This window comes from Phasianus colchicus, chromosome 3, assembly GCF_987193195.1.
Source record: "Phasianus colchicus chromosome 3, bPhaCol1.hap1.1, whole genome shotgun sequence".
Classification (NCBI taxonomy): Eukaryota; Metazoa; Chordata; class Aves; order Galliformes; family Phasianidae; genus Phasianus; species Phasianus colchicus.
Genome location: NC_143438.1, coordinates 72,341,520 through 72,485,698, shown reverse-complemented (window position 1 = coordinate 72,485,698; position 144,179 = coordinate 72,341,520). Strand labels below are relative to the sequence as shown.

Here is a 144,179-nt window from a genome sequence, read left to right as displayed (position 1 = left end):
TAATTTACAGAGAAAAGAACAAACAAAACTCTAGGTGAAACATTCCTGAATTTGTATATTTTGCATTTTTAAAAAACATTGTTTTTCTATGAAGTGTCATGGAAAAAATTAAAATAGTTCATACACTCCATTTGTATGCTACATTATTAGCATAATGCTACAAACATGACTTACTCGTACTGCTCTATATTCTAGAGGCTCAGAGAAAAGGTTGCTTCTGTGTGTGTTATTATATTTTTCTATACAGGTAAAATTTGCTTCTTTATTTTCTGCTCAGTCAAAATTGAAAATGATAGCCACTGACTTTCATTTTTCAATGTCTTCCAGTCAAAAAAAAAAAAAAAAAAAAAAATCATATACCCATGAAGCAAGGAAGCTCTGTCATACTCAAGGACTAAGATTTGGAAGTCAACTCCAAATTCAGTTCCAAATCAGGACTTCCTGGCAAGAATCAGAATGCCAAAACTCATTCTCCTTAAAGTTAAAGTGGCCAACAGAGGGGCTGTGACCTGCAGGGACCCATTCTTTCAGTGGGGTCAGCAGTCCAGAACATGAAGATGTTAGAGGTATTATGGAAGACTCTTTGCCTAGAGATGAAACATGAGTCTTTGGAGACAATAAGGGTGAAGTCATAATTCAGGAGGAACAAGAGGGAAAGCGATCCCCTGCTGTTACAGATTTAACTCTAAACCCAGCCAAAGCAGCATAAGGACCTGACTGACACCCAGGCTGCATTACGGACTGAATTAGTCCTGCCCTACTGCTTTCCTCATTCCAAATACCATCCACAATGTTCTGCTGAGAAACTTCAGTGCAGCTTTCTTTGCCAGTCTTGCTTTCTGTGCAGATGTAAGTGCTCAACCACCTTTTGTGCTGGTGCCCACTGAAAACACAACAGCGAAATACATCTGTAATTCATCTGATATCACAGTGCTATAAACTACAGCTTTTCTATGTCAGTGTAATTCAGTTAACATTGATCAACTACAAGAAACTGATATGGATACATTCATAGGTAATAAAGAAGATAAAAATGTGGGTTTTTTTTCAATTATAGCAGCATAAGAAAAGAAGAGATGGCTGCTGTAAAATTGTAAATTTTGTAAAATTGTACATACATGGTGGTTTCTATAAGGTTTCATTTTCCTTTTCCATTAGATCTAAGAGAATCAGAGTGACTTTCCCCAATTAATGTAACTGACTGGATGATTTCACTTCTTCCTTCTTTGGACTGGATTAGCTGTTGCCATCTGCTTACTTTCCTAAGTACTTTTCAGGAAAAACTCTTCTCATTTCCATCATTCTGCAATGGTTCTGCAGTTTCTTGCCATCTTTGAATGCAGTCACTGAAAAGATAGAGCTAAAATTAGGGGGAAACGGCTCTGTATCATCATTACTTGTTATCCGCACTCTCCTTTTAAACCTGTCCTGCAGCAGGCTAACTATCTTGCAAACTTTTTCCTTTCCACTCCTATTTCTGAAGACCAGAAATATAGCACAGATCATATAATGCCACTAGGTTCTTTTTTATTGAAGTCTAGAACTATTTGATTAAACTTCATTCTCCAAAAGGTCTTGGTATTAGGCTTCAGGAAATGTAGAACTTAGTGTTTTGCTTGGTAGCTCAATATTTTTCAAGGATTGCTTAAATATTTGTCTGATTTCTCTGCTGTTTTGGTCTGGTGTTAACTTGCATCTAGTACTTTGTTCTGAAGTTAGAGTATATTAACTCTAGAGTATATTAACTCTACCTCTTCTATATTTTTACCAAGTGAAAGATCTTAGACACTGACCAAATAGTTGCAGAAACACTTTTTTCTGATCAAGTGTTGTACATTTCAAGGTTTCAAATAATCTCAATTGAATCTCAATTGAATCTCAAGGATTCAATTCATCCTCTTACATATTCCAGTACAAAAGTGCAATGCTTCAGTCTTTAAATAGAATCATAGAATCATAGAGTAGTTCAGGTTGGAAAAGACCTACAAGATAATCAAGTCCAACCACAACCTGACCATACTATCCTAACTCTAACAACCCTCCGCTAACTCATGTCCCTGAGCACCACATCCAAATAGATTTGAAACACATCCAGGGATGGTGACAAAACCACCTCCCTGGGGAGCCTATTCCAGTGCTTAACAACCCTTTCTGTAAAGAAATTTTTCCTGATATTCAACCTAAACCTCCCCTGACACAACTTGAGGCCATTTTTTCTTGTCCTGTCACCTGTCACCAATGAGAAGAGACCAGCCCTGCTCTCAGTGCAATTACTTTTCAGGTATTTGAAGACAGCAATAAAGCTCAGCCTCCTTTTCCCCAGTCTAAACAGCCCCAGTTCCTTCAGTCTCTCCTCGTAGGCCATATTCTCTAAGCCTTTCACAAGCCTTGTTGCCCTTCTTTGGACCTGCTCCAGCACCTCAATGTCCTTTCTGTACTGAGATGCTCAAAACTGAACACAGTACTCGAGGTGAGGCCTCACCAATGCTGAGCACAGGGGCAGGATTACTTCCCTAGTCCTGCTCACCACACCATTCCTCATACAAACCAGGATGCCACTGGCCTTCTTGGCCACCTGGGCACACTGCTGGCTCGTATTCAGCCAACTGTCTGGCTACACCAAGATCCCTTTCCGTCAGGAAGCTTTCCAAGCCACTCCTCACCAAGCCTGTAGGATTGCCTTGGGTTGTTGTGACCAAAATGCGGGATTTGACACTTGGCCTAATTGAAACTCATATAGTTGCCCATCAGTCCAGTCTATCCAGGTACCTCCGTAGTGCCCTTCTCCCTTCAGGCAGATCAACATTCCCTCCCAACTTGGTGTCGTCTGCAGACTTACTGAGGGTGCACTCAATCTCCTCATCAAGATCATCAATAAAGATGTTGAATAGGAGTGGTCCCAGTACTGAGCCCTGGGGGACACCACTTGTGACTGGCTGCCAACTGGATTTAACTCCACTGACCACAATTCTTTGGGCCTGGCCATCAAGCCAGTGTTTCACCCAGTGGAGCATGAGAGCTCATCCAAACCATGGGCAGCCAGCTTCTCCACAAGAATGTTGTGGAGGACAGTGTGAAGGGCTTTACTGAAGTCCAGGTAGACCACATTGACTTCATCCACTGAGCAGGTCACCTTGTCATAGAATGAAGTTAGGTTTGTCAAACAGGATCTACCATTCATGAACTCATGCTGTCTGGGCCTGATCCCCTGATTTATCTTTAATTGATCTATTATGGCTCCCGAGATTATCCATGCCATAACCTTCCTGGCACCAAGGTAATACTGATAGGTCTGTAGCTATCAGGATCATCTTTCTGGCATCACATTTGAGAGGGGAAATCATTTTGCTTGTATTGACTTTGTACACATCAACTTCTTTTTTCATAGTAACACACTGAAAGTTAATTCTCTGTCATAAGTCTAGCATGACTTCTAAATCTTCACGTTTTTTAGCAGCAGACAAACTAATGTTGTATTGTTTTACACTGAAATAGCATACAGTACTATGAAAGTTATATAAGAACTTAAATATTACAATGAAGATAACGTACCAGGATATGTAAGTCTGTTCCAATAAATGTTTAATCTTGTCACATCTCTATTACTGTAATTCTTGAGCACTTGCCAAGAGCATACTAAGCAATGGGATTACTGTCTGTTTTGAGTGTTTCATTCACTCCTTCACCTGCTTCCTGAGGTTGGAGAGCTGACTGTGCAGTATTGGATTTTCCTTTCGCTAGGTTTCTCATTCAGATGTATTTTTTATAAATGCTTCATCTGCTCTACATGTACTCGGGAGAACAAAGATGGGCAACATGCCTCCTACATATGGTGTGGAAAGCGCTGAAGCTTGAGATGCTCATTAATCCCATAGGAGTCCACTCCACAGCCTCCAACTGGCTGCCCAGAAACTCCTGGCTACACTACAAGGCTAGATCTTGTCTGTGGAGCTGTCTGAAGACTACTGCTAGCTGGATGTTCTCTGGATGCTAGCATCTGTTTGAGAATATTGAGCAACATCGGGCAACAGTTGGGGTGAAAATGTCAACTCACATTCATAGACACTTCAATAGGAGTGTGAAAAGTTAAGTACTCCAACTGCAGTGTGGGAAAAAGATTAATATTCTGCTGATTCCCATGCAAAATATCTTTAATGACCACTTGAGGTTCAGTTTTTTAGTTCTATATCATGTGTAAAACAGGATCTCTCTTTCTGAAAAGTAGACAAAATGTTCTGTGCTAAATCACAAGAAGAATCCCAACTGCTGAATCAAAAGTATTGCTCAGAAACACCTGTTTATTCAAAATACTGTATAACTGAATATAGAACCTGGGAAAATAATTACAGATGGGGAAAAAAAAAAAAAAGCTTGGATATTTTTTAAAATAAAACACAGATGAACTAAAGTTGCTTCTCATTGCTCTCTAGTTTCCAAGGAAAATCTAAGTATTTTCTACTACAAGATACATTGCTACCTCATAAATCCACAGGTAGAGCTTTTTTAGCTGATGCCTGTAAATGACACCCCCAGTATCATCTGTCATTCCTTCTCCAGCAGTCTCCCTTTCTGTTGAATATTCCAGCCTCTGGAAGTCTCGGTGGACTAATATAAAGTACCCAATTTTTAAAAGCCCCAAGACTCCTTTAAATAAAACACTTTCCCTAGCCGAAGAGTAACACCAGAAACTTTTATTTTACCCCAGGTCTCGCTCCATATGACACCTATAAACAATAAATCAAAGCACCAGCATCAGCTTTTTAACCTCCACCAGTACTCATTTCTGACTAATTAAAAAATTTCTTTTCAACTTCCTTGGATAAATATGAAATAGCTGCCCAAGAATATGATGGGCTGGCATAGGTTGCATTTGGTATCATTGTAAAATGAAGTTCATAAGGTTAATCAAGTTACCAGCATTTTAGAAGTTGGGAAACTTTCTGTCCCAGATGGCTTAACAGGTGACTCCTATAAATTACACAGTACATTACAACGGCATCCGCTAGCCTTGTTAGAAGAAGGAGTAAGTCAGCATTTCCATTATAAACCCCTATTTTCAGAGTTTATTAGATAACCATAAAAACATTCTCCAACCTGAATTTGGCACACTAGGTTTTCACCTTATGAACAAACTTTCTGTGTTACAGAAAGCATATCATATGCAAGTCACATTTCACATTAGATCAAAATTTTCAAAGCTAATTAAAAACAAAACCTCTGAAATTTTTAGAACTCTTCTTACCATCCCTGTGTTGCTACAAAGGATATTAAGTTTAACAAGGTTTTGTTCCACTATGGCCTATAATTTCTTGCTAACTGATCCTGAAGGCAGGTTATTGAATTTGCAACATGATAATTCCTTTCACAACAATGCACCAGAACATTATAAAGGGAATCTTACACCAACTTCTGACAGAATGGCATCTTGAGATTTTGTGGGGAAAAAAAAACAATAGGAATGAAAATATAGCCTTTGAAGAACATGTTTAGTTCACCCAAAGTCGGCCAAACTCCTGGAAAAAGATCTCATGTTAAAATGGTGGCATAATTTAAGCAACCATTTGATGCTCAGCAAATATGTGGAATTCAGTATTAGCAAAAAACAAGGAAGAATGACTTCACATACACCAAGAATATTATTTAGCATACACAACAGAAACAACAGAAAAGTATCAGTGAAATAGTTACATATAAACAATACCAAAACATTTAACATGGAAATAAAAGGGAAGTTCCAAGCATCACTACATTTCATATATTTCTAATTCTAATCTGCACATACTGGTTTACTGCTGCACATCAACCTTAACCCCAAGCAGCCCAAAAGTAGTTGCTCAGGCATAGAAATGGGATTTTAAATGACACACAGTTTCAATATTAATAAATATAATATTAATATAAAATATTAAAACAATTTTAATAAGTATCCCTTTCCAAAACTTGAAGCAGACAGTGTAAATTCTTCAGTGTAAATTCTGTGCAACCTGAAGGATGCCTGCCTGATGTTTCTTTGCTTAACACAAGCTCCATGTCTATAGGTCACCAGCTCAGAAACTAGATGATTTTAAAGGTCCCTTCCAACCCAAACCATCCTATGATTCTGTGATTCTATGATATCCTGTATCTTCCTCTCACCCAACTGCAAAGCCAGTTGAAGCCTCGCTGGCCTTTGGGGACCTTTTGGTTTATACTTTGGGTTCATCTCACTCTCACACAGGGAGATACTGAGATTCAGAACCTGACAAGCACTTCTCATTGCCATAATTGCTTACGGGAGAACAAGGCAGTACTGTGGCAGTTTTAGCTAATCATGCAGTAAGACCCTACTATTTCACTTCCTAAGATTTATTAAATATATTGTAAGATGAAACAAAACTGAATTACAAAGTAATAAACCTGAAGTATGGATAAGAAGTGTCATGTTTGTAGTTTTCCTGGTCAGAAGTCCATGCATAAAACATGAGAAACTCTAATATATTCATTGCTTCATCAGCTCATACCTTGCTCATGCATTTTTATTGGGATTTTTCTTCCAAATTGCATCACTGTTGACATCTAATCTATTGCATTTAATTGTCTTTGAAAGAACATTAAGTGAAACTGGTTTCTGTTTATATTTTGGCTTCTTATCTGAGAAATGCTACTTCAGTGATGCCTTCTTGTCTTCACTACTGCCTTCCTTTGCCTTAGTTTTACGTTGTCTAACACCTACCAGTGTGCAGCATCCCGTATGCAGACTGAATGCATATCTCTCCACAGTAACATGGGAAAAAGGGAATGCGGTACATAACTATCTACTGATAGTGGACATATCCTCAAAACAGTTTTATTTCAGACATATTTCAGCATAGCAAAATCGCTGTCTTCTTACAAGCAGTCTGGGAATGGCAAATCCAGGTCAAGTTTAACCAAGGAACTATTTCAAGTTCTTGATTGCCCAGAAAACTGCCCTCTGTCAAAAAGATCCATAGACAAAGGAAACTCCTTTCCATGTGATTTCCAAGCTTCTGTTTGTCTTTGCTTTCTTCACTTTAATACCGAAACAGGAGATGGTATGTAAACTTCAGAGTGAGAAGAGCCTTGACAGTCTCAGTGGACAGAATAATGTTTGTTTAATATCTTTCACATTTAGAGAGAGCTATATTCCTCTTGAGATTACTCCTTTGATTTGGCTTTATCTAGGAGATGTGAGAAGGGTAATTAAAAGGATATACTTGTCCATGGCAACTCCCTAAACCCTCGCTACTAGATCTATACTTGTCACCCTTGATCCACACTATTTTTCACTGCTATTTTTGTTGACACTATCTAGGTGATGATAAGTCCTCTAGCTGTACTGATTTCCTGTGGAAGACAATATAATGGGTTAAACAGACGACATGACTGATGCAGCTTGGATTTTATGCTCTGCAGTTTTTTTCATGCAGGTTTTTCTCATAGCTAATGTAGGGATATATGCTTTGGTTGTTGCATTAATTACACCTCACTCCTGCTACCAAATACTTTTGACTTCTAATAGTTTTCCCATCACAGTTTCCAGAGGACTTAGAACAGCCTTACAACTGGCCTTTCATGTTAAGTTGCTATAAACTTGGAAAAAATAAAGGTCCCACATACAATTATGCATTGTAAGCACAGTGTAAACAGGATTTAGTCTATTCAGAGGTCATCTCATTTTCCCTGTGATGGGTCAGTGTTCTCCAAGGGCTGCAGAGAATAGATGGCGAATTTATCAAAGATATGACATGGTTTTACACCCTAAGATATTTGACTTATCTCTGAAGGAAAGCTTAATAAAAACAGTGGGTGACTCACAAGTGATGGGCCATACCAGTCTGGAGACACTGGAAAACAACATGGATGCTTTTGCTCTTGAGACCCTGAATCCAGAAAGAGGTCTCTTTCATCCAGTTGGGCAGAAAAATCTTCTTAAAAAACATTTAAGTTTAAAAGAAATCAAGATTTTTATAACTTACAGCAGTAATCATCCTTAGGTTTTGAATACCATCTGAGCACATATGTATAAATACATACATGCATATGAGAGAATGGATGCAACTTGTATGACTGTGAGCAAAACACTTGACGAACAAAATTAGTAGAGAACATTCAACTCTTCTTACAAAAACAGACAAATCTGAATAAAGGCATTTAAAAGACAACTGAACCAAAGTAATTAAACTAACGTCTTGCAAATATTTCCCATATTATTCACTTGTTTACTGTGATTCCTAGCCTAGTTTTCAACAACTGTGCTTACCCTGCTTGTTCTGTCCATCAGTTTACCCTAATTGCATTTGGCAGACAGTAGACATCGTAGAGGACATCGACATCTATTTGCTGAAAATCAGAAATGTCTGATGGAAAACGCAAAGAGAACTCAGCTGTTGTTCAATCTGTTTGGCAGCAGCTGGTCAGTCTACAGACATGTGCTCTTTAGAGAATGAATATGTATGTGTGCCTGCATTAGACATTGTGCACGGTGTCCAACAGAAAAAACATGAAGGAGCTGAGAGTGCTGTGGAAGGGAATAAAACCAGAGGGAGAACTGACTATGCTGTGTCAGGGGCGGCTGACAGTGTGGGTAACATTCAGGAACAGAGGTTACTGCATTGAGTTAAGGATGTGAGAGATGGGACAGCAAACACAGAGAAAATCACTGTTCGGGGAACTTCTATTTCAGCAGAAAAACACCAAGTTCCTTCCCCCAGTGCTCACAACCCTCCTCCTCTCAGCATGGAAGGAGCAGCTTCCACACCTGCTTCCCCAGGAAAACATTCTGTTTGAGAGCTGCCAGAAGTCTCGGATGCTGCTTGCACCAGGAGAGAGAGCACTTGGCAGCCCTCACTCAGCTCAGATATCTCAGACTGAGATATGTCTGGGTTACACCAGCTCCTGGGACTCAATCCGAAAAGTCACTCCCACACTTGAGCTTCTTCCACAGCAGTGGAGAGCATTGCCTCCAAGCCACTGGCCTGGCCCCTCCAAAATATCCCTTCATTTAATTGGTCTTGGCGAAGGAATGATCACAAATAAACCCACTGATATTGAAACTTAATGCACAGCATCTTTAATGTGTTGAACCTTAATACGACTGAACTTATTCTCAGGGTACAATGTAAAGCTAGTCAGCGTGCATAAATCCAGAACTTGTAATGAAAACAATGTAGTAAAAAAGACATCTAACCACATACAGGATAGCTGAAATTAATTCATGCTGTCTGTCCAACTACCTGCCAGAGAGGTTGTAATTCAGCTGACAGAGTTCTCAACAGATGTTGTCTGACTGTCAAAAAAATAAAATGTCTGGGTTCATTTCCAATATAGAAATGGAATGGAAATAAATATGAAATATTTTGCCATCTGTTACACTGCTGAGTCACTAGAGAATATCATCCCCAAATGTGCATACTTGCAGATTAATTGGTCTATAGCTGTCTGGCAAAAATAAATAAATGCTCCACGGCAGTGATTTGACCACATTACAGGAGATAGATGGAGACTGCTCTAAGGAGGAACAGTAAACCCAAGCATCAGGAGAGAGCTACAAGAAACCCTCAAAGACATTGCAGCATCTTAATCCACATTAATTAATAAATAGATTTTTCTAATGAGTCTCGCAAGAGCCTGTGGATACTACATCTTCCACCAAGCCACTTATTGCAGTGCTTGGAGGGAGTTCCACTTGGTGCATGGTGGGATGGGCTTGGGAGCAGAGAAGGGAGAAGAAGAGATTTCTCCTCAAAGAGAAAGAGGAACTCCTTGGGGTGAGCCTCTGCATTTATGTGCTGATTGAACACAAGCCCATAGTGGGACTCACATGAGATCCCACGCAGTATGATATCTCTAGCAGCTTTAGGTTAACGTATCTGCAAAGGCACCCAGAGGGTCACTGAGCAAATGCATAATCTCATGGTCCACAAATGGATTTATTTACCAACATCATTAAATTAAGTAAAGCCAGTTCCATTCGTTTCTCTGTCTTTGAGGATGAACCTTATGCTTGAGCATAAAGCTGGATTCACAAACAAACATGGCAGCTTTCTGGTGCCATAGAGATGCCCTTTTTAGAGGCCGATCCAGACTCAGTAAAGTGTAATTCAGTCCCATCCATTCCTATCAACAGCACTGTAAGAGCTAACATAAGAATCATAGAATCACAGAATCATTAAGGTTAGAAAAGACCTTGAAGATCATTTAGTCCAACTGTCAATCCAGCACTGCTTTGCCCACTGAGATCCTTCTGCATACAGTATACTTACACACGGCACCATGGGAGTGCTATCAGGGCACAGGTACTTTCCCTCTGCTCACTTTCTATGCAGTCAAATCTAAAAGATCTGAAAGCCAACAATATGTTGTAAGTATCCCCTCAGTAGTGTCCAAAGCAATGCCAGGATCAACACCTCAGCCTAAGCCAAACCAATGATGACGTTGAAAAACAGAAAGAGGATATGCTATAAGGTTTAAGGATACTACCAGACAGTGGGTTGAAATCTACCTCAGCTTCTTTTCCTCCACTGAATAGGAGTTAAAAGAAAAGAAAACAGAGAAGCTGCAAAATAATCAAGTCTTCTATTCCCTCCACAAAACACTAGAAATTGGCTTCACTTTCTATATGGAGAGGAATGGGAACAGGTGACCTCAGCAGAAAAGGGTGATCTTGGCAGGAATTTGGCTTTATTTTTCACCAAAAATCACACTAGGTGATTTTAATATTATTTCTTTCACATCATCCTACCTAACTCTGGCAGTAAAAATCCCGATGTAGGATATGTTTCACAGAACATCTTGCTGAGCCTTGGGTTCTCCACCTCCACCCCAGTGCCATCTCCCAGGGATCTCACCCCCAGCAATGCTCCTTGCCATCTCCTGCAGATCTTCAGCAGCACTGAGCAAGATGGGCTGGTGAGACAATGCTGGCAGCACAAAATTCAGCAAACATGGTAGCCTGTTGGCTCACACACAGACACAGGAGTTCAGTGCATCAACTTTTCTTGCATGATGATGGACTCAATGATGACAACAATGGTAGCGTAAGATCCAAACTTCTTCAAATTTCCCTTGTTCCTGACTTGTGATGCTCTCAGTACAGAAAGGCTGATCAGAGACATTTGGTGATGATGAAACCACTTATGCAGGAACCATGCTAATGTCCCTATAGCTGGGCAAGCTCTGCTTTGTGCCCTCCTGTCCTGCGGCAGAGCTGAAGGCAGCTCTGCTTCTTCTCTGCTAGTTGATAATTTCCCTCACTGGGGAAGGCTTTGCCTCCCAGATATTGCAGCCAGAGTTCCAAGTTTCTGAAGCACTCAGATGACACTCAGGGTCAGCATCAGCTGCCATCTCAGAGCACGGCAAAGCTCCTTGAATTGTTTTAGGAGAGATAATGGATGCTTTAAGACACTGGCTTAGCATAAAAGATGCCACAGCACAAAGAGATCAAACCCTTTGAAATCACTTGAGACCAGTCATGAAGTACTTGGCCATACACTGCTCAACGTGAGGCACTCTTTTCAAGTCTGTAATTAGGTACTAGGTTGGTAATTAGGCCAAGGTCACAGCTGGGCTACTGAGATTGAAATCAATTCCTACAGCCAAAAATGTCTTATGTTCAATATTTTCTTATAGAAGAGCAGCAGAACAGACCTTCTAGAAACCCCCTCTCCTTTTTTGTGATGTTTTTGATATGATTTTTATTTTTTTTTAAATGCTGCCTAATTGCTAAGTATGGCACCTATCATCCATTAAAGAAGAAGCCAGAGAGACCAAAAGAGCCAGGACTACTAACTCACTCCTGGACAACATTGGGGTTAAGGTCAGATAAATGCAAGCGGGAGAAGAACGTATCTCCACTCAACCCCATCAAAAATTAATGCATTCTTATCCTTCTGACAGCAATTAATTGCTCACTGGTACGTATCAAAAATACAGGACAAGAACTCCTCTAGGACTTTGAACATCTTCAGTTTACTTTGAAATCAAAGAGGAATATCAAAGCCAAATGAGCCTCTCCTCTGAGCTCATACCTGTACTTTAGATAAAGTATATAAATACTCACTGCTTACAGAGCCAAAAATTTAAAAGCACTTCACCTCTCTGAAATCCAGCAATGTACAGAATGGTCAGGGACTTAAAATAATTTAAATTCACCTTATATATTTTTTGAACCTTTTTGGAATTACAACATTGTATTTGGATGAGGTGAACTTACTAAAAAGTTGTCCAGTTATAATTACCACTAGAGAATAATGTAAAAAGAAAAATGGAAAAAAGAGGATAAGAAAAAGAAAAAAAGAAAAAAGAAAAACCTTGAATTGCTTGGGAATTCGGAAGAGAAGGTTCATTCAGATTAAATCAAGTACACCATGTGAGTCTTATTTTCCTGACTTTCATGATTTATATGTTTGATTCCTCTTGGAATTGAAGCAAACCTTTATTTCCCCTGGTCATGACCATACTGTTCAATAGCAGGAATTCCACATTTGTCTGATCTAGCAAACTAGTTTTGCCTTTCGGCATAGGACTAATGTTGCACCTCTTTCATTCCCTCCATTCCTCTTATTTTGAAGACTTAATAGATCAGGATTTCAGTTTCATTAAGGTGAACATTATTGCTTTTTCTCCTTAGCATCTTTAAATAGAAAGTTTCCTCATACTGTAAAGAGAACTTCTTCAAGGGTTCAGTCACAGCTCTTGCCTCTCCTCCTTGAAGGTCCTAAGCTCTTCTCCATCTTGCTGTTCCAACATGGACATCACCTCTCCCAGTTCTGAACCCTCATTACTGATCCCTATTCCTGCACTTTTTGTTAAGGCAAGGTTGCACTTAGACAAATATTTTCCCCAAAATTTCATCCACTTTGGCATCAGAGAGCTATCTAAGAGAGTTATTTACATATTTTTTTCCCCTTAAGTTGCATAGATCAAGGCAAGATCCACGTTCCTGGGAAGCAGACACATGTCTTTTCACACCAACCCACTCCCCAGAACACACCAGGGAAGCTCCCTGACAGTTTACAAGATGTCCTGTGGAATCCTTCTCACACCCCTGAGTCCACAGCTGACATGTCCAAAAAAAGCCACCCCACTCAGAGTTTCTCAACAGCTAACTCACTGAATAGGCATTGCAAAGGTAAGCAAGAACAATGGAGATTTGCCTGTGGGTTTGGCTAGAATATTTTAGATTAGTAGTTATTGTATCTACCTGCTCCTTTCCATTTTTCATATTTTCCAGACATGCTGCACTTTTGCTGACTTCCATTCATGGAATTTCTTTTGCAGCACCCATACATGCATACAATTCATTTGTCTTGAGGGTAGTATTAAATATTTCTGTTTGTGATATGAGTGATGAGTGATATTCTCTTATTTTGAGAAAGGGAAACGTCTGAATTTCTTTTCTAACACCAGCTTCTATACGTACACCCTCTTCTTACACTGTCCCCAGAGCATCCACCGCAGCCACGAATGGATATTGAACCTGTGGTCAAATTCAGTATGGCTATTCTTATATTTCTGAATCTCTACTCCAGATATACTTCTGGGAATGGATGCAGCAACTTTTCAAAGCCAGGTGCCTGTGCATTGTTTCTGCCAGTTAGAAAGGGTCAGCTTGACTCACACTGGTACAGGCTTTAGGAACAATGAAGCCTTAAAGTGCAGTGACGTTTTATTCACCAAGAGGGAGATGCAGCGCCATAAGTGGTACCAAGAAATTTGCTGGAGTTAGAGATTTTCTGATCAAGTCTGACCTGGTATAGTGATGGAGGCAGATCTCTTTTAATCAGGCAGCTCGCACCAATGCTCCATACAGAGGTCTTCCCAGGATTTCAAATAGGACTTCTAAGAATGAGAGTCTTTCGTACTATTGCCACAAGAATAGCCTCCTACTCTGAGCTATGCAAGTGAAATCTCCCCATCACTGATCTCTTTTACAAACGTATCCAAGAGGAAGAAAGGAGAGGAAAAAAATGAGGGATGGGGAAAACGGAGTAAATCTGTGCTATTTGTTTTACTTTCCTGGTGAAATAGCCCCATAGCACTGACTGGCTATTACTCTGCTGTTCTGGCAAGTTGATAATGGCTTTGTATTTTCTCTTATTGTCAGCAAAAGTGACTGGAATTCATTGAGAACTGTATGAACAGCCTCGGTGCTTTCATACCAGATTTGGGAATATGTTTAAAAGTGATCAGTGATTTCAGTCCTCTCTTAATTCTATTACAGCCTATCATAATTACTTGAGATTAAATAAATAAAAAGTAAAATACTTGGCAAATTGAGAAAAACTGTGTTCATGTCTAATACTGTGACATGTAAGGTCACAGTAAAAAATACTTGTAATTAAAATCAACTATTCAACTACTTTGGCTACCCATTCAACTACTTTTACCTGACTATGAAGATCTAATTGTGTCAGCATTCACTTATCACAACATATCAGGGAATAGCAGGACCGCTAGGCCTAGTACATTTTTTTTAAAAGCACAAAGAATGCATGCTGAAAACCCAGAGGGTGGTTTGGGGAATTGCTAGCAGAGAGATTAAATGCCACATGAACACATAACACTGACTCATATATAGGGACGAAAGTAGAAAATATGGCCATTTCCTTTTTATCTTCTATTATTTCTCAGCATGAAATATGTTTTTAAAGAGACAGGAATGTACTGAAACATTTATTTTAGATTCACGTGGAATTTTAAGTCTTCACATGCTGCACTCTTGCTGACTTCCATTCTTTTTTTTTTTTTTTTATTGTATATAACTGGACATAGAACTAGATACTTCTACCACAAACACACAAAATGCTAATTGAAATGAGAATGGATCTCAGTTAGGACTATTGAACTATGAAATATTCTCCCAAAGGAAGTTATGCAGGGCAAACTTCATCTAAAACTGAAATCTAGACCAAATAAAATACTAGAAGATAAAGTAAAGGAAACAATCCCCTACCGCAAAAACAGCATCCGGTCAGCCTGAGAGAGCCCTATAATTGTTTATGTGACATTTTGCATCCTGTAAACTTTGGTGATCCACAGGAAAGCACCTGAAAAATGTTAGACTCGCTCACCTGGTCAAACCCACAGTATGGGCAGACTTACTGACAGGTGCTGGTCTTCAATGGACAATACAACTCACTTAATTGACTATTTTTCTGTCACTTGAACTTGGCAGAGAACAGTATGTGTATATCACAGTAGGAAAGTATTAGACAACAAAAGCCAACACTGTCAAACTCAGTGTGGTGGAACACTTACCCTGCCATCCATCCAACCAAGGACCCTCAGCCCCACTTAGCCAGCTCCCCTTCTTGCCATCACACTCCAAGGTGGTCCCACCACCTCCACTGCTGGTGCAGAGGATGGAGAGGACCATAGCCCACCACTCTAGGAGAAATTCTCCCTGGAGTTACCGAAGGAGAGCACTGAGGCAGAAATTGGGGTACAACAGGATTGGGGAATGCAAGATTGGCAACCAACAGAGACAAACCTCAGGGAAAATGCCTCTTGAACTAGACATAACCAGATGACACCAGAGGCTTAAGCAGTGGCTGGCTGACCTGAGCACTGCCTGGGAGGTGAGGACATGGCCATTACCACGATAAGTCTATGCGTTTTGATCTATACTATAAGGATGAGCATTATCAGCAGCAGTGATCAGGGCACAAGCATTCCCCTGGAGATTAATCACTGTTTGCAAAGAGCTGATGGACAGAGGGCCTTAGGGCATTAACCCCAAATGGCCATTAATCCCCCAAAATGCCATCCACCGAGGCCTTTACCACTATTAGAAGATAAAAACCTTGGAAAAGGAGGGGGACAGAAAGGCTGCATGAAAAAAAGAGTATTTTCTTCTTCCTTCCTGCAGTATGGTTCAGATCTTTATAATGATTCACATCAATCAACTGTTTTGAGTTACTGAACTTCTTTGGGACAGAAACAAACCTCCCTTTTCCTCCTTCCTTCTTGATTAAGAATAAAAATAAATACGGTGACTAAAAGAAAATGAGAGGGGAAAGAGGGACTGAGAGAAGGAAGACACAGAGCTGCTCTTTGAGCTGAGGTGTTTTCTTAGCCGAAAGGCCACATCAATTGTGGAAATTCAAAACAGAAAAAATGATCTTCGTACTAAGTGCAACTGACTCCCAAGATATCTGTATACACATGAAGTGAAATAATTAGACCTTGGATGAAAAATCTTGACAGTACAAAGAAAGACCATGATCTAATATCAGAACAAAGTTAACAGATGTCATTAAGTGAGACGATTAGCCGATGACGGAAGGTCGCACCCAGTTTACTTTTCACAGTTGACAGATCAAAGTTATTCGTTCAGTTTGAGCAAAGACTGAATACAGTTACCCTAGGAAAATCCTTTCACATAGCATTAAGTCTCTCTCTGTCTTGTGTTTCTTAGATGTAAATTGTCAGGAAAAATACTAGTGAAAGAATACAGAGCAAGGGTAACCAGCTCGTGTAGTCCTCAATGGAAATTCCCTTAGTGGTAGGTAAAAATAAATGTGTAATTGTATCCAGCAGCCCTTACACTCGTGTGAATCACATGCCTGAGATGTTATGAGCTAGACCCCACTGCAAGTGACACAGCTGTGAGCCAGGAGAAGCCACTACACCATGTCCTGCACTGGGACTGGGCAGAGCATCCTATGGGCTCTGGCTGAGTCCCCATCACCATCCTCCAATTCCTCCACCATTCACATCCCACCCCAGCCTCTATAATTGCTGTGAATGAAACAGGATTAGGGGACTGGGGGTGTTGCATGATGCGAGATCAGGGGAAAAACAGCCAGGGTTCACTCTCATCCTGAGCCCTCATGGTCCCCTCGAGTTCACAGAATCACAGAATCACAGAATCACTAAGGTTGGAAAAGACCTATAAGATCATCCAGTCCAACCATCCACCTATCACCAATGGTTCTCGCTAAACCATATCCCTCAACACAACATCCAAACATTCCTTGAACACCTCCAGGGTTGGTGACTCCACCACCTCCCTGGGCAGCCCATTCCAGTGCTGGAGTTGGTCTGGATCATCACCATATGAATCTGCCATGAATCACAACCATTGTGCTCCTCTTGTCCAGGTGGGCATCCAGCCCAACAAAGACATGCCACAAATAACAGGCAGGACCATTGTAGTACGTTTTTTATTATTGAATTTTTACACAGCCTCTGTCCAGGTTTCGGATAGCTGATGTTAGTGTTGGGTTTTGCTCCTGGTTTTTCTTGTTTGGTCTCCAGAATTGGAAGGAAAGGGAATATTTAAAACACAGATTTTAAACCTGACCTCCTTCATACCTTCTCTACAACACAAATGTTACTAATTTTGTGTTGGATTTCACTTAGGAAGACATTGAATTTATTCATTTGTAATCTTGAAATCTTCAGTGAAAAACATACAGAAGAAATTCTCAACTTCAGTAAATTCACTTTAGTTCAAGTGTGCATCCAGCCCTTGTCCATTTGCTTAGTTACACAATCAAATAATATCCCTTAGAGAGCTGCATTTCTGACCATTCAACCCAGAGGCTGAACTGAGTTGATTTTAAAAGCTATGAGCCTTTGCCTCAACTTTGCCAATTTTGTACCACGCTTCCAATAAGGCAAAACGAAGCTACAGCCTCCAAATAATCCACAGAACAAATTTTAAAAATATGCTTGTACCATAATAAAATAAAGGAAAAATAACACATTTATACTGTAATAAAAATATTCACAAATGCAGTGGAGTAGAGTTTCAACCGGCTGCAGTTCAAATATTCTACAAAAGTCTGTGTCAGCTAAAGTTACCGTTTGAATGCAGAGAGTCTAACATTAAGGAATGTTTTAAAATGCAGAAAGATTATGCTGGCCACTGCCCTCTGAAGCTGGGGAATTTGTTCCCTGCCAAACCTGCTGTGGGATGAGAATCAAGACATTCAGACCCTGCCGGGGAAGAATGATTGCTTCATTGTGTGAAGGTCTTTCTGTTACATGCAGCACAATAGCGAGGTTCTTCATCGGAGAAGCACACAGTGGATTATAAAAACTCTTAACTCTGTGGTCATCAGGAATTTTAGCAGTATCAAAGTTAGAGGACCAAAGAAAGTGGTGACTAACAGAGAAAAGAAAAGGAGGGCTTAACCTTTGTCCTGAGGGTGATAAAATAGCATCACATGGCTGAAAATCAGTCTAACTTCAGCCATGTGATGCAGTTGACACAGTCACTTTTGTGAAAATTTCAGGATGGCATCAGTAGTCAAAAGGTCATATTTGAAAGGACTTTCTAATTATACCATCACAATACCGGCTGGAAGACTATGTGAGGTTTTATTCTGTAGCTACAAGTTGGACTGTATGTTTATCTCTGCATTAAAGGCTATGATGATATTCACAAGTGCAACAGGCAGACCACAGGAACACACAATTGACACTTATTTATGGCTAAGGGTAACAGCAAATCTTACATCTCATCGCACAGAGCCCATCTCCACTTGTCTCAACTTTTTTTTACCATGCCAGTTACAGTGATATATACCAAGAATTACAAGTGGACTTAATAGGCAGGAGATAATTGCTAAAGGGACTTGGGCTGAATTGTCTGCTTTACTGTTGTTGAAAGACTGCAAAAATATGTTTGTTTTGAGAGAAGACACTTTTAGAATCTAGTGGTTCTCCTTCACTGGCAGACTCTCCTACACCTCCTCTTGAGGTAAATTCATCCTCTTGTAGGCAATATGGATTTTTCCCCATTCTTCCGACGATGCGTCTCCCACTACCTAACCCTCTGAACTGCTTTGGCTCAGATATTTCAGCCTGCTTGGCCTTCTGTTCATAGAATCACAGAATCATAGAATGGCCTGGGTTGAAAAGGACCTCAAAGATCATCTAGTTTCAATTCCCCTGCCATGGGCAGGATCACCAACCACTAGACCAGGCTGCCCAGAGCCACATCCAGCCTTTTGAGGTCACTGTGACCAGAACTCAATTCCTAAATATTCCTTCTGAAGTTTTCCTGCTCTTCCACCTCCATTGGCCACACCAAGAGGTTTTCATCCATTACTTTTTCACTACTTTACAGACACTGACTCTCTGGAAGTAGATGATAAAGCTGTCATTCACCTCTTTCAAATAATCAGTGAGTTTCATTTTAAACTGACCTCTCACATTTATCACAGTTATTCAGACAGATTTTGAAGTCTTCTCCATGGTTTTGTGATCATATTCCTCCAAACTGAGTGATGTAACGTCAGTTCAAGATCTCAGAGCATTAACTCCCATAAAAATCTATAAACCAATACAATGTAAATTTCTCACGCATCTCTTAGACGATCTCCCTGAGGGCCTTAAATGGGAACAGGCAGATACTCCAAGATGAACAATCATATGCACAGACCTTGCAAAAAAGCAGTTTGCCAGCCTATGAAGAGTACTGAACTTCAGCTGAACTTCATCTCTGCTCTGTTTCCTATATGATGTGAATGAAGCTGGAGGCTTGCCCAGATGATGCCTACCAAGATGTGCAGGTTCTAGAACCTGCATCTCTGCCCGAGGCTCTCAGTGCTTGCCACTAATACACCACACAGATACAACACATCATGGAACACATCACTGTGTTCAAAAGACAGAGGGAGTTACAAACCACAGCAGTGATTCAAAGCTAATAAACACATTGTTGAATCCAACATTTACTGAAAGATTTCCCATGTTGGGGAAAATCAATGATCATTTTAACACCTTTTTCTTTTCTTTTTTTTTAAGTAAAAATTACATTCTCTTGGGTATTGAAAACCACTGTTTACATCCAGGTTCTACATTTCTGAAACCTAAGACATATTATGGGAATTTTTAATATTAACTATATTTAGTGGGCTCTTTATTGTCCATACAGGCAATGCTATAAAAAATATTTCTTTCATAAGCTATATATATATGCGTGCATGAGAGATGTTGAAGAAATCCATATGGTCAGCAAAAAAGCTTTGGGTCTTATTTTTAAATGAATAGAAAGTCTCCCAAGATCTTATGCTAAATGGAAAATGAAGCAGGAATGGACAAAGCATTTGCGAGTAGAAGCAGCCAAAGCGGTTTGCAATCTGAGTATCAGCAGAATCGGTCAGACACGTTATAACAAAGTTATTGTTAGTTTTTGCCCACACACCAAGAAAATGTTTCAAAGGCCTGCATCTCTTCAGACTTCCAACTCAGGAAATAGTGGTTTTTTTTTTCATACAAAAGAGCAAGCAGATATATTTACATTTAAAACGAGGGGAACAAAAGCACAGGAACAAAAGCACCGTTTCTGCATGAACACGTGTTCCCCTCTGTGACAGTCTGCACACGGGCACCAGAGGATTGGGAAATGTAAGAGTGTAGAAAGTGGAGATGACAGCTGCCCAGCAACACTGCATGCAAAGAAGAGAAGGGGCTGCCTCCAGCCACCTCCTAGAAGACCAAACCCACAGCCAGTGTTGGGCGTTTTAGAGATGACAGAACTGGCCCCGTGCTCAACCTCAAAAAAGAATGCAAATGTTGAGTCGTCTTTTTTTTTTTTTTTTCCTGAACAGGAAATATAGGTGCTATCTCTTTAAAAGAAGAGAGTGGCAAGCCGTATCTTTATTAAACTTACTTTGTGTAAGCCCTCACGTTGTCTTATCGTAGTGGGGGATCTGTTACACAACCACTGCTCACAAAAAAGATCACAAGGTCGCCCAAATCTTGCGATCTGCCTGTGGTGAAATTTCAACCAGCACACAATGCACCTCTTTTTGGTGCGATCGCTCTGACCTGGTTTCTTGCAGAGATTTCGGCACAGTTCAGTTCTGATCAGACAGAAAAATACTCCTGATGCTGCACTGTCACGATGACCTCCCTACCCCTACCATGGGTTGCTCTCCCCATCTGAGCAGCCAGCTGCACAGCCCAGCTCTGATGAGTTGCACTGCTTAGAAAGAGAAGCTGGTGTCTTGCCAGTGGCTTTGATGACATTTTGTATTGCAATTTAGTTCTGATTGCTTAGAGCAGATTGAGGGCCACCAGAGACACAGGTCTTCCTACGGGCCTTAAGGTCCTTGACTCAGCAGCTCAGCCTAGCAACCCTCTCTCTTCTGCTAGGGACAAACACCAGTGCTACTGAGGCTGTGTTTGTTCTTTCCTTGGTACCATACCATTTCTTGCCTGCTTGCACACAGCGTGCACCCAAAGGGAAGCCTGCTGCCATGGCATCCAAACTGCTGAGCTCTGCAGTTGCCTTTGCCCTGGGAGAAAACCCTGTCCTGCAGCTAGCAGGAATGGAAGGCCCAAGTTAAATCTTTCATAACAAGATTTAATCCAATTTATAGCTGGACTTAATGTGAAACTGAAGATGTGTTATGGCTCAGAAGGAGTATCAGCAGCATCTCAGACAGAGAAGGCTCTGAGCACAGAGGTTCGTCTCCTGAGGGCGAAGTGTTTGATTCAGATGCACAACAAGAGCTGGGTTTGTTATCCAAACTTCTCAAACCTGCAATGCTGGGCTGGAAATCTCATGAAAACATGATTTATTGGAAGCTTTCTAATACTTCCTGCTTCTGCCTGAGCTGGAAGTACCACAAGAGCTGCATTTCTGTGGTATTTTGGTATTTCCAGTTGTGGTCCCAGCTGGAACTGAGAAGGGAAGAGGCACACACACTTGGAAATGATCATTTCTTGGTCATCTGCATTTTTTTTCGAATCATGGGAAAGGTTTCTGCTGGGTCCACTCTGAAGCAACGTGTTTTGGGGAGGTATTCTCCTCCTAAATGCTACAGAAAGTCATGACTTTTCAGTTATATAAAATTTGCACTTCAGGTTGGAATTTTATAAAAATGTCTCCCTGGCTTACTGTTTTATATTAACTCTACATAGTTTTATAACATAAAGAATTTCACAATGTCAGTCATGCATAATAATAATATAACAATCTAAAATAATAACGTAATAAATCCACTCACTAGTCATCGTGGGCCAAACTCTGGCAACCTTTCGTGAAAATGTGCTGCAAACACATGTACAAAAAGTCTCTTAGCTCAGTCCTGGGGATGGCTTCAAGCCAAGAAGTTATCTAACAGCAAATCAACAGACAAGTGTCACCAAAAATGTTGAATAGCTAAACAGCTCTGCCGTGAGCATAAGTTATTCCATTTTAGACGTGGAAAGGTTTAATTGGGTTCTATGCAATTAACAAACCTTAATTATGAGTAATTTGTTAGTCATGCTCACTTTTGGCTAAGCCCTTGCTTTTTTCCCTCTCTCAGCTTTCCCTCCCAAAACACCTGCAAGCAGATTTGCAGGGGGAGAGAGGCAGGGGGGTTCTGGCCTGAATTCTGATAAAATGTCTCGTTGGTACAGATTTAATCGTTTTTATGAAAACAGCTGCTCTCCTTAGAGAATGTGCCCATGAGCAAAGACGTTTTCACTTCTAACAAGGGCCTGAGGAGCTGCACTGGCAAAAATCACCTGCTGGAAAGAGTGAATCAGCTGTCCCCAACGCAGCACTGTGCTGCTCCTCGTCTCGTTAACCTACTCTCCCTGGCAGCTGCACTGGGCCAGTCTCAACCATCTCTGGTGAAGGAACAACCCCATTTGGGCGTAACAAGAGCCAGCAGCAGCAGCCAAGGGGTGTGGATGCCTTTGAATCACCTGATGGAGTCGGCCACCACGCTGTGCTAACACCCCGCTTCCGCTGGGAGTAACTTGTGCTCTCCTTCCAGCTCTCCTGTTACATGGTGCGTATCTTCAACCATCATTTAGCTCCTCAAATTTTAACCGTATCAACTTTCTGAATGCAGGCCAGTCTCACGTTACTGCTCAACTGAGGCCTGTGGAATCAACAAAGAGGGTGAATTTTACCCATCTGTTTCAATCTTTATATGAGGATAATTGGAATGAAGCAAAGCAATTTTGACTACGAAGAAAGAAGCCTGAGACTGAAACCTAGAGGTTACTAGAGAAAAGGTCTTAAGTGTGCTGATTACACCACTGGTGGGACAAAGAAACAGCAGTTCCTCCCATGGCAAGCTCAGATTATTCATTCTCCGCAGCCAACTGTCCTTGAGGCTACACACACTCATGTTCCACTTCACTGCAATTTTGCAAAGCTCTGTGCTTTCAGTAGAGGGGAATTTTACTCTGTCTACCCCACTCAGTGGAGCGTGGCTCAGAGACTCCCAAGCAAATGGGAAAAACGTTAATCCAGAGGTGGAAGCAGCACAGCATGACAAAAGGTCATGCTATTAGCATCCTCTTTAGCACTGGTGTGGAGGCAGGCTAACATGGCAGTACCATTTCCAGTGCCACACCAAGGAGCCTGCATGTAGTGATGCTGATGGGCACTGACCTGGGTATCCCCACCCCACTCTGCTCTGTTCAGCACGGCCATGTGGCCAGCATTCCATTACAGCCTGTGGCCTCTCACCCTGCTCACAAGGTACACAAGGTCTAATGGTGTAGAAACATAACCATGGGAACACCATAAGGATATCTAAAATGTAGGCGAGAAAAGAGAAGTCTCTGTTTGGGTTTCTCTGAGCCTGTCTGCAATAGAGAACTATATAAATTCTTTCACTGAGGCTCTGGAGCATGTCCAGAGAAGGGCAACGAAGCTGTGAAGGATCTGGAGTACAAGTCTTATGGTGAGCATCTGAGAGATCTGGGATTGTTCAGACTGGAGAAGAGGAGGCTCCAGGGAGATCTTATCACTCTGCAGCTGCCTGAGAGGAGGGAGTCAGCCTCTTCTCCCAGGTAACAGCAATAGGATGAGAGGGAATGGCCTTAAGCTGCACCAGGGGAGGTTCAGGTTGGATATTAGGAAAAATTTCATCTCAGAAAGAGTGGCAATGCATTGGAATTGGTTACTTAGGAAGGTAGTGGAGTCACCATCCTTGGAGGTGTTGAAGAAAAGGGTAGATGTGGCACTGAGGGACATGGCTTAGTGGGCATGGTGGAGACGAGTCAGTGGTTGGACTAGGTGAACTTAATGCTCTTTCCCAACGTTAATGATGCTATGATTCTATATAACTCTCCCAGCTCCATACTCCTTCTGGTAGTAGCATCCTTTTTTAAGTAGGTAGCGAGGACACCATGGAGAACAAGTTCTCATTACTCCAGTAATGAGAAACATCAGACTGTGTCATAGATCGGCACTACACTCTCTGCAAATGCTCCAATCTGAGGAGAACACTGTGCCCCCAAGGACCTGACAGAAAGGGGCAGGTTGCCTAAAAAGCCAAAACCTCAATAGCTTTTATACAAAAGTCAACTTAACCTTTAATGGCAAAACATCTGATGATTTTGTGCCGGTTACTTCTAATCTGTGGCAAAAATTTACAGCTACCACAGCCCCTCAGAAATATTTAAAGCTCTCATGAACATAACCAGAGAGTAATTAAGCTTTGGAAAAGAAATTTCTGTGGCAACAGAGGTTATGTGCTATATGTTCAATCGCTAGGGTGGAAGTTAAAACCTAACAAGAAGAGTTGCAGATTTAACATAAAATAACAGCCAGGGAATATAAATAAAATGTAATACAGCAAATGGGGAATAATTATTTTGTGGATTTATGACACCTGCTTCCCCATTCCATTCAGCAGCGGTAAGGGAAAAGAAAAAGGTACACGCAGAGGTGAAAAGTTCTTATTTTTTGTTATTATTATTTTTCAATTAATTTCAAGGCATGTAGTTTGGTACTGTGACAGGAAAAAAAAAAAAAAGTGAAGCCATAAATAATATTTCCACTCATGGGAGTTTCCCTAAGCTACAAATTTTTTGCTGTTGTCAGAAGTGGGAAAACTCAGAAAAGGCACAAGTTTGAGATTTGAACTTCAAGTGACATTTTCAGGATCTTGCTTTTATTAAAGCCTTTTAAAATGCTGGTAGTAGTCTTGCAAAAATATATATATAAATAAAAGAATAACACTGTTTTCACATTTATTCTCAGTCTCAAGTAGATTCAGGTGCATAAGCTTCCATACCAATTACTATGCATGTGCTAAAGGAGCGTGCAGCTTCTGCCTCCGTCTCTTCCACTGTCTCCCCAGCTATTCTCCAAGTGCAATGCCTCATATCATAACAAACATTATGACCACCCCAAGACACAGACAGAGTGTCAGCTCCCAGCAGCACAGCCCAGTGAGCGTGGGGCGAGCTCCAGGCACAGCCATAAACCCCTCAAAACCTTCCCTGCCTCCTAAGGAATGCGGCGAGGTCACGGCTTGAGTGGCCTCAGATACTGCAGTGACGGGCACCCTGGAAAGGCTTATCAATAAATAGAGCCCTGACTTTTGGTGCTTAATTAAACCCGAGGGGCAAAATCCTCCTGCCATGAACAAGCAGGGGCGAGGGATAAGCGCTTCATTTGTGAATGCGTGAAAAATACCATAAGGGTAAAATGGGTTTGTGGGCCCAAGACAAGGCTGGTGACTTCTCCCATGTTTTTGAGAGCCTGTGCTGTCTCTTTATGCACCATGAAGTCCCTGCGGAAGCAGTAAGATTTCAGAACAGCTGCCAGGGGTGGCAGGCAGCAGGACAGTGAGGGCTCCAGCCAGTGTTTGCTGCCCAAATGCTTGCCCCTGAACTCCCAGCTAAGGCAGGAAACTTTGCGAATGACTTTAACCTTTGCTTCTCACAAAATGCACTTTACTTTGATCCTTGAACCATGATCAATAGAAGGTGCAGAATGGCAGGGAAGAATTTTTCTGCTCAGGGGGAAACAATGCAGCTCAAAACGCTCAAATAGCCTTAAAAATCTCCCACTAGAATGTGTCTGGAGATTGCAGACCAGTTATTTCCTTCTTCGTGCTGGTCTCAAATAATATCATGAAGCCAATTCCTTGTCTTCATTCTGTGAGAGAAGAACAAGGCTGTCGTATGATTTTTCCTGCAGCACCAGCAGCTCACTTGCAGCAGGCTGGATTTGGTTCCCTGTCCTACACTTATAATAAAGTGGATGCAGGTGCCATAAGCTGCAGTACTTATCAGAAGTTCCTGTACACAAGGGAAGGACATTCAGCAAACAGCTACATTAACTAAACGATGCTTCCAAGAGTAGTTGGTCTACCACAGGAAAAATGTACTTTTTGCACCAGAAATAGCAGCATTTCACAGTCAGCTGGGGAGGTAGTTTCCAAGAATAAGAGCCACAGGCATGTGTACAAATTGACTGGTAATAAACATTCTGACTTTGGTTACAGTCATTGGGCCAAATTCGGTCTGACAGTACATCTGAACCATCTTCAGAGCATTTCACTCTGACAGGATGCTGTGAGCCTGAAAATTATGGGCTAGAACCACAGGTGGTTTAAATGCAGTTCATTCTATTCTGATGCCAGAAGTATGCTGCAGTCACGGCTTGGAGAATCGGTTCGCTTATTTTCCTCCATGAAAACACTGGGTTGGCCATGCTGCTGCCTGATAGAGGCTCAACCAGTGTGCAGAGCACTCGGAGATCAGTCGTTTGAGCAGCCCAGTGACTGACAAGAGCTCTCATATTTACCGCAAATCAAAGAGAGTTAAAAGGAAATACTCTGCCTTCGGGATGGAGCCTTGTGATGGAGAGCAGAGTCCATCTGAAGAAGGACTGTGAAGGTAAGTTTGCCTGTTGTCCAAGTGAATACACTTGTTCTCTTTTTCTGTAATCCAGCAATGGGCAGCCCACACAGATATAAAAAATATGAACTCCAACACACCTGTAGTATTTGTGTGTATAAGTGCCAGATCCACCAGCAAGACTCACGCCACAACAGTCCTTACAGTTCTGCCATCATGTCAGAATGGCTGAACAGCAAAGAGAGGAGGTGATCCACAATGGGGCAACAAAGCTCTGAGGGGTCTGGAGCACAAGTCTTATGGCTGGTGTGAGTGGCTGAGGGAGCAGGGATTGTTTAGTCTGGAGGAGACTCAGGGGAGAACTTATTGCTCTCTACAACCGCCTGAAAGGAGGTTGTGTCAAGGTGGGGCCGGCCTCTTCTCCAAGATAACAGCAATAGAATGAGAGGGAACAGCCTTAATCTGCACCAGGGGAGGTTCAGGTTGGATATTAGGGAAAATCTCTTCTCAGAAAGAGTGGTGAAGTATTGGAAAAGGCTGCCTGGGGTGATGGTGGAGTCATCGTTCCTGGAGGTGTTCGAGAATCTTGAAGATGTGGCACTGAGGGAAGTGGGCATGGTTGGACTTGATGGTCTTAGTGTTTTTTTCCAACCTCAATGATTCTATGATCAACATAACCAAGAGTTAGAGACTTTAGTGCTGCTTAGGGCAACAACACTGCATCTGCTCTATGCCTCTCCTCACTGCAGTACTCATGGCAGTACAAACACTGGGGGAAAGGCAGCATTTAAAGGAGCTAAAGAGCTATCCTCACAGCCTACTATTCACTGCTCTGCTTCTACAGGTGATAAAAGCAAATCAAGACCTAGTAGATAACTATCTCATTGAAATTCCCAACTTTATCAGCCCATGTCTTTCAAGAAATACAAAATGCAGCAGTGTTTTATGTCATCATGCATCTGTTGAAGTGTGAGCTGACATTTTTCCTTTCTGTTTGCCCAGCTTATAAGCAGGGACAGTACCCACAGCTCACCTGAGCTGCAGTGCGGGTGTTCCACCACCCAGGTGTCCAAACCACACACCATTTGGAATGACTGCAGGGCATAACCTGGTGCTGGCAAAGCGGGTACTTTAGAGATTTTATATCAGCATATTCCACATGCCTGCTTTTAGGAACAATCAGGGCACGATGCAAATGATAAAAGAATTACTGCCATTATTTTTGTGGAAGGTCCAAGAATTCGTGACGCCCAGAAAAGTTTAAAGGATATCCCACTGAGTATATGTCACAATGCAGTTTTCTACTCACAGTCTGAAGGTGGAACGAAGCATTATCATCTTCCCTGCATCAGGACCTACAATATAAATTATATCATATGTAATAATTACAAAACTGCACCTCGTGAGATTAGTGTGAAACTAATACTTTGTTTTTGGGTAAGTAGATGCCAGTCATATCAGCATTTTTATTCTTCAGCTCAAATTAAAAGGTGCCTCTCTTAAATCTGTTCTAGTATTAAGAGCTGTCCTGATTCAAGGGAAGGCAGCACCAGATGACTGCCAGTGGTTCCTTCCAGAAAACATTTGTGCAATTCTGTGATTCAGGTGTTGCACTGAAGCATTCAGAAGTCAAGAGCAGGTAGTCCTTATTTGGCTTCACATAGTATACATTGGGATGAATTCTTTTGTGTTGTTGTTTAGTAATGCTTACAAGCATATGACATATTTTTTTCAAGTTTTAATTCTGTGCAAACACACGATCATTTTTTCAGATACAGTGGGACAATTTTTCAGATCTATCTAAAGGCTGTCTTTGCTATCACAGGTAATAAGTGACTGATATCAAATGTATTGTGGACATCAAAATTCTATTGACTCACAAGAATATTCAGCAGAGCAATGATCCTGTTTTTCTCAAATGAAAATGTATAGAGGGAGTTCTTTCATTTTTATTTTTTCCCAAAACTAAGATATAGCTGTAGCTTGGGAGAAAGCAACTGAAACCTGTGTACTTGCACACTTCTGCAAAGGATGTGGGGTGAACAGATTCCTAAGCCAAACCAAGCAGGTGTTTTCAGAGAAGAGTGTTCTTGTAACTGGTTTTATTAGGCAGCTTTAAACTGTATGTGGTTTTATGCTGTTATATTTACAGTCCTCACGCGGTACGTGGTTTAAAAAGTAACACCTACTCTGTTGCTTCTACTTAGTTCTTTCTAATTGTCTTTACCCTCTTTATATTTTCTCTAAAAATAAACACAGATTCTCCCTTCTGTGTCCAAATGACTGTAGCAAAATAATAATAATAAAAATAAAAATAGACAGGTACAGCTGAGCTTAGAGACTGCTCTGTTAGCCAACTTTCCTAGTATAAGTCCACATGCCAGAAAGTTTGAAGCTGGAGCTAAATAGAAAAGGTCTGGTTTGGCTGGCGTGACTAGAAAGCATGCCAAGTCATTGAGGTGACTGTATACATATAGAAAAATAAATACATAAAATGATAGATAGGGTCGCTTTGACCACTGGAAAGTCATGCCAAAATATTGTCACTGTCTTGGCTCTGCCATTTTACTGGGTTTTGTAGCCCAGCCAAAAGCTGGCACTCCATTAGCAGCTGTGTTCACTAACTCTTCTCTGCCCAGGCAAAAGGAGCAGTATTTATGGACTATTGTAGCCATACTACAGGAGCATATGGTGCACATACTAAAAAGGATGAATCAAGCTTTTGTGCTCGGGGCAAAGTTAGCTAATGAAAGGAAATCACAAAAGGAATCAGTTACCACATGCATCAAAAATAGTAGGAATTTTGACGTTTTTAGATATAATCAGTTAATAGTAGCTTTGGCAATTAAAGTAGGAATCATCTTCAAAAATCATTTCATGGCTGAAAATAGTTATGATAATCAAAAGTTTAGTGAAACTACTAATTCCCCACGGAAAACATTAAGCCAAAGCAAGAGAAATGCCAGGCTTCAGCCACGTGCCTTACTTTCCAAGAAGGATGCTAATTTACTACTCCTATGCCTAGAAGAACCCAGTGGAATTTTTTACTCCCAGCAGTACCTGCTACATATTTCTGTAGATTGTGTTTACTGGGGTGGGCAATGGAGGTGTGGTTTTGCTTTTCCTAAACCACATCGTGTGGGTTTGGATTTAAAATCCCAAACCAGCAGAAGTTTGCATCCAAGTCCCATTGAGCTGAATCATAAAAGTCAGGAGGAAGGGGAGAAACCTCTGGTTTCATATAAAAATAACCAAAATTACAGTTGGTTTTGTTTTGAGCAAAGCAAAATCTGATTCATTTGGAACAGACTTTCATTTTGTATTAACATCCCAAAAGAGTTGGTTAGTAAAACTGCTTTAAAGTTTTACCCACAGCTAGGAAGAAAATGAGCAAAAAGGAACCAGACCTGTTCCAGGTGCCAAATCTGCTGGGATTGTGTTTCTGTAAACCACATGCATGTCCACCAGCCACCCTGCTTGACCTGGCCCTGCACAGCACAGCAGCCCTGGCAGAGTGCTGTGCCTACCCCACACACACCATGGCCATACAAAGAGGACTCTGCGGGGCAATGCCACCCAGCACTGGGCAGGAGTGGGCAGCACTGCGGGTGCTTTCAAGGGATTTTGTTGTAATCTACACGTTCATCACTTCTGCATCATCTCTTTAGTTAATTCATGTTTCTTGGATGTTTTTGTAAATCGTAGTGACTTGTATAGCAGATTAAATGCTTCCTGGTAAACTCAGAATCCCAGCAGATGTGCAGGGCTGCCCACTGCTATATCATCAGCCTGGAGGTATCCATTTTTCTGTACTGAGGCCAAGCAACAAGAACCTGACTACGAGGATCCAAAAATTAGGTGGCATGAGTCTTACCCCAGCACTGAGTGAGTATCACTGTCAGCCCATTCTCACAGTGCACACAGACATGGACAGCCCGACCCTCCTTGCTAAGAGCTGCTTGAAAATCAACAGAGGGAGTTGCAGCACTCCCTACACAGTGTCCATCCCAGGCAAGATGCTGAGGCTGCTCATTGCCCTAGGCATCAGGCCTCCTCAAACCCCTTCTGTAAACTACTTCAGATGCACAGAAGGGTTGGTAGAATAAAAGGCTTTAATGGGAAAGGAATAGCTGCAGTCCTCCTGGGTCCTCAAAGAACAGAGCTTGGAGCATGGGGACTGAAATTTGCTAGATTAGAAGGCAACATGGAGACACCACTCTCACTTAAGGAGACATATACCCTCAAGGCTCACCTACAATGCAACTCAGACCTGCAGAAGTGGACTCTTAGTTCAGCTAAACTCTGGTAGGGGGTCCTACTCTCCAAGTTCTGCTTCAATGCAGAAAACAAACCTTTGTAATTGAACAAAGCCTTCCAGAGAGGAAATTATCTTTAAGAGGAAATTATCTTTTTGTTGCCTAAGAACTCTAAAGTTTTGAGAAGAAAATCTAGATACCCGAAGTGCAAAGTGAAATTTGCCCCTGAGCAGCAGGGTGACATGGGAGGCTCAGCAGTCTGCATGAAGCTGTTGGTCCCATGGTGCAAGAGCTGGGACAGGCTGGTTTCACACACGCTCTGCTGAAGACCTGGACAAGGGAAAACATCTGTCCCATTTGCCTCCCTGTCCACTAGAAAGTTTCATTTGTCAAAAAATTACACAGCAGAAGCATTCTCCTGAGTGGTTGCTGTGTGTTAGAGCTTTCTTTGCCAACATGATGTACAAATTATATAGGGCGATACTACAGCTTGCTCTTTATGGAAGAACAAGGTCTGAGAGCCTTAACAGTGTGTCCTACATTTTTAACTCTTGTCCTCTATTGCTTGTTTGTTTTTTATTCCAAATTGAAAGTACTTGACAGCTATTCTGATCTCAGGCTACCGATAATGTGCCTGTAACTGAAATGTCACCCATTTATAGGATGGAGGGGGATGTAGATATCAAAAACAAAACAATCACTTCTCTCTTCGACTTGATCTCCAGGGCACCCAATCCAGATTTAGCATTATCTGAAGTACTCAGTGAGTGCTTCCACAATGTGCAGCTCCTTTTGAAGAACTGTCTCAAGCATCGTTTTAAGCCTTGGGTATAAAATAAACTTTAAATCTGTTACAGCTTGAACAAAAAGCAAAGCTGGCAGCCATTCCTTCCTTTAAAGACCTCTGTTTACTGTAGAGAGTTTTAGCCATGTTTTAATTTCAGAATTTTTAAATATGTATTTTCTGAGAAATAAACAGATGACTTAACTGTAAATTAAACCTGAGTCTCCTGGCTGCTAGCCCAGGTGTCTACCAAGAAGGCCAACTCCCTGGCAAGTTCATCTGCATCTCCCTGGCTGCCCTATAGTCAGGACCACCTCTGTTCACATTCCCCTTACAATACATATATTCACTGGTCAACAAACTGGAACTTATCCCATTGGACTTTGTATTTCCAAGGAGTTACATATGGATGCTGGCCAGCATAGTTATATTCACACAGGTGCGGTACAGGAAAAGCTGGATAGAAGGTAAAAGCATCCCCTGCCTTGCTGCAGGCATAGCCATGCATGTCACTGTCTGGTCCCTACTGGGGTACACTCATAAACCTGATGCTGCTAGATTCCAGTCACTGCACTGACATATCAGTGATGCAGGTATCTCTGGTGACTCAGGCTAATACCTGAAGCTGATTTCTGTTCAGCTGATACTGAATGGGTATCACTATGTGGAGTACAAATCTGAGGTATGAAGCCAAGCACAGGCCTTTGGCTCTGAAGACAATGCAATTGCAAATAAAACTGTGTTCAAAGCCAGATTGGATGGGGCCTTGGGCAACCTGATCTGGTGACCAATTAAGTGGTTGGCAGCCCTGCCTGCAGCAGTGGGGTTGAAACTAGATGGTCTTTGAGATCTCTTCCAACTCATCTCTGCATTACTTTAAGGAGGCGGCCAGGTGAGACCATGGTGACAGGTGTCCAGTAACCATGTCACTACTAAACAAATGTTTATTCTGATGGACAAAGATATTCTAGACTTTTGTTGTACAGTGTGTCTCACTAGCTAATGCTGCAGGGAGATGGCAGACATCACACAGCGTGTATTATACATTATAATTTCCTATTTCAAATATTCACCCTGAAGCATTCATATCAGCACTCATACCCTATTTCAGAAAATGTTGACCATGATTTTTATAATATAATAAGCATCCAAGTTGCCCATTATTGTTTGGATGAGATCACTTGGATGTCATTGGATGATGTACTCTAAAAGACTTCCAGAGTGCATGAAAGACTTCTGTAATGCAGCAGCACAACAGGACTGAAAATGAACTTCTACAAATCCCACTTTCTATGAACAGAATTGGCTTTTATTGGGCAAGTAACTCCGCATCTCGGAAAGAAATTTGGCCCAGTCTTTACAAAAGCCAAATTCCTGAAAAATTATATATTAAAAAAAAAGAGAGAGAGAAAAAAAAAGAAAAAATTATGTTTCTTTCTTAGAAATTAATGATGGCACGCAAAACATTTCCCCATTTGACCTTCAGCTGTGAAACTACTAAGAATATTACTTTGTGAAATGCCAAAGTTGTCCGAGGTGGATGCTGCAGAAGTGTTTGAATTGATGAAGATGATCCATGGATAACCCAGGACTTACACTGTTTAATCCTGGCTCATCAACAACTTACTGATGATGTACATGAACTGGATGCATTCACTTTCATCAGGACAGCATGGAGAAAGACACCATATTCACTCAAGAATTTTCAAGGGAGGAAAGAGTGAGCCATCTCTGGCAGGAAAAGAAACTCATACTTAGGCACCAGAAATTCATGAAGACATGGATTTCTGCTGCAAACAGATCACAGCCTTTTGACCACGCTGTGAGCAAAGAATATGTCCATTGCATGCAGATATGAATTGGCCGATGGTCAATGATGCTGTGTTTGTTTATGTATGACACAGAAGAGATGTGAAAGCTGGCTGCTTGTCTCCCCTACTCATGTTCTTTGCCACCTACGCTGATGGATGATGACAGTGCACTTATTGCACAAGCATACAGACTGACTGCAGCTGCAGGAAAGCAATATAAAGAGCTTTGCTAAGCATGTCTGATTCAATAAAAACAATGTGGTTTTCTAACACCATGATGGCTTAATATTTTCAAGGCTTGAGCCAGCTCCACTGTCACTCTGTAAATTCCAGAGTGAATTGTCCCTACAGGAAAAACATGTGATAGAAACTATCAGCCTCCTACTTATGAGAGTATATACATGGCTCATGATGATTTTGAGGGGTTATAGATACAAAAACTGTTTATCCAATCAGGGTTGGATTCCCAACTAAAAGCTCCTCTGAAAACTTATGCTACTTGGCAGTTCCACAACAAGGCAGTAGCTGTTCATGCATCTTTTCAATCACTGGAACGGACTCCCCAGAGCAGTGGTCACGGCCCCTAGCTGCTGGAGTTCAAGAAGCATTTGGACAACACTCTCAGGCACAGGGTTTGCATTTTGGGTGGTCCTCTGTGGAGCCAGGAGTTGGACTCAACATTCCTTGTGGGTCCCTTCCAACTTGGGATATTCTGTGATTCTATGATTCAATCCATTATTCTACCAGCGTATGTATGGGGAAAAAAAAAAAAAAAAAAAAACACTATTAACTGCACAACACTGTTAGATCAAGTACCATTTAATTTTCACTTTGCTATTGTTACCACTACTTTCACAGATGGAAGCATTTTTATACGCATTTAGGTATAGATGTGTGTATGTGTAATTGTATGTGTATGTATACAATGTATCGTGTTATTATTTTCATCAGAAATATCAAAACAACAAAGAGTTCACATCAGACATCATTAGAATTTGTATTTTTCAAGGGAGAAAAGCAGCACATACAAAGATTCTCCAAATGCTACCTTTAAGCCAATGGGAAAAAGCAAACATGATGAAGAAACTGAGAAAAGAAATTTACAGAATTATCCCTTTGAAGAGAGCATTTGAAGAGTCCTTGTTACAGGCACTCTACAAACACACTAACTCACATACTCTGTAGCAACACATTGTATGAATTACTGCGCAGAAAAACAGGTGCATTGTGAAGTAAATGTTGCTGATACAGAGCCTTGAATCTGAACCAACATGACATTCAGACACCTTCGTATTCTACACCAGCCTCTCCAATCCTAAGCACGCACAATAATTTGAGCCAATTCAGCATCCCACAAAATTCCAGCCTCACTTGCATGGATGGGAATCTAAACAAATTCTGGAGTGAGATTGGGTTTCAATTATTTTAACCTAAATCACAGTTTGTCTATTTGTTCCCAGGTTATAGGCAGCCTCAAGAGTGATGATCCAGCCTGTGAACACTGCAATAAACACTGCAATAAACAAAATCCTTGCTGCAGCAACCAGGTTTTCTTCAAGGAAAAGGGCCCATCAGACTGATAAAAAAGGTAATGTACACAGAAATCCAAGAGGTCTCTGAAGTCCCAAATTCTTGATGCTGACAAGAGAGAATCAAAAAGAGGTTGGAATGGTTCTAACCTTTATATTTCTGACTGAGAGCATGAGGACATCCTGATTATACACCCCAGTAGGTGAGTAGCCAAAGGGCTGCTGGGGCACCGTAGCCATGTGTCACTAATCAGGTGAAAAAGAAATTCCTACCAGAAAAAAAATGTATTTTCATTTTAGCAGCAACAGTTTTCCAAGGGAAGTGGCCAAACAGAAACTTTTGCCTTCAGTGCAATCACCTAGACAGGGGTTGGGTGCTCGGTTGGTTGTGTACCAGGCATCTCCTTCCTGGCAGCAGGACACAGCAGGTATCTCAGCCCTGTGGGTATCTGCAACCTCCAGGGATGGGATTGGTGATAACTTCAGGCATGTAAGATGTAGGTGGGAGAAACTGAGGTATTGGTTAATGCTGTGGAATGCAAGCACAGAATCATAGAATCATTCAGGTTGGGAAGATCTCTAAGATCATCTCCTCCAGCCCTCCACCAATCAATCACCCTGACACTAACCCACAACCTTCAGAGACAGAGCATGTTCTGCTCTCAGCATTGCCACTTAATGCAGTTTGAACTCTGCCTTCTGAGTTGCAGCTTTTATTCCTATTCACTGCCTCACTCGTTCAGTCTACGGCAGGAATTGCTACTCCTACTCCCATGCCCAGTGTCACGTTACTGTTACCCAGGGCCTCTAATAGCAGAAAATAATAATAGCAATCTAAATCTTATAAAGCAGTGTTTGAAAAGAGAAACTGATTTTCAGAACTGCTCTGGTCAGCTTTTTAGTTCCTCTGTGTTGTCACCAATTTTATATTTACCCTGGTTGGTAGGAGACAGAAATATGTGCATATAAAAAAGAGATTGTTGTGTAACTGTTCTTTTTTTTTTTAATAAAAGAAGTTTTAAAAATTTTAAAATCCATCACAGAAAAAAAAAAAAAAAAAAGAACTTAGTCACCAGAATATGAAAACTTGCTTTCTCTAGACATGCTGGTTTTCTTCCAACCTACATCTGACAGCCAGAGAAGTGCAGTCCATCATGGCTCTTTTTCCATTTCCAAACCTTTCCCTGAAGCCCTTCATTTCTGTGAAACATTCCTTCTCAGTGTATCCCACACTTCATTCCACTCGCAACTGACTTAAGTGATGGATCTGAAAGATCAAAGCTGTATGAAACAGGTGTGGTAATTTGGAAAACTCACAGATGCTGAATCTGTCATACCAGATCCATTAGTCTCTGCAAAAAGTACTGAGTGTCATTGTGTGTATGTGTTCATACAGAAATCTGTGCACATTCAGGAGTAAAAATAATAGTTTTCCTTTTCATTCACTTGTTCTTTCAACTATATCTTACTAATTTTAGAGGAGTGAATAGCCCATAGCATAGAGAAAGCACCAGTTTGGGAGTGATGGGTATTTTTCTCTTAAAACCAAAATATTTAACTTTGATTTATCTTTGATTAATCCATCCTGCCTGTTCCAGTTTTGGCAATAGCTTGTACCATGTCAAGCTCTACTGAAGACCTCTCACTGGTATAAGAATTGCTATACACCATTAAGACACAATCTGCATAGTGTAATACCTGGCTTTTGAGACTTTTCAAGGCATTTCAAAAGAAATTGCTGAAAATACCAGTGCTACTCAAATTATGGGATAAGCTTTTTCTTAGAGGCTATCATCTTTTTAGCAGTTCACATGTAGCTTTATTCTTTCTGCTCTCTGTTGTCAATATCTATGTAAGTTACAAGATCAGATCTTCATTAGTTAAATAGAGAGCATTGTTTCACCAATTCCAGTTAAGGTGCGTCATTTCAAACCAACTGAAGATATTTTCTCTCCTTATTTTGCCCATAATTGCAGTAGTATAAAAGCATCCCCTTCTGACACAGCAGGGTTTTTCATTTGGTTTAGGACATGAGGAATTATTAAAGGACCTAATAGATCTGTCTACTGGTATCTGATTTATGACTTATCAAAGGTCATTTTAAGTGTAGCATAAGTAGTTTGGGTACTCCTTCCCAAGAGCTTCCAAGCATTCCGCCTGGTAGACACTGTAACTCCGTTCATGTCCAAGACCTCCCCTCACTGATCTCCTTTTTCTGCAGGATCACCAGTGATGATATTCTACAGCCATGGGTCACACTTGTTTCTCTTCCAGTCTAAAATCAGTCATTCTTTCTTTTTCTTCTTCTTCTCTGTCGTGGCCTATTTCTAACCCATAATGGCACTTTTCTTCTTGCCCTTCTGAAATTCTGCTGAATTTCTTCAATAGCCCCCGGTGATGAATTTTGTGAAAGACTCTTTGAAAGCTTTGGTGATCTTCTCCTGAGTAGGAGGTAAAATGTAATTTTAGAGTCCAACACTTCTTGTTTCCCTACAAAATCTGCTGAGGTCAGAAGGGAGGGGGAACTGAGTAGCCATCATGCACATGCTGGCTGGCACAACCTCCTCCATCTGGTGGTGTGTTCCATGGAAATTGTGTCTGCAGTCATTGGCTGAGATTTGAAATCTATTTTTGGAAGCTCTAAAAAACTTCAGGAAGTGACTTTTATTGTTGTAAAGGGTCTTGACTTAAATTTATCAAGGAAATACAAACATGCTCCCTCTGCCTAACTTTAATAGACTTTCACAGTGTATAAAAAAAAATTGGTTGGCTGGGAGGACAGCCAGGTGGGTACAGATCTCTGGTTTGGTGGGACAGCTGCTCTGAGCCAAGAAGAGATCAAACAACCTGTGGGAAGGTAAGTGGGGGAAGAGGAGCTGATGCTACCTGCAATAAGAGAATTGTCTACTGATGATGACATCTTGGGACAGCGAATGAAAGTCCTTCAGAGGTTCTGCAAGACTTTCCTACAGTTGAGGGAAGAAGTCAGAAGAACGTTTGGAATAAAGGTAGACAGAGCACAGAAAGGAGTTAAGGTGTTTCCATCATGCAAATACTGGAACTGTAAGCATAAGCACAAAAATGAAGGCATGTCTCAGAGACCTTTGGCATTGGAGTGGCTGCCTATACCCTACAGAACTGTTCTGCTGCTACTGTGTAAGTCAGTGTGAATCTGTTGTCCAGCATTTCAAATATCCTCTACATCAGGCTATGTGGGCATTTTGGAGAAAATCAAGCCTTATTAGCTTTTTGCAATAGTGTAACCAGAAAGCAGGCATTAGTGTGATTTCTTGGGTGTTATCCAGGGGGTTCGTATCTGAGTATAATGTAAGGCAGTAAAAAAAATACTAATGCCACTGTTTTTCAAGTTCAGAGATGTGGGTGGAAGAGAAGACCTCAGGAAAAAGAAATATATAGAAATAAATATATATATATATATATATCAGTGGGACTGGGTGATTCAACTGTCATTTACTGCCTTAGATGTCCTCTCTACAGTTAACCTGAAACACATTGGTCATGAAATCATTTTTCACCTCTTCAAACAGGAGATTTCTATCTCCATCACTGTCAATCTGGCACTTTTCATGAGCATAAAATCTTTTTTTTTTTTTTTTTTAACTGTAAAGAAAAAGAAATAGTCATTCCAGGAACAACTAATCCAGTATCGTCTCGTAAAATGGATAGGCATCTCCTGTAATAAACTTTAAATAAGAAGTTGTTACCAAAACAGATGGCGTAAGTCATACTTGATCCAGAAAAATGTTTTCTCCTCTGTATCTTAATAGCCTTGTTCTGTGTTGTGGTATTTCCTGAATGCACCATTTAGCTTATTGCGAGAGCAAATGACTCAGTGTATCTGCAGAGCTCCAGCAGGCTCTCTTCTCTCAAGAGACAGAGAATCTGAGGGGTTTGGAAGTTTTGCCTCCACCATCAGGGCTGGAGTAATTGAAGCGAGCTCCAGATTTCATATGAGAGAAACAAGCTGTGGAGCCCAGACCAAAGCGGTGACATGTCGGATTCCACATTGAATGGTCCTCATCAAGCAGGGTACAGATTTCACATCTATCAGTAGGACACAGCATGTACCTAAGACATATTGATACTGCCAAGGCCATCAGGTATTATGAGACTATAGCTACCCTAGTAATTAAAGACCTTCTAGTTTTAAATACCTCAGAGGATCTACTGAAACATCACTCCCTTTCTCTTCAGGGGGATCTCAAAATGGAGGAAAGATATGAGGATTTTTCCTGAGAAATACCTTCAGATGTGCTGACCTTATGCTTTGCAGTGGTTTTAGGAACAACACCAGCTGAGCACTTTTGCAGATCAGTGCCATTTCCTTGGGGTCAGGCAACAGCTGGCACACGAGTCGTCAGCACACAGCAAAGCAAAGTGGAGCTGCAAGGAGTGAACAGAGGGGAAAAAGGCTGATAAAAGATGTGTGAATACTGCCTTGTATTTAGAGACAGGCAAGGCTTTGGAGTGAACAAGATAGCATTAATGCAAGAATGAATTGGTGTACAATTAGCCATGAACACATTAATGAGGATAATTAAAAGGCTTTAGCTATCAGATGGCATACATTTCTGAAGAGTGCAAACTGCTTTAAAATGGAACTGATTCAGACTGAGAAAGTGATTGCCTGACATGATTGTAGGACCAGGGGAGCTGCTGCATTACCTCTAGGCTGCAGGCCCAGGAATGGTACTTTTTACATGCCAGGACATCTGATCTGCTGCAGCAGGCAGAACAGACAAGTTCTCAGGGAAAGCACAAGGAGTGAGGAACAACAGAAGCTTTCCACACAGGTTGCAAATGCTGAAGAGACTTTTGCTTTCTGCAATCTTAATGTAAATATATCAGGGACTTCCACGTGGTACCCAGGAACCAGCCCAGTCAACACTGAGCAAACTGAGTGCTGAGAATAAATGAATGTCACCTGCATGAGACACCTGGCAGAGCAATGCAAGAAGATATGATTTCTTCCGTACTCCCACATGACTTGACTTGTTGCCTTGATGCATTCAGCCACACAGGCCACAAGCACTCCCAAAATATCTTTCCTTCAGAGGACATAGACTGGGAGTCATGTTGGCATCTCAGCCTTTCAGTTGGGTTTAGGTGAGTGATGCATTAATCAAGTAAGTTCGTGAGCCACTTACATTACACTGGTAAAATCACCACTGTTACATTGTTTGATCAGCTCTTAAGCTGAAGACATGCTGATTGTCATGCTCTATTGGAATGCAGATGCTATTCTCATACGTACAGCCATGACCAGTTTGGAGCCAGCCAGCTTCATTAAGCCACTCCTTCATAACACTTACCTGGTATTATATATTTCCTCTGGGTCCAGCAGGCAGAACCCGTCCTTTTCCCACAAGGCCAGTATTTTCTCCCAACTATTTTCATTTCTGTTTTTTAAGGACCACATGGAAAAGATGAGATTAACATAGCCTGCTTCTTAACTACATGTTCCAGATAGCTGAAGTGCTCCACACACACATGGTGTAGGGTCATCGTGGTAAACACTGGGTCTTTGGGGTTGAACCCTTTACTCTCTCCAGGGTTATGCAACACTGCATCATTACTTTACGTTTGCAAAATGTGCCACCACTAAGGCAGTGTGTATTTGGCACTTCAAATTTCTTCTGGCTACAAGTTCTACTATGTTTTCTGACAACAAAGTGAAGTTTATCTTCTTAAATTAATTTACCTTTCATCAGAGATTCCTGAGAAGGAGACTTCCTACAGGTGGTTTATTTGCTGGTGGTTTTATTATATTTTTTTTTCTGTAATCAAATTCTCAATAGCAGATGAGTAAGGGTCTCTTTCTCCCTTTCTGCTTTTAGCCAGAAATTTCATTCAGGTAGAATCTACATAGTTTGGGCAGCCTGTAAGGAATCTGGATTTCAGCAGATTGGTATTTGCTTGCAGAACCCAAGCTTGTCGTCTGACCTGCTCTGCATTGTACTAATGAGGATTTGGGCCATTTTTTGTTCAGGAAGTCTTGAATTTTTCTCAGTAGGTCATCCTCTGTTAAAGGCAGGCTTACAGTTTCTTTTACTTATGTCTGTTTCTGACTGTGTTTTCTGACAAATCCTCTTATAAAATGTCAGAATTTTTGCAGAGAAACATGCAGTATTTGGAACAGATTTCAATGACCCTCCTCATGTCAAATGGAGGCAATTTGGGCATAATTTCTTTTTTTCCAGAAAATTATGATTTGCTGGAATTTTCAAGCATATCCCAGAAAATCTGCATTCAAACAGATTTTTCATCATTTTCAATAACACTCTGGAAAGTATTGAAATTATTGAAGTAAAAAGTCTCTGGAGTTTTAACAATCAAAATTCCAGTTCTTCAGTTCAGCATGACTTTGTTTCAAAATATACCAAATTCAATTTAAAATCTCAAAGTTACAAAGCCTTTATGCTGGGAAGAGAAAATGCTGCTACATCAGAAAACCCATTTTACAAAATTTTCACAATCTTCAATTACATCATACGACAAAGAAAATCAGAACCTGTAGCAAAATCACTCATTGTGATGTGGGTAGTCAGTTAAAATGGTGCAAAGTGAGACTAAGTCTCTAGCATTATTTGTTTACTGGCATCATTCTTCAGCAGATCACCATTATTTAAGAAGAAATATGTTTTAAGGAACAGCTGTAGAGAGCTGTTTTTCTGCCATCTGGAAAAAATAAAGGAAACTGATTCTAAGACATGTTTGTGACATTTGTAATGTAGATATGACGCTGTACGCAGAAAACGTGCAAGTAATGATTTTTCCTTGTGAATGTACGAGGCATTTTTTAGTGATTTATTGAACTGCTTTTCTGCAAAAGTAAGGAAAAATTATTCATGAGGGTCTAAGTAGAGAAGTAAATCTCCCAAAGGTACCCTCTGCCCCTCAGTGCAGCCCAGCCTCAGTATCCCATCAAAGTGGTTTCTGACCCTGCCATGGAGCTGGATAGCACTAATCCCCAACTCATGGTCCTGATGGGCACCAAGACAGTGCCATGCTGTCCCTGTGCTCTGCACCAAGTGGGATGGGGTTGAGGCTGCAGGAAAGAATGCAAGGAAAACAAAGCCCTGTTTTCTGGAAGTCCAGGTATACAATTGAAAACCAAAAATAAGCACACTAAGAAGATATGTAGTGTCACAGTGAGTGAGTGACCCTCTCTGAGGTACAATCTGTACAAGTCTGGAAAGCATACTTTTTTCCCTGAATAACCTCAAAATCATCACTCTACCTTAATCCCCCATCTTCATCTTATTGTTCTGCAAGAAATCACATGGCTGCAAGAAGGACCCAGTGTGCATGTGCGTGCTTTCCGTAAGATGCAGCTCACTCTCCCTTCACCTCCTCACGCGGCAAGCAAAGCCACAGGAACAGTCAGCCTTGGACAGAGGCTGTGGGTTCTGTCCCTAATCAGCAGCAAATTCCATCAACAGTGTGCCCAAGGTGAGGGTCCAAACCCCTGCTCTAAGCAAGGAGTGTGGGCTTCACCATACCTATACAACTGCAAATATACTTTCAAGTGCTTACATACATGCATCATAAAATGAAAAGAAAACATGCACACTGTGAGAGTAGACAGAGACAGGCATTATCAAATAATCCAGCTGCAGTTATAAATACATAATAATATTTAAATTTACAGATCTGACCTCTTATATCTAAAGCCATTATTTACTTTATGCATAAAAGTGCTTTACGTCATGCGCACATAATAAAGAAATGGAAAATCTGAATTGCTCTACAAATACGGGACCTCATCACCTTCTAAGATTTAAGAAAGAAAAAGTAAACTGGAAAATGCAAACTTAGGCAGCCAGGGTGAGTTAGAGAGATCTAGTGATACATATCAGAAATCTGAACTCTTTTTTATTTACAATAGTCTTTGTACAATGTTTTAATTCACCAGAATAAAATCATACTTGTCACCATATTCTTTCAAGGGCAATTCAGAAATATCTTGCAACACTTATTTTCAGTGTGAAAACAAAATCATCTCATTTACTACAATATTTATGTTTCAGACATGTAATTCATGTTTCAATATATAAATGATTCAAGTCAACATGTGATGCACCTAATCCATTTCTTTACCTACTGATAAATCCTTTTGAGCCATTGGCATCATCGGTTATTTTTGAAATCAAGTGTTTGTAATCTTTAGTGTTTGCTTTAGGGCTTTTCTCGTCTCTGGAAGGGATTTAGTTAAGGTCAATTTTGCAAATGAGCAGCTATTAACAGGAACATTACAGCATAGCAGCATATGTTCACATAACAGCCAATTTATTGAAACGATGACGGACAGCATGGGCATAGATATAAGTATTTCTGTAGAAACTGGATGCACTGAATCTCACATGGATTTCTTCTCAGCCATCTCTGCTTGTGAACTATGCAAGGATTTCTCATGCTTGAACCCTTCATATTTTCCAGATATGGTTCCTCTGCATTCATAAGGGTGGGAACACTTACATACAGGTGACTATATTCCCTTCAGTGATTAAAGAAACTAGATTAAAACTGGGATGGATGGGGAAGAAAAAAAAGGGGAAAAAAAGCAAATTCTACATTATAGTTAAGATCATAGAATCATAGAATGGCCTGGATTGAAAAGGACCACAGTGATCATCGAGTTTCAACCCCCTGCTATGTGCAGGGTCACCAACCACCAGACCAGGCTGCCCAGAGCCACATCCAGCCTGTTCACTTCTCTTGTGTTTAATAATGACCTCCTCTTCAGGAAGAAGTGTGGTCTTTTCCCTAAAGTATGTGACCAGCAGAACAGATCATTCAGGTTCTGTTCTGAGCCCTGGCACGTTTGTCCTTTGGCTTCAGGAAAATTACAGAATTCCCACCTATCCTTATTTTCACAAATGTCAAATAAGTTAATAAGCTTGGGAGGGAGAGTGAGCGTTCGCCCTCGCACAGGTGAGACCTACAGCCAGGTGGTCAATTAAACAGACACTCCATCCCTCCTGCAAGCAACAGAGCAGGAGCTCATCTTCAGAGCTTCTGGTTGCCCTAATCTCTCTCTTCATAGAGACCACAGAGGAATGGTGGACCTTTAAGTAGGCAGCCAGCTTTAGATGCCAAGGAGGAAAACATGCCCATCCTCCTGCATATACAGGCAGAGAAATATGAGAATATGCATACTGTCACATATAATTGGGAAGAGATAAATGTCTTGAGATTAATCACAGACACGTGTTTTCACATTTTTCATACTAACATGCTACTGCAAACTACACTTAATATTCTAACATTCAGTTATAATTATTCTCATAATAATCATTTTTCTCTCACTTCTAAAGCAGATTTACATGTGCAAATATGGGAATAATTGAAGTGCATATTGAAATGGCTGTGTAAGACAAGATTTTGATTTCTGTACTGCAAAGCTATTACATATAGTCCACTAGCTTGAAAATTGGATGCAATCTCATACTTTGGTGTGTATATTACAGCACCAGACCCTTCACATGATCTTCACTCAACAGTGAAGATATTCTTGGATATTCAGCTTCTAAAAGTTGACCTAAAAACTACATATATGCTTAGGTTTCCTATCACAATCAACTGTCACTGATTTCAATGTAAGCAATTGTGGCAGTGAAAGGAATCTATTATTATTAATCCTTAAAGAGAGGGAGCTAAATTAAAATTTATTTCCTTACTTAGGAAGTCCTGCATGTCTCAGAAGTAGCCAGTCTTTTTGTCTATCAGCTGTGAAGTGAAAGACCTACCATGTGGCACACAGATAATCAGAGAAAGAGAAATGGAACATGAGGAATATTAATCTTATTATTTCCTTTTTGCAAGCTTGCATGGTCATTGGTCAGTGGTAGTTTGACCAGCAAAGTGGGTGTGCAATTCTGAAACGTGTAAAGAGTAACACATGAAAAATTGTGGGAACAAGTAAGATAGAATGGATTTCAATTTGTAATTGCTTTGTTTAACCTTTTGCAGTCCTTTAATTTGGCCCCCATACTAAAAAACATGATGTATTTCCTTCTATTTATTATTTGCACTGGGCTACTGAAGAAAAAAAAAGGTGAAGTATGCCTCTGAGTCAAAACAGTCTCTGCCAGGAATAACAGCAAAGCTCTTGCACCAGTGCCTCATTAGTTTATGGAAAACAGTTCCCTAAGGAAATGCTGGAGTGTAAATAAATTTAATGCTGTTCAGCATTGTAAGAAAAGGGAATAACAGATTTTTAAAACTCTGGTGGCTCAATGATTCTTTGGCACCACGTTGCAGAAATCATAAATTTCAGGTAGGTTTTGCAGGATGTTTGTGAGCACCTGTCATGTCCTGCCCCTGAAAGTTGGGAGGGTTGATCAGATTCACAAATCCTCTTGTTTAAATAATGGTGAAACAACACTCAGTGTTCAAACACAATTGTCAATTTTAATGAAAATCTCTGTTCTACAATTATCTTAAAAGTATTGACACCCTTACAATTGCATCTATCTAAGCTGTGCAGCTAAACTATGCAACTTTATAAGAAACCAAAATAAGGCTTGCATTACTTCATCATGTTAAAAAAGAAAGGAGAGACAGAGAGGTGGCAAAGGATAAAGCAATGAACAAAAAAAGAGATCACCAGACTAAGTTCCAGTCAACAGGATGGTTCTCAGTCTGTGAGAGCACTCATCCTGAAGTCCCAAAGATCTCCCCACCTCCAAGCATACTTTTATTCTCAGGCATTCTTTTATGCCTGCTAAATTTACAGGGTTCATTTTCAACAAGTTAATTGTCAACAAGTCTGCAGTCAAAACTCTTCAGTCAACAATTCTACTTGAACAGGAGAGTTTCGGATAGAGCAAGACAGTCCTGTCTCCACAGAGCTGCCCCCTCCAACCACATCTTCATCCTAAGCCTACTGTCATGGTGATGGTCTTATCTTGTACGTACTTGAGACAATTTCAGGCACGCCACAGATAAAGTGTTGTTGGTTTGCTACAGCACCCTAGAGTAATGCTATTACAGAGATATTCTCAAACTACAAAGTGCATGTGTGCTCTCTGTCACTTCCAAGTAGTATTTTTCTCATGCAAGAAGCCCTGCTAGAGGATTTGTCTGCACCTTGACACACCCATCTTACTCTGATTTGCCAAACTTTGTATTTGACTTGTGTTCGTGCAGCATTCACCTGCCTGAGCACAAATGCTACAGGACCAGAGAATCACGGAATCATAGAATCATCCAGGCTGGAAAACTACTTCAAGATCACCAAGTCCAATCATCAATCTAGTGAGTCCTACTATTAAATCATGTCCCTTACTGCCATGTCAATGTCTCTTAAATATTTCCAGAAATAAGGATTCCACCTGAATCCTGAATTCCACCCTGAGCAGCCTGTCCCAATGCTTCGCCATCCTCTGCTATCCTGTCTGTGAAGAAATTCTTCCTATTGTCCAATCTAAACCTCCCCTCGTGCAACTTGAGATCATTTCCTTCCTTCCTTACTTGTCACATTAGATATGAGACTGATACTCTTCTCACTGCAACCTGCTTTCAGGTAGCTGTAGAAAGTAATGAGATGTCCCTCCGCTTTTACTTCTTTAGACTAGACAATCCCAGTTCCTCAGCCTCTCCTCACAAGTCTCATATAGTCAGTGCATAGCACACTGGATAAGCATCTCTCTGGATGACCTGTGAAGTCCAAACTTCTGGATAAAATCCTACTACTCACAGAGACTTAAATGTAGATAGCTCACCCGGCTGTTTAAAGATCCTGTACCTGTAAACAGCATAGGAACAACACACAGGTCCTCCTTGCCACTCTGTGGATCCCAACTGCTGGGGTCTGTTGTGATAGGACACACGAGGAAATGGTTTCAAAGTAAAAGAGGGGAGATTTAGACTGGACATAAGAGAGTTTTTTAGAGTAAGGGTGGTGAGGCACTGGAACAGGTTGCCCAGAGAGGTGGTGTATACATTCAAGGTCAGGCTGGACCAAGCACCACTTAAATGAGCTACCTTATGTCAAAAAAAGTCTGTGGTATGCAACCTCACAGGCCATGGCTGCACAACCACTCTCTTGTATTCTGGTGAAGCAATAACCCTTTCTTATGTTACACAATACAGGCAGGAGGTAGTGCCTTATTCAAAGGTGATACTCAGACACATTCTAAATTCTACATCTCAGAAGATAATAAATGGTAAGTGTATTTTTGCATCCATTAATAAGACATTCCTTATTGCTCAAGGCTTCTGTCTAGTAGACTGATAGCAATAGGTCCTGTTTCTACTTAACACATGGAAGCAAAATTATATCCATCCAGAGCTGCCAAAAATTTATGAAGGAAAAATTCTCCAGGGAAAGACGTAGCTTTATATAACATTACTGGGTATTTACATTTACAGTGGGATGTAGGACTTCTCCATTAGCAGATATGTGTGAGAAAATAAATGAATCCAGCCATCCTCTTCTTGCCTTGCCTGTACATCTGGGAAAGCTGGTGCACATCAGTTATTTCATCTGAAGGCTGCAGTAACTGCTTTTACTGGCTCTGGCCTTTATCTAAGCCAATACCAGCATTGAAGATTTGATTGTACAACACACATTTCTGTTTTGAAGACAGGAAGGGCTTAATCCCCACCACCTTCACCTGGAATAAATTCATTAATAGAGATGACTGTATATGAATATCCGGAGCAAACAACCATTCAGATAATCGTGCAGACCTCCGGTGTTTCATTTTTGACACCCAAAGATGCTCAGCACCAAGAACTCCCCAGGTGAGTATGTGGTGCTGTGAAACTTCGACACCTTTGGTCAAGGCACATTATTTTCCAAGTGCCAATTTGAGCAGGACAAGTCAATACTGAAGTAATTTCTTGTGTGCCTGGACAAGTGCCTTCCCACCTTAGGGCATGCAAGCCCTGCAAGAAATGCTCCAGGACTGGGTGTCGGGTCATTCTTAGGACTTGAAGGGTGATGGGAACACTCTTCTGAACCCAGCACAATGGGATTATGTTGGTTCAGAGCCAAGGAGGAACAGGGTGCTCTGGTGGATAGGACAGAAGACAGGACACAGACAGTGAGGCTGTGACTGCTACCTGTGACTGCTCCCCCATGGAAAAGAAGAAGATGGTCCAGAAAGTGAAGTGTGCTAAGAATGGATGAGCCTTAGAAAACATTCTGCTGAAAGAAAACAGTCTAGCCTGATTCCAAACCCCAGATCCAAGAGCATGAGATCTCAAATGATCCTTAAAACTGTAATTCAGACTTAATTCAACTCCACTTCATGTTTAAACAACAGCTCGAACTTTTATGTAATAGGACTAGAATAGCCTAGTGCATTCCAAGTCTCAGTGGGTTACCAGTGACTGAACTGTATAATAAAATTGAATGAAAAGTGTTAAAGAGGTAGAACTTATGCAGTATTTATTCTTCTGCTTTTGCATATTTAACTTGGATTTAGCTGCAACAATACTACATAAAGAACTGGGGTATGTTCAGAAATGCCTTTGGAACAAAAAAGGATGATGATAGGAGATCTTGCTACAGCTTCTGCTATTAAGTCCTTGGGAGAGCTGAGAAGAGATTGCTCATTAAATAAGTGTTATAACACATTCAGCACTGAGAGACTAGTTCAGAAGCAGAAAGTGAAAGGTCAACCTTTCCCACTAGAGATGTATCCATCCTAGCCAAGCCATTATTATTGCCTGTCGTCACAGTGCCCATCCCCAAATTGTGGAGGAGGTCTTGGAGAAGTGACAGAAACTAAAATGATGGTGATTAAACAGGACAGCAGAACATCTGGGAGTCAGAATGACAAGGCAATCAAGACAGCATCCCGTGCCACAGAGAGAGCTAAATGCTTCCAGTTACGGTATCGCTGTGTCATTCACCAGTGAACAAACATATGTGGATGGAGGAAAAAAAAGCACTCTCTGGGTCTGTGTAAGCTGATAAAACAGTCCATAAAAACAAATCAGAATAATTTTTCATTGTTTCTTAAAGGTAACAAAAAAAAAAAAAAGCAAATTTCCTCCATTCTCATTTGTACTTAGAGTATCAACTGTGCTCTACATCAGAACACACTGTAAAATATTACTGAAAACCAGAATCTAACTCATAAATTACTGGCATTCTGTGCCAGACAAGCTTGTACTAATGTTTAGAGAAACAGATCACCTGGGAGAAATGTGCTCTACAGGTTACAGGAGAAAGTAAAGAGACAATTAATGGGCATTGGCTGTGCTGCACATATTGTTCCCATGTTGTTAAGGCCAAAGTTGACCGCCTGCCAATAGATATAGAAGTAATTGTCAACAAGATTTACAGTTACTTTTTCATTTGCACAGTTAAAGTAGAAAGGTTGAAAGAGTTATGTGATTTGTTGAAGGTCTGTGCTAACAACTGATAGACCATAGCATCTTGCATCAGTGATCGGTAAAGAACACAGACCACAGACTTCACATTTTTCTTGATTCTGGAAGCTATGCTTCATGGCAGAAGTTGAAGTGCCTTGCTATCATCAGCAACTGTTTTTTATTTTAAACATCCGTCCAAAAAGCCATTCTTCCTGTTGCCAAACTCGACACCAGGCAAGTTCTAATCCTACTGGAACTGAAAAAAAAGTGTTTTTTAAACAAATTGCATTTTAATGCAGTGAAATGAAGGATGTGGTGTTTCAGCTTGCGGCAAAACTGCCATCAGTTCTTGGTATGGCCACACTTGTATATGAGCACAGACAGCATTATCTAATTAGCCGTGTTAGAGTGTGGCCTGATGGTATGTATCTCCACTCTGGGAAAGTAAACACCCTATGACTGCCCAGGAAACTGGTAAAAATAATCAAGTAGAGGTGGGTTAGAAAGACTGAAGACTGTAGAGAGCCCTCTTGCTCACATTACAGGGGTATGACTGTCATTCAAACACGGAAAACAAAAAGCAGGTATTACTTTCAAGGAACAACCTGTCCCAAAAACTTGTTTGGGATCAGCAGCTGTTCAGGATGAATTTGGAGATCCAGGTTGTCAGTTTGTGGATGTAGCTGGAAGGTGCTGGACTGAAGAAGGATTCATAACATCTTCGCTTTGGTGCATTTTCTAGCATATGGCTAGTGCTTTGAGGGATATCAGAGTAGATTCCCTTCTTCATTAGTATATGGAAGGCAACAAAATGCAAACATCCTATCAAGGTCTAAGGATGTTTCTTGCCTGGCTACATTTCACAAAAAAAATGTCTGTACCTCTCTATCAGCTCCTAGCAGCCCCACTGGCTTCTCCTCTCTTTGGAGCCTCCCACCAGAGCTCATAGGCACAGCATAATGTCTATGCTTCCCTTATTCCAACACAGCTTCCAGCAGGCTTTGGCTGGCTTTGGCTGCACCCTGTGAGCTAGTGTTTGTCTTGTGCTCTGACAGTGTACGTTGTGCCACAAGTGGCTCTTTCAGCCTTTCCTGAACTGGGTCTCCAGTTCCTGGAAGAGAACGCAGTTTGTAAATGTGGCTCTGACACTGTTTGGTGCTATCCACACAGGTTTGCAAAAACATTCTATAAGCCATCTCAGCTGGAAGTGTGCTTAACTCTGTCCACTGCCAGAGGTGAAGTCTTTTGTCATAGCCAGTGTAAACAGGACCTCTGCTCAGCAGAAATTAATTGGGCTCGTTAAGAGGTAAACCTAGATTTGTAGGATGAATCTATAAGGATTTGTATTCCCATCAGCATTTCTGACTATGGCAAACATTACATGTTACAGTAATGCAGCAAGATTGTCACAGATATACCACTGGCCAAGCCTAAGCAGTTCTTTCCCCAGAAATACCACTGGCATGTGGTCAGGAGGCAAAAAAGTCGTGGGGGGGAAATACAACTTATTTTCAATCCACTGCAGAAAAATCTTTCTTCCCAGCAATACAAACATCAATTCTTAGTCCAGATCACCAGCTCTGACAGTCCTTGACTCCATTGCACCCATCCTCCAGGGTGTGCCAAGAAAGGTACCGCCTAACTTCTCTCTTTAAGGAGGAATTTCTAGAGCTGGGCTTCTTAGAAACCATGAAACATACAGACTAATTCAATCAATCCGTAATCTGTATGTTAAATCTGTACAACTTTGCACACATTGCCCTTATCCCCTAATTCTGCCCCATCCTTCTAGCCTCATTTTCCACACCACACAATGGATGCAGAGCCTTACAATTGATAACATGAGGCCTTTAGGATAGCATAAACTCAGTGCAGTCTTCCTAGGAAGAAAGGAACCATCTTGCACCAGGGACCCACTATGGCCAAATGCTGGGGAAATAATTTTCCCAGCATAAATGTCTTCTGTTTTATACAGAAGAAAAAAAAAAAAAAAGAAAAAGAAAAAAAAAGAAAAGAATGTTAAGAGGTTCAGAAAACATAAGGTAAGGGGAAAACATAAGGGAAGAGCTGAAGGAACTCACTTTGTTTAGTCTAGAAAAGAGAAGACTGAAGGGGCACATGATAACAGTCTTTCAATCTGAAAAAGGCAGTTGGAGACAGAGATGATGAACAGTTCTCTGTGGCCACAGAAGGAAAGATGAAAAATTAATTTGCAGTGAAGATTTCAGTCAGACACAAGGAAAGAGGAAAGGAGTGATTAGTTTTTGAGGTGATCAGAATGAGTGGTGGACCAAAGTTCCGTGCTACTGGGGAAGACAATGCAGGTCTTTAAGGACAGAATAGACATACATGCCTTTCCTGCTGTGGTGTCAGGGGTAGGACACTTTGTGACCCCTTCCAGACCTATGGGTTAGGGACTGAACAAGATATTCTTTCAGTGTAACTGTGGCAAGTTCAGAGAAGTTTACACATCTTTGATGCATCAAAGACATGCTATATCTAAGTTTCTTATGGGGAAATCCAAGCAAGCAGAGCCCAGTTGCCACCAGCCCAGCTGGGACAAGTTGCTCACCCACTCAGATGCTGTTTACCCCAAAGTAACAAAAGCCCTGGGGAAGTAGAAGCTGCAGCTAATCTTAGGGCCTAGCTTAGATATTTTCATCCATGAGATCACAAATACACGTAGAATGAAGACATTCAGAAGAGTGACTTGAAAATGCAGAATTATCCCAATGGTAAAGAATTGTGTGATTTTTTTTGAGATTTTTTTTCTCCTTTTTGAAGCTGAAAATAATGTGCTACAACCTTCTGCAGGTGACCAGTGTAAATTGAACACGTAACCTTAAAAGCATTGAAAGGGTGGGATTTTCACCTGTACTTAAAGCTTACATTATTTTGTTCCAACTGAAGTCAAGGGAGTTATCTATTTCAGCAGGCTGGGGGTAACAGTAGTCACATAAGAGTTTCAGAAAATAACACAGAATGGGAGAGTGACTGTTTGGAAAGAGATTTCGCTTATCTGATCAATAGGGATTCAATACCTGCCTTTCTTTTCCCTTCCAATTCTCTCTTATTGCTGTTATCCTTTCTCCTTCTTACCTATCTGTCCACTTCCCAGTCATTTTCCCACTGCAGCCACTCACAGGAGAATCCCAAATCTCCCCCATAATCCCCAGAGGAACCCAGGCTCCAGAAGAAACCGGTTACTTGCACAGATATGCCAATAGCATTTCTTAATACATCAATAGGAATGTTGAAACTATGTTTTGGAGGAGACTAACTAATATATTAATCCTACTGACAGGCTAACACATTGGGATTTTAATCATAATTTAATCTTGTAAAAATTATTTTAATCAGACTAAATCAGAATTTTTCATTTTCTTTTGGTACTGAAGCAGATCTTTAAAAACTTGAAAATATTGTTAAATTTTCATACACGTCATAGTTAAGCAGAATCTATCATCACTTAGCTTCTTAATCATCAAGGACTGTGCATTGTATGTACCCACTTATCCATCACATAGCAGCAATTGTAGTCAAAAAGACTAGAGGAAGGAAAGAGATTATAAAATCAGAATGTTTTTTATATACACTGGTGAGCAGCAGACATCATAGCTGGCTGATTTCTTTTCAAATTCATTATGTTCAGATACAATTAGATTGCATGATACGTGGCATTTGCAAACAAACAATTCTGTAGAGCTGTTCTAAATATAATTCATTTGTAATGGGTTGAGGTAATGAACGGACCACCTCATGAAGTTTCTGGCTCTTCTAGAAAAGACATACAGTCATACAGCATGGGATTTCCAAACTGATGGAACTTGCAGACATCCTTAAATGGTGTCAGACAATGTCTGTGCAGTGATACCAAAGAAAGAACTGATCTCTTCTTCCCGTACTGAAGAAAAAAAAACTACTGTGCACTCAGAATTAATATCAAATAAATCTCAAACTTCTCAATGTCTTTGTGTAGTCAGATACATGTACTTTATGTATACATGCAAGTATATGTTTGGAAAATACATGCAGGAGGGAGTTTCTTCAAACTATGAAGTTTTCCATTAAGGAAATCGCTGCATAAAGCTAAGTTTTATACAACAAAATTCACTGAACTACATCAGTGTGTTAATAAACAACTGTAAACAAGTAAATAAACATTTGATGTATATTCAGAGTGGCCTATTCTGGAAGAATCAAAAGGAGGAAAATGCCTTAACATTATTTAAAGTAAAGCAAGAATTACTGTGCACACCTTATTCCTGATGAGGAAAAGGCATTATATAGCAAACCTGGTGTCACTCACACTTTTTTTTTTTTTTTTTTTTTACAAATATTAAATGTTTCAAACTACTTCACTTTGGAAAGAACATAAATTTATAAATGAGTTCTAGTCATGTTTGGAAAAGTTGTTTTGGCTGATATAAATAATAAGAGAGATCTTTATTATGTTGAAATGTTTCAGATAGAAAAAGAAACATTTGGTTTGGGGAAAGTCAACACATGGCTTTTTAGCATTTCCATTTAACATGGAAAGTCAACAGCTCTTGTTTTTAAACTGGTGTTTCTCTCTTTAAAAGTTAACTTGTAAGACTGTGTGAGTGTGAAAAAGGTGCAGAGGTAAAGATCACTTGACTCACATTTACCAGGAAAAGAATGACGATGTGAAGATGTGACCAGGGAGCCATAAGTTGAGATCTGCCCAATAAAGGAGAAAATGTGCTCATTTTGGCCAGAGAGCTCCACAAAACCCTTCTTTCGGTATCCACACACATCCCAGGATCCTGCCTGGATTTCGAAGGCTCCTTAATTTTTGAATGGTCTCAAAAGTGTGTTAAAAGCTTAACAAAGACAACAAATGTCGCCTTTAAGATTTTACAGGCCTTAGTCACACAATCTGTTACACAGAAATGGTTATTCCTATGCTCCTCAGAAATAGTTCATATAGTTTTAAGAACAAAAGTAGCCATTATAATTTCATACTTATTGGTGAAAGTGGATAAAATTCTTTAGGAATGCAGAAGTTCATATTAATTCATCACAAATTGTTTGTACTTTTTTTTTCTTCCCTTTTTTTTTTTTTTAATATGCATAGAAAGCAGAGTTCTGAGAGAATGCTACTAAAGCACTCCAAAGAATTATGTCATTAAGCATGGCCCCAGTCCCACAGCCTCCTTGTACCCTAAAGAGAGCTATCTGGATTCAGTGGCATTTCTCATGTCTGCCAGTGTCTTCCTAAGTTACTCAAACTACAGGATCTGGTCCTTGCTCAAAGGGAAAGGTCATGGGTTTTTAAGGAATTGATACCAAAATTTTTGTTATAGTTTTTTTTGTCTCCAACACAAGCATGGATAAATAATCATGGACTACAGCCACTGAACATTTCACTTAACTATCCGGGGGTGAATATTTCCATTTATTTGGGGACTTGTCAAAGTATTATTTTCATTACACTAATAAATACTGTAAAAGTCAAAATAAAAGATTTTATAAGTTCTGGAACATGTCTTATCTAAATCTATGTGATCTGGAAATATTTAGCAAGGGAGTTCAATAATACAAAACAGAAACAGAAAGGGTCCTGGGTAAAGCCTTAGGGAAATGCCAAACTATTAATTACACATTAAGTGGAAGGTTTTTATTTTTCTGTTGAAATAGCAAGTATTCAAAGTCTATGGCACAGTGCAATGAGAACTGCTCTCTGATATAACATAGCATAGAAGTCCAAGTTATTTTGATCCCTAGAGTAAAAGTGCTTTAAAAGATGAAATAAAATTGTGTTGAGATTCTTTTAAATTAGGAAATAGGAAAGACAAATTCTAACCTATTAGCACAGAACTTGGAAACGCTAATGATAAAACAAAGTTCTGCTCCTCAAATATTCTTGCAGATTTAACTGTATGCTTGCAAATTCTTTTCCTCACCCAAATGAAGTTTCAAATTTGAACTGAATATTGGTAAATTCTACTGATACTGCATACAGTTTTGATAAAATCAAATATTCCCATATATGAGAATGTTTGTCCATCTAGTCCCAAGATATAAAAAAGGACTCCAGAATAGTGCACAAGGCATAGCCATGAGCCTGCTCACACTCTATACAAACACAGGAATCTTGAATTTATGTGCAAAGCCATAAAGTGCATGCTTACATGTGTATTTACACAGTGACACAAGTGGCACAAGCTACATAAGTGCCATGCAGACACTTGCAGGATGGAGAAGAGGCTCTAATCAGAGAATGGTATGCTCCTTTGTTCTGGGAAAAAGGTTATGTTTTGCTCTGGACATAAGGATAAAGCCTTCCCTAGCATGTGCAGCACCACAGGATCTTTAATGTCTAGGCATAGCAGACATGACCTCAGTTTTCTAAGGTTTCCTTAATTCCTCAACTCCCACCTGTGAACAGTCACAGAACAGTTGCAGTGCTATTGAATTTGTGCTTTGCTTTGGATTTTTCAGAGGACTGTCTGGGGCCTTAGGTTTGCTGGGGTTTTTTTCAGTTTACCAACCTTTTTCCTCCCTAAATTTCTGTGGTCCTCAGAACCACAGAGTTAATTGTGGAATCAGAAACAGACAAGACACATAATTCCTGTAATTTGCACTCATCTGTGTTCTTGTCAGCCTTTAATGGATGTATCTGGGATGTTGCAAACATACAAGACAAGCATTAATCACCTTGGACATTGTGGTGGGAACTGAAAAAGTCAATCCTCAACTTACCAACAAAATCAAGGGAAAAGGAAAAAAAAAAAATCTCTTACAGTAAAAATACTTCCTTTGCTAACTCTAGAACTTCATGTATTTCCCTGTGAATGAAGACCTGTGTGTGGAAATATCCACCTATCACTGGAGGGAACTCAGGAACCCCTTGAAGACCAACTGGGGAGAAATTCATAAAATAAATCCTCAGAGATCCTTGTTCCAGAGGATGCCTTCTTCCTCTGAAGGTTCCCACTCTAAAAAGGGAAACCTGTTTCTATGTTCATGATGACTTATGTCAGCTGTTACTAGTAACTGCTTTTCACTAGCAACAGTAAGTGAGCTACCTAAGCATCTGGGACCCCTAGCACTGTTCAGGGGCTGCTCCACAGATGTGTCAAAAAATTGGGAAAGATGCATTAAATTTATATGACTGTGAATTAATAAAGCTCCAATTTAATTGGACTGCAATTTTCAAGACAAACCAATGATCCCTTCCCCGAAGTCCATGGAACTGCTGTGTGTGAAAGAACTGAAAAGCATGAAGTCCTGCTCAGCAGAGGATGCACTGTGATTTATTAGTGTGCATTCTCATGCATGTTACAGTGACTCTAACACCCTTCAAGTCTTCCTGTACCCATCAGAAAGTACCACACCTAGAAACGAATACTCCTTCCAAACACACATTCCTACTTCTGTGTGTGTGAACATTCTTCTTTGTGGTCTCTCAGGGAACCTGAGAAAGGATTTTCATCATCCACCTTCACAAAGTACTCCCCCCACCAGGATATTATCCACTTGATTCATAAGTTCAGGTCAATATAACCTTGAGGAAGTTATCATAGTAAAAGCCATGTGAATTTGTCTACAGGAGGGGAAACTGGCCACCACTCTGTCAAAGTAGGGAGTTGCTCTAAGGAACTTCACTGGCCTGAGTCTGGTGGTGTCTCATAAAGTACCAGGGTCAATTTATACTTATGGATGTGTTCACTGACACAGAAAGCTAGCAATGGAGAATGGAGTGGAAGTCATTGCATAACGGTGGAAGGTAGGGACTGTCCATAGCAGCTCTCCCTTCCAGCTTAGAAAGTCAAAACAAGATTGCCAAAAGATGGCTTATCTTTTTGCACTCAAGTTTTACGTTGACTTTCCTCTGCTTGCCTCCTCCCCTGAGTTCCACTGGTTACACGCTCTTCTTATTACACTCATAAAAAATTGTAAAATACCTTCATTTCACCTCTTGATCACTCTCAGATACCATAGTCCATAGTTTCTTAAATGAAATTCTCAGGCAGCATTTCCCCGTATCTTTATCTGAGTTGGGTAATAAAGCATATCTTAAGCCAACCTCCTTTTACAATATATGAGCTAGTGCTGGGCAAGCTTTTCATAGCAAATGTTTTATTTAGTGAATTAAGCCTTTTGTTCCCGTTGTGAATTATTATGGACAAACCTTGACTTTAATTTATCTGGTTGTTATTCACAATTGTTCAAATAACTGTGTCAGTGAACATATTTCAGCTGTTTAGATTGTTCTCAAGTGATTCACTTCAGTTCTTTCTTTTGCTATTTGTTATATGCTATTTACCATTCAAGGATTGGATTTGGTATTACATACCCCACAGGGTGACAGTATTACCTGATCCTTACAGCACTGGAAGGTCTATGTGCATGGGCAAAATCAAAGAGATTTCATAATGCTCGTTCTTACTATTGCCTCCGTTCGCAATACATTTTTTGTATAAAAATCTGTGCAAATATTTAATAAGCATCCATGAAGAGGCCAATTTTCTGTGAATGGTCTTTTGGTATAAATATTCAGGTAACAACATTTTAACAGAAATCATTAAGAGATCTGAGAAAACTGTCTAATTGGACTGACAGCTTTAATCAAGTATTTAAGATCCCATCCAGAAGTAACAAGGCAATGGCGACGCCAGATTCCAATAATCCTACGATTCACTCAGCTCTTTCTTTTCTTTTTTGAAACAAACATATCTAAATAATTTTGTATAATATTCAGTTGGCTTTAATGAGTGCTAAGTAACATATGTATCTTCAGATTTCCAGTAGTGCCAACAAGCATAAACAAGCAGACAGAATACATCCTATTAAATCTCTTTGAAAGCATTTTGATTTTCCTAAATTCAGATAATAATCTGTCAGGTGTAATCCCCTTTTTTGCATTTAAAGAGATTCTCAGAAAGTACAAAACTTATACGTAAACCTAGATCTGACTTGCAGCAAAATTAGTGTCCCAGTTGGGCTTTTAGTTTTAGCCTGTATCACCTTTGCTATGTGCCTCAGAGTACCGAATATTTCCAGTACCATTCCTACAGGTTTTCTTCACACATGCACAAATAAAAGTAATACATTTTATCAACAACAGAGGCCAAAATAACTACAGTGAGCCAAGCTCCATCCCAAAGTCAATACTGGGGCTGCAAGTACTTTTTGTAGGCAGATTATAGCCTCTCTTCTCACATTTGAAAGGCATAATTTGTAAGCTTTTTCAACAATTCAAAGCTTTTGTTTAGTACACTAATGAACTGTGATTCAGTGAACCCAATAAAACTACTTTGCCAAAATCTCTTCAAGGTGCTCTAGGTATCTGAACCTGCATCACTCATCTATCAGAAGTTCCCACTTACTGACTGTGTTATGCGTTCCTGTGTTTTCCTTTCCATCTGTTAAAGCTATCAGCCATGACAATAAGTTCTTCAGATTTCTGCTGAAAAATTATGTTAGTTTTAACATTTACTGTATTTTTGCAATTTATCATTCTTTTTACCCTAGTATAACATGATTCAATTTGCTTAAGTAAATATTGGCAACAAATCAAAGAAAGTACTGTAAGTCCATAGAACACAATTTTAAACTAACTATAGAAAGCATGCCAGGGATAGCCATGATGTTAAATGTGTTAGGCTCACTAACTTTCCTATATGATATAGTCTTTCCTGACTAAATGCATGCAAAAGGGGTAACACAACCTATGACATGCACTGGTTCCTACACTGTCTTTAGCAATATTCTGTTTGTATTTCCTCAAATGTCACAATAGCCAAAAGTGTTCAAGAATCATTTAAATGTTGTACTAGGGGAACATAGTTTAGTGGGGAAATACTGGTGGCAGCTGGACAGTTGGACTGGATGATCTTTTTGGAGTCTTTTCCAACTTTGGTGATTCTATGAGTTTATAACACTATCTAGACAGAGCTGGCACCCTGACTAATGACATCTGTTAATCTGTAATATTTTCATTCGTTACATTTTTCTGTTAGGTCTGAAATTTTCTAGAGTAATCCTATAGCGTTGTGTTATGCCTCTGGTTACCAGGAACCCCAGCAGGGCACTGGAAAGCAGAAATACCAAAGACAATTGGGATCTTTCCTGTGAACTTGCCTGGACTTGTATATATCCACCAAAGGATAATTACACCAAAGTGTCTTGGAACATACTAGGCAGGAACTGTTTTATTCAGCAACAGTGTGGTCAGGACCCCATGGAGCTCCCTAAGGACATAGTCTGGGTTTATACCAGAGTGATTAAGATTTAACCTGGACCATGAGATCTAGCTGTAAAGTTTTCTCTCTCTCCAGTTTTCAGTGACTGTACAATTCAGTCCTCTCAAGCACTTATCTTTTTTCCATAAATTGCATGTAAACTACATGCAGGCACTCCAGAGAATATGAACTCAAGACTCCGGTGTTGTCCTAAAGGAATTGTAATAATGGAAAACCCATGACTTATCAAGAAACAAACCTGTAACAATCTATGATTCACATTTTCCTTTAGAGCTATGCAGAAAATACAGCCTTGCTGCAGGTGCAGTTTTACAGATACTGACATCTCTTGCCTGGAAAACAATCACAAATCATCATAATGATCATGAAATCCGTAATTATATGAAACTCAATTTTATCTTCATCAAGCAACTTCACTTTTGCCCCTCAGCTTTCATTGAGTACTCCTGGTTTTTCCATGTTAGTTATAGCATAGATAGTGGTAAGAACAAATAACAGAAGCAAATTTAAAACTCTACTAAAACTAATAGCCTGTCTTCAGAATCATACAGGAGCTTGATGCTTGGGCGACAGGCATAGACAACTGCTCATGCTTTGGTGTCCAACAAGCAGTAAATTCTATCAGTTTTTCTCATGAAGGAAATTTTTCTTGTTCATTTAGGATAAACGTAGCCTGTGACTCAGCCATCAAACAGGCCCTATTCTCTTTCTCTTCCCTCACTTTGAAATGCATGCCCATCTCAGCTACCCTCATTCTTACCCCATTCCCACATGCAAGGACAGCAGCTTCTCCTTCTATGCGCCTCATCCTCCACTAGCTATATTTCATCCCTAGAAACAAATCTTTGACTCTCTCCCAGATGAACCCCAAAGTATTGCCAGATCTCAAGGCAAGGACCTGACACACTGAGGATACCCAGCTATGAGATAGACATCAGGAAGTGTCCTAAATAGGTGCCAGAGTGGTTGAAGTAAAGGTTGAATGGCTGGTGCGCATGAGAAAGGAGTAAGTGCTCAGTGTGCCAGGAGCCTGTGACTATGAAGGTACAGAGCATCAGGACACAGGGCAGGCTTGGGGCAATGAGTGAGTATATGTGTGCCTGATCAGGCCCCAAATTCAGGGGCCTGAATTCATATATGCAACAACTGCATATATGAAGTCTACTATTGGGCAAGCAAGATTCACTAAAATGGTAAACTTTGTAGTTGAATACTGAAAGCCACATAACCCCTCTTCAGATAGGCTTCCCCCACATGCATTTTTGAAGCAGGGATCCCAACACTCCCAGCCCTGAGGAGATTTATGCATAGAGCTAACTAACATGAAACATGGGTGCAAAAGGTTGTCAGCAGCTTCCTTTTCCCCCAAAGCTGAAAATCCTTGCTTTGTGCTGCAGAATACCCCATCATCCTTTGAATCAAGAGCCGCAAAGCTCCACCTGAGACTCTGTCTTTCAGAAGATAGCTACAGATCATTCTTGTCTTTAAAAAGCTGGTATACAGATATCCTACCACCACTATTTTATACAGCAGCTAACTGGGTAGAGCACTTCAGCAGTTCTTCCCTCTGCTGAATAGTTCACACTTCCTGTCCTAACCACAAAACATCCCTCCAAGGCTCTCAGGCCAAAACCATACAAGCAGGGCTGCATATCCTCCTGGGATGCTCACTGAGGATGAGCAGAACTCAAGTCCCAGCCTGTGGTCCAAGGCGCACATTGAAGGCCTCTTTTAATTATTCAATGTGAAATGAAAAATCACTCATAACACTCTCAGAGAAGAGTGTCCCTAAAACCACCACAAAGCTAACAATTAAGGAACATTAAATGGTAGCTATTAAGTCTTGGTCTCTATTTTCCAAGAACTGAGAACACCTCTCCAAACAAGAGAGGATGAAGACTTTTCCCGAAATGGGTGGGGAAAATAGTTCTGGACCTTTTCAAGCAGAGAATGGAACTGGATTTGAATTTTGCACATCCTTGGTAAAGGCATTAATCTCTAGGATTTGAGGGGTGTGGTGTGAAAGAAGATGTAGTAATAACATTCCTCTGAAAGAGCAGAGGCTCTGTTGCATCCTCTTCAGAACATATTGATGTTGTCCCTGAGACCTAGCCTTGAAAAGGTCTAGAAGTTTCAGTCCATTTGAAGACCTAGAACTAGATCCCCAGCTGGGTTGGATGCCAAGTGGGAAAACAAAACTATAATCAATAAACAGCCAAATAAGAGAAAAAGATGACTTGGAATCAGAATGTTCATTCAGAGAGTTTTAAAACAACAACTTGCACTTGCCTGGACAAAGCAAGTACAAAAATGTAGAACAGGTTTGGAAGGTGTCACTCACTTTAGATGGCATTAGACAGGGAGAGCAGGAAGCAGCAGGGTAGAATGAAAACTGACATAGATCAAGAGCACCTAGAACTTGCTATCTATAGAAATGTGTGCTTTATTTCCACTACAGATTAATGAAACACCTCACAAATGTTGTGCATTTGTGGAGAGCATGCAGGTCTGTAGGCAGCATACATATTACTTAGTGTGCACTACCCCTGTGCATTGCTTTCGAGCATCATCACCAGAGGCTTTTTAAGACTCTGTAGCCATGGAATTAGCTGTGGTATTGCCAGCCAGCTGTGTATCCTCCATGGACTTTGGAACAAGCTATAAAAGTAAAAAGAAAAACATACTTTGCCAGCTCCTTGCAAAACAGAGCCAGCACTTTAAAACCAAGTGGGTCCTTTTCCGCCCAGCAGATCTTGAGGTCGGCCTCTCAGGTCACCATTCAGGATTACGTCAGGGACCAACTAGTTGGGTTCAGGCAGGCTCAGGTTGGTCTGGCAGGCTGCGTGAAGCGAACAAAAGCCAGACCAAGACAGAAAGTGGAGGGAGTGGGATAGGAGGAAATGAAGAAGACTGTTCCAAAGGCCTTTAAATTACGATGGCCATGTTTTTGCAATACTATTGGAAAACTAAATGAATTGCTCCCTTCCTTAGCCCCCCTCCTGTTGTGGCTGTATTTCTTTTAGCTAAGGGCCTGAGTCAGTAAAGATGCATCCAATTTCTATGCTGTCCAAATGCTTGTAATCACTGCAGAAGCCAGAGATTTCAAGACACTGGACCCTCATGTTAAGCAAGGCTGTCCTTTGGGTGGGCTTTCAAAGTTTTCAAGACCACAGAACAACTGTCAGAAGATCACAGATATACTGGAAGGTGGTCACAGATTTACCCTCAAAAGGGCTGATTTCCAGAAAATTCTACTCACCTGTTTTCTTAAGAGCAGAAATCTTTGAAGAGTTACTGTTCAGAAAACTAACAGCTGAGGGAACTTGACTCTACAGTCACTACTGAAAAAAGCAGACTATTATGCTTTAGTTCACAGTTACATTAGTGGAAAGTCAAAGGTCTTCTATGTGCTGTAAAACCACATAATAAAAGCAGCTGACATTTTCTGGAGGAGCCAGGAGATCACTAATTTTGCACACTGTCATGCAATTTGTAAGGACACAGCCACATAGAAGACAACATTTAGTAGTTACATTGCAATAAAGAACATCTAAATTAAAAAAAAGAAAAGAATTTGAACTTCACATGGAACAGGTTGCCAGAACTTCATCAGAAGCTTTCCAAGGAAACACTACTTATTACATGCAAGATATATCACCTTTTCTTCAGTTGTTCTGTAGCCATTAAGCACCCCATGAGGGCAATGACAACCATGTAGGCTAGCAAGTTGCCTGTACAGAACAAAGATCTATGTTAAAAGAACCTGAAATTGTAGAGCATGAGAAGCTGTGAATTTCATGGTGGATTCCCATTCCCATTGTTTGCCCTTCTTCTCCCCTTAAACACCCAATGTGTCTGTTTAAAGAGTGAACGTTGCTTTCTGTTTTGTATTTTGTTTCCTCTTGCTTTATTCACGTAATTCATTGCAGACTTCAGGACAGTAAACCCTGTAGAATTTGCTAGTGGCCCACAGAGCTAGCATAAAATAAAAAATTACAAGTCCACATAACCTTAATTTTATGTTTATAAGCTATATTTATTACCATATCATAAGTTTGAAAAGACTGCTAAGTGTTCAATGTGGGAATGCAGGGAATTTCTCTTAAGTTAGTTTTATGGAGATAGGTGTTGTTAAGCTGTAGGAAAGGTTACGGCCCTTTCAAGTCCCCCAGAGCAGAATGCCTATAAGGTGTTTTTAGAGTATTTATAAAATACCTCAACCACTCCCTCAGTATCGTTCATTGAAATTCAAATTAGGTACCTTTGCTCTGTTCAGGTCTGCTTGATTTTAATGCCATTAAGTATCCTTGGTGAGAACACTATCAAAACTAATGTATGAGAATTTGCCCACCTATATTTTGTTTTAATTTTGCAGTGCTCATATCATTTTTACTTGAATTCCTCATTTCATTTTTAAAGGGAAAAATGTATTATTTTTTACAGAACATCAAGAGGATCTCAGATTGAAACAAGCTTTTGCAATTCAGCATAGAGTATCATTTAAAAGAAGAAAGTAAATTCTGAAGTGTAAATGCTTTCTGGCATTAGTTTTCTCTTTCTGGCAATTAGGGTCTTTTTAGATTGCAAGAAAACATTGCTTTTATCTTTCAATTACGAGTTCACCAGCAGCATCTTTTAAGTGACTGATAATCTATTCTCCCAGTGGAGGTAATTAAAATAAATTCTAGACCGGTCAAACAACTCCTTGAAATTCACTTTACCTTCTGCCAGCTTGCTCTAAAAACCGTAATGTCACCCTGCAATGCCCTCTGCTGGGAGACATGACTTGGAAGAAAAGCTACCAGTTTGTGTCCTCAAGCAAGAAACAACACTTTGATGAGATGGACTGGATTTTCACCTTCAGTATGAAATCCTGACACCACTGAAATTGGTGGGTTTGTAGCTTTTAGTTTCAGTGACTTCACCTTTAATCTTTCCCTGTTAGAAAGCGACATTGTTCACTAACTGAACTGGAATAAAACTGTTTATTTCAAGACCAAATGAAAACCTAATTGCTGAGTTACAGAGATAAAGGTCTCTTTTTAGTATCTATTGCGCTCAGAGAGAGGTGTTACAAGGAAGCTGCAAAAGACATTATTCCTCTAGACATTATTAACAGTCATTTTAACTGTAAAAGACTGTACATGTACAAAGACAAATGCAAACAAATTCACATGTCACATGACTACGTCTAACATATATTTTCACTGATTGGCATGCTGGCATCAGAAACAAGGTACATATTATGCAGTAAAACAAAGGAATGTAACTGGAACATGACATGTGAGAATGCAAACCCTGTTAAGTGTCACCTCCAAGTCCCTCCAAGATGCAGCATCGTTCAGAAATGTCTGAATCTGTTCTGCTGAGAGCTCTGCATCTAGAACGTAAAGCCATACTTTACGTAACATTTGGACAAGAAACAGATGCTGATTTGATCTAGTCCTTGTAAACTACCAATAGGAAAATATTTACTATCCTATCAAGGCAAGAGGAAGCATTGGCAAGAAGAAGTGCTGACTGATTATGTGAAAGACAAGGCAAGAGAGCATCTATTTCTAGATGCCACAAAACAGGGATGGACCCCCTGGTAGTGATCAAAGTTAGAAGGCAGAGAAGCCACACGGCACATAGATTCAGATTTGACTACATATTCCTTAAATTCCCCTCTTCTGTGTCTGATGACATAGCCTTTGGGCTGGGTAGCTGAAAAAGAAGGAGATGGGAGCCTGTCCCTACACTGCTTCCCTCAATAAACCTGAGGGGCCCACAGAGAAGCCTGATTTGAGCAGATGTGGATGTTCAGGGCAACATCATGGGAAAGACAGAGAGATAGATCAGCAGATACAGAAATCTCAGAAAACTTGCACTGGGGTTACACATTGTTGGCCCCACCACTACCAGAGTCCATTTTTTGGCACAGCCTCTCACTTGGGTTGCTCTGGAGGGGAAGTCCCTGAACCTAGTCCCTGCCTAGCTTTCCCAAGGCCAGAGCCCATCAGAAACTCCACAGAGAGCAGACCCAGCTTCACCAGCACCACTGGCAGGACATATGCAGTTACATGTTCACATTTCAGACTTTTTCTCCAGGTCCCCTCCTGCCATGCACTTAGCTGAACTGTTACAGCCGGGTTCTCCTGTGTTTGGTTTTGATACACAGCATCATCCCGAAAGAAAGGCACACACTAAGGCAGTGCTGTGGCAAGAGATTACAGGATTCCTTGAGTTCACTTATTCTAGAATAACAAGTCATTCAAGGAGTGTAAGAAAGCTGCATCCATTTTCAGGGATGCAATGTTAATTAGCCATTAAAATACCCCCCAAAAATACAAAATCACACAAACCTCAATCTTCCCCTTCACATGCATGTTCACATCATGACCCTGCAGGTTATGGGCCAGCTATTCCCAGTTCACAGCACATCTGGAGAATCATCCCTGAAAAACATTTTCCAGCCTTGGCAAGGATGATGTAATACTATTGCTGCTTTGGTTTCAACTCCTGCATCCCTCAGCTAGGATGGCTTTGCATGTTGTTTGTCTCTCACCGCAGCTATGCAATGGGCAGCAAGTAGGAAGGATTTTTCCACAATAGCCCCCGTCCATCTCTGCTGGACATTTGCTCCTTACTACTCATGTTCCACTGCTTAGGTACTTCCTAGAAAGTCAATTATGTTACAATTATTACTTCTATCTTTTAGATGGAAACATTTTTTCCTTGTGATGAGATGGTTCCCCTGCATTAACTTGCTTTATCACCACATGCCTCCCTCTGCTCTACTTTACAGAGACAGACACCGTGGGTGCCAGAGAATGCAGGTGCAGGGAAGCCACACAGCGCCTGGCAACACCATTTTTATGTGAAGTTACACATAATTCTAACAGATTTCAAAGTGTAACCTTCTTGATACACAACCTTAGGAGCTAACAGGTTGGGGTTTTTTTGTAGGGTTTTTTGTTTTGTTTTATTTTCCAGAAATGACTTTACAATGTTTGCTATGCCCTCATGGAGATCAAAATGTCATGTTTATAGGCAGTTTTCAAGACTATGCCAGGTTGGAGCTGTTGGAGTAGGCCCAGAGGAGGCCATAGGGATGATCAGAGGGCTGGAGCACCTCTACTATGATGAAAGATTGAAGGAGCTGGTCTTGTTTAGCTTGGAGAAGAGAAGGCTCCTGGGAGACCTCACTGAGGCCTTCCAGTACTTGAAGGGAGCTTACAAGCAGGAGGGAGACTGGCTTTTCACACAATCTAACAGTGATAGGAGAAGGGGGAATGGTTTTAAACGAAAAGAGGAGAGATTTAATTTGGCTGTTAGGAGAAGAATTTTTACTCAGAGAGTGGGGAGGCCCTGGCACAAGCTGCCTAGAGAAGCTGTGGGTACCCCATCCCTGGAGTTGTTCAAGGCCAGGTTAGATGGGACCCTGGGCAGCCTGAGGTGGTGGGTAGCAGCCCTGCCCATGGCAGGGGGTTGGAACTGGATGGGCTTTTAGGTTCCTTCCAACCCAAGCCATTCTATGATTCAGTCTGCGATTTTTTGTGATTCATTAAATGCGCCCAGACAAGTACGTTTTGTCCTGAAAACCTTCTCCTTCCCTTAGCATGTGCCTCATCATACTCTCTTGAAAATGGGCATGTGTGGCTACAAAGATCCAAAATAATGTTAACAGGTTTGGTTGCCTCTGTGGACACTTAACTGCTCTACTCAGGAAAGTCTTCCTATGCAAAATAACTGGATAACACAGGAATTAGGTAGTGGGTGCTCACATCCTAACCCTGAAATTAATTTCAAGACTGGAAGTAACTGAAATTTTTTCCAGTTCTAATGCCAGTCTGGTCCATCAAGAGTGAGGGAGCTGTGCCAGAAAACCTAAATGAAAATTTACCCTCTGTGCTGGCAACTTTGATGGGAAGAATCAGCAGTGAAGTCCAAGTCTGAATTGGCCTCTAGCTTAAACTGCTCTCTGATCCAAGGCTGTCTCTCAACATAATAAGCATTACATAAGGAATCTTGCACACTTCGCTATTTCTTCTGCCAAGCAGTCTTTCAAGATGTTGTCTCCCTATCTGATATCTTTACAGAGAATAATTTCATCCACAGAAATGCTTGCTAGTGATTAAATTATGGCCAAGAATATAAATGTGGCCTGGATTTACTCATGTCAATGCACTGTACCACTACTGGAAAATAAGCATAGTGTCACTCAAAATGATATACTGGAGGGTGACCAGGAACAGCACTGGAACAATATCCTGTGACTGGAAGTAAGAAGTTGAACTGGTTGTAAAATGAGGTTCCAGCCATTCACATTTGCTACAGGTAGCATACCACCTTGGTATGATACACACAGATAGCTGCTGTGCTTCTACCTCCTTCCCATCCTCTGAGGCAAGAGATGACAATGCAGAAAAAGCTCAGCCATGTTATCACCACAGCAAGAAGGTCTCCCTGCATTTCTTTCGCTCATGGCTGGCAGCAGTTTGGAGGAACAGAAGAAATTACAACTTCATCAGCCTTTATCATTGCCTGAGCCCCAGAGAGTTTGTCATTCAGAAGAGAGCTAAAGAAAGTTAGAAAGTTCTGCTGAACTCCTATTAAGGCTGGTTTTGATTCCCAGAGAAAACAGGACAGGCAAATTGACATCCTGCCCTAGGAAGGTATTGTCCTTATCTCCGTGGTAGCAAAAGCCAGTTTTATCAGAACTGCTAAGAAGGCTGCAGTGGCTTGAGCATTAGAGAGCATGATGGCTTCCACCCAGGCCAGCCTCCCAGTCCTCTTCTCCATAGGACACACAATGAGAGTCTTAAAAAAAAAAAAAAAAAAACATAGACAGAATAGCAGAATGGTCATTCTGTCATTCTGTACTCAAGACAGACATATTTCCAGCCCTCAGTAGTCAGTAACCATTCTGTTTGCATCAATATAATGTCAGCAGAAGACATGATTTGCACAAATTAGTTCACTCATCTCTTAAGAAAGGGCAGAATTCAGGACGTGACCTCAGCTCCTTTCTCCTGCACTCCTCCTCCTGACCACAGTTTAGCTGATGGCCCAATATGTCAGATTCACCTCAGTGTGATTCCAGAAACTCGTCTGGAATTAATTTGAGCCAGTAAGTTTCTTTGATTGCATCAGGCAAGTCTTGAACAACAAGATCTAAACAGCAAGCAGTAATCTGCACAAAAACAACCTCTGTAGTTAAAGGAATTCTAAAGGTCTGTGAGGTCTGTGCCTTCTTTTTTCTTTCTTTTTTCTTTCTTTCAAATGCTTTCCAACTGAGCAAATGCAGCAGTGGGTTCATGGGAGAAGGCCTTGAGGCACCCCAACTTTGGCACAGTTATCCCATAGACACTCCATACATTTTTGGCACCTTACAGCAGACACATTGACAGCCACAGGATTGATGGAAAGGGAAAGAAGCTGTTTTGCAGTCAAAAGAGAATGTACTCGGATTTCTAAGGCCATTTGAAAGAATGCCAGAATGATACTGGATTTCAGCATTCTTAAGCTCCTTTACGATGATGCAGCAAGTCTTTTCCACATGTGATGATGTACTTCAGGACAAGCATTTCTTCAGCATTTTCCAAGCCTGTGGGCTCCTGATCCTTTTTCAAATTACGGAGATGATAGCATACCAGGGAGAACTGTGATTAGTTTAAACTCTCCACAGCTGTGAGAGATGGATGTAAAAATTCCACCCAAAAATCCACTTCTTCTGGATTGAATTTACCTACATGACATTGAGTTCTGACCAAGGGACCACTTTAAAGAGCTGGAGCAGCATCAGTGCTATTTGGTTTCTTCCGTCAAATCAACCAGGGCAGGCTCACAACTGCCTTAACCCCACACATCTCCCAGCAGCACTGCCATTGCCCTGGCCGGGATATCAAAGAACCTCAAGATGCATGAGGAGAAAAATGGAACAAATAAATAAAAGCTGAAGTAGGGAGGGAATCCAAACGGGTCACTGCCGGCAACACCGGGAGAATTGTAAAACACCATGTAATGGAGAGGCTTCGCTCCGAGCTGTGAGGGACTGCAGCCCCGCTCCACCACAGGCAAATTGTGACGGTCCTGGTGAGGGGGTGAGCGCCAAGCTTCCTGTCAGCAGCAATACGGGGGGGCACTGTCCGTGAGGACAGAGGAGGCTGAGCACACACAGGAAAGCTGTGGCTGGCGCTTGGTTAGGTTATCTTGTAGAGCATCCTTTCAACATGCTGCCTATGTTTGGGGCACTCTAAACTGACTGGGAAGCTGCAAATTACCTTGGCTATAGCCTGGCCACAGCCACTTCCCTCAGTGCTACCCTCAGCATACTAGTTGGAACCAACCAGAACCAGGCAGAATTGGCCAGAATCACCCAGAACTGGATGAAGCTGGCCAGAAGCTGACACATCCCAGTATCACCTCCCATCCACGCCAACGGCCAGTTGCAAGTTTCCTACAGGTGTCTATTAAGCATTAGCTCTGTTTTATACATTTGGCTCTACCCACAGAGACCTAAATTCCAAACCACAGTGGCCCCGGTTCTAACAGAAACAGCAGCTCCCGGCCCTCAGGTGGCTGCCTGGAGTGGCGGCAGCCGCGCACGCATCCCTAGTACGCTGGGAGAACATCCTTCAGCATGCGTAGTCGTGGCCGAGTGGTTAAGGCGATGGACTAGAAATCCATTGGGGTCTCCCCGCGCAGGTTCGAATCCTGCCGACTACGGCCGGAACCGGAGCGTTCCGTGTGTGCTTTTTGATTTGGTCTAATTTTGTTTAGAACAATTCCACCCTCCCCGGCAGACTATGCAGACGGACTCACGGGCTCCACCGGGGCAGAACCGCCCCTGGATCCCCCCGGCACACGGCGGGAGCGGAGGCTCCGCCCTGGAAGCGGGGGCGGTGCGCGGCCGCCCTGGCAACGGCTGGCGGCGGCAAGATGGCGGACGAGCTGGATCGGCTACTGGACGAGGTGGAGCGGAGGTTCTGCCGCATGCCGGAGTGGGGGGCGGCGGGCGGAGGTCGGAACGGCGACAGGGAGCGGGCGGCGACGGCGGAGGGCAGGTGAGCGGCGTTGCGACGTGCGAATCTCCGGCCGGCGGGGCAGGAGGGGGCCGGGGCCGGCAGGGAGCTTAGCGTGGGGGATTACGGCCCCGCGTCTGATTGCCGCCGTTTCTCAGGAGTATCGGAATAAATGTGGCACTGAACCTGCGTCTGTTTGTTTGTGAGTCGCGGCCAGATGTTACTTCGCTCTGTCGTTTGGTTTCAGACTGAAAGAGAGGAGATGCAGATTGGGCGTAAGGAAGAAGCTTGTTACGGTCAGCGCAGTGAGGCACGCCGGTTTGTCCGGGCTGCAGGGCTCTGAGCAGCCGGTGAGCTGTGGCTGACCCTGGTCAGTGCCGGGGAGTTGGCCTGCAGGGCTCCCATAGTGCTCAAACGTTCCCGGTTAAGACTAAAGCTGACCTTGCCCATGGCACAGCTTCTTTCAGCCGGTGGGAGAGCAGCCTGGCATTGCCCTCCTTGGAGTTCTTTCCTTGGCTGCAGGCCCACAATGGGAAATGTTTCATAGAGTCCTTTGAGGCTCCCAAGAAGAAGGATGCGCCTCGCTGCTCCCTCAGCTAGGCCTGCTCTCACTGAGGTGTTCAAACAGTGACCTGTGCAGTCTTCGTTGTCGCTTCAGCTTCTTCCACATCCCTCAACTGAGCCATCTTTTGTAAGCAGGACGGAGGGCACATCTCCTCACAGACAGCTGCCCCAGATGGCCCATTCTGTCTCTTACACGATGAGAAAGGCCACAGATTTGCGTACAAAGTCAGCACCCTCTTTCACAGGCCAGCAAAGATGAACTTTACAAATGCCTCCCGCCTCGCCCATCTAGCTTTAAAGGCTTAATGTGCAGTTAATCCATTTTGAATTGCTAACAAAAGCTCTTAAGTTTATAAATTATGGATTATAAAAATAAACACTGCTGCTACAGTTGGAAAGAATAAAAATAAAGGCTTTTTGAGTGGGAACTGTGCTCTGCTGGGTTGGAGACACGGGGTTAGTGAGCAGATTCACTGCTTCAAGAACTAGTTGTGATACTAAAGAGCAGGTTCAAATTTCCATACAGACACCCCTCCAAACACATCTGTCACTTCTCCTGTGTATTATTGCTGTATTTTATCACTGTCTGCTTTTAGTATTGACCTATGTCCTGCAATCTTGTCAGTCCTTCCAAAGGGACAGTAACAGAACCATTTTCAGTGGTGGTACACCTCCAGAGAGAGCCTGCTGCATTTGCATCGGAGACTGCTGGATGCATGAATAGTGACTGACCTGAGCACGTTAGATGGATCTGTGAGGCATAAAGCTTGCTAATTTCAAAGTGTTACTTCACTGTTTTAGAGATTTCTGCATTTTGATTGGTCTGAAGAAAAAAAAAAAAAAAAAAAACAGTGGGAGACAATAGCCCAACGCATTGTGTTCTAAATTGTATTTGCAAGTCATATAACATGAGGAGAGAGCTCTCTCTGACCTTTTTGTATATCTGCTGCTGAAAATAAATGTGAAAAATCAGGGCTGTCCAGTCTGCTACTCAGTAAGTGCAGCAGGGGTTCTATTATCACTACTTTATTGAAGGTTGGAAGTGATAGGGAATAAAGGCAATAAGCAGAAGGCCAAAGATGGGATAGTTCAATGAAGAGGCCTTATCCTGCATGGTATATCTTGTCCATCATTATTTAGATGGCCTACCTTAGATACTACAGTAATATTAGAGGAGAAGATTGTAACTAATTTTATGTTTTTAACTTACAGTTCTTATAATTGCTCTGATTGTGCTACAAAATGAAAGTTGATTTGCTTGTGTTTCAGATCAGCAAAAACATTAATGGATGCTGGCAGTGATGAAGATGATATAGATGACATTATTGATGAAATCTGTAATGACAGCAGCTTTGCCAGAACACCTCTGGTGAGTACAAGTCTGGACAAATGCAGAAAGCATGAAGTTTAGTGATGGAAAAAAAGAAAAAAGCACCACAAACTAAAACTGATTTAAAACAAGAAAGAATTGAAATATGCTGTAGGATAAACCTGGAAGATAAAGCAGGAAGGAAAGCGCAACAATCCTGTAGTGATGAAAAGGAGAGAGATAAAGAGATCATCTAACCCAGGCTGTTAAAGGAGATGCTAGTTCAAGGTAGAGCCTAGTGTCAAATGTCAAAAAAAAAATCTAATTGTCTACTTGAGCCAATTGCTTAGGAATGTATCCAGTTAGATTTTGAATTTTGAATTAGGCTTTTCAAGAGAGGAGATTTCACAAACTGAACCTATAACCTGTTTCTGTGTTAGATCATCCTCACAAGAATTTTTTTTCTGATGTTTCAGTTTGTGTCCATTACCCCACCTCTTGTCAGTGGGCACTGACACAAACTGACAGTAGTCTGAATATGTCATCTTTGCTTCTCCCCAGCATATATTTGTATCTAATGACAAAACTCTCCTGACCTTGATCTTCCTCAGGCTAAGCAGTCATAGAATCATAGACCTCTACCTGTATGTCAGATGGTCTGAAGACTTTAATCACCTTCATGGTGCTTTGCAGGACCTATTCCATGATGTCCACATCACTTTTGTATTGGGCACAGCACTCCAGGCATATCCGGGAGGCAGGATGAGGTCTTGATTCTAAAGTCAACATGATTGTGTCAGTTCCTTCAGGCAGAGCTGGAAATTTGGTATGGGGAGAGAAGCCTTGCTATCCGTTTGTAACTTCAGCACATTTTGTCTCAAACAGCCTTACAGAAAACTGAGCAAGAAAAATCCCAAATTCTTAGTCCCTGTCTTACTGGATTATTTGTATTTCCTGGCTCTTGCTTTTTAAGTAAAACGGCCTATTGCCATATTGCTAAAATGCTGCCTTTTATTCTTTGCTTTTTAAATAGAAATTGAAGTGTAACTACCCAAGTGTCACACCTGGAAGCAATGGTGCTGTTGTACAGGCTCATAAGAAAAGGTAAACAAAAAACGTCCGGGCTACTTGAACGTAGCTTGATTATAGCTTGTCTGATAGTATTATTCATGTTTAATTTGTCTTGATGTGAACTAAGAAAAAAAATGAGTATTCAGTTAACTTTATTGGAAAAAACACACTGTTAAACAGACTGTTAATGTTAAAGAATTATTGATGTGTTTTCATGTGGTCAAAATTATTTACCATATAAGTAATTATGGAATAACAGTTTCCTCTGCCTTCTGGACAAATGCAGTTATCAAAGACTGCAATATTTAATCACGTAGAATTGAAGAATCATAGAACATCTCAAGTTGGAAAAGACCTTAAAGATCATTGAATCCAACCACAACCTGACTATACTACTCTAATTCTAACAGCCCTCCTCTAAGTCATGTCCCTGAGCACCACATCCAAATAGATTTGAAACACATCCAGGGATGGTGACTCAATCACCTCCCTGGGGAGCCTATTCCAGTGCTTAACAACCCTTTCTGTAAAGAAATTTTTCCTGATATCCAACCTAAACCTCCCCTGGTACAACTTGAGGCCATTTCCTCTTGTCCTGCCACCTCTCACCAGTGAGAAGAGACCAACCTCACTCTCAGTGCAGTCACCTTTCAGGTATTTGAAGAGAACAATAAGGTGTCCCCTCAGCCTCCTCTTCCCCAGACTAAACAGCCATATAGACAGTGTTTATCACAGTTTTTCTATGAATATCTTGGTAAAAGAGAACAAAATTGAATTCAATTGTTAATAAGCATTTGATGCTTTGCCTGTATTGAATAAATACTAACTTGCCATGCCTTTAAATGACTAAGGACAATCTTGCTGAAAAAGTACTACTTGAAGCGGTTTAAGTTAGCATTAAGCTGCCTTTTTTCAAAATGTTTTGCTACTATTTCATTGTTTTCTTTTAATTAAATCCATATAGGTGCTGTCCAGTGTACCTGGGTGGAAGCTCTTCACCAAATGGCATAGGAACGAATATTTCAAAAAGGTTAAAAAAAAAAAAAATCTATTTATCATTAGTTTTAATCACAACTGTGTTTCTGTGGTGGTGTAGAGCCCTGAGTTTGAACTATAGGGACAGCTCTGTATCCACTGAAATGCACAGCTGCCTGTAACTGCAGTTTGATTCTGCTCATCCCCTCCAGTCCTCTGTTCGTGACCACAGGATCCTTTTTTTCATTTGAGGAGTTGAAGAATGTATGCAAATGAGACAAGAGACTCCAAAAATCAAACTCATGTAGTTAGGGAGATTGTTGCTGTAGAGTGTTGTATTTCTCTGTGCTTCTCTTCAGCTTTCTATGTGATGTCAGAGTATGCCACCTAAATCAGTAGGCTGGTTTAAGTCATCCCACAGCTTGAACTGAAAACAGGCATCCCAGAGCCTCAACTGAGGACAAACAGAGTGCTTGGTAACTTCAGGAAAGGTACTTTAACTGGAGGAAAGGGACTTCAGATATATAGCTCTGATATCCAATGGAAAATTAGTGCATTTCCACCTGGGATTTTTCGTAGTAATTATACACATGGTGCCTATGCAGGTGATAGTCAGGTGCCACACCAGTGAGAAGGATCAAAGAGTATATGTGGAGAATATCAGTTTATTTGGTATGTTCAAGGAACCTGGAAAACTTACTTCGTGATCATAAGTTTGAACGCATACATCATGAATCATCCAGAGATGTAAAAAATTAAGATTATGGGTCAACCACACTTCTAGTATTTCTGAGTGCGTTTTGTTTTAAAACTGTAATGATTTGTGTAGCTTCTCTTACTGTTACAAGCTCTTGGAGATTTCTGGTGTTTTTTCTGTCTTTGACCAGAACGTGTGACCAGCTGCGTTGTACTGCTTGTGACTTCCGTGTATTGCTTTTCAATGATTACAGCTGGGATCAGTCCTGTGATTATCTTTTTTTCAGGTATGTCTCAGGAGGGTTTGGTGTTAACATTGTTTTACTCTGCTTCAGGGCTTGATGAGAACAGGGAAAGTGAAGAGTCCTTGAAAGTCCATGTTATCTAATAAGGAGCATGGGTGCAACCTCTTCAGTAATTGCTTGGGAAAGTCTGCAGGAAGAAGAATGCAGCATCTCCCACCATCTGCGTTTATGCCTTTCCATTTCTTCTTCCGTCACCCTCAGATCTTAAAAGCAGAGGGTCTGCTTTTAAAAAGAATTCAGGTTTGGTAAATTGTGAGGCAGCATTACTGTCAAAATAAGCAGGTAATCAGTGATGGGTTGGCCTCTGATGGGCCACTGCTGGATGTAAAAAAAATTGAACGTAGTGCCAGCGTGTGCTTCTCACCATACCTGCAGTGGCATAAGCTACAATTGTTTCAAGACAGTTCTTTTCTGTTTTCCAGTATGAAGTACTGTTCTGCCACGTTCAGTGAAAATCAAATAGCTTGCTTTCTTAACAGGCTTTTTTTTGAAGCAGTATTTGATTAACAGGAGAAGTGGGTTTTTATTTTCTTGTTATGTTGTGAAGTCTTTGATTGCAGTCATTTTGATTTTTTTGGAAGAGTTAAAATTAAGGCATTCTTCTTTCCAGTTTCTCTGCAACTGTACCAAATGCCAAGACTTAGTGAAGTGCTACATAGTAGGCATGCTCCTAATGCAGATATCGAGTTTAAATTCTTATTGTGGTGAATTCTCTGTATGTGTCTGTTCTCAGGTGGAGATAATGGTTGTGTTCAGAGTACGTGTTTGGCCACCAGGGGGTGTGGTAGCTGGAACAGAACAGTAATGGATAAATCCTCTCCTGTTCCATTATTTTTCTTATACTACGTTTTTCATTTTCCTGTGATTTCTCTTCGGTTTCAAAAATTTGCATTTCTCTTACTGTGAAAATGTTTTATCCTCAGTGCTTAAAAACAGCAACATTTGCAAAATAAATGTAAAAATACAGTGCTGCCCTAATATCCTAAGGTGAGTTTGGTAGCTAGAAAGGCTAAATAAAAATACAATTCTTCGATTTACCTAAAATCTAAATTCTTCTGCTTCTGAGATCCTGAGTTTATAAAAAATATAATAACATGAAAGGAGGTAGTATCAGATAATTGTAATATTGATGAAAGTTTGATCAGATTAATACATTTTTGTATAATTTCTTATTAATGAGATTGATTCTACCTGGTTCTTTCTCTGGATGCTGAAACAGGGTCTCCAAACAAGACAGGAAACGTTACTTACAGAAATATTAAACTGCAGCTGATTTGAGAGTACAGAAACAACACACTGAGTTCTGCTCTCAGGAAAGGATTGTGTTCAAAACAGAGTTTAAGCATATCCCTAAATTCATTCCTATCAGTGGTACTCAGAAATGTTAAGAGCTTTTCTGAAATGAAATAGCCTCGTGAGTTTTTTTCTTAAAAAAAAAAAGAAAAGAAAAGCACAGTTTTAAACTGAACTCCTTTGTTTGACAGGAATAACATGCCTGAGCTCAGTAAACTAAGAGCAAAGATGATAAAGAAGAAAGGATCGCGAGCGTATGCTTGTCAGTGCAGCTGGAGATCCATCCATGAATTAACTGACCTCCAAGCAGACCAGCAGCTTCGATGGGTTTGTGGTAAACATGCAGAATGAAGTCCTCCTGTGTGTGGTACCTGCAGTTTTCTGACCACAGAGAGAAACCTGAATATTTCTATTTAGAAATAGATCATAACACTCAGAGTTTTATCCAAAAACTCTTTTTTTCGCTTTGTCTTGCAAGCAGTATGGGGAGTTGAATTATTTGGAGAAACAATTTGGAGGTTTTGTGGAGACCAAATAATGTTAAAGGTCACATTCAGCAGTGTAAGAGAAAGGAAAAGGAAAAGGACAGATTTAGACACAGCTAAAGCACCTTAAGCATGTTCCTCCTATCTAGCACAGAGCCTTTCTTCCCCTGGCTGCAAAATGTCAGACTCAAAGAAAACAGTGGGCTGAGATGCAGCCATGACACACAAGTGTATAAATTTCTGCACAGAAATGAAAACTGTTTTGCTTTGCTGATAGCTACTAATGAGCAAGTGGTTGTAGATCTCTTAGAAGTATCCTGCAAGATCAACTCTCGCAGGTTTCAGCACACCCCCAACACTTTCTTTTAGCTGACAATAGCCAAAATCTGCAGGTGTTGGAAATTTCCTTCCAATTCATACTGCTTTCTTCAAAGCACTTTCTGCTGACTCAGGACTTTTACCAGAGGGAATTTCTTGGACTTCCCTTCAGCCTTCACTGCAAGAGATGAACAGATTATTGTACAACTATTAAATATGCAATTTAAAAGATATTTTGCAGACTATATGACTTCTATTGATACTTTCAAGGGAAAAAAAAGGCTCGGTCTGTAAAGAGTGAGAAAGCAATATAGCCCCACTAACTTTCACATTTGGATTTTTTTTAGCTTCCATAGCTTTCACTTCAGCTTTACTTCTGAATGTTATTCAGAATGTGTAACTGTCCTGTTACAACACAATCCCTTCCCCCCATTAACATCATAACACTACTTCCAGTATTATGTTACTTGGTGAATTGTCTTGATTATAGCTAGTGTCACTGTAGTTTATGAACTCCTGCTTTTCACTATGTATAAATAATACAGGGATGGATTTTTGTTTCGGGAGAGAAGAAGGAAGGTCAGAATTATCTTGGCAATCGTGTTATTGAAAGGTCCCATAATGGGAAGTCTGTTAGTATTTCTGCTATGTAGTGTGTAATATTCAAATATCTGAAAGGTGCTTACAGTGAGAACAGAGCTGGTCTCTTCTCACTGGTGACAGGTGACAGGACAAGAGGAAATGGCCTCAAGTTGTACCAAGGGAGGTTTAGGTTGGATATTAGGAAAAACTTCTATACAGAAAGGGTTGTAAGGGTTGTTAAGCACTGGAATAGGCTCCCCAAGGAGGCAGTTGAGTCACCCTGGATGTGTTTCAAATCCATTTGGATGTGGTGCTCAGGGACATGAGTTAGCGGAGGATTGTTAGAGTTAGGGTAGTGTGGTTAGGTTGTGGTTGGACTTGATGATCTTGAAGGTCTTTTCCAACCTGAGCTGTTCTATGATTCTGTATTCTACACGTAAATTCAAAATGACTTCCTTTGTGCAAATTCTAGGTATACTGATCTATTTCTGTTTTTGTGACATTTTGCTCATGCTGTAATTTGTACATGATCAATCTGCTGTTCTTTTGAGCTTTTTAAGAACAATTACATGGTCTTTTCTTAGAAAAGTCACCTCTTGAATCTGTAGCCTTTTCTGTACCCTTCTGAAAGAAGATTTTGCTTGTGACCAGAAGCATAATGCATTCTGCTTCCTGCTCACCTTCCACTTCTATGAGTGTTTTTTAAAGCTTTTAGGGGACTTGTAGTGTGCCTGGGAGACCTAGAAGTGTTTACAGGCACAGTGCTTTGGTGCTGTAGAGTGCATGTGCATGTTCCAGTGCCACACACAGCCTTGCTAGTAGGTTCAGAGGTGAATTGGCTTTGGAGAGATACTTCAGTCTCCCTTAGCATAGCGGTATACACAAACTTTGGGGCCAGGTATTATTTTCAACACAATTGCCGTTTCAGACGGTTGTAGTTTCAACCGTTACAAGTCTAAAACAACAGTTTCAGGAGACTCAGAAACCACAGACCAGCTGATTAATGTTAAGTCTGCTACTGGAAGAGGTCAGTTGACCTTTCTCTTCTCAGTGAAGAGATAGTCCTTATGTGGACTGTAAGAAGTAAGTGTTCATGGGTTTTGTTCAGGTGGGTCAAAGCTGTTTCCATTCTTGAAGAACACTAGTGCTAATGGTAAGAGAACAACTCAACTATAGTGCTTAATTTATTAACAATCAAAGAAAAGAAAAAATTTTATTCTTCTTAACTCAGCACTCTTTGAAGTCCATTCATCTTGGCTTGCCTTTTTCAAGGCTATTTGAGACTGATGACCAAGTAGCCCCGTGGGATGCTGCTTTGGTCAGGGTTTCCAGGTGCCGTAATGTAGAAAACAAGTTAGGCTTGCAACTTATGAGCAGGAAACAGGCAAAGTCTTAACACCTATCTCAGTTGGTGAGACTGAGTCTCATGTGACTTGGAGAAGAAGCGTGTCTCCTGCACCCTGTTTGAAACAAGTTGTCACCCTCTCTAGAACTACCAAGTGTGTGGAGCCCTGCTGAAACAAAGTTCAAGGCATCTCTCTTAGTGATTGTTATGACAGGAAGATGACCTGCAGCTCCTGAAAAGGGGAGGCTAGGGAGGAATTGAGACATGTAGACTAAAAGTGCAGGAGAAGTAAAAATTGCTGTGAATATTGATTGATACCATTACATCAGCAGTTTTCCTGTCACCTCAGCCCTCAGTCTTCTGTTAACCCAGACAGTTGTAGAAACAGTGTGCTTTCATACGTGATTGTTATCAAATGATCTTATCATTAACACCATTAAGACCACACTCCAAGTCCTGAAAATGTTATAAGATAATCTTTATTGATAAGTGTGTACTGAAGCCTGACCATTCCTCTGAAATCACATTTATTCAAGTATATTTACTTGGTCCTGACCTTGGTCAGGTATGACAGCACATTGTCCAAGTGAAGTTATAGACACATGCAGAAATAGTGCTTATTGCAGTGTTCTCCATTACAGAATTCAACGTATTTCTAGATCTGAGAATAGTATGTCATTAAATGTAATTATTTTGTTGGAAAAAGGACTGGTATTAAGCATTTGAGTTCCCTGCCTTCAGTGTTAGATGTTACAAACCACTTCAAAGTCTTCAAATAAAAAGAATGTAAAAAGATGTAACGTTGGAGCTTCTGTGTTTAACGGTATTCTAAGATTCCACAAAGGTTCTCAAGATACTGCCCAGACTTTATATGATACTCCTGTGTCACTTCTCTGAGACAGCTGGGATTACAGGAAGAATTTTGTTTGAGAATGCCATTCAGCTACTGTCAGACAGAAGTATTGGAGAACAGCTTTGCCGAGTATAAATGTGACCATTATTTTCCTTTAATTTTTGCTTTGGAAGAAATAATACCATTTCTGTTTGGGAAGTAGGCAAGGTGATAAGACTTTCATTTGGCTTTGGTGATGTACTTGGAAATTTTCTAGCCTGCAGGATAGCAGATCCCTCAACAAAACAAGCAATGAAGTATAACAAAATGAGAATCCATGCAAAAGTGCAGTTGGAAATGTAGTTGGTGGTTTAATGTCATAGCAACTTTTTAAAATCTGTGTTTTTGCAGTACTTCTAAAGAGAGATAAAGTTCTGATGTACATAATATATTTTATTATAGCTTTACTTTATGACTTTTTTATTAAGGGTTTTGGCCTGCCATAGAATTTAACAAATTAAGGCATAGTAGGGTTACATACAGCAGGGTCTGCATTGTGTAAAATTGAATAAAGATTTCTTTTTTTCTGAACAAGTATTTCAGTTTTTTACTTAAAGCATTCTGTAAATGCGAGGCACCAGAAGCTTCCACTTGTTAGAAGACCACTCGCTTCTCTTGTTCCTGAGTCTGCAGCTGGCACAAGTGGCAGTAGCACAGTGGGCTGTGTTGGGAGCTGCCAAAGCAAATTCCTCCTACCGGGCTTTTTTTTTTTTTTTTGCAACCAGTTTTGCCTTTTATGCAACAATCTGATAACAACAGACAGGCCAAGCTATTGGGGATGGAAATAAAGGAGTGCCACATGCTGCTCATTTGTGAGAGCCACCTACCATGCCTGGAACTGGGCATATGTGCATTGAGGAATGTCTTTTTAAAATGTAGATGTGTCAGTAAAATGCAGAGTTTGAACAAATCTGAATTGTGTTTCTTGAAAACTGTGACTCTAATACGTTGTTCCTGTATGAGAGAAGACTTCAGGAAGTGATGTGGGACCATGTTTTCTCTGTTGAAAGAGTCATGAAATTCCACTAATAAAAAAGCATTGCCCACATCATGAGAAAGAGTAAGTAAATGTTGTTTCCTTACCTCAGTGGGGATGTAGTAATTATGTATGAAGTGAAAGAGTTTATCATTCTGTATCAGGCAGCACATGGACAGTACATTAAATTGAACTGAGTTCATAAAGGCAGATGCATTTACCACATTTCTCAAAAATTCAGCTAGGATAAAAGTTGGAGTCAGTTGCTGTGGGAGATGGCATATAGCTGAACTTGCAGAGTGGGATGCTGGTACCTTCATGTGTCAGTGAAGGCAGGCTATCACTAGTTTTGTAGCAATCACTTAAAGGTGGGGTATCGATGAAGGGAGCATTCCATTTGCACTCCCCTGGATCTTGTTAAGATGAAGTACCAGGAAGAATTTGCTCTACCTACAGGGGTTGGAATAAATCTTGTTTTTCCAGCATGAAGAAATTTTGCATGACACAAATTAGAGTAATTGACAAATATTTCTTATAATCCATTTTGCACTTGAATTCCAGGTATTGGTGCCATTAGGGCAACAATTATTTCACATTCTGAATGGGCAGTGTGGATGTGGTAAGAACACACAGGAAGCACTGTCTCACAAATAACCCCAACTTACCTTGCTCATGCTTTGCAGTGTCACAGCGTGTGATCAGAGGGTAGCTCCTATGCATGTTCAGTTCACTGAAGATGCTTTAATTCTGCTGCCCTAGACATTAAAAGTGTCTTTGGGAGTAAAATGTGATTACACAACGTAGTCTGTAGAGGGCAGAGCAACACCGCTGAGTGTTGCAATTCAGGCTTCTGCTTAACTATACAACCAGACTTTTCTTCTAGAGTAATGAAAGTTTACCGATTTTTGTATTTGTCTCCCATTGGTGTAATTACAGATGGAGCAGCCAGATCTGTGGCAACTCCACTTGATTTCTGCATGACTTCATCCAAACTACTCAAGTGGTCCTTGACCTGTGCTGGAGCTGCTTATCTTTTAGCCCTCAGCTAAAGAATCATAGTAAAAATGTGTGTGCATATACATAAGTATACACACATGCCTACATACACACACACATATATATCTATATCTTCTAGCAACATCAGAGGAGGAACTGAGTCTCCTTCAGGATTTACCTTTCACCATGCCCAAATTAATTTCCTCTGAAAATGTTGTTAAGCAATTTTGGCAAGCAGAGGTTGTGTAATTTAGAATCTCATTATGTCCAATACAAAGTTTATATAGTTTATATACTCTGGGTGGCCTGGTCTAGTGGTTGGCAACCCTGCTTATGGCAGGGGGGTTGAAACTAGATGATCTTTGAGGTCCTTTTCAAGCCAGGCCGTTCTCTGATTCTATGAAAGCACATTGCCCAAAGTGTGACAAGATGACAAAACTTACAAGGAAATTGGCATAAGATCAAGGACTAGAAATGCCAAAAGATTGTTTTTTTGTCTATGAAGAAAAGCAATATGGAAGATGGGAGCTGCTCCATAGCATGTGACTGCTGGCAGTGAGAGTCTTCCAAGGACCTGTACCTTGCAGTACATCAGCCATTAGCCATGGTTAGGATTTTGCAGGATATCAAATGTTGTATCCACTTGAACTCTCTTCAGGTCGTTCAGTAAGTCAGCAGATGGAAGTTAAGTACGAAACACAGTCTCTATTAACCTGTGAGGTTGTGCCTCTTTCTGTAATTACAAGGCTAGCTCCTGCACCTGAAGCGATAGGGTGCTTTTAACCAGGAGCACAGATATATCTAACCCATACAATCAAAAGTTGCTTATTTTGCTGGTGAAGAGTATCATCTGAATTTAGCCTAGTTACAACATAGATGAGTAGTCTCAGTAACTTTTTTCCTTATTTATTTCCTTTTAATGAGAGAAATAGTTGGCAAGAAGTTTTAGTAGAGAATAGAACAGCAAGCAAGGCTGAGTAGAATACTGCAGAAGACTGCATGTAAAAAGGCTTTGTAGATACATTTTTCAGATAATAAATAAACCTTATCTTTGCTTTGGATTTTGTTTGTTTAGTTCTAAAGTAATGCAGACACACCTAAATAACAGAGATAAAAGCAGTGTGCTGTAGGGGGAAGTTCAGATGTCCTCAAAACGTTTATCAAAAGGAAGGACAAAAGGAGAACATAGGAGGTGTCCCCTCTAGGAGATTTCTAGGATGACTGCAATCCCATAGGTCTGGCCCAGAAGAGAGAGCTGGATCTGCCCCACATTGCTGCCCCCCAGTCACTTCCACGCTGGGCCCCTGAGCTGCACAGTGAAGTGATGTGCAGAAGAAAGGAGCTGCACCTCCAGAGGGTACCACTGTGTACATTCATTCAGGTTGAAAGCCTCTAAGCCAGTGGTTTATAACTGTTATTCAAATACAAGAATATTGTCAAAGTTTTTCACGAGCATTTAACGAAACTGAAACCTTTACAGCCTTTGAGCTTACACCGAAGAATTGGGAGAAAGAAGAAGAGATGTTTTCATACTGGACAAACAGACATAATATTTCAGCCCCAAGTACCCTAAATGTATCTATTTTAAAATGTGATTGTCTACAGAGCTAACTAGCTATTGAAAACTGGTGGGATTTATAAGGTGTCTATTGAATTTTTCAGTCTCTAATTAAAGGGGAGCTGTATGGCCTTACTATAAGATAATGCAATGCTTGTGATCACAAATAGAGTGTATGTCTTTCAGCTAATGCAGAGAAGCAGTGGGATAGTCAGCAATCTGTGCTTGGAAGACTGTGTCCTGCCTGCACAGATGTAAACAGCATTGACAGGAAGGGGGAAGCAGCTACCCCAGACAGGAAGATTGAATTTAGTATCCAGCTCCTTATCTTAGCAGAGCGGGCTGCTCAGGATGCCGTAAGGAGTGGACAGATTGCTCCAGCAGACTGCTGCGTGTCCCTTCCTGGGAAGACATTCATGTCAGTGTAATCAGGGCATGCAGAAGGGTTTAGGAAGAGATTATATCTGGAGGCTGGTTATCCAAAATAATGCTTACCATGGTGTAGTACAGTCTCATTCCGTCTCTGCAACTGGCACTTGCAGGAAGAGATTGACTTGCATGGTGAAGAAGGAGGGTATGTGTCTTTTAACAGGAAAAGCTTTTATCATACTAAGTGTTATCATTAGTCTTATTGCCTCTAAAGAAATCAGAGCCTTTCCTGAATCCTAATGCACAACACAATATCTACTTTAATTTTTGGATGAAAGGTTTGGTAAGAGCTGATACAGACCAGTTCCAGCTTCAGAGGTATAAGCAGCATTGCTGCAGCATTGTTTTATGTGCTTTGAATCAGAAAGGCACCTGGTTCACAAGTGAAAGATGAATGGCCTCAAAACTCTCTTTACAGTTGCTCAGTAACATTTGACATGACTTTCTTTCTGATTTCTGTGTGTATATTGGGAAATCCATCTGCCTGAGCCTACAGAGAAGCAAGGCACCATTCAGTCAATGCACTGGTGGATGAAATGAAGAGTCAACACAAAATCGTAACTTCCTCAGCATTGACTTTTCTACGAATGATGATTGCTGTTCTTCCCTTCTGCCCCCAAGTATGCTCCAAAGTCATTTCAGATTTTTCTAAAAACTTTATTCAAGGTAAAACTGAGACCTGGAAACACTTCAAGGCAGTTTTTCAGCTGCATCTGCCCACATATGTCTGAAACACCTCTTTTCACATTTTTTTTTTTTCCACACTGGATATATATTTAGTTCAATTCTGGTGAGGAAGGCTGGAAACAATTAAACTATGAAAAATGAGAGTGGTATAAAAGAGTCTACCAATGCTTCTGAAGAGCAGTGACATATAAAGAGCAGTCTTGGGGAATCATGAAGAGAACGTTCTGGAACCGAATTACTAAGGCAACTTAAGCCAAGGAGAAACCAGGTCCATCTGCTCAGCACACGGTGGGTTGCGCACATCTCCTGCTGTGCCTGGGATTGCTGCTGACACAGCTGGCAGCAGCCAGCACCCTGTGCCCTGCCAGGTGCTTCACACACAGCTGCTGGGGTAAGCGAAAATCCTGCGTCTCTCTGTTTTTGCAAAAGAGTTCCTTTCCCCCTGCCATACATTGGAAATGGCTCCCGAAGCCTGGAGAGTATTAGTTCTTTATAAAGGATGTGTTTGTAAAGCGGATCATTTCCAGATGTCCAATGGTTTTGCAGACCTTGCAATAACAATTCGCTACCGAGAGTTCTCAGCCAGCTCTGGGCATTTGGTTACCTGGAGTATTTCTAGCATCCATCACAAGGCAAAGGACACCTTTAAGCAGGGGAAAAGCAAACAGCCTAACAGCACCCGACAGTAGCAGCACCTCATCAGGGCTGCCCCAGCACATTCTCACTTCATTGTCCCATACCTGACAGGCCATAAAAGAGCAAAACAGCCACTTTCCTTTTCTATCTGATGCTGCAAGTTACTCACATTTCCTGTCCTGCTATTTCAAGGACTAAGGTCTCAAAATGGGAGCCCATTAACTTGTCCGAAATGACATGTTTTCCTCTCTTCCTACAGCCATGTCCAAGTGAACTATATCAACACTGCCTGAGAGGCATCACCAGGGTCAGGGTACACTGTGCTGAGCCCATATGGGTGCCACCAGCAGTGCAGGGGCTCTGGTGGCTGCTGCATGCCATCGGTGGCCAAGGAAAGACAGTGAGGGTTCCTCTGCCTGGAGGAGCAGGAGGGACATCCCTCTCTCATGCTACCCAGGTTGGGCTGTATTTTAGCCCAGAGCAGATGGACATGGGAGAAGAGGGCAGGAGCTCCACACTTTTGACAGTCTCCCCTTAACTTAGCACATTTACACCTAAACCATTTTAAAATATAGCATTGCTTCTCCTGTGCCCTCCCCTGCTGCACTGACCAGCTCTGGGCTTGGGAAGTCACACAGCACATCTGAGAGGCCAAGAAGTGGAGCTAAGAAAAGTAAATCTGTTGTCAGCATCCTTGTATTTGCTTTGCAGGTGTATGTGCTACTGGAAGAAAAACTAGTGCTTGCAAATAGAAGGCAAGATCTGCAAGCAAGGCCATAAGCTGGGCAGCAGCTGACTTTGGTTTTCAAAACCCAGAGGAAAATTCTAATCGAAATGCAAAGTGTGTTTGTAGGGAAATCTTTTCACTCCGATGTAGTCTGACTCAGCACTTGGTACATAGATTACAGCTCATTAACACACTCATGTGCAAATATCCTCATTGAGTTCCTGCCACTGGGTTACATGTAGGAGTGCGTAAAGGGCTGCATCCCTGCCATGCTCTGGGCAGCATCCCACCAGCTGCCAGCATTGCTTGTGTTTCCATGTACAGTGCCTAGGCACAAAATCAAAGCCAAGGGCTCCAGCAGAGATTGTATTTTTATAAAAGTTTGGGGAATTTCAGACATTTGCATTGCTTGGAGTGTCTAAAAGAAAGATAAGCCCTCTGTGAAGCAACATATCTTTAAAAACCCCACACATCACAGCCCTAGTGAAGAAAGCACAGAAAGGTAAAGAAACTTAGAAGTAGAAAAGCTACAGCCACAGACTTAAAAGTGTAAATAAAATGTGGCCCCAGTCCACAGATTTCTACTTCTTATAACCTTGAGAAATTATCTCCACTTGATTTGTAAACTGAATCAATATGACAGCGTTGAGAATGTAGCGGTTTCATGAGCAGCTGATGCTAAAATAAGGTCCACAGGCACCAAAATGTCTCTGTGCTACGCAGTCTGAAGTGTGGTTATGCAACGGGGATAAGCACAGCATTTCTTTGGAGCATTAACCTGAATTAAAGGATGAAACGGTTGCGCAGGGATCAAGGCCCCCCAGTCACCGCTGAGGGCTCCATCAGTGCTGGTCGGTGTGCTGCTGTTCAGTAACAGCAAGAAGAGAACAAACACGTGGTAACTCACACAGCTGCGCCCCTGCAAGGGGGTTCTCTTCCCCACAGCACCACACTTTATGTCTGGGAAATGGCACTGCTACCATCAGTATGTGCTATCTCTGTGACAAGTGCTGGGTAGGCTTACTGCAAAGGATGCCCAGCTAGGTGGTGCCACTTGGCACTAAAGGGAAGAGCAGCCCCTGGGTATCATCATTAAGTGTCTTAGAATTTGGAACTAAGGGAAGAATGAAAGCCAGAGGTCTTGACCACTAGATGAAGATTTTAAGGCTCTCAAATGTTTGTTTCCTGTTTCCTTGCTTCAAGTACCCATGGGCATTCCTGGCTCCCTGTGATGCTGACAGTGATGCTTTGGGTGATGTTCATGTTTATAATTACTAATGGGATGAACAGGGCTGCAGACACACATGCAAAAGCAGCACTGCCGATGGCTTCTTGGGGGTTCTGCTCTCAAAGTCAGTTCTCCCTTACAGCAGAACGCATCCCTAGCCAAGTGGCGTTAGCCTCTAATTGCATGCCAGCAGTCCTCTTTTGTCACTGATTAAAGGCAAAATGAAGGCAGTTGGCTGATGTATTTCCCTACACTGATTTTGTCTCTGAGCTCTGCAGCATCCTGTAACTAGGCACGGCTGCTGGCTCTAGGACAGCTTCCCAGTAGGACCTGTTTGGTGTTTTGCTGTTACATCAAACCAGCTGGGGTAGTTTTGTATCATTCCTTTATCTCTGTCCAGGCCTAGGAAGCCAGAAATAAGAACAGTCCTCCTGATATTCTCCTAGGGAAACCAGTTTAAAAATCATACCTTAGGAGCTTATCTAACTACAGATTACATCAGCTCAACAGACTCAATTAAATTCATTTAAGCTTTCACAAAACACTGTAAGCATACTCTCGCTTGCACTTCAAACAGGTTTATTGCATACCTGCCTCTATCATCACTTGCTCAGTGACTTTTGGCATGTGCTTCCTACACCTGCAGGTAGGTCACAAAAAATGTTTAAGTGATTCGTCACCCTCTGAGAAGAACATCAGGTCTCCATTTCTAGTTACAAAATTTTACATGCCAGACCCACTCTAAGGTGAAATCTAGGGCGGTGACATGCTATGGGAAAGGGGAAGGCTGATCAGGGACTTTGTCCCTTTTCGTTTTTAACTCAGAGAGCAGTGAAGCACTGACACGGGCTGCCCAGAGCAGCTGTGGTGCCCCATCCCTGGAGCCGTTCAAGGCCAGGTTAGATGGGGCTCTGTGCAGCCTGAGTTGGAGCTGGGCGGGCTTTAAGGTCCCTTCTAAGCCAAACCATTCAGTGATTCTATGACTTCATGGTTTTCTTAAACCACATTTTCATAATTATAGAAACATTGTACACATAGTTGGCTGCCAGGTTGGCAGAACTATTGCAAACAAAGCTGTTCTCCTTAAATTGCTTAACATTAGAAACAAATAAAGATAGATTACTCTTACTGCACACTCACCTCTTTTCCAGTTTGACAAAGCCTTTTTTAGGAACACTTTTTGTAGAGGCAGACATGTAGAAAAAGGATCGAGTCATTGACTTTAGTTCCTTGTAAATTCTTCGTGTTTAATTAACTGCTCAGCAACAATCACTCCTAGATACATCACTTACTGCTGAAACAATTGACATGTTAAATATTGGTAAGGAATATAGAAAATAATAGAAGGAAAAATCTACCAAGGAGAAACTTTAGGAGGGTTGTGTATAGATGCCCTTGTGTATATGTGCCCTTTAGCAAACTGTTACTTAGCTAGCACGTAAAACAGAGACTGAGGCAAGAAGCACAGCTATTTTTGCAGCTGTTTTACATCTATTTAAAGCATGGTGCAAGGGGACCACCTCTCTAATTGCAAACATCAACATGCAGATGTTTCCTCTGGCCGGTGAAAGCAGTTGAAGCTCACATGGGCTGGTGCTGTCAGAGCAGGGAGGTGTTAAGGCAGCTGATGCTCACTGATACAGAGCTGATGTTCTCAGAGCTCCATCTCTGACACCCCATGTCATCAACAGGCCTCACTGAGGGAAACGAGGGATGCTGTAGTGACAAGCAGTGACAGGGAGGAGCACAGGGCACCATGAGCAGTAGAGAAGTGAGTAGGAGGCTGAATGTAAGTCATAAAGTGAAGGACACAGCACATAGATGCCTTTGGCAAGAACACAATAGGTCTCTCCAGATATGATGCAGGGAGGGATGGGGCTGAAGATACTTGTGCAGAGGAAGCTACACAAGCAAGAGAAAATGTTCATTCTTTTGGTTTCCTTCCTTATTCAAGACTTTCTGCATCTTTCAGATGTAGCTCCTGAAGTTGCTGATGCACACCATGATAAAACCACATTGCTTCTGGGTGCAGAGGGAATGCATGATGACTTGAGCTGCTGTTTTCTAGGTGAGGACATCGCCAACAAGAGGACTTCCCCTGAGCCCGCAAGACAGCAATCTGAGAATTATGCAGGGGCACATGTAGTGTTTCATTTTGCTTATTTTGCCTATGTACTTTATGCAACACAGCACAACTTGGCATTGGTGTGTTTTGCACAGATCTCAGGGTCTCTGGGAACTAATATTACTTGGAAAAAGGGATATGCTGCATTTGGAGAGAAGTAAAATTCTCAGAAGTGCCTTTGACCAATAATCAAAGTGAGTATGGACTAAAGAGACCTGAGATCCCAAGTTTAATATCATCCCACGTGCCTGACTCAATGGCCAGGCAATGATATTCAAAATGGCAGCAGTCTGCCTGCTGAGAGCACAAGACCTTCCCTGAGGCCCCTGCTTCCAGCTCCAGCAGGCCTGCACGGTGCCAATTAGTGCTCATTAGTGCTAACGTGTGCTTGCTCTCACAGCTGTCCCCACCTGCCAGCTTGCAACAGGTTAAAATAAATGAATAATATTTAAATGAATGGAATGTTTGTGATTCCCTGCCAACTGCCCCAGAGTAGCTATGACTAGCAGGTTACATGGCAGCACTCCATCACGCTCCCTGTGATGCCTGTAAACAAATACCTGCAGCTGCTCTCCCCAGGCAGAAGCCATGAGCAGCTTCTGTGGGCACAGGCACTGGCAGGAGTGAGGACAGGGTGAACATGAGGTCGACCCGCTGTGACTAGGCCCAACAGGGCTGGCTGGCTGTGACTTAGTGGGTTTTCTGGTTCCTCAGGGTGGAGCAAAACCCACCCAGTGCTGCATCCCATGGACCAAACAGGGCCTGAGACCTGGGGCCCTGCCCCTCATCTGAGTTCACATGCTCAGGGAGCCGGGTGATGACAGGACCTCACTGATGAACATATTGCTGTTCTAAATCTTGGCAGGCAGCTGTGCAGTACAAACTGCAGACCCTCAGAGGGATGCTGCAGGGCTGGTGTTTGGCCAGACACCAACTTGCCCCTGGAAATCCCAGTTGCCTACCAACATGGCTGAATCAGACCTGGGTGTTAGGAGCTCTGGTTTGATTCCCTGTGTGCTTCACTGCACCATCAAAAAACATGTCCTTATTATAAAGAAAAAGTAATAGCAAACCACAAGCATGACTGCTGTGTTTTAATGTGAGTGGAGGTTTTTATCACCCAGCAGTGAGAGCTCGGGTTGGGTCTCTGAAACGCAGCCAATTTCACATTAACCACACTTGGACATTCTCCCCCTTCCAGCTCCATTTAAGGCCCAGTCGTCTTTGTGAGCAGCAGTGCAGAGGAGGATCAGATCCCAGCACATTTCTGTTTCAGTCAGGATCTTTACATGACTTTCAAGCTGACTGGAGAGGAAAGAGCTCCTCCAGGCTGGATTTTTGTCTTTTGATATGAGTGACACCAACATTTAGTTTCACTCAAGTGTTGTGACAGAAAGCTGCATGCCAGAGCAGGACCAGTGGTGCTCGCAAGGACACAGGACACAGCAGGGCATGGCAGGGACTGTATCAGCACTGGCACCATGGGGAGCCCCTGAATTTACTTGCTGGCACCTGGCAGCACAAACGAGTTCTCCTTGGCCCCATGTAAGTGTAAGTACAGCTAGCACTATTTCAGGCACATGGCTCTTCCCCACTTACACTGGAGCAAGCAGGATGCAAAAAGAAAAAAAAAAATTCCTAGGCCTCCCCAAAGGCAGATCCATGCCCCCTGGGCTGGTACAAAAGCTGCCCTTAAATTATTAAGCAAGAAAAGTGGCCTGCTTTGCTTAAAAGGTTTGTGCTTTCAGGCCATCATGTCATTTACTGCGGAAGCCAAAGGAGAGCAGTTGATGCAAGCAAGTGAGAGTATGGAGATGCACCCAGGATAGCAGGATCTGGCTGTGGAAAGAGCTTTGGAGTCCTCAGATACACTGTGGCTTAGCCAGGAGAGGCACCCAAGCTATCAAACAGAGGATGAAAAACAGGAGCACAGCAATGCCTTTCTCAGAGCTTCCTTCTCTCAGCAATTCAAAGATAAGGAGTCAGCACTTCCAAAGAAAGAATTTACATATAATACATTCAGGCTCTTTATTTCACTTTCAGATTAGGAACCTTCAGGGTTCATGTTTTCAGTTTTCCTCCAAAAGACCTGCTGCACAATGAAACCTGATGTTCTGATGTTGTTCTGGGGAGGTGGAGCAGTAGGAAAACAGCTGGCACATCAGCAGCCAGCAGCATTGCTCCAGCGGATCTCTGCATGGCCCTGGTGCTGAGTCAGCGAGAGAATGCTGCAGGGCTGCTGGAGCAAACTCAGCATGCCCACTGCTCCACTGGAAGGAAACTAGCAGCATCACCTGTCCACCTGCAGGAATAGGAGCTGCTCTGTGGGTTGAAATGCCCTGTGGACTACTTACCAGTGCAAAGTGCACACTGTTTGGGTCCACGTGATCGTAGAATCATAGAATCATAAAATCGTAGAATCATAGAATGACCTGGGTTGAAAAGGACCACAATGATCATCTAATTTCAACCCCCCAGCTACGTGCAGGGCTGCCAACCACTAGACCAGGCTGCCAAACCCCAGATCCAGCCTGGCCTTGAATGTCTCCAGGAATTGGGGCACCCACAACCTCCTTGGGCAATCACCAGTCCAGTGCATCACCACCTTCCGTGTGAAAAACTTCCTCCTAATATCTAACCTAAATCTCCCTGTCTCAGTTTTCTCAGTTTAAAACCATTTCCCCTTGTCCTATCATTATCCATCCTCATAAACAGCCATTCCCCCTCCTGCTTATACACTCCCCTCAGGTATTGGAAGGCCACAATGAGATCTCCCCGTAGTCTTCTCTTCTCCAGCTAATTAAGTCCCTCAACCTTCCCTCACAGAGAGGTGCTCCAGCCCTCTGATCATCTTAGTGGCCCTCCTCTGAACTCATTCCAAGAGCTCCGTGTCCTTCCTGTACTGGGGACCCCAGGCCTGGCAGTACTCTAGATGGGCCCCCCCAAGAGCTGAGTAGAGGGGGACAATCACCTCCCTCTCCCTGCTGGCCACCCCTTTTTTAATGCAGCCCAGAATACAGTTGGCCTTTAGGCTGCAAGTGCACACTGCTGGCTCGTGTCCAGCTTCTCATCTACCGGGATCCCCAAGTCCTTCTCCACAGGGCTGCTCTCAAGTAGATCTTCCCCCACTTTGTATAAATACCTGGGGTTGCCCTGACCCAAGTGCAGCACCCTGTAGCTGGCCTTGTTGAACCTCATTAGGTTTTCATAAGCCTGCTTCTCCAGCCTGTCCAGGTCCCTCTGGATGGCTTCCCTTCCTTCCAGTGTATCAACTGCACCGCTCAGCTTGGTGTCATCTGCAAACTCTCTGAGGGTACACTCAATGCAATCATCTATGTCATTGATGAAGATGTTGAAGAGCACCAGTCCCAAGACTGACCCCTGAGGGACATCACTTGTGATCGGCCTCCACCCTGACACAGAACCATTGATCACAACCCTTTGGCCAAGGAAAAAGCATCGTGACCAGGGAGTCCCTACCACCAGCCTCCCCTGCCTCCTCACACCGTGCTCTGCTCAGGGTGACTGCTCAGTTGGATCATGTGCCTCCTCCCTGATTGCCTCCCACGCCATGGCTCTTGATAACACAGCATGGTAAGTGTTCAACTGCCTCACAGTGAGATTACGGATCAAATGTCTGCTGTATCTTCAGTTTTTTTTTCTTTCCCTTCTGAAAACAAAAACCCACAGTTGCAGCCAGCAGGAAAAAGATTGCTCACTTTGCACTTCTCTCGCATCATCAGATAATCGACTACAAATTCTGTGCTTTACACAAAACAGGGGAGCCAGATACTTCGCAGTGTGCCACAGTGACACTGGGCAAGGTGTTGGGTTCCTGCTGGAACCTGGTTCCCTTCCCACGATGACTCTGGGCTCTGTCCTCCGTGCCACACACTGCTGTGCCAGCACACACTGCCTTTGCTCCAAAGGAGGCCAATGGTACCCTTGATTGTGTTAGGCAATATGTTGCCATCAGATCAAAGGAGGTGATCCCTCACCTCTGCTCAGCACTGATAAGGCCACATCTGGAGTGCTGGGTCCAGTTCTGGGGCCCCCAGTACAAGAGAGACATGGACATACTGGAGAGTCCAGCAGAGAGGCCATGAAAATGATGAAGGGGCTTTGTAGAGCAGAAGCTGTACATTGCATCCATTGCAGGAATAGCCCTGACCCCTCTTCTCCTCTCCACCACCACTCCTTTCCCTGTGGTTTCCTGCAGCTCCACCACAGGTGCTTACATGGACTATAGCAGAAAATTCCCATCTGTGATGTTACTTCATATTTTAAACTAAACTCTGGTCCAGCTACCAGGCATCCATCAAAATGTGCCTGCAAGTCTGCTTTGGCATCTGTGTGTGTAAACAGAGCCCTAGTTGCTTAGCCACTGACGGGTGTGCTTTAAGCTGTCACAGCATTCTCCCCATCTCCCAGTGCTCACAAAATCCAGCTCTCAGCATCCAGAGCTGCAGCCCCTGACACTCATTGGCTCCAGGGAAAGCAGGAAGGAGCACACCAACCCTGCACCCAAATGTGTTGTTCCTCTGTGATTCACTTTCCTTTTTCCTTGATCTGAGGTTTTTCCTTTGAAACCTATTGCAGGAGGCAGGTTCAGACATGTCATAGAGTGAAGCAACTGAGGAGCCCTTATTCAAGCAGAGATGCACAACAGTGTCTATAATAACAAGGGTGTTGCCTTATGGAGGCATGGTTGTAATCATATGCTTTCTCTACATGGTAAACACAGAATGATTTAACACTGAGGTACACCATAGGACAGTCCCAGAGTTACTGCCTAAAGTGCTCTGAGCATTGAAAAAAGCACATACAACACTGAGCAGGAGTCCTATCTTGCTACAGCACAGAGCATTGCTGGTGGCAGCTGTGCTGCTTTAGGGGTAGGTAGGCCTGTGGCTGGTGATGCCCAGGGCAGTGTGACTGCTGGAGTGACACCACTACAGGTGTCAGCCCACAACAAGAGGTTTAAAGCATGAATGATGGGATGGAGCAAAGCAAAGCAACACGTTGTGCTGGCATTCCAAACCTAGATAAATGTCAGCACTTATGCTGGGGAACAGAAAGTAAAGTATTGAGGTAGGATAGTTCCCCCCTGAAAAAAACTGTGTATGGGTGAAAATGGGGAACAGAGGAAAGGGATGACAGCAGCAGAAGAAAAACATCTTGTGTGAAACACCTGGTTACAAATAAAGAAAATACCAACAACTCTTAAATGTTCTTCTTCCATCTTCCTGCTTTAAGAAGAGGCTGGGAAACAAGGCTGAAATAAGAAATCAAGTTCCCCAAAACACCCAGTATATATACATACATACGCACAGCCCTGTAGTGGACAGGACAAGGGGCAGTGGCTTTAAACTGAAAGAAAAAAAAAAAAAAAAAAGGAGATTCAGATTGGATATAGGAGAACTCTCGTCACTGTGAGGGCAGTGAGGCCTGGCACAGGTAGCTCAGAGAAGCTATGGATGCCCCATCCCTTGAGATGCTCAGGGTCAAGTTGGATGGGACCCTGGGCAGCCTGATCTGGAGGTGGCCATGGCGAGGGGGTTGGAACTGGGTGGTCTCTTAGGTTCCTTCCAATCCAAGCCATTCTGTGATTCTATGTAAATCCTGCATACCAACCTTCCCTTTACCCTGTGTAGGTTGCACTGCACATGGCAACAAACAGCATCCACCACCAAAACTTCAGGCACACCTGTACACATGCACTCATGCTTGCACAAGTGGAAGGACAACTAAGGATACCTCTAATGCCTCCAAACAGCACAAGATCCAACACAGAAACTGCAGATAAAACCCACAGGCAGCAGTACTGGAGCCAGGAGCTCATAACCAAGCCCCACCTGTCAGATCCAAACTAGGCGACACACACCAGGCGTGCTGACGCTTGCTGCTGCCAGCAGTTTGCAACCTTTGTGCTTGCTTTGCTCAGGAATTTCCACATTCATTCAATCCTACCCGCACCCTGAATAAGTATTCAGAGTAAGTGTAGTTCCATCCCCATTCCTGCTTTTGGGATGCCACAGCTGCCAGTACTGGGAGTTACCTCTCCCAGCAGCTACATGAGAGGACTCTGCCATCAGTAGCCACTAAAGATCACGCTCTACCCTTGAGCAGGACCCTTCGTTTGAGCAGGCTCAGCAGTTAACTACTTTTCATGGTATCATCCAGGTTGGAAAAGGCCTTTGAGATCACCGGTCCAACCACCAACCGGATCAACCAGTCCAACCACTGACCACACTGCTTAGTGCCATGTCTACACTTCCCAAGCAGCTGACCCGTAACGTAAAGTGACAAGCATCAGAGAACAAGCACCCAGAAGGCAACTTCTCTCTGCTTCCAGAGAGCTCGTGCAAGAATTTAAACACCACAAAAACCAAAGGTGAACCAGATTCAAAATGAACTTGGGGGGCATTCCTCCTTGCATACAGTACTCTCAATTCTGATGAACTAAAGCAACATGTAAGATCACTATTCAAAAGACCGTGTTATGCATAATAAGGGCCAGGTCAGATTCACACCATGGGTAACACGACTACAGACTTTTTAAAAAAATGTAGTAACTTTCACTTCAGAAAAAGAGCAGAGAACAGACTAAGCTCTACAGCTCTCCTCACCACAGCTGGTTTCTTTTCCTACTACAGCAAGCCCCACAGCACTTTGGATGCTCATGATGGACTGAAAGACTTCCTGACTATGTTAATTTATTAACGCATTCATTTTCTCAACATAGCCATTACCTCTGTTGCCTTCCTTCTTCCCCACACGCACACCTCAGAGCTCCCACAGCCCAGCCTAACTGCAGAGCTGCATTCACATCGCCTGTGTCAGGCAGGAGAGGCGAGCTCAGCCCACAGCTGTTATCTTCATGATAGGACTGGTATGAAGCAAGCCAGGTGGATCAGGAAGGAAGTGGTTGCACATATCTCTGTATCTGTACACAAGGAAGCAGGTGCCCATCTCATGCTGGAGAGGGACTTCACAGAAGTCTGCACAGGATGGGGCTGGGGACACACCAAAGGAATTGACCAATACTCAGAACAAGCAGCTCCCCATCCCCAGCTATTTTCTTGGAGATTGCTGTAACTTGGTGTAGAAGACTTTCCAAATGCTAATATTAGATACTTTCATACCATTTAATCCATTTACTTCCTGAATAACCAAGAATAATCTCTGCACCCCCAGTTTTGGGGCCCCAGTACAAGAGAGAGACACCGGACAGAGAGAGTCCAGCAAAGAGTCATGAAGATTCTGCAGGGCCTGGAGCCCCTCACCTGTGAGCAGAAGGGAGCTGGGCCTGCTCAGCATGGAGAAGAGGGTGCTCTGGGTCTACATAAACACCTGAAGGGAAGATGTTAAGACGACAGAGCCTGGCTCTATTCAGTGGTGCCCAGTGCCAGGACAAGAGGCCATGGGCACAAACTGGAGCACAGGGGCTCCCTCTGAGCAGCAGGCAGCACTGCTGTGCTGTGTGATGCTGAAACACCAGAGGCCCTGAGATCTCCTTGGGGCCTGGGCCCAGCTCTGGGTGTCCCTCCTGGAGCAGGGTGGGCCAGATGGCCCAGAGGGCCCTGCCAGCCTCAGCCATCCTGGGGTTCTGTGAAAGTACAAAAATCCCAAAGCCTGCTTTCATCACCTACTCGGTTCTGTTGCTACGCTGTAACTTCTTAGGCTGCAAGAAGTTAACCTGAGACAGATTCTTAAAGTACTGGATACAAGTAACACTGAAAATCCTGTTTCTCACAGATCACCTCGTTGTTAAACCTATCCAATCTCACTTTTCTTTGTTTTCATCCTAAACGTGCCCAAACATACATTCACTGTAGTGTCCCAATTTTTACTCAGGTCACGGGTAGCGTTTTATGGACAATTAAGAAGTAGTTCAGAAAACACTTCTCTGAAGACTAAGATTCAGGCTGCTTATTCCCAGGGCTGCTTTAGGACTCAGACCCATACAGGGTAAGAGCCATCTCACTGCACAGCGGGCCCATCTGTCACTGCACTGCACTCCCCAGCAACCTCAAACTTCAGCACAACAAGGGAACAGAGCGGAGATTCTCCGCACCCTGAGCTGCCCAGAAGCACGGCAGCCAGCTCTGGCAAAGGCAGTCCTCAGGCACAAACAAGGATCTCACATTTCACCCAACACAAGGCAGTTTGTAGCCAAGACGATTTCTAATATTTACCACAATAATTTGTTGCTGCTAAAAAAATAATAAATCAGGCGTTCAGACATTGGAAGATCTGTGCCCTTCTGTAGCATTATCTGCAAACAGAACCAGGCAGACTTCTATCAGTCCATAGCAATTAGAGGAAAACACAAAATGAGGGTAACACAATGCCTAATCTGCTTCCATTTAAACATTAACCAGTAACAACGATAACCCCTATTTCATTTGCACAGGGAGATTAACTCAAGCCTATTCCCAGGGGAAAGCCCCACAATAAGCACAATGGTTCTGCACATCATCTTCATAATCTGCCTGTTAAACAAGGGACACTAAAAGCCCCCCTCAGCTTTCACTAAATCCACTCACCTCGTTTGGTTATTAAAACTTTCTTTTAAGCAGAGCAGCAGTGCTCAGTCCTTGCAGGTTACTCACTAGATGCAGGAAGTTCACATGCATCAGATGCAAAACAGCCTCACTTATCTTGAGATAACAACACCGATTAAGAGCACAAGCTGAAGTCATGGGCTTCAATTAAAAACCTACAGAAGCCACCTCCCTGTCACAGAACCACAGAATGGCCTAGGTTGAAAAGGGCCTCAAAGATCATCTAGTTTCAACCCCCCACATCTGTCTTTTAGCATCTCCAACAAATGAAGTACAGGCTCCTGGGCAAGGTGCAGAGCATGCAAAATCTAAACTCACTGAAGTGTGGCTGCTCCTTCAGTGTGGCTGTTTCTACAGAGCAGATGCTGAATGCAGAGCCTTGCTGAAGAGATGCTGCAGGCAACTGCAGAAGTTGCTTCTAAATTCGTAACTGTATTCATTCCAAGGGTAATTGTTAATCTCACCGCGCATGGATATTTATCCCCAGTTTTATTAATCGGTCTTGAAAATGAACACACCTGCTGTTCATTTGGGGGCAGTTGTTTTTCCTTGTCACCCTCCGAGGCCCACAGTTAAAGAAAAGTGAACACGTAGGCTTGAAGCTACACCATGTATTTGTAAATAAAACAATCTGACAGAACAAGATTACAAAGAACAAAACAAGCCCTTTCCAGAGTTTGTAAGTAACAAGAGGAGTTGATGGCAAGTCCATTTAGTGAAGTTTTAAGCAAATACGACTGATGGATATGACTATTACCACAGAACAGTGCTTTTTTAATACTTCCTCAAAAAGTTTGGACCATATACATCAATTTCAAATGAAAAATAAAAAAATCCCTCCCCCCCCCAAAAAAAACCATTGGTTTGGTTACAGCTTCAGGGATCAGTGCAAGCTTCATTCACAGAGAAAAGGTACTTGAAAGTAGATGCAAGAACATTCTGCAGAATATAGGATATGACCCAACTCCTTTCCCCCCACAAAGTGCTAGAAAGTAAGCACACATATAAAAACACACCAAAAAAAAATACACAGAAAGATTGAACCTTCAACAAGGTTTGACAGTGTAGAAAAGGAAAACAATCATATCAGGGAGAACATATCGTTAGTATGTACAAGGGAAGTTTGCATTCTGAATCTGTACAGAAACTGAAGCTAACAAGTCTCTGTTCCTGAAACTTTTCAACATTCAGATTAAGATAGATACAAAAAGTAATCACAAAGTGTCTTCTCAGAATAGCCCATTTTCCCATTCCCCTACCTTTCAAGGAGTGAACATATGTAACTATTTCAGTCTTTAAATACATACAGCTGTACACTGTTTATCCGGCAATCTTACATAACTTTCCCGGTCCCCAGCATCTATCAAAGTGTTTTCTCCTTTCTGTGTTTATTGCAAAGCAGATCAAATGCTCTTCAGTGCTTTTAAAGAGTTATTTTCAGAAACCGCCCAAGCTAAAACCATTCCTTTACTTTCACCTGAAGTACTGCAGACAATTAACGCAGAGTGCCTCCCTGAAGATGCTGAGCGCATCGTTAGCTACCAGGAATCTCACTGAGTGAGATGGCTTTGAAGAGCTTTGCTAACTTTTTTTTTTTAATGACTGACAGAGTGTACAAGAATGGGAGACTAGTGCAATATGCAGCATTGATTGTTTATTCAATAAATATTTAACCCAATTATTGCCAGCCAAGGCAAACAGTGCAGAAACTGTCACTTAAAGATACACAAAAGTTTAACCTTTTTTTTGTATAAAGTCAGTTGCTATTATATTCATACAACTATTTCAAAGATATTTTTCCCCTTCAAAATTGACATTACCTTTATAAAATATAAAAACATAGAATTTGGGGGAGAGGGGCTAACATGTTTTTACAAGTCTAACCTTTACATATACATAGGAACATGACATTTCTGTATTAAGAAATAATTAAGAATAAAAATGAATACTACGGTAGAGACATTTTCTGCACTATCTCATTATAGTTCTTAAATATATCTTTCTTGGTCCTTGGGTACACGTTTAGAATGAAACAACTTGCATCTCACATGTATCCTGAGGTCAGCTGTGTACAAAGGAAAGCCAATTTCATATGCAGATTTGCAGGCTGCTTGTTCAAGGTTTGAGGTTATTCTTATACAAAGCCAGTAAGATTTGGGAAGAAAGTGAAAAAAACCTCTCAATGTTTTAAGAAACAAGTTAGTGTCGCATTTGGGAAATATCTCCAAAAATATAAACTATCACAGCAAAATGCTATATCGCCCCACTAAAATCTCAGTATGCATTTGCCAGATGTTAAACTTCTAAACTGCTCTGAGAAGAAAGAGCGGATATCCCTGTGAAAAGTCACCCTCAGCTTCTCATCCCCAGATCCCAGCCCACAGCACAGCTCCTCTGGAGAGAACCCCATCGAAGCCCACAGGGTTGGGCAGCTTTGGGGCTGCCTGAGCGGCGAGGGCGTGGGGTCCAGTTCCCCTCAGCCTGTGGGTGTGCAGCTGAGAGCTCCGCTTTGAACACAGCAGTTATTCTCTATAGCACCAACAATCTCTCAGACACCAGCAACAGGTGAATACAGACAACACAGAATAGGATTGTTTCTTCCTGAATCAGCACAAGTGTTACAAGGCACTGCTTGGTATAGGAGGTCATAAATAAGAGCAAAACAAGAAAGTTCCCAAGTTCTGTGACACTGAGTTTGCAATCATGTCACATTTCAACTCATCATATACCATGTTTAAAAAAACAGATGGTTTTGCAGGATTAACCAAAACATCACTGTTCTAAGCATGCTTACAGTTTCCCTCTCCATACCAAAAAAAAGAAAACTGACGCCGCATAACATTGATATGAAACATTAGGAAGCTCGTGTTGTTAAATTAAGAAAGTACTTTCTATTTTCCAATCTTCCACAAAAGTCTAACCTAGACGTAACTCAAGTATAAGAAATTGGAAAACAATCTGATAACATTTACAACAGTCTATCCCTGCAGAGGAGTGAAAAATCTATTGTCTAGAGAACTCATAGATCGAGGCACATCGCAATTGAAGATATTCAGGCATATCTTATGGCTAGAACAGGATTTCTCCAGGGAACCTTGCTTACAAGCTTTCCCAAAAGCAGCTCCATACGGTCTGAAACACAAACTTTTGGTCTTTAATCACTACTGTCTTCATCATCATCATCATCAGATGCATCATTTAAAGAAGATTTAGGCGACTGGCTGTAGGAGTCCGATCTCGTGGACTGACAAGCAGTCACCTCCCCAGTAGAAAGAAGATCATAGCAGAAGTCGCAAATCCTCACGGGCTTGGAAGACTGGCTGGGGAGAAGGAACCTCTTCTCAGAGCAAGGCCCGCAGACGACAAAGCCGCACTTGCGACAGTGGTGACGACGGTTGACAGGGGTAAATTTTGCTTTCTGACAGCGCATGCAGACAGTGGCTTCTGAGTCTGGCACCCAGACAGCTGCATGCTCATTGCTAGGAGTCTTCCCACTCTTGGAAAGCAAATCAGAAACACACTTATTTATATGGTTCATCCATTCAGACTTCTCCGTAGCAGTGGCAGCATAAACTGCAAAAGACTTAGTAGGCGTCTTGATGAGCCACCCATTCCGCAAGTCTCCCTCATCCTGGATGGAATCGATGGTGACGTTTTCCAACGGGATTATGTGCTGTTTATTGTATTTCTTCTTCTGGATGACAATATTACCATAAACAAGAATGTCATTGAACAGGAAGAACTGCCTCGCTTTGGGCTTCTTCCTACACAGCTTCGTTAATACTCCCTCTCCGATGAGAACGCGACCGGGGATAGTCAAAGGCTGACCAGCTGCTCCAAAACAGTTTTCCACTATACTTATTCTTCTAGTATTTGCCTCGCTGTTTGCCAAGCGATCCACCATCTTTCACAAGTATCCTAAAAGTAGGAAAAAAACAAGTTTGTAATTAGAACAGAACCGACTCAACAGCAGACTTCCAGAAGGAAGGCACCAACCCCGCATTTCTGAAAATATCCAACAGAACCTGCTGGCACAGAAGTGCCAACTTGGGCTAGATTTCAATAAGTATTAACTCCTGAGAATTTTTAGCAACTGATTAGTCCTTTTTAGAAGCATAAATGTTCCATTCAGCTGACAGCTGCTATCTTTATCACACAGACAGCACCTACAGTGCTGTTTCTGAGAGCTTCAGGCAACAGACTAGGAGGCTTCCCCTCTAGTAATGTTATTACATACATCTTGAACACATCTACATCCATCCCACTTACATAATGCACACAGGCAGCCCGCCACAGAGAAAAGGGTCACACAGTTCCCCGCTACTCCTGAGAAACAGCGAGTGACTTGCACTGGCTGAAAGTTCAGACAGGAAGGCTTTGCATGTCAGGAAGTGCTGATAAAATAAGCTCAGAATAATATGTTCCAGTTATGGATTAAATCATCCCCTTTTTCTTCCCCTAACAGCGAATAAGATCTTCTAATGAAAGGGCAAAACACTAAAGCACCCAAAGGTTAGCTGAAAATAAGTTCCTGTGAATCTCACACCTCTGCAACCAGCTCTTTAATCTGCCTTTAACTCAGAGCTTCCAATGCAGAGGTCAGAAAATGGAACTTTGCCAGGCAATTTCAGACATGCCCCTATCAAGATCCTTGTGTGCACCACGGAGCTGTAGGAGAGCTGGCAGTGGCAAGCACTAATTCCACACCTTTCCCCAGATAGACAGAGGACCTCTCTCTTGCCATGTGATTTAGCTACCACAGAGGTGATGCTCAGGCCACCCTTTAGCAGGATCCACATCTTTACACAGGCTCGAAGGAGAGAGCAGTAGGAAACACCTCAGTATCTGTAACCTGTGTTTCCAAATCCAGATTGCAGGGACCTCTATATTCACCTATCTGTTCTTTCAGATTTACACTGCCTGCCTCCAGTATGGATCACCCTTTAGATGAAACAGGGCTGGAACAAGGCCTCACTGCTGCTCAGACCAGCATAAACACTGAGCACAACAATCTTCTTCCTACAAACTCAGGTACTTCCCTACAGAATAGCAACAGAACTCCTGTACAGATATTCATTTGCACACATCTCTCATCAGGCCTCACCTAGATATACACTGCATTTACTCAGATTACATGAACCCACAGTTAAATGTGATTAAAAAGTAACCTCTGAGTAACTGCTTTAAAATCTGTACTACCCCTATGAAAAACAATTTCAATGAACATAATGAACAGTTTCAACAAACAGACTTACTCAAATATAACCAAGCCATCCATTTTAAAACTATGTAGACTATATTCAACTATGTTCATTGTATTTGTTCAAGAGGTGTCTGGATGAGGAGCTACGAGATACGGTTTAGTAGCTTAGTGGTAGTAATGGTGATAGGAAGATGGTTGGACTGGATGATCTTGTAGGTCCTTTCCAACCTTGCCATTCTATGATTCTATATGACCTTGTACCTACGCCTCACACTGAAGACAGAAGAATAGTTTCTCAGAGGTACTGTCCAGCATTTCTTCCGAATTTTCATTACACGCCTCATGACATGAGTTAAGCTATTTCAATATAGCAATAATCAGGTTCACAGCCTGATAGTAGAAGTACAAAGCTCCCCAAAATGAAGTCATTTTGATCTCCAGTCAGTCAGAATAAATCACAAACAGGTTGATAAAAGAAAGAAATGAATCAAGAAATGCAATTGTGCTGCATCGAGGCACACCGGTAAGCGCACCCAGACCACTTCCACTGGGTATCAGTCAAACCTAAAAACTGCATGAAAGAAAAAAAGAAGAGGGGAAAAAAAAAAGAAAAAAGTCTGACCTCCTCTCCTGCCTCACCTACTGCTTTCTTATTGATCAGATAAAAACATTTCCCTAGCAGTACGCTTAAGTCAGCTTTGCAGCAGATGATACATTTCTTTCTGGCTTTCAACCAGAATAACCACCGCTATCTTCACTAAGTTTCCGAGTGCTGAAATGCTTGTTGCTTATCTCTGAAGAGAAGACAGGGAGTCCAAGTAGAAGGAAAAAAAAAAAAGAAATAACAAGCAATCCCAACTGCTATTCATCTCCTTCCCTGGCCAGATGTTCCAAACTGGTTTTTCCTGTTCCAGTTCTTGCCAAGGTCCCCAAAGTTTTGCCCATCACTCTCTTAAAGAGAGATGCCCAAGAAGGGCACATCTGAATCACTACATCCCACAGCACCAAACTTAAAAGATGACGGAGCCCCACCCTCCTCATGTAGCGATGCTCATTTATGGTGAGGAGATGCTCTGCCAGGGCCAGGCACAGAAAGCAGGCTGGCTTAAACCCATGAGCAAACATGAGTATTACAGTAAACACTGGGAGATTTTCCTTCCCCCGCCCAGAGAATAGCAACAGATTCAAGTTACATCAACATGACTCATTCTATTGTGTTTCTTTTTTTAATGACATTATTATTCAGGCATACCCCAAATACACCTTCCAACAGAACCTCAGTTCTTTGAAGCACTCCAAGTCCCAAAGCAAACACGAGCACACATGGGTGTGCATGCACAACCTACATTTACCTGCTTTTTCAGCATTAACATCTAGATACACTGTTATCACTTTTTAAATCTCTACAGCCACCTACCACCACCTGCACTGGGGAAGCAGCTTAAATGAGGTTTTAGGAGAGCAACCAGCTTCACCTCTACCACAGCACACTGGGAAGAAATGCTGCTGGTGGCCCCAGCTCCCAGCCTTCTCTCTACCAAGGAGAAAGCACTAAGAAGGGAATGCAGATGAGGTTATACAAGGCTTCCCGGTTTGTTTGCTGCTGTCCTAAGCTCAAAAAAAAATCAAATTCAAAGAGCAAGGCTAGCAGTGAGGGCTAAGAGCAACCACTGCTATCTCACAACACACAGGCAGCACGCAGCCCTCCTGAGCAACTTGGTGTCGCATCCCAACCAAGGGTGGCCTTGGGCTGCCACAGTGAGGGGTCACTCATGGGGTCACCCAGCAACCTCTCATCCCCTGCAAGGAGGGGAAGGCAACCAAGCAGCAGAGCAGAGGGATGCTGAGCAGAGCAGTGCGCTTCTCTGCTAACCACTACCAGCACACACTGCTCCTAAGCCTATCACCGATGTGTAAATCACAACAAGCTGAGTGATTCTGCTAGTTTACAGGGGCTAAAAAAAATAAAACGAAACTAAAAACTACCGACAACCATGTGTCACTGCAGCAAGGTCTTGGTGTGAGATGACAGCAACCCTCAAGCTGCACTCCTACTCCTGCTGCCAGTAAAGAGTGAACTCTGCCCAAGGTCACCACGTGAGCTTTCAAAATACAAGTCCCTACGAGGAGAAAAAGAGGGGAGAAGAGGCTAAAGGTTTTAATTAAATGTTCTCTAGGGCGACCTAAGAGAAAACAGCTCTAACAAGGAGTGTTTAATCATCACTGCAGCTTAAAACTGAGACACATGACTCCAGAACTTGGGGAAGGCTGTACTTTCAGCTGGTTGTTAATGCAACCGCTCACAGGACTCCATGCAAGAATTTTGGACAAGTTAAGGACCACTAGGACAGACAAAAAGATAAAAAAAGGAATAGCATCTCTTCCACATTGAAGCTCACGTCTCTAATACTCAACAACTCCTTGCTCAGCAGTCTCAGCTAAGGTCATAAAAGCCATAGGCTGCAGGTGGATCCCTCCACCTTCTTCCAAGGCAAAACATATGCTTTTTCACAGTAACAGAACTTCTGAAATAAACACTCTGATGTTTTTCTCACAATGTTATGCCTTTAAATACAAGCTTTTAAATCCTTCTGAAATCACATGTGATGCTCATTTACTTTCACCAGCATTTTTTGAGAAAGGAAGTCAGTTGAGAAGTGGACAAAAAGCCTGAAGAAGGAGAATAACGATTAGAAATAACCAAAGTTGGAAAATATTAGACTAGCAATAGAAAAAAGAGAAGCTATCTCTAAGTCACAGGAGCTGACATTAGAAGAGGCACCCCTTCTTCTTCCCACAGGAGCACAGACCTAGGAGATGTGAAACCAGAAGACACCGCAGACTTTCTACTCTTCTGGTAAAAAGAGCAATGGAGCTTTTGACCCCAAGAAGTCACAGTTCAAACCTATGCAAAAATGATCCTCTACCAGCCTTTTACAATTACTGTCTTCTCTTAAAGCACATGCAGATATACTGCAGAAGATAACAGATTACCCACTGGGGCTGGGTGGCAACACTTCCTACGCTTTCTCCTGAGGTTTCCATTGTTGGCCACTGTGAGAAGCAGATACTGGATTACTGCCCTCGAGATGCAGAATTTCAAGAACTGATCAAACAATCCCCAAGTGATGGCAAATTGCTGGAAATATTCCCCACATCTTCCCCAAAGCAAACACAGAATAAGAAAGAACCACGGGTATCAAAATGGCAGGCTAGACAAATCCACTTAAGGAGAGCAGAATTGTTTTACACATAGTATCAGTTTGTGGATGCTATGAAATCAAAATTCTCAAGCATAGTTGTTAAGACTTCTATCACATTTGTCTCATTTCCCATTTCTGGCATCCCCATTCCCAGAATCACAGAATGGCCTGAGTTGAAAAGGACCTCAAAGATCATCTAGTTTCAACCCCCTGTTATGTGCAGGGTCGCCAACCACCAGACCAGGCTGCCCAGAGCCACATCCAGCCTGGCCTTGAATGCCTCCAGGGATGGGGCATCCACAACATCTCTGAGCACCCTGCTCCAGTGCATCACCACCCTCTGTGTGAAAAACTTCCTCCTAATAGGTTTCCCAACCTAAACCTCCCCCGTCTCGGTTTAAAACTATTCCCCTTTGTCCTGTCCATCCTGATAAACAGTTGTTCCCAAGCCCCCCTGCAAGAAGGGCTCTGTTTGTCTGAGAGGATCACCAGCCCATCACATCAGCTCCCATTTCTGCATACAGGCTGCAGTGTAGCGCTAGTTGCTAGTCGGAACAGCACGGAAATAAACAGATCATCATCTGAGAAAGATTAGCTACGTACAGCTGCACCACAAGTAAGTCTGCCAGCCTTTCCAAACAAAGTAATGGCAATTCTCAGGATGCTGCAATACTCTCTGTTCGCCCTCCTTCTGACATATGCTCTCAGAAGCCCATTTCAAGACGGGGATGTTGGACAAAGGCTTTCTTCCCTGTAGACAATTTCAAGGTGATACATTATTTCATGACATGAAGTCCCCACTTCATTACCCTACACAGAACTATCTCACGTTATGGTATTTTTACTTTTACTCACAAGAAATTTCACTTATCCACAACAAAACACACGTTCAGGAAGTCGGAAACTTCAGCAAATACATGGCACTCCTGGCCACCAGACTGATAATATCCTTGAAGTGAGTGCATATAAAACCAGTCACTTGGCACACAAGTGTTTCTTTCTGCTGCAGTATCCTGATGATTAAACCAGTCTTTCCAAACCGAATACTTCTAGAGATGTTGCTTAAAAGAGAAGAATGCTTATCCTATGTCTCAGCGACGCAGGCTGCATGCAGCTCAGCACAGCCTTGTTCTTACCCTGCTCAGTGTGCAGCGCTTCCATGAGCAGGGCTCCCTGCCAGACAGGCACAGAAAGCATGTATGAGAAGGACACAACCCCAACCCTCTGGCTCCTTCAGCAAAGCAACAGCACCAGCACAGCTCCATTACTTCCTGACCTGAGCAAGAACCAGCCTCATCCAGTGCACAGCCCCCATCATCGAGTGTTAATAAGCACCTAATTTTTAACATTATTGTGTTTCAGCATTACTTGAAGGGAGGAAAATGCTACTGGCCTTGCCTTAATTGCCTGTTCATCCATCATCTTCATCACAATGAGCAATTAAGTTGCTAACAATTATGTTTAACACGTTATATTTACATAGACCAGACAGGCTGGATTTTTCAGAGTCACAGTATCAGGAAGCAGGCAGCTCATTCATTACTACATGCATTTAAAATTCAGGTGACAGCTGTACAGGAAAAAAAAGTGTACCTGAGCTGCTGGAAAGCATACAAGGGCTCAAAATCGACAGCACAAAAGGTCCATCTTGTCCTAAAGCAGCAACAGAGCTTGGATGTTTCCAAGTCAGATTCAGTAACACAATAAATACATGTCAGTAACCACAGTATCTGGTCACAGTGCCTGAATGGGTGAAATGGGACCAGCACAAACCTGACTGTAACCTGGGTGATGCCACTGTGAAGCAAGTGAGGGGAACTGAAAAAAAAAAAAAAGAAGAAAAAAAAAAAGAGAAGAAACAGAAGAATGCTGAAGGAACAGAATGAAGAAAGGAGGTAGAAACAGCAGATCTAAGTGAGAGCACATAGTAATATACCACTGGATTGTCCAGGTGTCGTAAACAGCTCTTTTTCTTGCACCTGCATTTGTGCATACAGGCAGCATCAGAACATACGTTCCAGCCTGTATGTTCAGAACTAACCTACTCTCCTTCTTGCCAATAGAGAACGTTTTATAATGAAAGCTTCTGCTTTCCGGGGCTTTTCAATACAAAAGAGAGTCAAACAATTTAAAGTTTCATCAAGTCTGATCCCACACCTCAAAGGTTTTGATAGAACCAATTTCAAGCAGAACTCCATCCTGCTTTATTACAATTAATTACACAAGCTGAACACCCATGAAAGGTACAGAAGCTCCATAAGGCCTGTACAAACTCAAAGGAAGTAAACTGTAAACCTAAGGCAGACAAGGACCATCTGCAAAGCAGATACCTAATCGGCATTAAGTGACTGATTTGTAAGGAAACTCCTCTCTGGGATCAGAGGAAGAGCTCACCCCTCCCCGAGGACGGCCCATCAGTTGCAGTCACTTAGCATACATTCCTGTTACATATGCTTTTGGTAATAGGCTTCAAGTAACGTTTATACTCCATGTTTTCATGTCACACACCTTCAGCTTTCCTCCCCACTTTGTCTATGCAAGGAGGACACGCTAATTTGACTTACTGAGGAATAAACATGAACACAAAGGATTAAGTTACCCAAAACCCTCATACAACCCTGTGATTTAAGGCTCTGTCTGACACAGTAATCCTCTGCTTTTTTGTGGAGGAACTCAGCTATGAAGGCACATCAGTATTGCAACAGTACTTCAATATCTATTAGCATTACAAGTAGTGTTCTGAAGAGCAACACTTGACCTTCTGCATTATCGCCAAACAAAACAGCGTGAATTTTTCATGTTCAAGCTCTAATGCTTTGAAAATAGTTCAGCTGGGGAAAACTGCTGAACTAAACACAAGCACAGCAGATAGTCCACATTTCTGAAGCAGGTTACGAGATAAATCAGCACAAGTCTTCAATCTCACCAATTCCACCTCCTACACAGCCCCCGTCAACACATACAAAAAGGGACGATGCCATCACTTGTCCCGAATGCTTCACCACGTCATCTTTGCTGGCAAAATGAGGCGTGCTGCGCGCTCTGCTCTGAGAGCTGCAAGCAGAAGCCGAGCGCTCATGCACAAACCAGCACTGCCTGTCGTGAGCCATGAAGGCTCAACAAGGGCTGGATGAAAGATGAGACAGGACAACTCTACTTGTAAAGCACTGCAGCTTCCTAGCAAGCAGTTCTCCAGTTACTCTGCTTGCAAAATATTCCTTAAAGCGCTTCACAAACTGCCTTGCTATCGGTACTGTAACCAGCTGGTAACGATGGAGAGGATAACTGCTGATACCCAAAGGATGTTAATAGAAGGAATGACAAAAGGAGACATCATCAAGTGGAGGTGTTCAAGGCCAGATTGGATGGGGCCCTGGGCAGCCTGGTCTAGCATTAAATGTGGACGTTGGTGGCCCTGTCTGTGGCAGGGGTTGGAGATTCACAATCCCCGAAGTCCCTTCCAACCCAGGCCATTCTGTGATAATGACACTGCAGAGAAATACGAAGCAATAGATTCAAGGTGGATACAACAGCAGAAATGAGGCAGTGAGATCCTCTGCAATTCTCCAGAATCTCTTCTGACCTTCAGAGAGGTGCAGGTAGCAGGACAGAACGTCAAACACTCCCGCAAATAGCTGTCTAAAGTCTCACTTCTTAAGGGTGCAGGCCATTCCAGCTCCTCTTTTAACGACCTAACATCTTGCAGCTTAAGAATTCTTTGAGTACACTGTAGGGAATTTTAGAATACCCTAACTTAGAAGGAAGGACTGTCATTTCCTTTTCATTCACTGGTTGGGTAAGAATAGCTCAGGGAATGTAAATGTTTTTAAATGAAGAAAAACAAAAGCTTTATTGTCAAACCTGCAAGACAAGCCCATTACCCTTAACATCTCCCAGAGCCATTATCCAAGCCAGATAAAATTGCCTAGAAAGGCCTATTACATTTCCACTACGAAGACTGTTTCTAGGAGGATCTTTCAAACTATGTGACCTTACATTCCCCAGCCCACTCCCAAGTGGGTTTGGATACAGAAGCTATCTTTAGCAAGAGACTCCCCCCACCTGCTTAGCCCAGCACAGTGAAGCAGAGAGATGCTTTTTTGCTGCCCCAGCTGCTCTGCCAGCTCCCATTTTCACAAAACGGCTCCTGTGGATTCTGCACACCGTTTTCCCTTACGGCTTGGAGTTTAATACAATCAACTTCAACAGAGAAGAAACACTGATTTAACCTCCTTGTAAACTGCCAGACGTGCCAAATGAGTCATAATGCAAACTAATCATAAGGGAGAGTGGAGGAAAAAGATGAGGCAAAGGGAAGCAGGCTTCAACCCATTAAAAAAAAATGCAGAACTCAGGAGTGCTGACTCCCAAAACTATTCCCACTGCTTTGTCCCTCTAAGTCACAATAGCTTGCCTGACACTACTGCCAGGGGCTGTTTATCAGCATATTTTGGTCTCAAAAAACGGAGCTTCAGCACTGCTGCTCTGTGAACCAAGCAAGGTTCCTAGTAAGGGGACATAAAGCATCACTGGGGAAAGCAGTGAGGCCCAGGCAGGCGGGGGCTGTGCAGGATATGTGCAAGGAGCAGGGCACAGGGCCTGCCCTAGCAGCGCAGGTACACTGAGCACACAGAGCTACATGCCATCATGCTGGGAGAAGGTGTAGAAGCCTAGGAGCAACGTTCCTGTAAGAGATCCTGCATCGTAATGAAATCAGCTGCTTATCGCCACTGTCAGGCTGCTATTTGTACCAAACTTTAGTAGCTGATAGTGCTTTTGTCTCCTGGCAGGACAGATGCCTAACTTGGAGAAGGAAGGGGAGCAGCTCCCCAAGCCCCATCCCTCCCTGTTTTTCCTTGTTCAGGATGCCTGGTGCTCTGGAAAAGACCAGGATACCATTTCAAAACTGAGACATTTACACAGATTTGGAGCCCCAGAAGCTCAAGCTCCCTGAAGCAACAGCATAGATGGCCAGAGATGTTTTACTTTTACATGGTCAGCAAGTAGCACGCTGTGCATGCGTGCTGCTGTGCTCAGATGGGCACGGGATGAGGGCCGTGACAAAAGTCAACAGAAAGCACCTGACCAACTCCAGCATAAGCTGATGTTGTACCAACGCAGCATATCTTTCAAACAGGGAGGTAAGTAATTTAAGTGAGTATTGTGGGAAGGTGCGGGGGAAGCGGTGCAACATCATTAGCACAGAACGTAACCCATCACTCAGTTACAGCAGTTGGGCATGAAGAGACGCCAAACCCACTTCACAAGCTTCTCTTCAAAATCACAATGGTTTAGTGGTAAGCATCAATTACTGCATTTGGAGGCACATGTGGAGACACTTCCACACGTCACATGTCAATGTTATACACCATACAGAAGTGCTTGCTTAAGAAAAAAAGTTACTACACGCTTCAGGCCAGAAACCAGTTCCAGGGAGGCAGGCTGCCTTTCGGACGAAGCAGAACAGAGGATTTGGTCCTCTGACATAAGCAGGGCCTGCTAGCGTGCTCCCTGCAGCATTGCCAATGAGTACATCAAGCTGCCAGCATTCTCATTACTTCCATCACCATCACGAGACAAGTTACTCAGTCTTAACAGTGGTCCAGCAAGGGCTGGACTACACATAACTGATTACAGCATGACCATGCCATTGAAAGAATTAGTGAGAGTGAGAACAAGACATGAGCCATTAGCTGCTAACAGGTAACTACAACAAAAGAATTTGCTTTTAACCAGTCCTGCTTTGAAGCACAGCAAAAGTTTTCCCCTGCAGCCCCACAATTCACAAGTACTGAAGTATAATCACATCATCACTATTTTGTTATTTGTTTTAATTATATAAAATATTATTTTCATGTGCATGCATCCTTTAAGAATCCAGATGCCTTATTTGGGAAATAAAGAGGTGTCGTTAACCAGCCTGGTAATAATGGGCATTCCCACAAAGGTAAGCAGGACCCAGGCCAAGCACCAGCACTGCCTCCTGCCACCCTGACTTCCTGCTGCTCTTGAAACCCAGATAAGTTTAGAAATCTCTACTGTGGGAGACATACCAAACACTATGTTGTAGTGAAGAATTACAATCAGGAGACCTGGTAGCTGGTACATAACACAGTCAGATGCAGCACTTTTTCAATATTATAGTGGGAAAAGCAGAACAGCCAGAATATTTTGGCAAAAGCAAGGGGCTTGGAGGCAGCTGGAACACAACGTGGTGCTCAGAGCCAAGCATACATCCTGTCACACCTTGTTTCAGGACACCTGAAGGCACCGAAGGGCTGGAACTGCACATCTCTCTCCTCTGCCACTAGCAACAATTAAATTGCATTTCTCCAGCAATATTTAAAATGCACAAGCCACGCGTTGCATTGCTCTTTCACAATCAAGTGATGGTCAGAGAAAAAAAAGAGAGGAAAAGAAAAATAAAGAGTCAGTTCCTGAAAGAATCCCTTAATCATAACAGCTTAACTACACGGCCTTCTTGGGAAACGCACTCAGCAGCCTTTGACAGCCTGTCAAATGCACTTGATGCACTATCGAGTTCTGTGGAAAGCATGGAGCACCCAGCACGATGCCATCCCTTGGTGCAGGAGGGGCTGGCAGCCCACTGCCCCTGTTGAGCACCAGGACCCATCACATTGCAACATTGCAACTCACTGCTTTCATGGTGTCATCTTAAGTTCAGGAACAGGACTGAGGCAAGCGTTACTGTGTTTGAAACCCTCAAGATTCAACTGTTTGTCTTCTTTTCCACTTATACAAGATGCCTAAATGCTGTTGAATATGCAATATTCTGAACACTGTATTACTGTAAAATATCAAAATGCAGAGGGAAAAAAAAAAAAGAAAACACTTGAAAATAGATTTCAAAATCCTTAAATTATTCATTGTTGCAACAGAAGCAGGCAAAAAGTATCATTACACCCATGGTAGCAGCATTCCTACTTATTTATGTAACATCAGAGAGCCAAAACAAACATATTAGTGCATTTTTGACTGAAAAAAAAAAAAAATCATGAAACATACTGATCTGTTCAGTAACACTTGCACATAATGATACTTCCTTTTGTAGGAGGAGAATCTTTGTCCAGCGGTCAAACAATTCTTCGTGCACACAGACCAACTCACAGCAGCAGCACTACTGACGTGGGTAGGAATTTGCAGGACTCTACTTGCTAACACAGTTGTCATCAAGGCTTATAGTTTATGACAACGCCAAAATAATGGTTTAGATGTAAGCATGTTCTACCACACCTACCTACAGAGCAGCTTTAATTCCCCTCTTAACTGTAAGAAGTCCTCCACTAAATCACGAACGCAAAGTCATTCTGCAGCAGCAAACCCTGTATTTCATAAAATCATAGAATGGCCTGGGTTGAAAAGGACCACAACTATCATTTAGTTTCAACCCTCCTGCTATGTGCAGGGTTGCCAACCACCAGAGCAAGCTGCCCAGAGCCACAGAATATTTGCTGCACGAAGTTTTGAAGTAGAATCACGTATTTAAAAGTCTGCTTTTACACTTGTTTATTTGCTTTCAGCACAATCCCCAGGTCGGCAGACTTCCATCAAATTACTGAATTTATCCCTGTGAGCTGTAGCACACGTATACAAGCACCATCCATCATTAAAAAGCCACATAAAGTTAATGGAAAGGTAAGCCTGAATATTAAGAGAGCCTGGAATAAGTCACAAGCATACCTTTAGCACTTCAGTAGTAAGAACAAGCTTTAATTTCTTAATGCAGAAATTAAAAGCAAGCCAACAACTTCCTTACCTACTAACATCTAAGAACCTCGCCCACAGTTAACATCCGAGTCTCCTTATTTGACATCCCCTGATAAGTGGTCTTTACATACAAATAATCACTGCAGTTAATGAAAACTTGTGTCTTGGTGAAAAGACACTGGATGCTAAGACAGAGTAAGTCAATCCAGCTCTGAGCTCCCACACGCCAGTTTTCATTTAGTGTTTCATGGACTTCTGTGTGGTTTTCTCTGCAGAACAGAACTCAACTGCTCCAGAAGCCACACGGGCTATTTACTTGCAGAAGAATTTGGGATTCATGCTTACAATGCTTCACTTTCACTGTGTTTTGGACACACGGCCCGGATGTCATCCTGAACATAAACATAGAACATAAACACCAGGAAAAGAATTATTTAATGACTTGAGCTGATAGACATATTGATAGGGTTGGAATTCGATGATCCCTGAGGTCCCATCCAACCTTTCTATATCCCAACCCAGCCTTTCTACGAGTCTGTATTGAGCTACACAGGGATTCCTCACTGGATTAGGCAACATCATTCACACAACACAACTCAGGGGGAAAAAAAGCTCCTTCTGTGCAGAAGAGCCCCGTCCTCCCCTCACGCTGTTGGGCGCAGTCCGTGGGGTCTCCGCACTGACAGCATTCAGTCTTTAAACGCTTTCCTTCTTTCACAGAGCCTCAGCCAAACCAAAACACACCGTTCCGAACCGAAAGCTGGAGCGCCTAAGTTCTCCTTATTCCGGGAGAGAAAGAGGAACCGGCGACCGCGCTTCTGAAATCCGCCCCGGCTGCGGGGTTTGGTTTCAGACCCGCCCTTCGCCGGCACAGCCCGACCCGGAGCACGGCGGTACCGAGGGAACCGGGCCGTCCCGAGGGCCGCTCCGCTCGCCGACAACTGCGGCAGCCGCGCACAGCCGGCACGCAGCGCCCCGCAGCCGCTCCGCGGGAGGCGCGAGGACCCGCGCCCGCCCGCCCGCCCGTCCGTCCGCGCCCCGCCGTCGTGCAGCACGCGTCGCAGCGGCGCTCCCCTCGGAAGCGCACATCCAACCGACGCGCTGACGGACGCGCCTCCGCAATTCCACCTCCTTCCCGCTGCTGCTTTTTTAATTATTTCTTTATTTGGGACCCAACTCACGCACCCCTCGAACCCGCGGGCGCCGGGGACCCCGATCGAGGGTTCCGCGCACTTACGTAACGCCCGAGGCTGGCAGCTGCAGGGCTTTTTACCCCCGTTAAAGCCCAGCTCCTCTCGGACGGGACAAACGAGCGCGCGCCGCCGCCCCTTCGCTCCCCGACGGCCGCCCGCTCCCCCCGCAGCGCCCTCCCGGCGATGAGCGGCAGCTCCCGGCCCCGCGCCGCGCCCCCTCCCGCGGGGCAGCTCCCCGCCCGCCCGCAGCCCCCGGCTCCCAACATGGCCGCGGCGGAGCGGCCGGAGCTCCAGCGGGGACGCGCTCCGTCAGGAAAGTTTCTTTCTCTGCCTCCCCGCCCCGCTCCGGCGGCTGAACCCGAGCGAAAAGCCGCCCTTTCCGCGCCGCCCTCACCGCACTGCTCGCCCGGCACTCCGCGCTCCGGCAGCCGCCCCGACCCCGCCGCGCTCTCCCCGCTCGGCCGCGGTCATGCACCCGCCGGGGCCGAGCTCCGGGACACCGCCCGCGCGGGGCGGGGCCGCCGCCATCTTGGGCGGAGCCAGGCGGGCGGGAAGCGCTGAGGAGCGGCTGGGAGCTGCGCGGCCGGGCGCTGCCGGCGCGCGGAGGGGGATCGGGGCACGAAAACATCACCCCAGTTTGGGTATTTATTCGAAAGCGCCTTTCCATTCTTTGCACGCCATCCAAAGTCAGCTGTCTGCAGCTTCAAGCACCGTTTTCTTGAAGCGAACGAAAAGAACTGTCATGTTCTTTTTTTTTTAATCAATCTCTATGTAAACATTTTGTAGCACACAGAAGGCAGTCGCTGACTTGTTTGAGTTTGAATATCTGCCAGGCAGCTTGGAAAAACGCGCCCCGGCCTGATAGTACAAACTGTACCAGAAACACCACAGAACTCATAAATACAGACAGGCAATAGCACAACTCCAACACTTTGGCATTAATCTCGCCCTGTGTAAAGGAAAGACTCAGGGCCTGCTGTGACATCGCTCCAGTGCAATGCCTGCGCTTTGAAAACCAGCCTGAGGGTCTGCCTAAGGAAAATCTCACAGGAAACACTGTGGGTTTCGCTTTCCCCATTTCACACTGCAGCCAATTGTTGGGCAACAGGGCAGGGTGACAGTTTTTCCCCATTTTCTAAAGGGAAAAAAAAAATAGTTAGACAGTGGGGCTTTCCTGTCGTAGCAACAAACTACTGAAATTTCCTAATTTCAACTGATTTTGTAAAACCTGGGACTTTTCACCGCTATTACTTCCTCACCGCCATTTGGAATTTGTTCATTTTGATATAGTCAAAAAATAGAAGGGAAAATAATACTTTTTTAAAAGTCACATAATGCCCCAAACAGATCTGCCCATTTTTGGATCTCAGGAGTGTAAGGAGTCCTGTTAACTCCACACCCTGTCCCCAGCAGTGACTACTAGTGGAGACTGAGGAAAAACACGTAAAAATAGAGCAATTTCCTATTTATCTTGTGAACTGAGCTGCTGTGAATACACTCCTCTAAGAGACACCAACTGATAACATTTCACACAGAATCACAGGATCAGAGGGGATGGAAGGGACCTCCAAAGCTCATCTAGTCCAACCTCCTGCTAAAGCAGATTTCCTACAGCAGGTCACACAGGGAGGCATCCAGGCTGGTTCTGAATATCTCTAGAGAAGGAGACTCCACAATTTCTTTGGGCTCTCTCACCCTCATATTTATCTAATTCATTTAATTCCTTTTTTTTCCCCCTTCATAATATCACATGCAAATGTAATTATTAGTTTAAAATTCATTATTTGATGATTGAAGGAAAATACATATTATCTAGGAAACATATGCTACTATAATTTTACTCCCATCTACTTCTGTTCATTCTATAAGAGCCGGCAGTGTTTGTATTCTGAAAATTACCACATTGCTTGCTAACCTTTGATCAGTACTTCATGGCAAACTCACCATGGCCAATTAATGGGCTGGCCAGAGCCAGGGATGAACCACGGAAACTTGTGTTAATCATTGCTGAACACCTTGATCCTCTGAGGATTCAGGTCAGCAAGTATTCTAACTCAGTCAGGTCAAGGTGGGATTAGAATTGTACACTTGCCATTAAAAAAAAAAATTCATTGTAAAATAACCACAGGAAATACCTGAGTGATAAATAAGGATCCGCACACTATTTTAATGGAGCTGTATTTAACATAAAATTGATAAACAGTGATTATTTTTTGCATGTAACATTAATGAGAAGAGGCATTTAAAAGAAAATCTGATGTACTCAGATACAATTCTTCTTATACATTTCATCTTTTAAATAAAAACGTACATGAATATATGGGCTTTCTTTTTTCCTGTGAAAAGACATGACATTCATCTCTTTCATATGATAAAAAGACCAGTAAAACAGGACCACCTGTAATTTTAGATAATTGTAAAATAATTTCTGTAAGGCCACATTAATAACATGGATTTTTCTACATTAGAAATCTTCAATTTTTTTTTTCCAAAGCTTTGAAAATTACATAAGCTACTGTTGCTTAGTGAAGACCTTGTGCCAATGCATTACTGTGAGAGCCAGTGTCTTTATGTGTACAACAGAAACTAAACTTCAGGAATCAAATTCAAGACCTCAGACTGATTTCCTACTTACCTCAGTTAAAATTGCTTAAACATGTTCTATACATTTAAACCCTAGTCATGGACTACAGCTCAGAAGGTATTTGTAATTTTTGTCTCAGGTTTTCGGTTGAGCTACTGCCATTTATAAACATTACAAGACTTTAACACCTTAGCCTACCCTAAAAGCCAAAAATCGCAAACTGATCTGTTATTTCTCAGCTGAGATCAAGATACACTCAATGCAGGATTTTTCCTTCTTCCCTTCTGTTGTACTTACCACACAGATGAGACGCAGCAAACACTATCTGGCACCAAATCTTAACAAATAACACAAAGGCTCAAGCCATGCTCGTTTTTTGATGTATTGTCTCTCTGGCCTGTTAACAGGAAGGGATCACTGTTTTTGAAAGAATAGTTTCTCACCATTGCTAACCATCTGTATATTCAAAATCTCTTTAGAACCTGAGGACAACTTCCTATCAGTCAAGGGAAAATCCACCATCTGTGCTGCATTTTCGTATGCTAAAGAATTCATCATAACCAAGAGAACGCCCTCATGTTGAAGGTATGAAAGAATTTGGCAGAGAAGTAGAAATAGCAAGCAAGACCTTTCTCTAAAAATAATGTTTATAATAGAAAATAATGTAAACACAGAACAACCTTTCATTCATTCAGTGTTCATCCCATCTCTTCCAAACAGCATTCTTTTTCCTCAGTTTACACAGCCAAAGTGCTAGCCAACAGCCTGAGAAGGAAGGGCTCAGGAGCTGCATCAGAAATAACTGTTTGTTTCCTAAGGATCAGTGTGTCTCATTGTGACTCTTTAAATATTCACGTTATTTCTGGTGTCCACTTTCATTAACTAACTCAAAATGATTGATTCTAAACTTGCTCTATTGAAATCAGAATATGATTCTTCACCCCTTCTAAGAAATTAATCTGATAAGATAGAGTCCTTAAGCAGAAAGCTTCAGTGGGTCTTGAGTTTTTTACTTTCTGGCTTTCCAAGTCCCATAATAGCAGAGTGTTTTTACAGTTCAATGTGTATTATCTTACTAAAAGATTAAACTATACGATTTGTAAATATACAAATCATATAAATTTGTCAGGAGTCTGGCATCATGAAGCATTCTGCAAAACACTGAAGGAATCTGGTCCCATGTGTTCGTTTCTGAATAAACCATATGCTGAAATTTGGAATTCCATTCTTAAAGCGTTCTGTTCAGGGCTATGGTTTGTGAGGATGAACGCTTCTTTGTGTTTCATTTGGACAGAAACAGGCAATAACTCAACTAAAAAAGTGTGAATGGCCTGTAGGGTGCTTTTACATCTCCTGACATTAGAAGATAATAAACAGATGTATTTGCTGTATTTGAACCTTTGGGGGTTTTGAGCAATGATAGCAGTGTCTGACTGTGGGTTGGCAGGAAAGGATTTTCAGACCTCTATCCCTCCAGCAATGATTTGCAATAATGCTTTCCAGCAGACTGAGATCCAGATCTCAGAAGCACATAAACACCCAACTCCCAGTCTCAGAAGAAGACACCAAAGCTTCATGCTCTCCTCTCAGAAGTGGCAAATCCAACCACCAGCCCTGTACAGTCATCTCCCTCTTTCCAAATGAGCTGCAAATCCTGTGCTGCATTGTGGAGTAACACCAGTACAAAAAGCTGTCACACAGAGAACCCCAGTTACATTGACAACAGCTTCATATTAGCTGTCTCCTGGCAGATATGGCATCCTCTGGCATAGTGAGGGCTTGAAAGGGCTCCAAGCTAGGAGGGAAACTGGTGGGGGTCTTCGCTGCTGAAATGCTCCTGAAGGAGTGTAGCCACAGCTGTATGCTGTGAAAGCCCATGCTCTCAAGTCCTCAGCAGTAGTATGCCTTATATCCAGATCCTGCATGATGTGCTAATGAGATAAACAGTGTACTACTGAGACTGGGACAGCTCTGAGCCCACCCAGAGACACAGCTCCAGGCACCTTTACAGACAGGGTCTGCAAGGATTAGCAGCAGCCGTTATGCAGCAGTTATTTGCATTGCGGTTTCAGATGTATGGGATGAATTGCTGTTCTGCCATGCATTAGTTGCTCACATCCTTCACCTGCACTACACAAAAAGCTGTATTATTTGCATGCAGGCAGACCTCACAAAACTTTCACAGCTACAGTTCAGATCTCTAATTTCTGAAAATTGCAGCCATTATTAAACCCCTTACACACTGCCACATGAGCTCAGCCCCCCTAGAGGGGTTTTTGCACGTTTGTTTCTTTGAAGCTGGAGTGAAAATAACTGAGGAGGCTGACTGAGGCTGGGAATCTCGCAGACTTGTACAGAGTGAAAATATCAGCTCACCTTTACTGCAGCTGTTTTGGTTAGGAGGGACACTGGACCTCTAAACCAGAATGCCATACACAAGCACTCTAAAGGAATGAGGTCCTTGTAACACTGGAGAAGCCTGACAGTGACAGCTCAACTGTTTTTCCCTCCCCCTCATTTAATTTTATGCTTATTTAAGCATGGCAATCTAAATAGCCACGGATGCCCTAAACCCCAGTGTTTTGCTCCGCCTGGGGTAACTAAAGAAGGTGTGAAATTACAAAATCTAAGCTTCCACACTTCAGCCTTAATTGATTACATGCAGTAATAAGTCAAGAAACAGTATTTGAATACACTCTGGTAAAACTAAACACGTGCTCTGAATTTTTAACAGTTTGGAGGGGTTTGTTTTGTTTTGTTTCTTAAAACTATGAACTGAATGAAGTCCAAACAATCCCCCCACCCTGGCCCCAACGTTTTGGCTTTAATTCCCCAGACTACTGTGATGCTAATTTAATACAAGGACAACTCAATTAGAGCAAAAGTAAGGAAAATGTAAAGCTTGAACAGCCTGAATAGGAAAGAGTTGTGCTCAGCATAGGACACACAGGGCAAAATTATCCTTAGCTCAGCCTTCAGTACAGACAGCTGCTCCTAGACCTTATAGCACATTACACACGAGCAGCTACCATTTACAAGTTGCTTTCCGCTGTCAACTTGCAAAAGAAAGATCTCAACCACTTATTATTGCACAATTAAAAGTTTCACAGCTGATAGTCAGCCACATTGTTAAAAAGTCTGCACTTAGAGCAAGGTTCACAAAAGCTGAAAAAAGGTGAAAATGCTTGGGAAAGAACAGGTGTAAATTTTAGGAACACACAACTGCCATCAGAAAATGGAATTCTGAGAACATTCAGCATAATGCTACATCCTTTTTTGTAGTCCAGGTCTTACCTGGCACGGGAACAATATGAAAACAAAATCCTCATTATTTTGGCACAGATTGCTCATAATCATCTAAATGGATCCTCTCTTTAAAAACATTTTTCTTAATGAAAAACATTAAGAAAAATGCAAAAGAGGAAGGGTGTGTAGCATCAGAGAGGATCATAAGATGCAAATATTAACGTGCAAAATTCTGAAGGTCTGAGAGAAGTGGGTGCAGTCCGGTGGATGTAAATCTCAAACATGATGGAGATTTTAGCATTTTTCCCTAAAATCTTTTGTTTTTTACTCAAGTTAAGCTGGAAACAAACTCAACTGCAAACTCAAGATCACCGGTCAAGTGATATCTGATGTCAATTTGTTTGTTCAGCACTTTTGACTGCATAGTTTTTACATACTGCAGATAAGATGCAATCTGTTACAAACAGTACAATTACATTTTACAATTTTAAACCTAAAAGTCTAAGTGGAAAGAGACTCTGGAACACTCCAGTAAGTTACTCTGAAAAGAAAGATGAAAACAAAATTCAGTGCTTAACCAAAAGAAAACAAGTCCTCAATGATCAAATAGATGTGCAAGGCATCACGTATGGCTACTGAGGAGTACACCAGCAGCTAGACTGTTATTTTGCAAGAGCTAAATTAATTAAACATTATTCAATTAGGCACAGAAATTATTTTCAGACATGTAATTAGCAGCTAGTAACATGCTAGTTTTCTTCTGATATGAATGACTAGTAGATTAACACCACTGTAAGAAGATATTTTGTCAGATCCAACCAAAAAAGCAGGAGAGGATGCTTTTGTAGGATGCAGAATTACAAATCATCAGAACTGACAAGCAGAATTTCTCCTGTGGCACCAAGTGATATGAAGAAATAAAATGGGATAGTACTAGTGATAGCACTCATACTATAGCTACCTTGTTTGACAGGTGTTCAACACTCCCATTCACAGCTCAGTTTCTAAGGGCCAAATTTGGAACAGTCATCCAGAAAAGAAAACTGTTCCTTGAAGGATACAAATGAGATATCGGCTGCTTATTCAGGCAGCCTCCTATCACTTGCATTTCAAACTATTTTACTTTCTGAAGTCACAACTCTCTTGTGACTGAAATCATAACTTATATTCTGTTACTCCATATCTTGTTTACTAATTCACTGATAAGCTCCTCTCACCATGCTTACCATTCAGTGCATCACAGTTTTTTTTCTGCTTTAGAACAAATCAGTCCTTCCACTGCTTCCTTTGTAAGTACATTGTCAAGATTTGTTCCACTTCAACACCAAAGCAAAGAATCGGCCTTGTGGCTTGGAAGCAAGATATCACTGTAGCAACTCAATGTACTTGTTATACTGCCTGTTTTTTCTTCTTTTCCTCCTCCTCCACAGATGTTGAGTTACTGTACTATATTCCTGCCAAAAGTTAACTTTACAGGAGAGTGATTCCTTTTGAAAGTAAAGACGGGCTGCCTCCATTGTCCTGACTCAGCATGCTGGGAACAAAACAAGGACCAACTGCAGAAAGAGACATTTGTAATGCTTTCTCCAGAACATAAACACAGTGAATGTGCAGCTGGCCTGGTAGTAGCAACAGAGCCTAAGCCTTTGCTCTTAATTTAGCAGGAAGAGCTGTGGTGCCTGCAGTGGGAGAGAGGATTTTCTTTTTGCCAGACCCCTTTGCCCAATTCAATGCTAAGACAGAGCAGCTGAGTTGAGGACAGAGCCAATTAAAATTTTACTTTCAGAAAATATCCAGAGGACTCTTGATGCAGTATGTGCAGACTTTTATAGATTCAACTCAACCGTAACCGTTACACCTAATACAGAAAGCGAGATGATAAGCTGAACAAATTCAAAGAGAAATGTTTTACTCAGGCACAGGAAACTACAGAATTAACTAAGATCTACATCACAAACCAACTTCAAACATATATAATGAAACCACCAAATGAAGGATTTAACGTTGGGTTCCTGAGACTTCCACCACGCTTGCAGATTCTGTGGTTAAAAAAAGCCACCAATCTTCTCAGAAATGTGCTGCGTAGCATTGTACACCAAAATACAGGATGCTGTTATACAACCAAGCATCTGGAGAGATTAATTCTGATGAAAAAAATCTCTAGAATAAAAGCTATTTAATAGAATGAGGATGATGGCAGAGGAGACTACTGGATTTGTGCAACTGCATCAAGCTAGATGTTAGGAAGTATTATTTCGCTAAAAAACAAGTCAAGCAAGTATTCTGCACTTAAAGCTTGATCTTAAGAGATGCTGAGTACAAAGCTCCTCATAATTCCCCACCAAAAAAAACAGAGCAGTACATTTGCAGAAAGGGAGGACTAAAATGACCCAGCACATCCAAGAATGTATCTCTTAAGAGTATCAAAGAGAAAGAATTCAGTGGTACTACATAGGAGGGTGTCCTGAGAGACACAGTGAATGTGAACGAAGGGGCTCTCAGACCCATGTGGCACTGACAGCTATGGCTGATAACAGAGAGAGCAGGACGAAGACAACGCCAAGCTCAGAGCACAGTGAAAGTGCTTGGCTGAATTAGAAATAATAATCATGTAAGAGTTCTCTTCATCTGTTGCAAAGCTATTCTCCTACTACCCAGAGTCATTTCAAGTCACTTTAGGTTGGTATCAGGAAAAAACTTCACAGAAAGGGTTGTTAAGCACTGGAATAGGCTCCCCAAGAAGGTGGCTGAGTCACCATTCCTGAACGCGTTTCAAATCTGTTTGGATGTGGTGCTCAGGGACATGATTTAGCAGAGTGTTGTTAGAGTTAGGGTAGTATGGTTAGGTTGTGGTTGGACTTGATGACCTTGAAGGTCTTTTCCAACCTGAGCTGTTCTATGATTCTATGATTCTAAAGCTCAACTTCAACATTCAGTCAAATAATTTCTCTACTACAGCTCTAATTTTATCATTTTGAAGTGCTACATAAACACTAGGTAATTAAGAACACTGAAGATTTTCATGACAGTTTTCTTACATCCAAATATGCAGTCATTCTTCCAGCTATGAAGCATCATAGTGCAAAAAGTTTGCACTTTGCCCTAAACAGAATCGCTTAATTGATACACAATATATTTGCTGAAATGGCTTTACTGCTTTGGAGCACAAAGGCTCTCTTGGGAGTTGGTTTGGGGCTCTTTTTGTCACTAAGGTATAAACCGTTACAAGTATCCATTAGTACAGAATTTGTCCAAGAAGAACTCTACCATACTACTGTTATTACAGGAAAAGAGACATGGAAAGTAATCTCAGACAAGGACAGATGACTTGGCAGACGTGTGAAGCAGAGATATCAGCCTAGTATTCCAAGAACAAATTTCACTACTGCCAGCAGGCTGACAGCTACAGTTCATGCACATCCGCTATTTCCCATGAACAGCAGTTTGTACAATTTGCAGAAGTGTGAAGTCAGATCTTAACAATTCTATCAAGTTAAGTCATTAAAGAGAAAAAAAGCAGCAATCTGAACTTCATACTAAGAAAATTTTAATATGTTTTTTTCCAAGTTCTAATATATAAATACAATGGTAATAATGTATTCCTCTTTTGTAAGCTTGGATGAAATATATTGAAGTCCACTTTCCGTATGTTATATAAATAATCATCTAAAGCAACCTAGAAAAGAAAAGAAAAAAGGCTTAGTCCATACGGTGCACGCAGCTAATTGGGCATTAAATTTAAAGTGATACATGCAACCAGATTAGGAACTACAAAAAGGCTTGACAGTATGTCTGTTTTAGCAAGTGTAGTGTAACCATCACATTTGAAGAAAACATAAAAATCAACTTTTGAGAAGAGAAGCATTGTCTTTCACTACACCAACCAGAAAATGAATAAAAACAGACAAGATTTTGGCCCCTTGCATTAGAAAGGTTGTCTAAGAGTATAGACACTGCTAGAGAAGTTCTGTAGTTACAGAAAGAGTGAAAGTTTTGCTCAAATTGAGGTTCCACAGTAGTATCTAAATAAAGTCTTTAATAAGTTTCAGGTACTATGCTTTCCCGTGGACATATAAAGTATTAGTTAACAATTTTAATTAATTAGTTTAAGCTTCATTTGAGCCTCTACTTTTCACAAACATATTAGCACAAAAGTGAGGTCATCATTTCAACACTGCATGATATCACACTCACCGTATGGTAAAAAGCAGGATATGCCTTCACAGGAACTTTCTTACTGAAAGATCTAGCCTGAAAGCAAATGGGATAAGATGGGAAAGAAGCAAAAAAAAAAAAAAAAAAAAAAGTACTTATCAGAAGAGTTTAACACTTCAGATTAAATATAAAGTACTACATACAATGCTCAGAGCCAACAAAATGTGCTATTCTCTGACATGCTGAAACTATTACGTTTCACTGTGGGTAACCCAGCACCATCCCTCACTGTACACAAAAGTAATTATGCAAAAAATGTATTATGCTGGGAGATCCCTCCTAGAGTTCTTTAACCTTCTGACAACCTTACAGTTTGCATAATAATATAACAATGTCAATTAGCATCCCTCGGTTCCTGTAAAGTTCCAAGTTGCATCTGTTTTAATAAATATGACATCATATTTATTAAAATATGACACTATATCAAATAATTCTTTGCATCCCAAGAGACAGAACTGATGGGCCAGAAATGCATTTCTTTGAGTGGATTCTTTTGGGGCCGGTCTTACCATCAGTTCCAGAAGTTCAATTATGCTCTATCTATATTCACGGGACTGCAATATCTCAGTGCCTCAGGCCATCAGCGTCTATGTGTAAACACTGTAAACTAAATCACGGCTGAATCAACTCTACAGTTTAAATGCACATATAAGTCAGCTACAGCAAATCTTCCTGTAGGGCTTAATTATAAATATAGAATCCCTCCTTGTTTCATCTCTTCTTACATGCTAAAATAAAAAGCAAACAAAACTACTCTTCATAAATACTGGTGAGTATTTATGAATCTGTGTTAGTTTTCCATGGATCCTCTCAGATAACTGAGAAAATGTGGCTAAAACTTTAGTAGGGGAAAACACTGAATCTTTTCAGATGGCAAATTATTTTTAAACTCTAGGATGAAATTAATGTGCATACATATAAGAGGAAAATTACCTTCTCTGACCTAGCTTACTATTGGTATTTGTAAGAGCAAAGGAAAAAAGTAATCTTGCTTGATTGTCTTAACTCAGAGTGGGTCTGCATGACTGCCACTTAGAAAGCACCTGATCTTCCCTGGCAAACTGATGTACCATAATCGAGATAAAGGCAAAAGGCCAAAAGGAGACCTCCTGGGAAAACGCAGGAGATAGTGCTGAAGACAAAGACGAGGAACAAGTAAAGATTGCTAACACATTTCAAAGGGCTGTGTGGGACTGACACAGCACCTTTATCATATGCTTTTATTCTGATAAAACACAACGTTGCTAAAGAAAACCACAATCTTCATTGTCTTACTTTGCCCTCTGCTGGTCAGCGGTCACAGTATCAAAAAGAGCTGACCATGCTTCAGAAACTTCTCTCACAAGATTAAGTGCCATTTTACTACAATATACTTCACATAATATCCCCTTATTTAGCATTTTCAGATTGTTCCTTCTGACTGTGAAATAGGCATAACAACTGTTATCCTTATCCTCCAAAGCATGTGCGGCTCATGTAAATTCTCTGACTGTTAAAACCTCCGCAGGTTTAAGCTTCACCACTCCCTGTAACTCTGAACAAGTCAGAGGATGAGTGGTTGATAACATACTTAAGCAAAACAAAATGGCAATTTTATACAGGAGAACTGGTGCATTTAAAGGCACTAACCCACTACATTTATCTGAAGTCTTGAGATATCATCCATTAGGGGAAAAAGTATCTATATCTTATACAAAGACTCTCTGATTATTAAGGAGGCTAATACCCTATTATTACTGCCTCTTACTGCCAATTTCAAGTAGTTCAAACACTTCAGAAACTCTCTATTGCCCATTTTTCTTCATGGATGATGATACAGTTTGGTAGTGTGTATTAAGAGATTTTTTTTTAAAATTAAGATTATTAAAAAAGCAGGGTAGAAAGCCAAGACCAACACAGAATTGAATAAAATGCTAGCATTGCCCTAACTTGGCTTCCTTCTGTTCATGTTTTCTGCACAGCCTCCAATGACATGATCGCATGGCATATTTTCCACAGAGCTCTCCCAGTGCATAACATGGGCAGGACTGTAGGAATGGGGTAGGGAGGAAACAGGTAAGGTTCTGACTGCTCACTTCAGAAGGAGTTTGACATGGAGGGATGGGAGCCAGGGGACCACCACAGTGAAAGTGGTCACACGGTCACTTTATTTGAAAAGTTCTCAAGAGATGAATTTTCTCTCTTTGCTTCTTTCCCAAAGTTTTCAGGCAACACCAGCAACAAAATTTTAAACAGCTGCACAATAAATACACACTGCTCATTTTCTATACCTGCTGTCACTGATTTGAGGCATCACAGGCCAAACTCTTAAGCGTTTTTGTAATGACAGCTGCAACCTAGCAGGTTTCACGCCCTGTACATTGCAGGTAGTAGAATAGGGGAAAATAAAAGAAAAAAAAAAATCTTGCTTGAACATTGATGTGGGCAGTTTTGACCTTCCATTTACTTTACCTTTTTCAATCTTTTCAATTAACAGTCTCCTTGGGAGCAAGACAACAAAAACTGAGATATCAGCTGAAACAGCATGAAGAGCAATACATCTAATACAAGTTATAAATAGTCTGTATTAAAAATAAAGCCTGAAGCTACATATTTTTGATCCCTAAAAATTAACCAGCTAACCAACAACTCACAGAACAAACCAGGGATGCCTTATTTTACCTTCAGAAAAATGAAAATTAAGAAGGGCTCTCCTGCCTATATTGCAGAAAATACTTTGTGATTGGCTAACATTGTAATTGAGGATTATATTTGTGATGCAAATGCAGAGAATTTCAACATTTCCTTACTTTGAAGCAGTATCTTTTCAGATTCTGTGTTTGATACAATATTCAAAGTACACATGTACATGTACTGCTGACAAAGAAAACTCTTTACAGTGCTTCCTGCAAGTTTTATTTTCCAGATAAAGGCAGACTAACAATGCACTGCTGATGAAGCATTCTTTTGCTTTTTGCATCAGGTTCTGAGTGAAGCTAAAATAAGAGCATTTATTTAAAAAAAAAAAAAAAAAAAAAGAATGATGCAGGTCTTCAGAATTCATTATCTACTGCTCCAAGCAAGAAGCACCATTCCTAATGCACTTGGCTGTGAGCCCAAAAAGAAATAAACAGAAAACAACAAAACACATTTCCCAACACAGTTCTGAGCATGTCTGGTCACACTGAGGAATGAATTCTCCCCTCCCAAATATTAACCAGCAGTTGGAGCCAAATTGCCCTGCTCTCCTGCTATGCTGTGAGGTACTATACGTGCAAGTCCTTCCTATGTTGCTGATACCATTCTGGGTCATTCTTGCACTTATAATAGTTTGCTCAAAGTTTCTCTCCCAGTAATAAGGCTTTTAAGCAGTACTTAAGCATATATGCAACTGTAAGAAAACTGTCTGTCTCCTGTACCTACAGATAAATGTAATATCCATACAGAAGTAGCTGTAAAATACCTAAAGGTTTGAAACTTCTCTCAAAGCAATTTAGGTTAAAATATCTGAAATAAAGCATGCAGGTATAAGACCTCTAACAACACATTCACAGTGCTTTGTAAAGGACAGCATCGACTATGTTTATCAAAAGAAAGAAAGGGGGAAAGGAATCTCACATGTTCTAGGTGAATATGGGCCTGGCTGGCAATGTCATAAATTACATCTCTCACATTTTTCTCTTGCTTGCATCTTATGAAATCCTCTTGTGAAACTCCATGCTAGACATAGGAAGGAAAAGCAAGAAGTAAAAAACTCTCAACAAATATCACATTTCCATTTTAGCTTCACAAAAGATAGGAAAATTCAAAAGCCTGTCCAAGCAACCAAACTGTTGACATAAGACTGAAAAAGTCCAAGTGTGTTCTGCTGCTGCCCCTCCCTACAACTCCTCTTATTAATTTTTTTTTTTTTTTTGTCAATTACTTGGAAAACAATTCAAGAGAATAAAAAGAACATTTGAAACTGACTCTCTGCATGGACTTGTTCCCTAAAGCCACTGCAGTCAGACAGACAACCGTGTTAGGCTTTAAAGTTTTGGGAAGTTATACCAACTTAAACATACTCCAAAAAAACAGTAGAAAGTGCAACAAAGCCAGCAACAGTTAACACAGAAGCCATGTTAACCTTGGGATTGGCAATGCTAGGTTTGCAAAATAAAAACATTAAAAAAGCATTCTCTGACTGCAGTAACCAGGAAGATAAAATACAGTACATTCAGAACTGCACCAGTTTCCTGTTCTTCTGAACAATGTTCAGACATGAAAACTGTGTATAGTAGGCAAGTGAGCCTCCCAGAAGTACAGATTCAAGAACAACTCTGCTTGCCTGCAGCTGAGATGCTTACAGAGAAGGGACAAAGCTGTTAGCCTATCCCCTGATCTTTAACTACGCACTTTCACTGTACAACACCTTCCAAAGCAGGGATGACTGAATTTTCAGCCTGCAGCTGAAAGCCTAAAACGTTGGAAGGTTTCACATACCATCCAGTCCCAGAAGTGCTGAAAGCAAGGAGCAGCTTCTTCCTGCAGTCCCATAAACCTGACCTACATTAGGGTCTATGCCTTTCGCAGACTACTTAAATGACTAAACTTCAAATCAAAACTTTCGACTGCACTGAAATTACATACAGTAAAGACTACAAGTGCCTTAAGCATCACCATAAAGACACAAACTTCGCTCAAGCATAAGAAGAACAGCATTAACATTTTAAAATACAGACTAGAGATAAAGGAGTAACTGCTGCCATGGCTACAAATCTAGCCAGAGAACATTAATGAAAAAATATAAGCTTTAATTCCAGTTTACCCAAATTGAAAGAGCTACTAAGTTTCAATGCAAACTAGGTGTACAGTTCAAACCGGAGAACTATATGCCATCTCACACAGCAATATATGGAAGGTATGGTTATAGCTATCAATTGTGTAAGACCAAAAAAAGAAAGAAAGGAATGCCAGAACATTTATAAAAAGGTAATGTAAAGAGAAATGTGAGAAGATTGTTCAGAAGTCCCCATTCTGCATGTATATTTCTACATTTTAACAGAAAAGTTCCTGAAAGATGAAATGCTACCAGATTTAACAAAATATTAGAAAATGGGGAAACAAAAAAAAAAAAACCACAACATTCTGTTTTTTCTTGAGGGTCATTCCTCTCACTTTGTATCTATAAAACCAGTGGGCTGCAGCAGAAACCACAGCACAAAGAAAAGAAAAAAAAGCGTGCTGTTTCTGTGCTAATAAAGTACAAACTCCTACCTAGTGTTGAGAGATGCAGTTAGATACCACATTGTTCAATTCAAGGTAACTTGTTTCTCTTACCAACATACAAATGTCCATGGGCAGAAAGACCTTTCGTCTTGTACAATGATATGGAGTAGCTCTCAAACAGGTAACAATGCCCTGTGCTTTCCCAATGTGACTGGCTGCGTGGTCAGCATGGACGTCCTTCACACCTGAAATGGCAGAAAATAGCATGTCTTACTGTCAGGCCTTTTAAGGAGTTTTCTCCCATGTGTACTACAGTCATATTTAAGGAAAGCTAACAAGTGTACTGATGCATTACAGAACTGCTTATGTTCATAACCTGCCTTGAGACCTCACCTCAGAGATGCAAAGCAGCAGGGAATACATTGATTCCTGTTCAGATACTATCCATTGCTACAGTGCCATTTACACTGGCATACCTTCTTTCAGGATAGCAACATTCCAAGAACAGTTTGCCCTGCCAGAGAAATCATTCAAGTGTGAGATTCCTGACTAGCATTAATGCTTACAGCGTGGTTTCACCCATTAGCTGCAGCTGATTCAGCAGTGTCCCGAAGCCAAGGAGAATGGCCATATGCTTCCCCCATATGTCTGCCACCTCCCTCGTGCTGCCAGGGGTAATGAGATAGCAGCATGGTAAACCAGTACAGCTAACGTTAGTTCCTGCCTGGCTACTAACTGAAACAAGAGGACGGTGACTGGGGTCAGCATCATCCTTCATGGCAAGACCATATAATATTGGCTCATACTGATCACAGGGCTGAACCAGGATAAAATGAAAATTTAAAGGAAAATAAGGAAAATTAAAATTCACAAAGTTCTAACAGAAGCAACGTTCCACAAAGGCAGAAATGAAGATACCAGATCAGTGAGCCTACCTGACAGCTGGAAACGATACCAGATAGCAGATTCATTGCCTGAGCCTTGCCTGGGTCTCAACCCTTTGGAAACAGTGTATACAGGCAGACTAGGTGGAGTTACTAAGGCAATGGTGGTAAAAAGCAGACTTTGGAAGATAAGTTTACAAGTCAAAATGAGCCTGACAAGAGAAGTAACCCAAAAATCAGTAGAATGAAGCAGCACTACTACAAGGAAAGATACACACTGCCTGGAGTTGGCAGGAGTAAAGAAGCCAAAAAACCACAAGAAATTTAGCAAAGAAGACTTGGTCTTTGTAGTATAGAAAAGACTGCTGATGAGAAATATATAGCCTATGTTCAATTAATTTCACCATTTTTGAAAGAAAACACAGGATAATTGCTTAATGTATAGCGAAGGAGATTCTTGCTTAGATATTCTGTTAAACTGTCATATTTAAGAGAAGTTAAACATGATAGGAAGCCACAGAAAATCTGCAGTCCCCACTACAGATTTCAAGAACAGGATCATCTGACTTTCAACTGAAGTGAGCCAAGCATCCTTCAGTATTAAAGACATTTCTCAGCATGGAAGACGATGATATTTTTCATAGTCCTACATTTCTACAATCAAAAGCTCAAAGACACTTGCAAGATTTCACCGAATCCTTACTGAGAAAGTAAATATCAGATGTTAAGATGTGGGTTCTTCATTTCCTCCTGAAAAGAATGTGCTACTACTGAAAAGAATTTCTACTACTCTTTTTTTCCTCTTTCAACTTCAGCTTTGACATTCCATCAGATGACTCTGATGTTGCAACTACAATATTCATGCTAAATATTATACTACTAATAAACAAACACCAGTCTTTTTACACCAAAGCTCACACAGGCAATAGTGCCATGATGCAACACACATCTCAAAGAAAATCATCCTCTTCTTCACTTCAAGTGAACAGTTCCTTTCCAATCTGTGAGTATTCTATTACACAACATTAGCTTTAAACCACAAGGATCATACTGTCTTTGTTGCCTTTTTTCTAGCTGTTCAATTATTGATAGTTAATCTGCTTTTAGGAAGGAGAGAGGATTCAAAGCCCAAGTTAGCAACATCACCAAGGGAAGCTTATAGGTTTGGAACTGTTTCAGAATAGCCAGTATATATCACTGCAGTAGAGAGCAATAGCTGCTGAATAACTACAGTGCTCTGTGTTCTACCAAGTGGAACAATCAGAAAACACAGTAAAGAGCTGAATTTACCATACTCCATAATAGAGGCAAGAAGAACAGAACAGTAGAAAACTACAATGAACTTTCTACTGAGTTGTCTTCTAAGGAAAGTATGTAGTTTTAAGAGAGCTGCAGTAAGATTCCAGGTTTATGTTTGAGCATTCAGAAAAAACCTCACACGAGAACTTCTACTGAAATGAAAATTGGGTGGAAAAAGTGTTGTTTTTTGCATTTTGTTGTTGTTGTTTTTGTTTTTTGCAACAATGATAAATATCATACCAGTATTAATGAGTCACCAACAAAATCTAAAAGTAGAAAAGCACCCACCCAGCATTTCCAGCGTGAGGTATAAGAGAGCACTCTGAGTGTTCTCAGCATACGTTTCAAGCTCCTGGATGTTACGGTATGCTCTATCGTCCAAATTCTTCTCCTGCAATTTGAACACAGAACTTCAGTAAAAAGAAAGAATAAAAGCTATTCGTGCTAGCTATTTGTTCAGATTAGCCTAATCCACTATTAGCAAGAAAAGGTAACATTAAGAGATATAAAAGGAAGTATATACTGATAGAAACAGGCACTGAAGCCCATAGCAATTCTACCACAAGTAAGTACATATAACCACAACCAATTACAACCTCTTGCAATGACAAATCAAGAGTTTTCAGAAAAAATGATGCTGCCAATAGAAAACATTTTATTGTATTCTTAACTATTAAATTGCCAGTTTTAATACTTTGTTAGCATCTGAAGAATGGAAAATAAACAAGAATATATACTTTAGAATATGCACACAAAACAAGGAAAAAAAAAAAATCCATCACACATATGAGTTTCAAAGTCAAATACAAACACTCCCCTGGAATAGAATTTCTGACATTATTCTTCCTGCCCTAGCGGCTTTTGTGGCTAAAATCTACCATATTTAATATTTAAAACTCTCAAGACTTTCATAGCAATGACACTGAAAGTAAGTGACCATCAATTTGCTCACAGTGTAACTTTATGAGATACCAGTTTCAGCAGCAAAGCTACTTCAAGGAATTCCTGCCCTTAGCCTTGCCCTTGTACCAGAGTTGGTATCAACATCACTACATCTGTGAAATTCTCTCTCGTTTTCTCCTCCTAAAGGGTGGGTATTTTTAGATCCATATTATCTTACAGCTCTGACTTAGAGCACTGCTTAGCACACAAGGGAGAAAAACAGTAAAGTATGGCAGAAAAGATCAGACAGGTTTCAGCCAATTTTGAGGTTTTATACCTGTGACTCATCACAAGATAAGGCAATTTAGGGGCAAAACTGACATGGTAATATGAGATGAAAAAGAACACAAAGATGTCAAGAGCAGGACTGGAATGGCATAAAAAGAGGCTGTCTATGAGATTTGCTTCTTACACAACTTCATTTCCATTAAAATGCAGTTTTCCAGAATTTTTAACAGTTATATATAGAGACCTTACTATTTAATCTCACCAGACAGGACTTCCCTCAGTTACAAACAGAAAAGCCAGGTGTAACTCACAATGGGCTACTACTATAGGTAACTACTTTAAATGAGAAACTAAGGTCTGCAGTATAAAAATGTGAGCACAGATACATTATCAGACCAGAGAACAAGAAGGATACACACTCACAAGCTCTGCTTTAAATTCTAAAGGGATTCTATTACCTTTTTGGCCAAGAAAAGCAGAAATTGTAAGAACATCAAGGGAGAATTAAAAGGAAATACAAAGTGCTCTTCGCAGGAGAAATACCATTGTCTGAAAAAAATGAATTACTTAACCATTGGTTTTACACACAAACACATAAAATTACAGGGAAAAAGTCTAATATGATTGAAAAGAGAATGAGACTTTGAATGGTAAATACTTACTCTTTCATCAATGATCTTCGTGAACCACATTTTAGACAAGTTATGCCTCTTAACTGCCTGAAAATTATATAAAAAATTGATGTTAATGTTTAAAAAGTAATGCAATATTGCATTACAACAGTTAAAAATATTTTTGATAGTACTTTTTCACAAGGACTGATTCAACTTTGATTCAGTGAATACAAAGTGGTAAGTTAATGAAAAAAGGAGAATCTTCAAATATAAAAATTGTCTAACTCGCATTTGCTTCAACTTAAGGCACACACACAAAAAATGAAATCTTGGATATCAATTAACTAAAAATATTCCTATAACAAAATATATAACATTGAATATTACAATTTGTGGATACTTAGTTGGGTTGTGGGTTTTTTTTTTTTGCTTTTATTAAAGCATTTCATATTCACACATCTGTATTCTGGTTCTTAACTTGCACTTGACTTGCTTACTGCAACTCTTCAACTTCTCTTCAATCCTCTTACCTACATCCATCCATCCATCCACGCACACACTTCTCCAAACCCACATGAATTCTGCAGACCATACTGTCAGCAAGACCATAATCATACACATAAATATTTACAAACAAAACTTATGGAGCAGATTTCTCATAATCTTCACCTTTACTGTTCACTATCTACTTCTGTACACACATTATATTTCTAAGTATTTTTTCAGGGTTTGATAAAACTAGGTCTTATCACTGATTCAGCTAATTGTGCTTTGGGGAACACCAGGTATGCAAAAAAGTGAATTCTAAGTTACATGTACACAACAGTTTGACTTCTCACTCATTCATCTGAGGAGCGAGTTGGCAAATAAAGTCCCTGAAACAGTCACAGAAGGTCAAGGTGTGACACTTTAACTCAAGCTCTGCTGAATTACCCTACTTATGTGTTACATCCATTTTAAGCTACCATCATTCAAGTAAGTTCTCATTTTTCAAATTCTCTCATTTTCTCCAAAAATAAACAGAGGACTAGAGCTCACTTTGCATCGGTTGAAAATGGATATACAGGTAAGAACAAATAGAACAAGGTTGCCAGCTAAGAGTTGAGCCATTCACAGTTCTAGAAATATTTTTACAGACTATTTATGTACTTTACTAGCACGCACAATTCTCAGAATCCAAATTTGAGTACTGTAGAATACACAAAATTTTTTGAAAAGTTTATCATAATAAATTAGTATTTCTGGAAAATCAGAACAGTCTGCATTCAAACTGAACGGTGGGAACAGAGTGTACTCAAAACATACTGTGTGAAAGGCATGCCAGTTCTGTTAACATGCTAGTTCTAGTAACAGCAGTACTTAAGAGCCCAGGTGTCTATTTCTAAATCTTACTTTCTCAGAACTGCAATGATATTCACAAAGATTTGCAAAGTTGCACTCTTCAAATAAGTCATCCTTGGGGTATTTGCTGAAATATAGAAGTTAAATCACATCTTGAGTGCAGAGGTCACCAGGACAGGTTGTGCTGCAGCTTATTACAGTGTTCTGCAGCAGTCAGAGGTAGCAGAGCTCCCAGAAATACTTTTAGACCTTCTCCCAACACCTTACTTCACAATCTATTCTGTTTGGATTGCCTTCTATCAATCTTCCTTCAGAGAAGTCACGTGTAAGGTCAAAGCTTACTATACAGATAGGCCAATTCTTTCTTCTACTTCAAAAACAGCTTCCTGTGTGCGAACAAAGCATGACTAGCAGTCATAGCTGGTAGAAAGAGCTGCAATTTATATCTGAACTATGTCTGTTGAAAGTTAATCTTTAGCTAACAAACATTTCTGCCCCACACTGATATACACATAAGCAGCCTGAAATTAGAAGTAGTGGAAAGAATACATACAATCATATCCAAAACCAACTTGTACCTAATCTACTCAGACAATTAAAAGTGAGGACATTTTCAGAAACAAAAATAAACTGCACAAAAGCAAGTTCCTCCTTGGAAAGGAGACAAGCATTTGTGGAGAAAACAATCCTGTTTCTTGGCAGTCTGCCATAAACTGAAACAGAAAGAGTAAAGAAAAAAAAATTCAAAGGCACAGACAGACTGACACGCAGAACTATCAATACTGCATTCTAATGTCTGTGTTAAAGATAGAGCAAGGGTGATATTTTAATGCCCATAATTCAGCAAAAAGGCTTGCAACATTTGCCAGTCTTCATTCTAACTGTATGGACATTTTGTTGTGGCAATGGCACGCTTTATAAGAGCTAAAGACATCCATGAATAGCTCTGCACCTCCTAAAAGTGACTTAATAACAGGTGTTCTTCCTTTATTTTACTTCTTGGCTTCACCTGCTTTTCCCTTACTTAAGCAAACAGTATCTTCTTTAAATCCAATTTTAACCCACGTATTGACAGAGGAACAAATGTTGACTTATGCTTTATTTCATACTTGAGGGAAGAACAACCAGGGACAGGCCACAGTTTCAGCACTTTCAACAATCATTCAAAGAAGATTTGGAAAGAACTCATTTTTGTGCTCTCAGAGGTGCAACGGAGAACTAAAGTTAAAACACTCCAGTCCCACAGAAGCTGCATTGTTCCAACATTACAGTGGGAGTTAGGGATTTTTAATGCAAAGAAAGCAAATGAATACTTAGATGAAGAGTCCGTATTTGTCTGCCTGCTTTTCAGCTGGTCCATACAACTAACTACCTAAGGGATCTACGTTAACTGTATTCAGCTATGCAGACTTAGACAAACTGCAGGTTTTCTGTCCAGGAGCCCAGAGATCCCCATTTTAAACACAAATTCTGATCTTACAGAACCTTTCAAGAAAGCACCTACTGTAAAGCTTCTAAGACTTGATGTGACCTGTGGCCCTGACCAACTAGCACCATACAGAGTTGCTATCTCTGAAGAAATTCAACATGACTCTGAAAATCTGATCCATTAGCTCTGACGTTCAACCTGCTCTAAGTGGGAACATGGTCTAGATGACAACCAGAGGCCCATACCAATTAAATTATTCTGTGATTCTACATTATGATCAAGGGGAGATCAATTTATAATGCCTTCAGTCATCTGATGAACTTCTCAATGGCAGCTCTACTTAGAAGTAAAAAATTTGTACAGAAATTTTTTTCTTCAGCCATGACCCGAAGAGGAACAGGTCTGTGGGCGTACTTAGTGAGTAATGTTCTGGTGCCTGCTAGAATTCACATACGGACGTCTTGGTAAAAATAAACGTCTAAGTTCACAAGTACATTTCCTGTTACTCAGCAGACACAAAAGGATCTGCACAGAATATCACATATAAATAGAAGTCATCAAGCAACCCTTTAGCAAGGAGAGAGGCTGTATGAAGATTCTCCCTGTTACTCAGTAACTAGGTATAAAGGTCTTGGGCTTTTTCTCATACAAAATTTGCTAGATTAACCCCTGTGCTTTGTCTCCTGTCTTTTTATAAAACTTGTTCTTCAGGCAGGACCAGCACTCGCTTAGGAAAAATACATTTGACAGTGGGATTGTGTGCACACTCAGTAAGTTGCCAACAGCATCACACTGTGTGGTGAGGTCAACATAGTGGAGGGAAGTGACAACCCAGGATTACCTCAACGGACTCAAGAGATGGACCCATGCAAACCGCATGGAGTTCAGAAGGGCCAAGTGAAAGGCCAAACAAATGGACTGGGACAATCCCAAACACAATACTGGCCAGGCAGAAAACTGCTTGAGAGCAACACTGCAGAGAAGGAATTGTGAGTTTTAGTCAGTGAGAAGCCCAGTATGAGTCAACTGTGCACCTGTAGCCCAGAAAGCCAACTGCACTGCGTTAAAAGCAGCATGGCCAGCAGGGTGAGGGAGGTGATTGTCTTGCTCCACTCCGCTCTCCTTAAACCCCACCTGCAGTACTGCATCCAGGCCTGGGACCCACAGCATAAGAAAGATGTGGAGCCATTGGAGAGAGCTCAGAGGAGCCTATGAGGACTCTCTAAGGGCTGGAGCACCTCTCCTACCAAAAAGCTGAGTGAGCTGGGCTTCTTCACTCCTTCAGAAGCGAAGGCTCCAGAGACACATTACAGTGGCCTTGCAGTACCTAAAGGAGGCCTTATGGGAAAGATGGGGAGAGGCTTTTTATCAGAGAAATGTAATGACAGAACAAGGGGTAATGGTTTTAAACTGAAAGAGGGAAGATTTAGATTAGACTTTAGGAAGAAATTCTCTACTATGAGAATGGAGAGACACTGGAACAGGTTGTTCACAGAAGCTGTGGATATCTCATTGCTGGAAGTGTTCAAGGCCAGGTTTAAGCAACCTGGCCTAGTGGGAGATGTCCCTGCATATAAGCAGCAGGGTTGGAACTGGATCCCATCCAATCAAAGCCATTCCGTGATTCTATGATTTCAACTAGGTCTCACCTAAATATCCCCTTCTCTGATTCTATTCTGTGATTGTAGATGGGAAGGTACCATACACGACCATTTACATTACGACATACACGACCTTTACATTAACTGTTTTATATAAAATAACACAGCAATATTTTCATTGAGCGAACTTCAAGATAACAAAGGCATATCTTACCCTCCAAAGTGCTATAGCAACTGGCTGATGTGGTGGGTTATTGCAGTATATATCTTCCACAGCTTTCCTCCAGAACTGCATTCGCATTAAACCTGTAGTCTTCTGAGTAATGGAGTCTTTAATCTAGAAAGCATACATCTGGAGTGAAATTCACAGCCTCCTTAAGGCACTATGGTCTGCCTCTACTGAAAAGTCAGACAGAGAACACGGACTAACTCACTAGGAAAGGGGCTCAGTTCTCAATTTGTTTACTCCTAATGAAATTTACAACCACTACAGAGAATAAATAAAAATGAAATCTTCACTACAAGGTGACTTGGGAACTCACAGAGTATAAGTCCAGGACAACTCCCACCTTGGCATTCTCAGGATAAGAAGCAGTGGTAACAGCAGTGAGGGAGGGAAGCACTATAGGCTGCCAGAAGCACAGCCCACAGAGACTTATCACAGGGTTGAGTAAGCACATATCTTGAACTGCTCTGCTTCCTTCTGGCAAGTGCCACAAACTTTTGTGGTTGCATTAGAAGTTTCTGGCCATCCAGCAAAGGTGAGAGACTGTAGCCACTCCCATACCACAAATCTCTAATTACAGACTTCTCTCTTAGTAGTATTTCCTTTACTGTGTTTCTACTAGCATCTGACTCCTTCATCCAAAATTTTGATGGGCTTTTTACAGATAGGGGTGTTAGCTACACTTTTCTAATTCACTCAGTGCATTTGAAGCAAGCACAGATGCAATCACATAGCAGATCCACAGACCACAGCCTGTTTGTTATCACATAATTTTGAAAATACAGAACAAAAAGAAGAGTCACAGTATCTATAAACGTGAACAAAATAAAGTGGGAGAGGCAATTTTCCAAGGCCCACTCAAAACTAGAAATTTGTACTAACTTCTTTTTTCATTGCCCTTTATAGTATGAAAAGTTAATCTCAGCAAATGCCAGCTGCTTGTTAAATAACAGTTCTGAAATTCTAAATTACACATTCCCAGAGTTCACAAATATATTTTAATACCTGCCTGAGCCAGTTCCACATTGAATGCTCTCAAGGCAAAAGCAGAGGTTCGAGATTCTGCAGGCAACAGCAGAGAACACAGGAACCCTTCATAGTCACGCTTTCTATAAAAGGACAAAAATAAAGGATATATTATTTATAGCTCCATGTAAATCAGGCATGCTATTGCTTAGTATAGGGCTCCTAAAATAGTAGCAGCAAGTTGCAGTTCAAAAGTCCAACTTTTCGCAAAAGCAGCACCTTTTAAGCTTATTTTGAAATAAGGCAAGCTCCAAGAGGGGGGAGTGCAATATGAACTCACAGTGCACCGCTCAAATCCAGATCTCAAGATATTTGGCTAAAGGCATGGAACAAGCTTGTGGAAGAACTGCAAACAGAATCCAGACTTCTGTTCTAAATACAAAACCACTTTTTTTTTTTTGAAAGACTGCATGTTGAAGCTGAACAGAAGAGCAATGGATTAACCATTACATTTTGGTTTATTGACAACTATACTAAAAGTATGAGAACTCTGGCACTTGCTGTCAATCTAAAGTGGTATACTTTTGTTTGGCCACTTGGGTGTGCCATTAAATGAAGAACAATCAGAATACAGGGAGAATGATTATAAACTACAAAATCACACATAGGTGTAACTACCAGAAACACTTAGTCACCTCAAAAATGCTAACTTTCTTGATTTGAGCAATATTTGTGTACTTTTGATAAGCTAGGAACATCATTCTTCAAGAGAACAAAGTAGCAACTCCCTGTTCTCAAGTTATGCCTTGAGAACAGAGCGGCAAGCATCAAGTTAAATATTTACTCATTTTCATGAAGTTTGTCCTTAAATGTACTCCTATTTCTCTTGAATGTGAGCTTAAGATAGCAAAAGCAAACCAGGAGGTAGTACTGGGGTTGCCACTTTTAGCATGAAACAAAAAGGAAATGAAATTTAACAGCCCCTAAATACACAACAGCTGATAACAAGCAAATACTTAGAGTTCTCATAATACTTGTGGAACTTGTGTTACAGCCCGATGCAAAGCCACAAATACCAAGAAAAAAAAAAGGCATCTCTGGATTTTAGCAGGTTTTTCGCCACATTTGTAATAGAATCACAGAATCATAGAATGGCCTGGGTTGAAAAGGACCACAATGTTCACAATGTTCAGCCTGGCCTTGAATGCCTCCAGGGATGGGGCATCCACAACCTCCTTGGGCAACCTGTTCCAGTGCGTCACCACCCTCTGTGTGAAAAACTTCCTCCCAATATCTAACCTAAGCCTCCCCTGTCTCAGTTTAAAATCATTCCCCCTTGTCCTATCACTGTTCACCCTCAGAAACAGCCGTTAATAAAAAATAAACGCATCAACCTCAGCTTAAGACAATTTCTGCACAGCATTATCAGCTCAAAACCTAGGAACTGTTTCTGAACAGGCTGTCAGAACACCCCGGCACTGTCCAACCTGGCCAGAGCTGTGAAGCTTACATGCCCCAGAAAGAAAGTTTTTATTGTAATAAATAAACGAGAGCTGCCTGCACCGCCTGAAGCGATTTATTTCTGTTCGACCCCCTCGGCCTTTTCGTTCCCCCCAGCCGCTGTGATTTCCATCTCGTATTTGAGCTACTGTCAACAGCAGCTTCAAGTCAACGACGTCAAAAGCACAAGCACACTTCATTTCACTCCTCTGAATGCTTGTGAGCTTTTATAAGCAGTCTGTTTTTAACAGAAAAAAAAAGAGAAAAAAAAAAAAAAAAAAGTCACATCCATCTTACCCGCCTCCCGCAGCCCATCTCCGGGCGGGCCGGGCCGCCCTCCCCACGTCGCCTCTCCCCACCCCCGAGGCGGGCTGGGAGCGGCCCGGCTCCCCGCGCCGCACTCACCGCAGCAGCTCGGCGCAGTACTGCGCTTCTCCGCCGGGCTCCGGCCGGCTCCATCCAGCCGCCGCCGCCCTCCCGCCTCGCGGCCACGGCCCCACCGCCCTCAGCAGACGGGGGAACGACGCGGGCCGCAACCCGCCCGCAGCCGCGGCGGCCGCCATGCTGCCCGCAGCGCCGCGTCGTCCCGCCCCCGCCGTCGGCCAGCCCCAGCCCACGGGGCGGCCCCTTCCTCGCGCCGCGCCGGGGAGCGCACGGATCGAGGGGCCGGCAGGCGGCGCCCGAGAACGCGCCATGGCGGCCCAGGTGTCGGGGGGCCGCGTGGCCTTTTGTTGTCCTGCAAATGGCCTCCGCCGTTGGTTGCTGCGGCGGGTTGAGCCGGGCGCCCCGCTCCGCGCGAGCCCCGCGTGTTGCCTCACACAGCGCCCGCTGAGCATGGAGGGGCGAGGTGATGAAATCTGTTCTTGCAGCAGTCCCAGGCTCTGCCGGGCAGTATTCACAGAAGGCCACTGCCGGGCAACGCAGCGCTGGTACCGCACACGGGATGAGGCTCGAGGGGAGACCTAGCGCTACACCGGCCCGCTGCCGTCCTAGCATCCTCATAGGATGGCTTGGCTCGGAAAGGATCTGCTGCCCACCGAGTTCTTACCCCCAGCTGTGGGCAGGACTGCTGCCCACCGGATCATTGCACAGAGCCCCACGTAGCCTGGCCGTGAACGCACCCAGGGATGGGGCACCCACAGCTTCTCTGGGCAGCTGTGCTAGGGCCTCACCACCATCACAGTGCAAATTTTCCCCCGACAACTAGTATAACTCTTTTAGTTTTAAACTGTCCTCCCTTTTCCTATCGCTATCAGACCATGTAAAAAGTCGGTCTCCCCTCTGCTTATAAGCTGACTTTATGTAATGGAAGGTCACTCTGAAGTCTTCCCTGTGCCTTCTCCAGGCTGTACAAGCCCAGCTCCCTCAGCCTGTCTTTGTAGAAGAGATGCTCCAGCCCTCTTGTTGTCCTCATGTCCTCCTTGGGACTGTGTCCGTCACTGGAGGATGACTTAGAAGCCTTCAGGTGCAGGTTGGGGCACTGCTGGACCTTATGCTGGACACAGCCTGACTGCAGTGCTAGCTCACAGTGCAGTCATTTTAGTCCTGTAGTCACAAGCAGAGCAGCTGTGCTCTCTCCAACTTTGGCCTAGATGAGGATATACCAATACATTAATATAAAGCTTGCCTTGCTTAAAAGCTGTTTTATCTTAAAACTACACCAAACCAAACTGTGTGTTACTAGTAGAAGCAGCAGCAGCAGCTGAGCTTTCTGTCCTCAGCCTTGCCACCCTGCTTCAGTTTCACTGCTCTGTTTTGCTGAGTTAGTCCTCTACCAATGTGGTGGTGTGAATCAGTTCACTGTGAGAACTTCAGCAGGGGAATTTAACATGAGCATAGGGCTACAGGCTGGAAAGTGAGGAGGATCTCCCTGACCATGGCCAGTAATATACATGTTTGTTAGCAGAGCTAACTGAACTGAAGCCACACAGTGCATATGGGGCAAGTTTTGAATGGGCAGCAACATTCAAGTCACAAGACTTCTGTTTGGAAATGAGAACAAGCTTTTATTTTGTGTCATGGCAAGACAACACAGGGGAGAGGAGGAAAGGAAGCCTGGGAATCTCACCCCAACCTTATTTATTTTATTGATTAGTGGCTCTTGTGGGTTTATGCTGAGTCTTTATTCTTCCCTTTTCCTGTGTTCTTTCCCTTGTCTCTAAAGTTCTCTTTGTCTCGAAACTCTGGACCTTGTTTTGAATCCCCGCTCTGCCTTGAGCAGGAATTATGTTTGTCAGGGCACCCAAAGGAGGTCATTTAGCTTTGGTAGATTTCTGGGTGGAGGCTGAAACTGCTGT

General features: G+C 41.9%; 3 protein-coding genes, 1 long non-coding RNA gene and 1 other non-coding gene across 10 annotated transcripts; 3 read left to right on the top strand and 2 right to left on the bottom strand.

The window, feature by feature from the left end:
- The first annotated feature begins 70,151 nt into the window (after positions 1 to 70,151).
- On the top strand, positions 70,152 to 70,233 carry TRNAS-AGA (transfer RNA serine (anticodon AGA)). Its single transcript has one exon. It is a non-coding gene; the product is annotated as a tRNA-Ser (tRNA).
- Positions 70,234 to 70,334: 101 nt separating this feature from the next.
- On the top strand, positions 70,335 to 80,267 carry CFAP418 (cilia and flagella associated protein 418). Its single transcript, XM_031591030.2, has 6 exons — positions 70,335 to 70,571; positions 72,363 to 72,462; positions 73,436 to 73,506; positions 74,438 to 74,503; positions 75,336 to 75,431; positions 76,934 to 80,267. Exons 1-6 carry the CDS (start codon positions 70,447 to 70,449, stop codon positions 77,091 to 77,093), a joined length of 618 nt encoding a protein of 205 aa, XP_031446890.2. The 5' UTR covers positions 70,335 to 70,446; the 3' UTR covers positions 77,094 to 80,267.
- Positions 80,268 to 98,889: 18,622 nt separating this feature from the next.
- Positions 98,890 to 116,114, bottom strand: PLEKHF2 (pleckstrin homology and FYVE domain containing 2). 2 transcript variants are annotated; one of them, XM_031591029.2, is made up of 2 exons: positions 116,015 to 116,114; positions 98,890 to 102,211 (listed from the first exon to the last, which is right to left on the bottom strand). In XM_031591029.2, exon 2 carries the CDS (start codon positions 102,195 to 102,197, stop codon positions 101,448 to 101,450), a length of 750 nt encoding a protein of 249 aa, XP_031446889.1. In that variant the 5' UTR covers positions 102,198 to 102,211; positions 116,015 to 116,114; the 3' UTR covers positions 98,890 to 101,447. The 2 variants fall into 2 exon arrangements, with proteins under 2 accessions (XP_031446889.1, XP_089993947.1); XM_090137821.1 differs by lacking the exon at positions 116,015 to 116,114 and adding an exon at positions 115,665 to 115,986.
- Positions 116,115 to 116,180: 66 nt separating this feature from the next.
- Positions 116,181 to 128,801, top strand: LOC149918674 (uncharacterized). 3 transcript variants are annotated; one of them, XR_016465261.1, is made up of 3 exons: positions 116,181 to 116,678; positions 118,684 to 118,789; positions 128,142 to 128,801. It is a non-coding gene; the product is annotated as an uncharacterized LOC149918674 (long non-coding RNA). The 3 variants fall into 3 exon arrangements; XR_016465262.1 differs by lacking the exon at positions 128,142 to 128,801 and adding an exon at positions 127,627 to 127,712; XR_016465260.1 differs by lacking the exon at positions 128,142 to 128,801 and adding an exon at positions 122,881 to 123,972.
- NDUFAF6 (NADH:ubiquinone oxidoreductase complex assembly factor 6) lies at positions 124,983 to 142,463 on the bottom strand. 3 transcript variants are annotated; one of them, XM_031591026.2, is made up of 9 exons: positions 142,288 to 142,463; positions 140,426 to 140,525; positions 139,405 to 139,527; positions 134,868 to 134,924; positions 133,324 to 133,426; positions 130,964 to 131,097; positions 129,263 to 129,364; positions 125,645 to 125,701; positions 124,983 to 125,126 (listed from the first exon to the last, which is right to left on the bottom strand). In XM_031591026.2, exons 1-9 carry the CDS (start codon positions 142,443 to 142,445, stop codon positions 124,998 to 125,000), a joined length of 963 nt encoding a protein of 320 aa, XP_031446886.2. In that variant the 5' UTR covers positions 142,446 to 142,463; the 3' UTR covers positions 124,983 to 124,997. The 3 variants fall into 3 exon arrangements, with proteins under 3 accessions (XP_031446886.2, XP_031446888.1, XP_031446887.2); XM_031591028.2 differs by having other exon boundaries at positions 140,422 to 140,525; positions 142,288 to 142,428; XM_031591027.2 differs by lacking the exon at positions 129,263 to 129,364.
- Between the last annotated feature and the right edge of the window lie 1,716 nt (positions 142,464 to 144,179).

Excerpts from the sequence above, each read along its gene's own strand:
- CFAP418 (XM_031591030.2), top strand. The coding sequence starts at position 70,447 with ATGGCGGACGAGCTGGATCGGCTACTGGACGAGGTGGAGCGGAGGTTC. Across the intron at positions 73,507-74,437 it reads GTACAGGCTCATAAGAAAAG|GTGCTGTCCAGTGTACCTGG; the intron begins GTAAACAAAAAA and ends AAATCCATATAG. Across the intron at positions 75,432-76,933 it reads TGTGATTATCTTTTTTTCAG|GAATAACATGCCTGAGCTCA; the intron begins GTATGTCTCAGG and ends TTTGTTTGACAG.
- PLEKHF2 (XM_031591029.2), bottom strand. The coding sequence starts at position 102,197 with ATGGTGGATCGCTTGGCAAACAGCGAGGCAAATACTAGAAGAATAAGT.
- NDUFAF6 (XM_031591026.2), bottom strand. The coding sequence starts at position 142,445 with ATGGCGGCCGCCGCGGCTGCGGGCGGGTTGCGGCCCGCGTCGTTCCCC. Across the intron at positions 125,702-129,262 it reads CCCATATTCACCTAGAACAT|GCTAGATCTTTCAGTAAGAA; the intron begins GTGAGATTCCTT and ends ATTTGCTTTCAG. Across the intron at positions 125,127-125,644 it reads ATCCTGCTTTTTACCATACG|GTTGCTTTAGATGATTATTT; the intron begins GTGAGTGTGATA and ends TTTCTTTTCTAG.